This window comes from Chenopodium quinoa, unplaced genomic scaffold (assembly GCF_001683475.1).
Source record: "Chenopodium quinoa cultivar QQ74 unplaced genomic scaffold, ASM168347v1, whole genome shotgun sequence".
Classification (NCBI taxonomy): domain Eukaryota; kingdom Viridiplantae; phylum Streptophyta; class Magnoliopsida; order Caryophyllales; family Amaranthaceae; genus Chenopodium; species Chenopodium quinoa.
In genome coordinates, this window is record NW_018742418.1 from 3646981 (window position 1) to 3748866 (window position 101886).

A 101886-nucleotide genomic window follows, 5' to 3' on the forward strand; every position below is an offset into this window, starting at 1 on the left:
AACAGACTTGTACAAAAGGTGATTTTTGCTTTGGTGAAAAAATAGGTGAAAAGTATTAAAATACCAACAAAACAAATGAAATAATTATAATAAGAAAAGCTAAACAAAAAAAAATAACAATTTCTTCAAAAGAAAAAAAAAATCATAATTTTGTTTATTAAAAAGTTTAGACTAAAATGGTTTAAGAACTCGTAACATGTGATGTAATGATTCGATATGAATGATCTAACTTATATCCAAATTGTGTTCAAAATTGACTCGATTTGAAATTTACGTTTAGGTTGCTCCTAAAATATTACAAGTATCTCATTTTTCTTTTGTTATTACTCTGCCCTCTTCTTCTCTTACTAATAAAAGTTTCATAATTGATGATTTCTAACCTCCTTGCCAAAATTTTATTCAATTAACTAGGGTATAAATTCACATAGATACCCACAATATGGTTGAGAGTTATGTTGGGTTGGGCATTGCTATAAGAGGGATGCATTATTGGGTAAGGTGTTTAATTTGTTTCGAAGTTTTTTGTATCCTCGGGGAAATACCAACGTAATGTCGCAACTCACGTCCAACGAGTACCTGCAAAATAATGAATGTTTCAATCACCAGAATATTGACCTCTGACGATCAAGTTAGTCGCCGAAAAGGCAAATGTAGAGCCTAGAAAGTAAGTGTAGACTAGAAAGAAGTTAAAGCATTTGAGACTATGCCTTAAATTATGCAACAAATGAAACATATCACATCAATTTATGATGGGCGTATTCATATCCCTCTAGCATGGCGTGCTCCTAAGTTTTTTAACTTAAAACGGTGTGCTTTGATTCACTACAAGAAAACAGCTCAATTCCGACGGAATTATTCCGTCGGAAACATTAAAAAATCCGTCGGAAAGGCCATTTCCGACGGAATTTCGTCGGAACAAGTCTGTCGCAACGCCCCTTGTCGGAAAATCAACATTTTCCGAGGAAAATTCCGTTGGAAGACAACTTTCCGACGGAATTATGTCTGTCAGAGCTGATTTTGACTTAAATCGAGAGTCTGTCGCAATATTCCGACGACGTTAATTCCGTCGGAAATTGGAACATATACGCTTCCGACGGAAAATTCCCTCGCAATTTCTTACTATCCGACGGAATAGTACTTCTTCCGACGGAAAATATTGTCGGAACAGAATATCTTCCGACGGATTTATTCGTCGGAACGCATACCCGTTTGACGGAATATTCCGTCGGAAGCGTATATGTTCCGACGAATAAAGCCGTCGGAAGTAAATCTGTTCCGACAACATTTTCCGTCGGAACAATCCTGTTTTATAAGCAAAAATTAAATTATTTAATTCGATTTTGCTCACCTATATCCTGCACCTAATTTGTGTTAATTTTGAATTGACGATTTAAATACGAAAATATTTTCATATATATATTAATAATAATATTAATGTATATATTTTAATTTGTGCAACTATACAACATAATTTAAAACTAAATACATGTCCAATTATGTACACAAATTCTAAGCTACAGTTGGAGTACCTATCAACGGCGGCGCTTTTGGTGAATTCCGGTCAAGCCTTGGTGTTTGTGGTGAAATTCGGCGCTGCTAATGGTGAATTCCGGCAAAGCCTAGGTGGTGGTGGTGGTGGTTAGGGTTTTCCGCAAATTTTTTTTTTAAAAAAAATATACAAAAAAAACCAGACTTACCTACACCGGCGGCGTCCAAGCGGCGGCTGGTGGTGGAGGCGAGGTCCCCTTTTCCCTTTCTCCTTCTCTCTTTCTCTTTCTCCCTTTCTCTCTCTTCTTGTTTGATTCTGTTTTCTGTCGCAAAAAACGCAGAAAACTCAAAGTTTTTTTTTTTAATTTGCTGTAACGTTTTGACGGAATTAATTCCTTCGGAATTAAAATCCGTCGGAAAATTTCTGTTCCGACGGATTTTTCCTACAAATCCAATTTCCGCCGAAAATTTTGAATTTTCCGAGGGAATTGCAGTCCGTCGGAATTTAGCCTATTTCTAGTAGTGGATTGGCTGCACAATACATGAGTGACATGTATGAGGGGTTGCGCCATTTTACGAGATTGTCTCACTTTCATGGGCTTTTAACCTTTCCTCATTTCAACAACTTTCATGTGTCACGTGTCATACTCTGATTTGGTCATTAGGTTGGACACCATGTTTTAGCCAATTATTGCCTTTTGTTTGGTCTATGTGGCAAGGGTATTATTACTACAAATAGAGTTCATGACTGCTATGAAGAGAATATAGATCTATTGGCTACCAGAGATAATGGAGAAGGTGGGTGCGACGAAATTTGGGATCTCTGTAGTGAGGTGATTTAGCTATGCACGAAGGTAGAAAGTGATACAATGATGGTTGTTAATTTTTTTAACAAAGAAGTGGTTGGTTTCTCTCCTATTTTCTTGATACGAAGACATCTGAAATCTCACTATGTCTATTAAGGCGGTTGTTTTTAATTATGTTAGACTTACAGAAAATAAAATAGCCCATCTAGTAGCAAGATGAGATGTTAGAGGTTGTTCTAATCTACTACGTAATATGTATGAAGTATGAACAACTCGTTACTGCAAAGTATGATTGCTTTAGAGGAGCTTGATTTGCAATAATTTTTGCTAAAATTTCCCTAAAAAAAATTAACTTGGGTATATCAAATAGATGGATTACACAAGACAAATGACAAACAAAATTTTTGCCTTACATTTTGCTTAAAAAATAATTTAATATGAAGTAGTTTCATTTAGTAGATTGTGATCTAAAGGTAAGAACTCAGACATCTTGAGTTTACAATGATATACAAAGCTGATTAGAAATAGAACTCTAATAAGAACGTAATCTGTTTGTGTGGGTTTGTTGTATCTTGGTTAATTCCTTTCTAACAAATAATTATGTCTCATCTATTTTAGAAGCTTATATATAAAGTGGGGCGGTAAGTTTATCAATTAATACTGTATCTATGCAATTATGCCTCTCTTCCAAAATGTGTAATCAAAAGTATAAATATACAATTATTAGAAAAATATTTTATTTCACCAAACTAATCCAAGGCAAAAGACTAATTATTATGGCACTACAAAGATCAACAACACAACCTTATTTCTGCCTACCTATTTTTCACAAAAAAAAAGTTGAAGAAAAAGAAAGAGTTTTTAGATGAAGAAAAATGGTGGAAGTAAGAGTATATTTTGCATTATTCTTGTTAGTTACGCATGCATGCATTAATAAGATTCCTCCATTACTAGTCCGTACTTTTTATATGGACCGCACAAAACAGAAGATGACAGTTGGTCACAACTGCCATCAAGTCAACGACATATCTTTGCTTGAATATTTGGAGGCGTGTGTAACACTAGACGGCTTCATTACCTAAATTGGACTTTTCTTTTACAATTTGTTGGTCACAATTTGTTGAGTCGTGGTGTATCAAGCGTACTATCATGTGCTAACAGTTTTCCCGATGTTATGGCACAACAAGTCTCATATGAGGCAACCTTTCTATGTCTGTGTGCCTAATGATGCATGTATTTTTGGTGCAGGTTAATGTCGTAACGTGTTGTTTCCTCTATTTATTAGCTTGTTGTGCATATGGGAAAGACTGGCCTGGATCAAGCCTTGTGGATTCGGGCGCCACACGGACGATCAGCGCTCGTCCCGTGACAACCTGCTTTGATATAACCTTACATAAATTACAATAATGGACTTAATGGTAATGAATTTTTTAGCTACATTTGAGTTATGTGATCTTGTTTGGGTAGGGGTTGCATGAAACAATAGTTGCTGCAGTCGTGATCTCGTGGAGGACACCTGCAATGTATCACTTGAAAAGGAGGATGGAAATTACACAAATATAACACATCGCAGACTTGTACTATGTTTCTATAAGGTACTCCTTATATTCAGACGATGCATTGTATAGATGAATAATAGTGTGTAGTACATTAAAATTATCAACTAATATACTGATATACATTGTAGCTGTTCCTGTTATTAGGAGCGAAAATGGACCGTCTGTATATTATAGCTGGAGGAAGACGGAGAGAGGCATAAGGATGAAGTTTTGTTATGCACCTGTCAGCCAAGCAGATCAACTATGGAGGGAAACCGCAAATAACACCTATTATTATGATATGTGCTACGATGCTGCACCAGAAAGCAAAAGTGCTGCGGAGAATTGTGGAAGTCTAAGGAATTGTCATTGCAGTTTGAATTGAGGTCATGTCTACGGAACTATGGTAAAAAAAAAAAAAAAAAAAAAAAGTACCCTCTAGGGGATCGATTGCAAGAAGAGCTGCGAACTTGTACATAATTCAAGCAGTTAGCTAGGTATGTTTCTGGTGCGGGAAGTTCATAATGAGTGTAGGGTCATTTTTCGGAGAGTATTAGGTCTAGCTGCATCCACTTGAGTCCATGCCTATCTGACATCATTCTTAGCATTCTTGTAGCCCCAACTTAGGAAGCTGGGGAGAGGGCAGAAGGGGGTGAAGGAATGACAAATGCATTCAATATACCACCGCAATAAAAACTATTCCAGAGCAAAAATTACAATCCAATACAGAAATCCATACAGAGCAGCCTGAGCAAATGAACTCAGATAACAGTTTCATCACAATAATATTCAGTAACTTATTTTGCATAGATATTCTTCTTACGAAGTATATGATTATCATTCATGTACTTGTGAATTTAATTATGTAGAGATGTAATTATGTGAAAGCATCCTGTCATTTTAATTTCTGTAATTGATTCGAATCCATAGTAAATGCCAATGGTACAAAGTAGTTATATTTTCTAAACCTAGAATACAGGACCAAAACAAGGTTTTTACAAAACTGATTAGATCACGCTAATCACGGCTAATTACATGGAACTAGACAATCAACTTAAATCAGCTGAAGCTTCCATGAGACCAATTCTAAGGCCTCAGTCTGTACAAAGCTTAGCAATGAACCATAATCTCCCTTTCAGATATCTTTAAGACTATCAACAATTAACACAAACTTCATCTGCAATCGAGAAAGGCAACAAACTCCAGTCAAGACTCAAGAGACATGTGAATAACACAGCAAATAGGCTTTCAAGGGCTTGAAGTCATCAGGTACATTCAGTTTCAAGCATTTAATTTGTCTTCTTTACAAATGTAGCAGCGATGGATTAACAATTTTAGTCAAGCAGATAGATCCAAAATCGAATCAGTCCAACCACTAAACATCAACACCGCATTTTGTGAAACCAAATCTTCCAAAGAATATTAGGCTGACCGCTGACATCTACTATGGTTATTAGGACTAATCATCTAATGTTAGCCCTTAAAAGAAGTAACTTCCGAATAGGTAAACAGCCTAGCAACTAAGGAAAGTGTCAAACAATCATTGACAGCAAGCTTGTCACAAAGCTAAGCAAAATTGAGAATTGGAAAGCCTTTGTTTAAATTATGTTCCTCAAGCAACGCCTAGAAAGCTGAATAACCTATCTTTCCCTGACTCGGATATAATTAATTAATCCTATACAAACCTAAATCACCTTATGGTCTGTATCATCCTTAAGGCTAAAGCTTCTTTTCAAGGCAGAACCTTATCTTACAGTATGCTTTGCCCATAATTATTTGTTTTTCCCGAAAGATATGAATTTAGTATTCTTTTGAAGCATTTTAATTCATTGTCTTGAGCTTCCTAACTTTGAGGATTCAAACTAGTGTAGTATTATTTTTCCTATTAACATTGGTGGGAATTTTGAAGTGATCGCGCTAAAGTCTAAACCATTACCATCCATGAATAAACAATAGTAGCAATAGTGATTTGTCACCAGCTTACTGCGAAAGTTTGAATATCAATTTTCAGCACACTATATCACTGATAACAAATTTGTATTGGATTATTGTATCTAGTACAAGCCAATACATCCATGTCAACTTTTCAATACCAACTACTCCCTCAGTCTGGAAACAAGTAAAAAAAAAACGCCAATATACTCTCTACCGTCTCCACCACTACATTTAGGTGTGCTTTCAGACATTGCAAAATAAAGTGACTAGTCATTCCAACAAAGGGAGTGGATCATAATTGTTGCTACTTTGAATTCATACACATACATTAGCAAGTTAAACAAAAACAATAAACAAATCAAAGGCGGCTTCTAAAACTTAACTTTAAATTTTGGATCATTCGGTATGTCAGTATGTGCATTGATGCGGCGCAAAGAAAGATGAAGGACAGGAACGTAAATATCAAGATGCCATATTTTCAATGACATGAGTTGCAGAAATGATTACCTTTAGCAACCACACTATCAGCAGGGACAACCAAAGGAAGAAAAGTATTCAATGAATCTAATTGGCATGCTTCCTGATCTTTCTCCACAAGGAAACACTTAGGGGGTGTTTGGTATCAAATTAGTAAATGTAAGGGAATGGAAACAAATTAGAAGGGGAAAGGGTAATATATAGTGTTACCCTTACTAGTTGTTTGGTATTACTAAGGAAACGTAAATAATTGTAATCAATCCCTTTCCTCTTGTTTGGCATAGATAACTTGGAAACAAATAGTTTTCCTTCTAATTTTTGATGTCTTGGCTAACTTTTGATATACATTATACAATGTAGAGCAACACTAATTACCATAATATACATATATATATTTTTTGAACCGATTACCATAATATATCATATGCTAGATATATAGGCAAAGTCACATAAGTTGTTGACTACAAAAGCATTGAAATTCTAGTATTCTAAAAAAAATAATAATAATAATAATAATAAAAAAAAAGCATTTAAAAACCATTAAAACATTAACTCCAATAACAACAACTTAGGACAAAACTTTCTACTTCTTCTTAAGAAGATCAATTGCATATTGTTTCTTCATATTAGTTGGAGCTTGATAGAAGATGCTGAGCTTCATACGTCCAATACCTTTTATTTTTACCTCTACCTTGATTGCTTGCCTCACCCTTAGCTTGACTAGCCTCCATCTGAAAAATTAAAAACAAAAAATAAAAAACCAAAAATCAATTGAAGCTACTACTGACCTAATGCTGATTTTTTTAAAATAAAGACATCATTTAACAATCACCATTGAAAATGTTAACATACAAAAACATAACACCATAAAAAAGGTAGTGGTACAGATGCAATAAAGACTGAAAGGATAACAAGCAGACTAGTAGAGGTTATGAGATATCAAGACTTAAGAGTAAAATTATCGAGATTATGAGATTAATGAGTTTTTTTTTCAACAATAGATTTAAAAGGTACATAAATTTAATTAGCACCCAAAGATCCATCAATTGTGTCAAAAGAGGCTGGAGTGCCTAAGATGCATCAGTATTAAAGTGCCTTAGCAAAATTTCCTAGCCTATAACCATGAAGGCAATGCACTAGTACAAATCAATGAAAACTAGAAAATATAATGTCCAAGACAAAATCCTAATAGTAAATCTAGACCAATGAAGCCTTATGTTTCAATACAAGATCAATGTACACCAAACTTTACAATCAAAACAACATAATAGGATTAACTAATCTTGAATTGAGAATGATGGGATTACAACAATACATAAAAACACACTAATAAAACATTCTTTTAAATGGTATCTTTGACCTCTATATGGAGCAAGAAAACCCTCACAATTCGTATACCCCGCATCAGCCAAATAATAATTACCTTCAAAGTTATTGAAAAAAAATAATTACTTCCAACCAAAACTAATAAAACATATACACTCACAAAAAAGGCCTTCACTTACCTCAAGGTACTCTAAAACCGTTTGGTCTAGAAAGAGCATTTCGAAGTACACGCATATCATGGGCCGAGTCTTCCCAACCAGGAAGAACATAAATAAATTGCATATTAGGTGCACAAACACCCAATACATTCATAGCAATCGTTCCTTTTCTTGTTCTATACTTTGGTCGTTCTTTTGAAGGCACATTTACATTAATGTAAGTCCCATCTAATGCCCCTAAACAATTCTACAAAAATAGGAAAAAATATTACTTACAAACAAGCAAAAATAAGAAAATCCTAGCAAAATTTAGGGGCTTTGAAAATATCAATACCTTGAAGGATTTCCACCTTTCATCTTCACAATCATCCAATATTTGTGTGGGATTGTAAAGTAGTACTTCATGCAACTTGAGAAAAGCCCTTAGACAAAGGTGAAATTGCCTGCTCACGGTTTCTCCACTTCTATAGAAGTAATGTCCAATAGACCTATTCTTCTTATGATGAGCCAACGTGTATAAAAACATGGCTACTATCTCTTGAAGCGACATGTTTTTTGTTCCACTCAAACCCCCAATGTCTCTAAGCATCTCACAAATAATATTGAAAGTTTTTCTATTAACGCGAAGCTCACTCTTGCATTTCACATCACTCTCCTATAAAGCCCTCTCAATACTAACATCCGTAACAATTTTTTGTTTCTTTTCCTATCTTTTATTTGAACCCCCCTTATTGTAACAACGCTAATTATATACCACATCCAATACATCATCAACATAATAATAACCATTGCAATTACTATTTGTATTTGTTTTAGCTTTTTCTTCCTTATAGAATGCATAAGTCGAGGCATTGTACAAGAAACACATAAAATAAATGGCAATTGAACCTGATAAATGGCAAAACAATAGTTATATCAATCTCTAGTTAATCAAATAACAAATATTGTCAACCAAATCATGAGGAGTAAACTACTCAAGAAACAAGCAAAATTAAGCAAAAAACCATGGTCTATATACTCAAAATAGTAGCAGTAACTTTCTCACTGTAATGCATACACATATGGAGCAAAATAAGACATGTATAGCACCAGAAAACCATGGTCTATATACTCAAAATAGTAGCAGCAACTTTCTCATCGTAATGCATACATATGGAGCAAAATAAGACATGTTCAGCACCACCAATAATCTATTACATTCATAACATAGATATAATTACCAAATGAAGAAATTATACAAAACTCCAATGTTTGTTAAATAATTTCAAATGAATTGAAGCTTAAAACAATAACATTCGTAGCTGAAACTTGAAGTAATTATAATAATACAATCAAAAATCAAACAAAAACAACTTTCTAAGATTGCAATTGAACACGCAAGTTATAAATTCATACCAAAAAACGCAAAAATTGATACTACATGAACCCTAGAAATTGAACGAAAACAACTTTCTGAAGTTGCAATTGAACACGCAAGTAATAAATTCATACCAAAAACGCAAAAATTGATACTACATGAACCCTAGAAATTGAATGAGAGAAATGAAGATAGCAAACCTGTGATAATTTCTGAAGATTTGCAGAAGAAAATCAAAAATTTAGGAGTAAGATCTGGAGAATTGCATCTTCCTCGTAGAATCGTCGAAATTTTTTGGGAATTTTCAAAGAATTATCAAGCAAGTGAAGAGGAGAGACAAGAATTTTCTTTATTTTTTGTGTTAGAGGAAGGAAAGGGGATTTGTTTCCTCACCTATTACAGGGGAAACAATTGGGTGGATTGGGTTACCCCTAACTAACGGTTTGTGTTACTTTAGTCCGTAACCAAACACAATGTAACGGAAACGCTAATATGATTCCGTTTCCATCCCTATAAAATCCCTATATCAAACACTCCCTTAGTTCTCTCCTGAATACTCATCAACACATTATTCCAACTATTTACTCTCGAACGAACCGGGAGGCCCACGTTCATGTCTGCCAAATCCTCTGCTTTCACCTTCAAACAACAAACATCACCATAAAGATCAAGTAGGCTTTTTCCCCCAACTTTTTGTGATTAGGCATGATCATAAGATGTCTTGACTTGTGCAAATGCGAAATATTGCCACATGATTCGATACATAATTGACAGAGTTTTTTTTTTTTTTTTTTTTTTTTTAATCACAGACACAATTTGATCCCAAATCTTGCGCACCACCCCTAAATTGGGTGCCAAAAGAAAAACATTTTATAAAGATGAAAAGGACAGTTAGGATATCCTTAAAAGAATCTAAGCATATCTTTGCACAGCACAACATGCACCAAACCATTTAGCTTATTTCATTAATCATGAACCAACAAGAATAAATTATTCAGTAATAAACCCAACCCCGCAAAAAACAATTTCTTTTCTGGTGCTGTGATTGCTGAATCAAGGGCCATAATTAAAAGGTACAAACCTTAAAACATCTACTAAGCAAAAGATAGACAATCATAATTATGATTTATGAGTAATTATAAACCCCACCAAACAATCCTGCACTAAAACAAAATTTGAAGCTCATGACAAAATCACGCGTCAATCGGGCTACACATATCATTTTCCTCTACTAACAGGATAATATGTCAATTATGACCTTCAATATAGACACTTTCACCACTAATTTACCTTTTCAATATTTCATACCTTTTGAAACCATTTAAATTAATAATGCTTATTTTAGCCAAATTCCGGGGCTTAAATCCATAGTTTAATCTCTAATAACATCGATGATAATTATGAAAATTGTCCATATCCTCAAATTAACCCTTGATTTGATTTACCAAAATCCAGCTAAAAATAGTTAATTCAGCATAAATGAAATTAAATTGGAGTATTTTACAACATTTCCTAGTTATTATCAACAATATTTCAACAAAAAATAAACCAAAAGAAGACACTATAAATGAAAAATCAAGGATATATTATATCATACCTTTAAAACATCCTCAGGAAAAGCACCATCAAGCAGAAAAATGAGACAAGAACAAAACCCTTTAGTAATCTCCGAATCACTATCAGCCCCAAATCTCATCCTCCCCACCTCATCAACCACCACTTCCAGCCAAACCTGGGCGGCGCAACCAGGAACTCGGTTCTCCGGCGACCGAGTCGACTCACCGAGTCGAGGCAAAACCGCGGCGTAATCTAAAAGCCTCTTAACCCTATCAATCGGTTCCGGAAGAGACCGGAACTCGGTAACCAACCTCGACAACCTCGAAGAAACAACCCCAGATGATGAAATGGGGGAAATTCCTTGAATTTCATCTGGGTATGGATATAAATGGCAAAATGAGGTGAATTTTGAGATGGGTTTTTGACCTAAATTTGAAATTTTTACAGAGAAATTGGAGAAATTTAGGGGTTTTAGGGTGGAAAGAGATGATTTTTGAGTTGGGTTATTGAGTTTATTGGAGATTGTGTTAGAACAAGAGCAATTGAATGAGGGTAAAGTTGGAATTTTGGTGGTGAGGGACATTGCTAAGATGGTGGAGAAGATTCAGGAGAGAGAAAATAAAAAAATGGTGATTTGGTTAGATTGTTCTATACATCTGCAAGAGAGAAGATGAAGTTTGGGAAGAGGATGACTAAAAAAAATGTTGGATTTTCTCTTTTATATGTTTATAATTATATTTTTAAGGCGCCAAAACAATGGCCAAAATTTCTTCTCCTTTTTTTTATTTTTTTTTTATTTTTATTATTATTATTATTATTATTATTTATTTATTTATTTTTCAAAATGTAACTAAGTTCAGTAGTGAAGATTCGATTTAGAAATAATTTGGGACGGAGGGAATAGATTCGATCAAAGGAATTTTGGAATCGTATTCAAATTTTGCGATCAATTTGTATTAATATCTAATGGAGATTTTTATTTAATCTAAAAAAAAATCCTTTCTTATAGGAATGCTTATAAAAAGAGTATTATAGTACATTTAAATCCTTCCAATTAACTTGGGGTGGCTGGGTTCATTGGGAAAGTGGAAATATGACCTATAAAGTTTAGGAATATGCAAGGTGATGTAATTCCTTTTATATGAACACATATTTGAGGAATGGGAGATGCTAACGCAAGGCATTATGTCATCAAAAGTCTTTTATCATACTCCTTTGTAAAGCTAGATCATTTTATTTATGCTTATCTAATTTAATGTAAACTTAATTTTTCTGATAATGAATTTATTATCTGATTTAACTTAATATTAACATAATATTATGAAGAAAAAAATATATCAAACAAGGTCTTAATAAATTTGCATTAATATGTTAATTTCACTTTTTTTTTTACATTACATATATAAGGATATTTAACAATAAAAATTCGCACATAAAACGATGAAGTATGATATGAACTTATATATTCTGATTTTGATCTATTATGAAATAAATAATAAAGTACTAAGGTGAATTAAACGTAGACTTATCTACATTTATAAGGTAAGGGAAAAAAAATTAATCTTTCTCTTAAGAGAATTCTTAATGCATTGGGACAACAAAAAAAAAAAAAAGAGCATAGTAATTAGGAAAAATAGTCAAATAGTACCTTTTATGTGGTCTCTTTTGTGAAAAAAGTCCTTATATATAAAATGTCACAAAATGAACCTGGTCCAATTTTCAAGCAAATCAACGTCAGAATCCGACAATGACAGTCACGTGACTCATTAAAATAAGTCCTCCTCTTAACCCCCCTACCCTCCCACAATTTTCCCACCAAATCCAATTGCACGACCCCAATCAAAACCCTTTCCCCTTTCATTCTCTCTACCCATAGAATTTGCCCAACAAAAATAAACAATTTTTAAACTTCTAATAATAAGCTGTTGTGAGAAGGTCTCACAATAAATTAGTGTAAACCAGGAAAAAGAGGGATGTAAGTTTGTTTGAATAATCCCACCAAGATCTAACCCTCTTTATTGTACTATTCTACTTTCTCAAATTAATTTAATACTGTAACTAAAATAAAATGGGCTGCGAGGGATTATCATCTTTTATTACTTACTCTAACTTTGGGCCATCTAGTATTTCGAACATAAACCAATATGCACGCAAATTCTTAGCTGCATAGTGGTGCAGCTAAGCTAGTTATACCACCATCAAAACATAGCAAATTTCTAACAAAATGCAAGATTTGTTTATCCTCCTCCTTTCTTCCTCAACATTCTTCCCATTAGATTTTTCTTCGATTTTATAATTTTTAGAGTTTGTGATTCATGTTTTAATGGATATACTCCTCTCTTTTTAAATCTATGAGTTTTAGTAACAATCAATTGACTTTATTATTTAAGAGAAAAGAAAAAAATGGAGGAGAGAGAAAGCTGAAGGTCAAAGAAAACAAATGGAGGTTAGATTTTGTCAATTTGTAATTGTAATTTGTATGATTTCGTTGATTATGATGATTTATTGTTTGATTATTTGAAATTTTTTATGAGTTTGTGATGTATATATTTTGAATTGCTTATTTTGTATTGAATATCAATTAAATTGTTTAATTTGTGATGAATATCATCAATTGATTGTAGTCATTTTCTCTTTCCCCCCTCTCTCTCTTTTTATTTCTATTTTTATTTTTTATTTTTTTTGTAGCCTTTTGATTCCCAATCATTTTACAAATCAATAATTGTTTTCTCTGTAATGAACCAAAATTAGATTTAAGATGGATATTCAAATTTTTAGAGTTAAAATAATTACAATAATCGAACTTGTGTATTATTTCTGTAAAAAATAATGAGCACGTAGTACTTTAAAAATGAACATTTAGTATAAAATGAACACTTAGTACACTAAAAATGAACATATAGTACATAACAAATGAACATATTTTAACGATTTATTTTATCTTTAATTTTTGCTAATAATTACATGTTCATTTTATTAGGTATGGTCATTATATAATTCTATGATAAATGTTCATCTTTGATTAATATACTAAATGTTCATATTTCTTTTTTAGCATGTTCACTTTTTATTACAGAATGTTAATTTTTATACGTGTTTATTTTGTATTACTAAATGTTCATTTTTTTATGTGTTCATAATTTTTTACTAAGTGTTCATATTTTTTAAGATGGTGGTCCAACAATCCTATGATTATATGATAATCATGTTCATTATTTATTTTTTGGTGCTCATAATCATGTTCATTATTAATGTATAAAATGATCATTTTTTTAACGTATTCACTTTTTAGTACTAAATGTTTATTTTACTTTACATGTTCATTTTTTATTACTTAATTAATGTTCATTTTATTTACGTGTTCATATTTTTTTTTACTAAATGTTCACTTTATAAGGTGCAGCTAAGACTTATTGCAATATGGCATAATAAGGTCCTCAGACCCTGTTGGTTTAGCAGAATTTAGTTGTATGGGCCAGACCACAACATGCTGAAAAATTACTTCAAAATGCTATTATTTTCACAGGCACTTTCAAAATGCATATCTTAACCTAAGAGATTAAGCATTGTACGGATTAACCATTTCGAATTAATTGGTGATAGGTGGAGTGGTTCACCAACCTTATACTTCGTAACTTTGTAATTATTTATTAATTTATAATGTGGGATAATTAGTCCTAACTCATATATGTGAATTATTTTCCTAACATTATTAGATAGAAAACTGATTAACTAGCCGTTTGCTTGGACTTATCGGCCAACAACGGCAAACCTATGATTCAAACTATATTTTTAATTAGTGTCAACAAACTCAACATCAATATCAACGAATCATTCATGTGGACAAAAATTGTTTTATTGGGGAATATCAAAAAGTCGTTTTATTTTTAAAATATCTGGTAAAAGTCGTATTATTGCTGACAATTTTCCTTAAGAAAATAGAGGGGAAAAACAGAAAGAAAGAGAGAAATCTAGATTAATTAGAGTCTACATTCTTTATCAAAAACGGAAGCTAAATGCACCCGGCTTCTTACGTACTCATTTTATTTTTTTTATCCTCAACTTAAAATTATAAAATGAGGGGGAAAAAAAATTATTAGCGAATACATCTACCTCAGCTCTGCATCGGAGTCCATTTAAGAAACTCTAAATGAAAGTAATCAAAGAACGAAGATTGAAGACTTCATGTCACACGAGCCAAAGTAACCCAACTTGGTGGAGGCCAAGATAATAGCTGAGAATCATCCAAGTACTCTTCCAACGGTCCAAAAATTCCCTTTTCTAAATCAAAAACACCAACTTCATCACATTTCCACTCAAAATCATCCATTTTATCCAAATCTCCCACTTTAATCTCCGAATAACATGAATCCTTATTGTCTAAGTTCTTAAAATGAAAGTATATGCAATTACCTTTGCACCCTTTTAAACCAATAGCGGAAAATGAAGAGTGGTTGCTCAAAAAAATTGCATGTCCCTCTAAATTCTTAACCAAATCCCACTTTTGTTTCTCTTTATCGAGCTTGAAAATCTCAATCCCGTGTACCTTTATCATTTTAGGAATGATATCGGTATACAAGTCTATTATTAATAGATCATTAACTACTTTTATCAAACATTTTTTATCGCCACCAATAATAGCAATATTTAGCAATGTTACTTTAACGGAAGAATCAACAACCTTAATGGCTATGGTCCTACCTGAGTTGGTAACAACATAAAATGTACCATCGAACTCTACTACATCCACGTAGTTTAACGACCAATCATTAACAAATATGCTCCGATCATCATAACCTAAAGTGTAATCATCCAAAAATGTCCATAGTTCGACTTTGGACCGGTACATGATTAACTTACCCGTGTTATGTGTACACAAAATAACATAATCTTTAACATTATTAGAATTATTAAGGAAGGTAAAAGCTACCTTTTGTTGCTCTATGTTATAGTAATCCATGTTTTTTGTACTAGGATTACTAACGTTACGTAAGACATACTCACAAGCCAACTCCTTGATTTTAATGTTGGTTAGATCCAACTTCCTAGGAAGATATGGAGCTAACTGTTTGATGAGGGTCCTAGAGAAAGGGTTGAACAAATGGACCGCCCCCGGGTTGTGCTCCTCGGTCTTGATTAGCCACCCGGGGCCATCATCGTTGTCAAAGGAGGCAGAAAGATGGGAAAATGTGTGCTTGGTGAGTCGGAGGTCACAGTGATGGACGTTAGAGTTAAGGAATTTTACAGGAGGAAAAAATATGGGTAGTGTTGGAGGGGTGGCGGACTGTCACGTGGAACAGACGGAACGAAAATGACGAGTGTCAGATGGGGTGTCAAAGCCGGTGGCTACAAGATTGAGGAGCTCCGGAGGGAGATCAATATGCCATGGTTTATGTTTGTGTGGCTATTTTAATGTGTATAAGGTTTTTTTTTTTGTTTCTTTTTTGACACAGGAGTATAAGGTAAGGTATTAAGTTGAATAGATATGTGCTTTCATTGGTGTAGTATTTAAATGAAATCAAGAAAATGTGGCAGCCCATGCACCATTTTGAGAAAATAGTAATTAAGTACATAATAATCAATTCAATAAGTCTTGTATAAGGCGGACTTACGTTAATTAATTTTATTATAAAACGGTCAATATAAAGGTAACTTTAATAATTTTTATGGTAATTAACATGCATTAATCCCTTTAAAGGTAACTTTTAATTTGTAATGAGTTTGATTCTATTTTAATGTGTAATTTCTATTACATACATGCTATGAAAGCTAATATGATTAATCTAATACTCCCTCCGTCCCATAATATAGTTTCTACTGTGTTTTTTTCACGGTATTTAAGAAATGGGAGGAGAAGTGGAAAAAGTACATTAAAAGTGGAAAAATTCTAGACAAGAGTTAGACAAAAGTACAAGGCAAGTGGATAATTTAAGAGAGAAAAAGTGAAAAGTACAATTGTGGATAAAAGTTAGAGAGAGAAAGTGGAAAAAAGTACAATACAAATGGATAATTTAAGGGTAAATTAGGAAGTTCAATGAATAAAGTTAAAAAAATAAGGGTATAATGGTCTTCATACTATCCAAATATAGAAATAGAAATAACATTTTGGGTCTCCAAAATAGGAAAATAGGTACTATATTGTGGGACGAATGGAGTACATTATATTCACCCCGTCCCATAATACTTGGGACGTTGAGGTTGACACGTAGTTTAAAAAAAACTACAAGTGGGTCATTTAAAATATTTGTTTATTGTATAAAAGATTCTCTTTTGTATTTTTGTATTGTAAGAAAACACCAAAGTGAGGTGGGAGTGGGGTAGGTGAGGAGAGAGAAAATGTGGCAATTTTTTTTTTTTTTTTTTATTAGTGGTCCCATTCCATTTTTAGTAACGTGTCAAGTATTGTGGAACGGACGAAAATGAAAACTGTGTCAAGTATTATGAGACGGAGGGAGTACGTGTTTTTTAAAGGTAAAATTTATGTTAGGAAAATGGTAACTTTTGGAGTAACTTTAAATACTTTTAGGGTAACTTTATCTCGTCTTACAAAAATTTAATGAAAGTCCACCTTAATCAAGAATTTGTGTAATCAACTAATCAAAGCAAAAACATAAACTTCTAAAAAAAATTGGGGGTAAATAAATAAATAAATAATGTACATTTGTTGAAAAGCAGTTGTCCTAAAATAACTTAAAATTACACCAAAATAAATAAATAAATAAATAAATAAAAGTTTACCCAATTTAAATAAAAGTAAGTTATACTTTATCGATATAGTTAACTAATTTAAATGAGTAAAATTGAAATCTCAAGAGCCAAAATTATAATATCACACTTAAAAACTTTTCATTGCCTATATATTTTAAATTTATACCAGGTTAAAACTTAGCCTGAAAAAAGTTAAAAGTTAGCTTAAATTGTTTAAACTTCAATTTTAATCGTCTTTGATAAATACAAGTAATACGGATCAGACTATCAGAGTATAAGAATAGAACAAAATCATGTATATGACCATGTTGAATATGTTTCAATGCATACTTGTAGTTCATAATATATCAAATCTTTAACAAAAATTACTTCATACTAATATAAGTTTAGAAATATTACTATTAATAACCAAAATTACACATTATACTTGTGCGCTATTTTGACAAGAGGTAGGAAAAATAGGTCGTTAGTATCTCCTCCTAGTCAAACAATACTTATAGACACCTTAATTACTACCCTAATACAATACAAGTATAGGGGCAAGCAAGGGATCGAATCACAAGGACTAAGGGCATTAATTTGAGTCAATTAAAGCAATAAACTAAGTCAAACATAATTGGAATAGAAAATCCAACAATTATAAAACGATTAACAAAGAGCTAAAAGCACTAGGGGAATTAGGGGCTCCAAGCATAGCAATTCAATCATTCAAACTACGACGACTAACATAATCAACTCACCAAGGGAAACAAGCATAACCAAGTCACTTACGCTCAAAAAGCTATACAAATTCCCAACTCAATTAGTTCATCAGCAAGAATTAATAGCTCTTAGGACTATTGGACGCACAATAAACATGCTAAATTGACAAAATTACTAATGTAATGGATAGAAAGGTCCTTATATAAAACAGATTAGAAGTTTACAAATTAAATACGTAAAAATTATTAATTATTAATTATCAGTTCAATTTGGGTAATTAAAGTTTACAAATCAAATACGTACAAGAAATTTTAGTTATTAATTATTAATACGTACAAAAACTGTTGAATGGTATGGCAATATTGTCAATTGAAAACTATGAGAGGGATATACTAGAAAATATCAATGTTGATTTAATTGTAAATGATTGTGTGCCACAAAATGATCGAAGAAATCACTTTTTATGAAGGGGATTATTATTGTGTAACACAAGTCTTATATTCCTTACCAATTTTCTTCATAATGCAACTAGAACCCGCATGTGTTTTTCTTCATAGTTTTCACCATTGCTCAATAAAACAAATATGTACAGGAAATTTTAGTTATTAATTATTAATACGTTCAAGAAATGTTGAATGGTTTGGCAATATTGTCAATTATTGAAAACTATGAGAGGGATATACTAGAAAATCAATGTTGATTTAATTATAAATGATTGCGTACCACAAAATGATCGGAGAAATTACTTTTTATGACGCAAGGATTATTAATGTGTAACACAAGTCTTATATTCCGTACCAATTTTCTTTATAATGCAACTAGAACCAGTATATGTTTTTCTTCGTAATTTTCACCATCACTCAATAAATCAAATACGTACAAGAAATTTTAGTTATTAATTATTAATACTAGAAAATGTCAATGTTGATTTAATTATAAATGATTGTGTGCCACAAAATGTTCGAAGAAATCACTTTTTATGAAGCAAGGATTATTATTGTGTAATACAAGTCTTATACTCCGTACCAATTTTCTTTATAATGAAACTAGAATCCGCATGTGTTTTTCTTCATAGTTTTCACCATCACTCAATACAACCATAATCACAGTGATAATGGAATCTTATGAAGCTAAGAAAGTTTTGCATTATCATAATACCATGGACGTCATCATGAGACTTTTGTTACAAATTTCCAAACTCATTGCCATTACCACCCACCAAACTTGTTTCGGGGTTTTTTGTGTCCTACGGGAGAGTTACGTCACCAAGACTAGATTCCCTGCCGGCTGAACTTGCAAAACAACGGAAGCTCCTGTTGGTAGGAGTTCCGCCTCCGACGATCAAGTTAGAACCGGTCGAAGTAATGTAGAAAGTGCGGAAGGTAAGAGTACATCTTCTCGGATCCCGAGATCAGGTGTTTTCTCTGATGTGAGAGAATTAATTGTGTTGTAATAAATTAACGTGCCCCCAAAATGGGGTAAATCTCCCTATTTATAGGGTCATTGGTAAATGTGCCCTTAGGTCATTCTGACCTAGATTGGTAGGCTGCGCCGCTTTGCAGCTTTCTCGGGAATTGGCCCTGAAGGCCGCCTTTTTCCCTTCTGATTAGGAAGGACACGTGTCAGCTGATGATTGAACCTGTTTGGACCTCTCTTGGGTTGCCATGTGTCAGCTTCTTATTGGGCCACGTGGTTTAGGGTTTTTACCCAAATCATTTGCTCCTCACAGGGGTCACGTGGCATGCCACGTGGAACCTGTGACACGTGTCAAGCTTTTATTGTTTAACTGTGAACCTTCCGAGGAAATTACATGGGGCCCCTAGTTTTACCCCTCTATTAAAGGCATTTTACCCTTCTCCTCCTCCCTCATCTTTGACCCATTTATAAAGTTTAGAGAGTGAAAGAGCAAGGAATTCTAGAGAGAGACTCTGATAACCGCCTGAGATTCTTTGAACCAGAAATATCGTCTGCTAGTTCCGTTTGAGTCAGCCGGTCAACGCTTGACATCTTCCCTTTCCAGAAATCTCATCTAGGTAACCGTTTCTCCCCTTCTCAGCTCTTTCATCATTTTTACCATTTGTGTACATTACATTGAATAAATGGAATCACTATCCACACACACGGCACAGCCTAGGACAGTAGTCAGCCGGTCTCCTGGTACGGCTGAGTTTAGGATTGGGGGTGTTGTCTCTGGGTGTTTGGTCCACCCTAGTTCTTCCCCGAATCCGATCGTCTGTGTGTCTATACAGGACACAATGGCTCGGACTAAACAGACGGCACAAGACTTAGATTATAGAGAGGGCACTTTAAAAGTGTCGTCTGACGAGGTCACTCCGTTTCAGGAGATAGATATGCTGAATGACCAAGAAGAAGAGTCTTCCCCGAGTGCACCCAACACTCTAAGTCATGGGATCTTGGAGGAATCAGAACAAGGAGATGAGTCCGAACAGGGAGACGACGAAGAAGCCAGCTCTATGTCTGACTTTAAGAGAGATGGTGGGGAGTTCGCCTCTAGGTCGGACTCTGAAGAGAGTAGCAGTAACTCGCTATCTCCACTTGAGGATAGTGAAGAGGAAGAGCGTAAAAAATGGAGTGATGAGACGGACCCGTTTCAGATCCATGTGTCTGCCAGGGACAGGGCATACATAGAGCAGGGTTTAGAGAACTTTAAAATGAAGCGTCCCCTTAGGGGGAACTATGACATCCGGGTGCCGCCTGCACTGGGCACCATAGCTTGGAAGGATGATCAGCAGAACGCCAATGAGTACTTTGGCTTCTATGAGGTTCTTAGTAGGCCTCCGTTCCCCCCCCCCCCACGATGCAATTAAGGCCATCCTTCGAGGATATGGCCTAGGCGTGTGACAGTTGACCCCAAACTCCTAAGTCAACAATTTGGGCTACATCACCGCCTGTGAGATGCAGAGCCTCTATCCCGGCTGGGAGGCTTTTGCAAAGATTATCTTAGCCGTAACCCAGGCGGCTGGCGGGCGTGGTACACACTAACCACTTACCCCGAATACCTCATGACCTTAGATAAGTCGCCTAAGTGGACTGGTTGGAGGAACAAGTTTTATCTCATCTCCTCCCCCAAACGGTGGGAAAATCATGAATACCGTCATTACAATAAGAAGCCGGATTTGCTGGGTTAGAAGCGTGCCATGCCCCGGATCCCAGATGAGAACTATAAGGCAATAATAGAAGCGGATTTTTTGGGCTAACCACCATGTCCCTGTCAACCGGTGAATTAATAAGTGTACCAAAAAACTGGGTACCAAAGCATGAGTGGCTGAGAGACGAATACTTTTTGTCCGCCTGTGGTCTCAGCACGATGATTGACAAACGTACGTAGAATAGACATTCGACATTTTCATGTCGTCTCCATTGTTTCTACGCCTTTTCTTGTAGTTTTCTTATTTTGCTTAGTGATCTGACATACGGTTTTTCTTTGCAGAAACCGCCAGGAGAATGCTTCCATAAGACAAGACGCTTGACCGTTCTGCAACTCAGATACGGAAGGAAAATGGTGAGAAGAAGAAGGCTGCCAAGGCTTAGGTATGATCCGCTTGCCATAGTCTTTGTTCATTTTTCCATTCTAACATAGCCAGCTATAACCAACTGTGCCTTTGACACTTAAATCTCTTTGTTCAGGATGGAGACAAAGGACCTCCCAGGTCCTTCTCCAAGCTGTTCAAACAAAAGCCTGAAGACGAGGCTAAAAGCCTAGCCAAGTCAAGGAAGGTGTCTTCCACTCAGTCGGTTCCTGATCTCCCGCTTGGAAAGGGTCGTCTGACCGTCAGTGGGAAGAGTATCAAAAATTATGGTCTTGGGTTTGACCTTATAAATAAGCCGGGTGCCTCTGAGGTGCCAAAGGGTGATGAGCCATCCAAAGCTGCAAGTGGTTCTGAAGCGGATGTAGGCAATCTGAGCCTTTAGCCAACATCCCAAGGTATGGATGACCCCTTCGACATTGCTTTTGACCTTCCTTGGCCCATACAGGTCAAGTTACACTCTCAACAGCAGTCAAAAGGCTCTTCAGGTAGCCGGCAGTCTATTGGTGGCTGATGAGTCTATTTTATATGTATTTTTATTCCCCATTTCACGGTCATATTTGTGCTTATTTGAGCTCTACGGAGCTATTTTTATTACTAATATATGTTTTCTAGTGTTTTTGTAGAGTTGGTATTATTTTGTAGGAATTTGAAGAATTATGATGATTCCTGAGGTTATTGAGCCACTACGAAACATTAGTGTCGGATCGTATATTTATTTGCCCAAGATTGAGTTAAAGGATTTTAATTTGGTGAATAAGGGCTCGACTGGTAAGGAAGTCCAATTTAATATCACGGACAAGTAAATAGCAAAGGACAGAAGTTGGGCCTAAAATCAATGGCCCAGATTTGCTGAAATCGAAGAAGCAAGCAGCTCCGGCCCAATTAAGAGATGATAGGCGAAATAGAATAACGGGCCCAATTGGGCATAGTTGATATTTTTGGGGTTTGTTAGCTGTTAAGGCGGTTTCATGTATTTGACTATTGGTGGATTTTGTAGTATTTAAATCCCATTAGTGGGGAGATTTTAGGAGGTTAGCTTATTTCTGTTTTCTTTATTTTTAGTCTGAGTCTGAGTTTGATTTTTTTTTTTTTTTTTTTCGTAGGACTAATTTTTGGAGATGTAGTTTTAAGTTGACTTTTTAGTTCTTATTAGTTTTACCTTACGTTTTGTTTTCTTTTGTTAGGTTTATTGCTTTTCATTAGTTTTATGTTTATTATCATATGTTTGTTTATTTACATTGTTCATTCGTATTCCTTTAGATTTTCGTTATTTCTCCGTATTATTTTAGGTTTACTTTATTCATTTTATTATGTTTATTTTATTCGCTTTGTTTAGTTTAGTTTTAATTATACACGAGTAGTTTAATACTAGGGTTCTTGGAGATTCATAAATAATATGAAGGGATGATTTATTATTGTTGATTGTTAATGTTTTGGGTTAATTTCTTATTGATTGATGTACTGATATGCAATTAGATTAGCGCTGGTTTAATTGTATGAGTTACGCAATATCGATTCGAGATTCGACAGATGAGACTTGATGTTAAGGCTTAGTTTCAATAGGCAGGTTAATTTATAAATGGTTAAGTCAAGATTCGAGAGATGCGATTTAATACCGATAGGTTAATTCTGTGATTGTAATATGTAGTGAAAGCCCTTTATAATCTGATTAATTTATGCATTGATAATTGATTGTTGTCTTTCATTCCGCAATATTATTTATTGGTAAACCTATGCCCTAGGTGTTTATTTTATTGATATTCTCTTAGTTTTAATTGCTTAGTTTAATTAGTTCTCTTAGATAAATTCACATAAAAATCATACTTGTTACTTGATAATTTAGGTTATAATAATCAATTAGGAATAAAAGAACATTGTTTCCCTGTGGATTCGACCTTACTTCCCTATCTATATGTTTTAGTTAGTGGTTTTAGGAATTACTTTTGATTAGGTGATACGACTAGATCCTGTCAGTGGCGCCTATGTTGTTTTCTCACCAAATCTACCTTATGCTGCATATCTATGCCCTAGATGGCCAGATGTGAAGCAGTTCTCCAAGACCATGCTGAGGTCAATATAAAAGGAGGATAAGGAGGCCATTCTTGGGGTGCATACGTTCAATGTTGAATGCATCCTTACCTTGCTGTCTGAGGTAGCTTAACTTAACTATCAGATACTTTTTAATATAATGGTGGTTGTATTTCTAACATGTCGTTTGTGCAATACAGGCGATGCTGAGAGTAGATGGGCTGAAAAAGCTGTACGCCCGCAAACAGGAAGAGGTAAGGAAGGCCAAAATAAGGGCGAATGAGTCCGCCGACATTGCCCAGTATCAATGTACAATAAATGAACTTGAGACTAAGGTTGAGTTTCTGACGCAGGCGGACTCCATCAGAAGTCTGACGGCTGCGCTGGATGAGGCAAACAAGAAATCCTCCGACTTTGAGGCAACACTCAAGAATGCTCAGTCGGACATTAAGGCTTTGGAGGGCGCTAACAAGGAGAACACCACTCTTCGAGCAGACGTCGACCGCCTGAAGAATGAACTGGTGGCTTCCCACTCCAATTACCAAATGGCTCTTAAGGCTGAGCAAAGCCGCCTCATTGAGGAGAATGAATAAGACAGCGAAGACCAGATGAAGATGGCATGAGACCTTGTGCATTCGGGAACCGAATAGGGTGTCTTTGCCTCAAGATACCAATATGCATATCTTGTTCTCACAACAAGGGCGGAGGGGAAGCCGGAGCTTGAGCCGTTTGAGGAATGGATGAATAGGGAGGCCTCAAACGTTGAGGAGTCGGTTCAGGGCGAGGGGGAGGGAGAGAAAGAGAACGAGGTAGAGGAAGCACAGGTGAACTCTACTTTACCTCAGCTTGGGAAAAGCGCGTCGGTGGCCCCGCCTTAGTAAGATTAGCTTTTAATTCTTTCTCTTTGGTCTTAAGCCGTTTGCATTTCCGGCTGGCACGCATATTCATGTTTGTATTTATCAACAATCTTTTAATTCTCCAGGACGTAGATCCGGTTTGAAAATCTCTCCCGTCTTTCAGGTCGGGTTTTATTTATGAAGTAGCCGAGTGAGTCGGTCTTGTTTCAATTTTGCTTCAATTTTTAATTTGAGATTCTTTGGTTTTTGCTATATATATGCTTTGATTTTGCCTAACTGGTTAATTGCATGCGACAACTAACAAACCGGCTGGCCTCATGCCCCTAGGCGGCTGTGTGGTTAGTTTTAAAAAGTGGATTGATTAACTTAGGAACTTTTGATACCTTAAAAATTGTTCACCAATAAAAGCTTGACGTGTCACAGGCTCCACGTGGCATGCCACGTGACCCCTGTGAGGGGTAAATAATTTGGGTAAAACCCCAAGCCACGTGGCCCAATAAGAAGCTGACACGTGGCAACCCGGAGAGGTCCAAACAGGACCAATCACCACCTGACACGTGTCCTTTCTAAACAGAAGGGAAAAAAGGCGGCCTTCAAAGCCCAATTCCAGAGAAAGCCGCAAAGCGGCGCAACCCACCAATCTAGGTCAGAATGACCTAAGGGTTCATTTACCAATGACCCTATAAATAGGGAGATTTACCCCATTTTGGGGGCACGTTCATTTATTACAGCACAATTAATTCTCTCACATCAGAGAAAACACCTCATCTGATCCGAGAAGATCTACTCTTACCTTCCGCACTTTTTACATTACTTCGACCGCTTCTAACTTGATCGTCGGAAGCGGAACTCCTACCAACAGGAGCTTCCATTGTTTTGCAGGTACAGTCGGCAGGGAATCCAGTCTTGGTGACGTAACTCTCCCATAAGACACAAAAAAACCCGAAACAAAACCAACCATATTAGGATATGTAACCAATACTAGATTACTAGGATATAATCTTCATGTGAGAACTAATCTACCAATAATAGCTTTGTAAGAAATGGCATTATGCATTTATGCAGCAATGTTCTCAGTCTTACCTTTCCTCTAAATCATGAGTTTTGGCAACATTGTTGTCCTTTGCCAAAGGATATTGACCTTGTTTGATAAAGAGGGTTTGAAAAGCTTTTAGCTTATTGAGCACTATTAGAGGTTTAACCATTTTAAAAAGCTAATTTGGGTGTTTGGTAAATAGCTTATTAAAAAGCTTTTTAGGGTCAAAAAGTTCTTTTATAAGAGTTTTTTGAAATTAACTTTTTGAACAATTAACCTATTGAGTATTAAATACACTAAAATAACTATTTACCAAACAGTTCTACACAATCATCTATTTACAATCAGCTAGTCAAATCATCTAATATAACCAGCTAGTCAAATCAGTTTATACAACCAGCTAACAACTAATAACCAAACAGGGCCATTGTCGATCAAGCGGCAAGGTTTGATTATAATGCCCACAATTGATAGAAGATCGCCCTTAAACAAACCCCCCCCCCCCTCAAACTTCATACAAAAAACCGAAACACTATCGTATATTATTGCAATTGGTAAGGGGTTAGGGTCCATCAACAAAGCACTTATAGAGTTTAGCTAGTGGTAGAGCTGGGCATGGGTCGGGCTGGCATGTTGGCTGCCCAGCACGGCACGCCAGATGGCCCGGCCCGACACGATCACGGCAGCGGCACGACACGTGGAACGGCCGGTGGGTCGTGGGCCGTATCGTGAACAAGGAAATTGAAATTTGGCACGAGCACGGCACGAACACCGGCCCGTCGGCACGGCCCGCCAGGCACAATACTTTTATAATAAAATTAATATTTTTTTAACAAAATAATAAAGCAAATATTAAAAATAAATAAATAAATGGGCGGCACGGGGCCGGCACGACACGGCACGCTAGGCACGTGGGCCGACTTGTGGAAATGGCCGGCACGGCCACGGCCCGTCGTGTGGCTAGGCACGACCGGAACGGCCCACGGCGGCACGGCACGGTGCCCAGCTTTAGCTAGTGGTAGGAGTTTGAGTTAGTGAGCGAGAATTATCTCCTACCTTGGCTAGTAGCTACCTGGCCGGGTGGGGCTCTTGAAGGTGTGATGCCCTTTATGTCCTCACTTAACCTCAAGAGTTGGGTGTGATTTGTTGATGAACTGGTGAAAATTAGTTTCAGCCGTGACTGAACTTCGGAGGTACTAAGTGCTTAGAACTCGGAAAAGTAGCGCCACAATTGTAACATTGTTGCACATATTCTCCTTTCCTTCTCCTTGCTCCAGGTTGTTAAGTAAATTAGTATTCATGATCTATTGCATGCAATCAATTGATTTGTCCAAACCTGTTCAGATTGTATTAGTTTCATTCTGAGGCCAAGCGAAAGTATTTTCTATTTACCCCATTTATTTCCTTAGTCTGGTGCTATTTTTCCCTCTATACTGCACAATACATTCAGCCTCAAAACCACCAGATATGTAGGCAACATGACAATAAGAAGAGTAAAGGAGAGAAGACAGCAGAGTACCGACTTAATCGTCATAATATTGTGTAGAAGAGTTCATGTCTGCCCTTTGGGCTAGATGCAAAAATAAGATTATGAACACCATGAAAACCTTTATTGCCTTGTAACACCCATAATTTCGAACCATCTCCCGGAGTAAGAAGATCAAGGGGTGCTCTCTATTCCTCCCCACAAACCTTCTTCTCAGGTTTTCAACTTAACCATTGATCTGTCAAAATTGATCTGTAAAAAAAAAAACAAAAAGAAAAAAAATAGGAATTTAGCCATTGATAAACATTCCGATTCCCAGAACAAAGTTCAAGGGAAAAAGCACTAAAAAATTGGAGGTAACCTTAACTTTATAACCAATGCTAATTACTTTGATTAATTCTCTGTTGTTTGCCAGAACAAGTAATGCTGCTCCATGCGCTTCTACGTCCATGGAAATTGACCCTTTTCTTATATGACAGTCTTTCCTGCTCCAAACTTCTCCGCATTTGGATACATCTTTGAATTTTACACCAGGGAGTACCTTTGCTAGATCTGACAGGTGCGTTGTTATTTTTGTCTTCCCTTCGTTCAGATTGAAGAAGGCGAGATACACTTCTCCTGGAAGTACAGATGACAGTATAAAACATAAATACATCTGAAAGCCAATTTGGAGTACATAATTGGATATGTAGTGCTTAAATTTTGCACAATATGCGCTGTTATTAAGTCTAGAAATTGAATCAAACCTTTTCTTCCAGTGGCAACCCAAGAGCGAATTCCTCCAGGGGTAGCATTAGCTTAAGAACAAAAAAAAAAAAAAATGAAAAGAAAGAAAGAATAAGGAGCGCATTTAAGTTAATCTAATTTTTGGGAGAGTACAGTACACAGAAAATTAGAGAGATGCTTCAAAATACTACCTTTAACCGTCTTTACAGTTGCACATAAACCAGAATAACTGTTCGCAAGGGTGCCATTCATATTTAATTCCCACATCTGAAAATTTAGCTGCATTAGCCCTTGATAGAAAAAGTTCCTCTAGTATTGATATACTTCTGAATACATCAGAAGCTGAGTACTCATAGATAGTCATCTAATAAAATTTTGGACATTATGCATCAGCCAAGTCTCAACATCATAAATTACCTTTGATCTGCGCAACACACTGACATAAGTACATAACTACCTATTTACCTGTCCAACATGGGCAAGAATGTTTCCAGGGACTTGCACCCTGAATCTCACCTTCGAGTATGGCTCCTTAAAAGGACCACTGCTCATGGCCCATTTGTTGGTAATAAATGGTGGTGTGAGGAAATTTCCGTGCCAATAAATATGGTATTACTTTACATTCACCCCTACCATGAAAACTTTTGAAGAAAAACATGTGATGGGAAATGGAGTTGCATCAATATGAACATTGGCACATAACTTATCTCACAATATTACATACAAGTATATTGCAATTTCTGCATTATTTCCGACAAAATGGGCTGTTAGATACATCCTTCAGAGTATTTTAGCATATATAGACAGCATTTTAGACCAAAAACTACCTGATTGGCATCCCTTTTGCATTTAGATGAAGAGCCCCTCTTGAACTCTTGTGAAGTAAGTCTTTGTCTAGAAGAAGCCTCAATACACAGTTCTGCTTCGGAAGTTTCTAATAGATGAGTTTTTCCATCATACTGTGTTCCATAGAGCTCTTCATCTCTAGAGAACCATTTCATTAGGATCAGTAAAGCATAAAGCTAACAATAAGAAAATTTGAAGGTTATATTAAAGGAACAAGATTGGTTACGATGTAACTTGTGCTTTTCCCTTGTATACGCAGAAGGGTGCTTCATTGATTTCAGAATTATCTTTCCAGCAAACTTGGTCAAGACCATGGTCAACAGATTCAACTAACCAGCCTTTTGCTTTGGGTTCCTTGCAACTCACAAGAGCCAAAGAATTTGTGTGAGAACTTTGAATGTTTTCCTTATGTGCTGAATGAGATGAGGGGTTACTTTTGGTAGAATCAGAGCTCCTAATGAAAGGAAACTGTACGGAGAAAAAAAAAATTAATAAATAAAAATAAAAAATCCACAAGATATCAGCTCATTAGGTTGAATTTGACAAAGTACTTCTTAAATTCAGTCTGAAGCAAAACATACCTCCTGGTTATTTGAACTAAAAGCATTGATTTCCAGAATGGTAGGATTAGTGATGAGTTTATACGTAGTGTCATCAAGTTTTCTCATATCTCCTCCAAACATAAGCGGAGACTTGGCCATAGCCCACAAAGTTATCTGATAAAATAAGTTTCACAACCAAAATAGTTAAGAAAATCAAGGTACAAAGACAGTACTGTAAAGAATCACAGTTCATTCGTACAGACTTTACCCACCTGAGTTTTCTGCTCATTGAAATTTAGCTTGCAATTCCTGTGTGGGCCTTCGTTAGAACCTATTTGATTCAGTTATTCAAGTTAATAGTGGCTATTAGCTAAACAATAAAATATAATCAAATTAAAATCCTTTTGATGTTTCCATAAAACAAAATTGCATGAGATTCATGAATATGAACTAGTTGAAATAAAATCTTTTTTGGTCCATGATTGCAGCACCAAAAGATCTAGCATTTATAAATCTATTAGCCAATTGCCTAACAAACCAGAACCCCCCGTGCCAAGTTGAAGTGAAGAGAGTTCTTATGTAATGGCCCTTAAAGATTAAAATCTCATGCAGGATAGGTTTTACAATCATGTTGCACCTCTATGGAAGCTACGCTTACTAAAACAGTTCTCATATGAAATTTCCTCTAAATTGAATATTCTGCATGATAAAATCCTACCTCCATCCTAATAAACAGCCAAACAGGCCACTTCTGTCTTTGTGGTCAAGCTATATATTGACCATAATATTTTATCATTGTACATCAATCAAAAATGTCTTATGATACATCTAAAATAATAATTTTCAAGTCATAACTTAATAATTTTATTCAAGTTTATGGTTTAACTAGTAAAGTTTTACCATTTAAGTCAAATGTGGTCTCAAGTATGGAAGGGTGTGTGTGAATGTGATTACATACCTGGATCAGTGAGCCACCCCAGTGGCAGCATATCTGAGTCCGGCCATGATAACCCCAACAGGCCACTGGATCCTATCATTTTCGCAGCTGCAAAATCTCTGAACAATAGAAAATAGAAAAAAGTAATGATATTAGTAAAGGGAAATAGCCAAATTGACAGATGAAAAGACACTAGATCCACCAGAAGATATGCACATAGATGAACATGACGGTAAGAACCTAATTCACCTTGTTACGTCGAAGTGTGCAGCCACATCTCCCCAAGTGTCCCAATCATCCCCGGTTATTCTGTACATATTTACTAATCCACTAATTTCCTTGGCCATAGCAGGTGTGACACTTGTACCAGGGGATAAGGAATATAGAATTGGGCGTGAAAGTTTCCTAAGAACCTACACAGAGTCAAACATATTCTAGTAAAAGGTCTAACAGATATAGAGTAGGTTCTATAAAATAATAGAGTTTTTTAATCTCGATACCTCTGATACATAGCTAATTTCTTTTATATCCAAATCATCCCCGAAAACACAATCATTCTTCACTGTGATCAAGACAGAACAATATGTAAGCAAAATAATGGGTATTAAAATAAGTCAAAAGCCTAATGCAGATTGATACAAATTTGTACTTTATGAAATACACATACCAGACTTGTGACAAAGACTTTAAGAGAGAAAACATTAGATCTCACTTGCAGAAGCATGTCAGATGTTTATCTATTGCTCTCATAGAAATAAAATATTGAAGTTGTACCATTTGAAGGCACAATGACATTAAAAGAAACATAACAACAAGAAATCAAAACGAGATGCAGTAGTAGGCATTAGATATATTTTCTAGTACTAACCAATTGGAATGATCATGTCATGCATTTTTTAAGACAACATGCAAAAAGAAACTAATCAGGACAAAGGTATTAATATGTAGAGCAAGATGAAACTTTGTACAAGAAGTTTAGTAAGCAGCCATTACATTACCAAAATCAACTCCCCATTCAGCATATTGTTCATAAAGCGATCGTAAAAATGCTTTTCCTGCTCCCAAATTTGTATTCACACTCATAAACCCATGTGGCATCCACACACATTTCTTATCTTTCATCCCTATATCACTTGCAGTCCATTTTCTTCCATTCTCAATATAAGCAGCTCCCTGAGGGGAACACCAAGATTAGAAATAGGAAAAACAAAACAATAAGTCCATAGTTTATAGTGCTCATACTGTAATTATGCCTTGAATGGTCCAAGAATAACTAAACCATGTTACACCACGCAAAAAAATAACTTCTTTTGCTCAGTCCTTAAGATAACTTGATATAAAAGATGATATCAACGGAACAACTAACAAATGAGTCTCAGTATTTTATTTATTTTAAAAAAAAAAAAAAAAAAAAAAAAAAAAAAAAAAAAAAAAAACCAATACCTTACTGGTGTCTAAGATAGGTGTATTAGCATCTACTGCCTGTGTACTTATTCCTCTCATAACATGTATTCCGAATTTCAACCCCATTTTATGCACTTTTTTGGCCACTTCGGTGAATCCTTTCCCACCCTTGGATGAAGGCCACCTATCAGGGTCAGGAACCATTCTTCCCCACTCATCAATGACATCGAATCCTGAAGAATCTGGATAAGCTCCAGGTACCTTTTTCCTATACCAGAGGTAATCAACCACAACATACTGCAAGGGAATCAGGAAATTACTGAAATTGTTGGTTCTAGGTAAAAGGTCATTACAGAATGGTAGAAATCTTAAATGACAGGAACAAATGCTGTAAAAATCAAATCTATCACAACACAGACCTCATATCCATGAGCATGAAGCCGTTTAGAAACAAGTTCTGCATTTTTTAGAAATTCTTCTTCAGAGATTGTCCAACAAAAGGAGTCATACGAATTCCATCCCCTTGGTGGTGTCGCAGCATGTTTTGGATGTGCATGGCTTAAGCCTTTAGATGTTACCCTGTTGAGGCAATATTAATGTTAGCTAACCACACTTCTAAGCTCTGATAGTTCTTTTCTTTCTAACAAAACACATGTTAACAACAATACAATATAATCCCTTGAACTAACAGTATCTTACTATCTTCTTTCGATGCAATTTAACATCCTTGACTTGACATTGCTCCAAAAGTCTCAAACCCCATTTTTCAAAATGTCATTTACCTTAAATTAAAGCTTCTTTGACAAAAAAAACAGTACCATCCTAGAGTTAAGCAACATGATAATAACCGTGAAAACCGACTTTAGTATATATTTCACAATTGTCTCTTAAACCACATCTACACCTTCCCAAACCTTTCCCAATTGTATGATCCCATTTCTATTATAAGATGTTGGGACAAAATAAACATCCCACATACTGTAAGTTATTAACCAATTGAGAACAAACACATCCCACATACCATAAGTTATGAACCAATTGGCAACAAACGCATCCAACTTCAATTAAAAAATTATAGCACGAAAAAACTATGCACAAACGATAATCCCACCTCAGAAATTATACACTTTCTGTTAAATTTAGCAGCTCCCAATGTCAAATTTTCTACTTGAGCTAAAATGGTGCTAAATTACAACACCTTTATTTTCAAGTTACCAAAAATAGTCCTATAATTACAACAACTAGATACTTAAGTAGTTTTTAACCAAAAATTGTGCTAAAATACAACAGGTTAACATAAGCGGCCATTTATGAACCTAAATTAAGGGGATGCCCCAACTTTTTATCATCATCAAATTCTCAATTCTTGGACTTACATTAACACCAAAAAAACCAAAATGTGTCTAGAAAGAATGAAAGGCAGTTATGTAGATGAGATTCAACTACGAGTCACGGGACAAGACTATACCAACTAAGCTAACTGACATCCACGCTGAGTATCATATAAAGCAGAAACAATCAATAGCAACTTCAACCAACAAAATAAACCCAGAAAATAAACAAACTAACAAATTTAACTCAGAAAAAAAAAAAAAAAAAAAATAGTTTGATTATTTACCTGGTAAGTAAAAGCAGAGAGAAGAGAGAGAAAATGGGTGAAAGAAAGATCTTCATTGAGACTGATCACTGCTTGAATAAGCTAAGCAGCTGCAACATCTGCCATCTGTTTATGCTGGAAGATGTTTTAACGGTGTTAATACGTGGTACCTTTACAGTCTGTTTGGTGGTGTATCTGTATCTTTTATCCTATCTCACTATGGTATATGGAGTAATTATTTCGTATCCTTATCCAAATCTTTTATCCCTGTTTATATTCGGATCATATACCAAATATTCCGTAATGATGTTAGAAGCTTTTGTGGTTGATTACAAATTAAAAATGAGTAATACTTCGTAGTATATTATTTTCAAGATTAGTTTATCTTGATGAACAGGATTAGCAACTAATCAAACAATAATTATGCTGCAGATTTAGGGAAATTATAGGGAATGTATGTTTTAATTTCATGTGGTTTGGTGTTCGAGTATTTTTATAGCATAATGCAAGTTATCTTGGTATTATCGAAACAAATTAAGGCATGAGTTATGTTTGTTGAATTTGATTTCAATTGTAATTACATAGCTACAGTTTATGGAAATTTGAAAAAAATAAAAAAATAAATAAAAATTAAAAGGTTATTGAAATTTGAAATTGTATCTAGCTCCTTTATAAAAGGGAAAAGAGAGGGTTCTTTATTTCGTCCCTTTAAAATTTTAGGACACAAAAGAGAAAAACTAGGATTACCATTAACATTAAAATACTCTTGAATACAAAGAGATACTCTTCAAAACCAAAACTAGGACACAAAAGAGAAAAACTAGGATACATAATTGTCATTATTATTATTATTATTATTATTATTATTATTATTATTATTATTATTATTAATAATAATATTATTATTATTATTATCTCAAAAACAAACAAAGTTATACAACCTACAATAAATTAGTGAACAACCTACAATAAATTAGTGAGAAGTCGAGAAACAATCTGGGCCCCCACTCCTCTAGTTATAGCAAAGCCTACCCTAATGAAGATATGAGCTGCAGCACGAGCCCCGATGTCTTGCGTCGTCGAGAATCTCTGAACCCGTTTCAGCAACACAACAGTCTCCTTCTCTAATTCCACAAGCGAAGAAAAGGAAAAGGGAATGAAACCATATCCAAGCAGCCGACAACTAGCTTCATATTTCACCCGCTTCCGATGAGCCGCATCAACCACAACCTGTCCAGGAACAAAGTCAGATAAGCCTGTCTGTGTCAAAGGAGAAGATCCTGTTAAGTCCACACATACATCGTGACCACGATCCCATGAATAAAGTAACACATCAGCAGGTCTAAGGGCCCCGTCATTCCCTCCAGACAACCCTATGTCAACCTCCTTTCTTGCTGAAGTCCCAGATCTGTAACAGATATCAACAAGGGTATCCCAGACAACATTATGCCGATATTTAATATCCACAATACCAGCACACGACACCTCGTGATCACAAAAAAATATCCCCAGTAAAAATCCGAGAGCAAGCAGAGCACGGCGTCGAGACAGAGAACAATGGAACACCCAAGCGGTAGCACAACACACATCGGTAAGTCTTTGCGTTCATCGTCTAACCCAAGCCCGAGATAGGAACCGCCCGAAGCCAAGCAGAGGTGTGATCTCCCTGCTGCAATTTCCACAAAGCTGATTGACAGGGAGATAAAGAGAAGGTGGATTCTGCAGAATCGGTAACCTTTGTGAAATATATATATGTCAATTTCTTCATGAGTTTAGGGGCAGCGACCTCACTAGGATTACTTAAAATGTCAGACTCCGCCGTTCTATTGAACAAGCCCAACGCATCCTCAAATGCTCGACCAAGGCCCACAACGCCAGTATGCCGTATGTGCCTACAACCCAGCAGACTATAACCACGAAGCAAGATGACGAACATCACTTGCGGAATAAACACCTAGTCCGCCATACGTAAAAGGCAAGGTGGCAAGCCGCCATTGCCAATCGCCAAACCCAGGCCTCGAAGCAGCAACGATACGCTCCAAGGAAGATCGAAGTGCCTCGTCGAAAGTGCGCTAAGCCACCTCAAAAGTACTAGGGGGACAAGTACGCAAAGCAAAGTAGAGTTTAGAAACTCCGGTACAAGCCCTAAGAAACAACAACTCGCACTGAGGATCATCAAGCTTAGCAACCCTATCCATAAGCGCAATGGTCTTTGTCACCCTCTACATCACAAGGTCACCTCCAAAACCGGAATCAGAACTAGCGGGACCACCAAGCAACTTAACACCACACAAGGGTCGAGCAATATTAGGTGGAAAGACACCCACAAGCTTGCTTCGAGGGTCTTCTGTAGGCAAAAAAACTTCAGTTTTTTCGACGTTAAGATGTAACCCAAAACGAGGCCCGTCCTCCATAATCAACTGCAAAACCTTCCCCACCACCAACGTGTCACCAATAACAGTACCGTCATCCAAATATCAAGCCTGAAGACATACATCAAAAGTGTCTCGGATTTTACACACTAGGGGCTGTAAAACCAAAGCAAAAAGCAGGGGACCAAGGGGATCACCCTGCTGCACCCCCTGAGACGACCATAAGGTGTGGTCCCCGTAATATAATCTAGCTGGATTAGAGTAGCAGAATTCAACCCATCGCGAAAGGCCCGGACAATGACGACGAACTTCACGTAACATGACTGCACGATCAACTAGATTAAAGGCATTTTGAAAATCCACCAATAACATAGAAAGACCCACATCGGAACCACGATCCTCATTTAACTGATTCACAGCATGTAGAATCGCCTCACCTCCCGAAGAAACTCCAACACCAAATTGGAGACCATCAAAGTAGCTTCCTAAAGACTGACCAACCATAACAGCACCGACCTTCGAAACCAGACGCCGCCAAACAGTACCCACAGCTATAGGACGAATACCACCACCAGGCTTGACAAGTGGTGTAAGAGAATCACTAGCAATATACTCTCCTAGCTCCATAGGACACTTACTAGCTAGAAAGAGATTAACCACCCCAGAAATAGAATCAACTAACTCATCTGATACAGCCACAGCAGCACCGCTCAAGCAATCCATAAGGTGTTGAGCACGTAACCCGTCCCTACCACATGATGTGCCACGTGGAAAGCTCTTAATTCGATCCAAAACAACATCAGAAGTAGTAACGAGATGAAGGCCATCAACAGGTATATCAGGCAAGGATGGAGCTGGAGAAATAGGGTGTTTAGACTATAAATCCGCGAGAGTAGCATCATTATAAGGAGCAACGCCTGAAGAAGAAAGAACCCAGACTGCAGCAGGGTAATGGCCGTCACAAATATTCCTACGACATTGCTTGATATTACGCTCCTCCAAATCAAGGTCCTCATCACCAACCACCGACAAAGGGGGAGAATCCTTTGCCAAAGTATCCCTCACAAGCTCCAAATTACCACTTGGTGCACTCCAAGAACAAATAGCACGGGAAATACTTTCTTCTTGATGCCGACGTTTTACCGAAGACCTAGACTCACAGCTGCTCCGCGGGCGAAAGGTTTTAAGGGTGCAAAGAGGTAACACCAACAAAGAGACCCAACTAGAAATGTCATCAGGCCTAGAGATCACCTTATCAAGGGCACCTTTCAGAACCCGAGAAAACCCCAAACGACACTTAGGAGGTATAGATTTCACAGTACGAAACCCCTTGGAGAACAAACAATCAAGGAGAGCCACATCAAAACCACAATGTTGCTCTTGAACCAAACCACCTATGTGCCCAAGCTGAGAAGATGGAGCTTGCGGCTTGGAGAAACCATGAAACACAAAACGAACAATACCATCTCCTTTCATCCGGGGGTGACACAATCTCACTTGGACTCAGTGGCGGACTTGGGCTTAGACCTGGTAGGTCAAGTGACTCACCAGGCCCAAAAAAAAAATTTAAGTTATTTTTTTAAAAAATAAAAAAAATAAAAAAAAAATAAAAATCAGTTAGAGGAGACTTCAAGCCCTAGCCTTCTTCTCTTCGTGACTTCGCCTAATCGCCTCATCTCCATTCTTCAGTTCGCGGCGTTCGCCTCTTCGCTTCGTCCCAGCCAGGCAGCCACCGTTCTCTTCGCCTAATCGCCTGGTAGTCGGATGTTGGTGGTCGTGACTCGTGGACTCCGTCCTCTTCGTGAAATCGCTACTCGAAACGTCGGTGCTAGTAAGTTGATTTCTAATTTTTATTTTTAATTTCTAATCTTCAAATTAATTCAGTCTAATTAGTTAATTTTATTAAACTTTGGTTTAAACTTTGGTTGATTTGTTAATTTGTAGTTGGCTGTGCTGTTGAATTGGCGAATTGCTGTCTTGCTGAGTGCGTGCCTCGGTGCGACGGTGCCTGAGACTTGAGTGCTGCCGACTGCCGTGCTGCGGTGCTGGCCGACTGCCCGTGGCCCTATTGCAGTGCTGCTCCGCCTGCTCCGCTGCTCGCCTCCGCCTAGCAAGGTAGGTAATCAACTAATCATCAATTGATTTTTTTTGTGAAATCTGTTTTGTGTAATTGTGTTTTGTGTAATTGAAATCTCTTGAACTTATTAGTTATTACTTATGTGAAATCTGTTTTGTGTAATTGTGTTTTGTGTAATTGTGTTTTGTGTAATTGAAATCTCTTGAACTTATTAGTTATTACTTATGTGAAATCTGTTTTGTGTAATTGTGTTTTGTGTAATATGTTTATGTGATTATGTCATTATGTGAAATTGCTTGATTTAGACCATTTAGTTGAATATTTATTCAAATAATTTTTCTGGGGAATATTGCTTGATTTAGTTCAATATTTATTCAAATTTCAGAATGAAGAGAAAACATACTCCAAATGAAATGCAAAACATTACTAGCTTCTTTGCTAAAAAGAATCCTACTCCAACTTCTCTTCCACGTCCAACACAAAATGAACAAACTATAACTCCACCTCAAGAAAGTGAGCAACTTTCATCTCCATCTCATTATTCAACTCAAAATTCCCCTCAAAATGAACAAGGCCAATGTTCTCCTAATGCCCCAATCTTTGGAGAAAGATTAAGTGAACATGAATTTGCTAATCTTCCACAAGATCCAGGAAAGAGGAGAAAAATGAGTCAATTTCATAAAGATGATAGAGATTTAGTGAGAAGAATTTACATTCAAAGAAAGCCTTGTCAGCCCAAAGACTTTACATTTCCTCAAACTTCTATTTTTGGCAAAAATCGTCGCTTTTGTGCTAAGTGGTTTGATACTTGGACTTGGCTTGAGTATAGTGTGGAAAAGGATGCTGCCTATTGTTTCCCTTGTTATCTATTCAAGGATGAAAATGCCTTTGGAGGTGATGCTTTTGTTAGTGATGGTTTCAAATCATGGAATCGGTCGGATTTAATAAGAAAACATGTCGGTAAACACTTGAGTGCACATAATAATGCTGTTTTAGCTATGGATTTGTTCAAGAAACAAAATTCAAGCATCACACAAGCCTTAACAAAACAAACCGCTGAGAGTACAAATGCATATAGGACGCGACTTGAAGCTTCAATTGAATCTATCCAATGGCTTTTACTCCAAGGGTTGCCTTTCCGTGGTCATGATGAAAAAGAAAGTTCCTTAAGAAGAGGTAACTTTCTTTCACTTTTATCCCTTATTTCCAAAGGTAATCCTGAATATTCTAAAGTTGTTTTCAAAAATGCTCCTAGTAATTGTCAACTTACTTCTCCTAAAGTCCAAAAAGATATCATAAATGCATGTGCAAAAGAGACCACTAAAGCAATGCTTGAAGATATTGATGGTGGTTTATTTTCTATCCTTGCTGATGAGTCCGCTGATGTTTCTGACAAGGAACAATTGGCTCTTTGTTTGAGATATGTTCATAGAAAGGGAGAAGTGTGTGAGCGTTTACTTGGTATTGTGCATGTTGTAAACACTGCTTCTTTGACTCTCATAACTGCTATTGAATCCTTATTAATGGAGCATTCTTTGTCTTTCTCTCAAGTACGGGGTCAGGGTTATGATGGGGCAAGTAATATGCAAGGTTCTATTAATGGCCTTAGGACTCTTATAGAGAATGAGTGTAAAGAAGCTTATTTTGTCCACTGCTTTGCTCACCAACTTCAATTAACTCAAGTTGCACTTGCTAAAAAGAATTCAGATTGTGCTTGGTTATTTGTTGATGTACTTGCACCTCTCTTGAATTTTGTGGGGGGTTCACCAAAAAGGAAAGAGTTTCTTCGTGAAAATCAAGCTCAAAGAGTGGTGGATGCATTGTCTCTAGGTGAACTTGAAACGGGTTCAGGTTTAAATCAAGAACGTGGATTAGGTAGACCTTGTGATACTCGTTGGGGATCTCACTTCAAGACAATCTTGAATGTACTTGATTTATTCCCTGTAATCCTTGGTTCTCTTGAGGATATTGCAAAAGTATCTGATACAATAGATTCTAATAGAGCTCAAACACTTACAAATCTTCTGATGTCCTTTGATTTTGTGTTCGTGGCACACTTGATGGTTAGTATATTTGCGATAACAAATGCTTTGAATGTGGCCTTACAAAAGCACGATCAAGACATTGTGAATGCAATGGCCATGGTTAATGTAACCAAGACTAATTTGCAAAAAATGAGAGATGAAGGATGGGATTCTCATATGGAAAAGGTAATTTCTTTTATTGGTGACTATGACATTGCAGTTCCAGATATGGAGGCTAAATATGTTGTTCCCGGGAGGAGGTTGTTTAGAGGTAAATGCCCACAAGTGTCTAATCTACATCATTTTCGAGTTGAAGTTTTTTTTTGGTGTCATTGATCTTCAATTGCAAGAACTTGAAAATCGATTTCCCGAAATAACTAAAGAACTACTTGTGTGTATGTCTTGTTTGAGTCCTGTGGATCGTTTTTCTAAGTTTGATAAGGAAAAATTGATTAAGCTTGCAAAATTCTATCCTAATGAATTTCCAAGTTCAGAATTGATAGTCTTTGGTCATACACTTGATAGTTACATTTGTTCTGTTAGAGGAGATGAAAGGTTTTGGAATTTGAAGGGTCTTAGTGATCTTTCAATCAAATTGGTTGAAACGGGATTGTCTGAAACTCATGATAGGGTCTATTTACTTTTGAAGTTGGTGTTGCTTCTTCCTGTCGCAACGGCAAGTGTGGAAAGAGTATTTTCTGGCATGAAGCAAGTGAAAGACAAACTACGAAATAGCATGGGAGATCAAATGTTGAATGATTGTTTAATTACTTATTTGGAGAATGATTTGTTTTTGAATGTTAGCATGGAAGATATCATGAATCGATATCAAAACATGAAAACTCGTCGATAACTATTTTAATAAGTTTGCATTACTATTTAGTTGTCTTTTGTAGTATTATATGAACATTTGGTTGTATTTTGTACTGTTTGAATATTTGGATGTATTTTTTAGTACTATTATTTGGTTGTTTGGTAAAAAATTTTTTTTACATATTTGATTATCGATTGTGACTCACCAGTCGGAAAATCCTGGGTCCGCCACTGCTCGGACTATGACGACACTTAGTACGATGCGTATGCGTTTTGTAGCAAACCCCACATAACCAAATCCCCATACGCGAAAAAGTAACTTCAGCCTCAGTATAAACGGCCAAATTAGAAGTAAGAGAATGTCGTGTGATATCCCACGCACCAATACAGAAATGACGATCACAAAGATGCTTGATAAGAGAACTTTTAGTAAGACCATTGCCACTTCCATCTTGACAACCACTAAGACCCATAAAGGGGCAATGAAACTTCACCCGAACAGCCGACATAGCTACACACGTGCAAACAAGCTGCCACCACACAAAACCAGAATAACTAGCTAAAAACCAGAACAACTAGCCAAAAACCGAACCAAAACTGAACCTTAACGACCACCAAAACGCCCAGCAATTGCCTCAATTATGCCCGAAAACTGACCAAAACCATCTGAAACTAGAAACTCCCGCCGGAATCTTCTGCAAACAGCCTGATACCAGCCCTTAAACCGCCTGCAAACAGCCTTAAAACGCCTGCGAACAACCTGCGAACAGGATTACAAAAACCGCCTCAATTACGCACCAATTACGCCGGAATTTTGCCCAGAAACCTCCCTAAAATTCGCGTAACTGCGATCCCAACATCACGCCGGAGAAAGACGATGAAATTACACCAAATGAATCCCGAAATTGCACCAAAAATACGATGAAACTGCACCCGAAAACTGCCGGAAAACAAACCTTGGAAGCCGGCCGCCGACACTTGACCAGAACGAAGAGAGACCAACGCCGGATAGAGCCGGAAAAACCGCCGGAAAGTACTGTGGAAACCCACCCTGCCGCCCAGCCCTAATCACCCCTAAACGGGAGTTTTTTTTTTTTTTATAATTATTATTATTATTTTTTTTTTTTTTAAGATCAAATGATTAATTGGGTGAAACATAATGCATTCCTTTTTTTTTTTTTTTTTTTTTTTTTTTTTTTTTTTTTTTTTTATGAAAAAACATAATGCATTACTAGGTCAGTGTTATTTCTTGGCATGGAAAACGAGATGTGATTGATAATTTTTCTGTCAATTTTGACCATAATTTAGACTTTTAAAAACCAATACAATTTTTTAATAGTGTATTTAATGCTTATATATAGTCTTTAGGATTACATATACTATTACCCATTTTTAAGGAAAATGTTATACATAACCCTTAGAGCTACATACATTACAAAATCGTAAAAATTTAGAAAATCATAAAAATATAAACACTAATTACATTGATTTACGAGTGCTTTCCCTACATAATGTTGGAAAGAGCTGTAATTTCAGAATTACAGTTATTTTTTTTATAAATTCTCAATTTATTTATTTTTATTTTGATTTTTTTTGGCAAAACTGCTACTTCACCAGAAGAAAACCGCTACTTGAAGTAGCGGTTTCTTAATGTATACCGTACTTGTTGAGTTTTCAGATCTAAGTAATTATACGGAGTACAAATACAAATCAAAGGGTGAATACCATGAATTGCGAAGATCAAGGCAAGGTTGATAATACTCCAAAGTCCAAATCAATTTAACAAAAATCAGATCTTAATTTTTTTATTTTTTAGAAAAAAATCAGATCTTAATTTAGTTACATCTTAATTACATACTTTCTCAAAAAAAAAAAAAAAAAAAAAAATCTGAATTACATAATTTCATAGTTGACACAAAGTTAAATTAACCCAATGGCGAAAAAATTGTGACGAAAAGGTAGCGGAGATGGTGGTGATGGTGGCCGTGGCGGTGGTGGTGATGGCGATGATGACTTGATTTATAATTCCAAACAATTTGAATAAAAAAAATCAGATTCCCAAACTTAATCCCCAAATTGAATAAGAAATCCTCCCACCATAACTTTTACTCTTTGAGGATGATGGGCAATGAATAATGAATTTAGAAGAATGAATGAGAGGAATTTGATTCTAAAGCTTGAGTGTGAACGACAATACCAAGGAAAAGAATAGAGAGCAAGCTAAGAAAGTCAGGTTTTTTTTTTTCATCTTTTATTATATATATATATATATAAATACTGTATATATTAAGAAACCGCTAACGGTTTTCTTCTGGTAAACCACACCAAAAAAAATAAAAATAAAAAATAAATGATGATGTGGTAAATTGGGAATTTATAAAAAAAACTATAATTATGGAATTGCATCTCTTTCCAATATTATGTAGGGAAAACACTTTTGATTTATGCGTATTTTTATCATAAATTCTAAATTTTATACAATTTTCAATGAAAAATTATGGTAAAATAAAAACAAAAAACCCACCAACTAATCCAACAAACTACTGTACAAAATTTCGTAGGACTTTTTATATAAAAAAAAAATCTAACAAACTGCTTACGTCAGCTGCCACTATAAAAACCTACTCCTCCCCAATTCAAACTTCATTTTCCCTCTCTTCTTCCACAGTTCCACAAACACCTCCAATGGCGGAAAAACACTCTCTCATCATCTTCCTCACTTTCTCTCTCCTCATCTCATCATCAATGGCGGACCTCTCTTTCGCCGAACTCGAATCTGCCATTTTTGCTCTCCATCTCCACGGCTTCAACCTCTTCGGAAACTCCATCGCCGTCTCCGACCTCTCCGTTCAAATCCTCTCGCACAAACTCAACTCCACCTCCTCCGCCGCCTTCCATGGCGTCAGCCGCAGTGGATTCACCTTCCTCGCACCTCCGAACTCCGTCCTCTTCACTCTCGACATGTCTACCGACGCCTTCACCTACGTTCACTCTCTGCGCTTCCATGTCGTTCCTCGTCGTCTCTCGTTTTCGGAGCTTCGCAATATTTCTCTCTCCTCTCATCCTCACTTGGAGACTCTCGTGCGAGGTCATCTTCTCCATGTCGCATCTTCTGGTCGCCGTCGCGTCGCCATTGATGGAGTTCGTGTTTCGTTTCCTGACCTCTACTTGAGGTCTAACATCGCCGTTCATGGCCTAGACGGAATTCTCGTCTCCTCTAATGAAGAATTCTTCCATCGCCTTGATTCCGTCATTACTCCGCCGCCGATTTTTTCTCCTACTCCTGCTCCAATTACTGGAAACAATGGCGTCAAATCAGTCTCTGTTCCTACAATTGACGCTTTCTCGCCGCAGATTGCAGGGTTTCCTGCGTTTCCACCGGAGATTGAGCAAGTTCCGGCGCCAAATCATGCTTTCTCGTCATTTCCACTGGAGTTTGGCGGAATATCGGCGCCAATCGGCTTTACCTCGCCGCAGATTGAAGGAATTCCGCCGTATTCGCCGGATTTCGGAGGCATTCCGGCGTTTTCACCGCAGATTGACGGAACTTCGGTGCCAATTAACGTTTTCTCGCCAGAAATTTCACAAGTCAGGCCACCGATTGGTGCTTTGTGGCCGGAATATGGAGCAATTCCAGAATTTCATGATGTTGCATTCACTGGAGGAAGCATCAATTCAATATCAGTTCCGCCAATTGATGCTTATTCACAAGAAAATGTCGAAACTCCGGCGCCTTCACCGTCAGTGGAGTTCCTCTCTCATGGTGAATACTCGATGCCGCCAGGGTTTGCAGAGTGGTTGCATACAGAGTTTCTCTCACCTAACAATTGGTCGCCGAATTGGAGTGCTCCGCCACTGCCGCCGTTCACGGTCGAAGAATCACCGGGGAATCGGGAGGATGTGAACTTGGGAGAGTGAGGTACAATCATCAGTCATCATCCTCTTTCTAATTTTGCTGTTTTCAAGCAATGAATTGTTTGATTGAAATTTTGCTAGGAATTAACTGCGTAGTACTGATTATACAAGTGCTGTAAATTTAGCTTATTACTTCGTACATGTTATCTCAGGTAAATAATTTTAGGGTTAATAGTTACGGTTACTCCGATATTATGATGAGTATGAGAGATTACTGAGTGCTGAGATTCTTGATTTTTCGATTTGTGAATATCAGTTTTGAGTATATTGATTGAAACAAAAGGGTTATAGTTGGTTTTGTATCTAATTTTGTTTCATTTTCATCTGAAGTAATCAATGAAATGACATGATATTACGATTTACGAGTAAGTCTATACTCCCGCTATCTATTACTCCACACTCCGTAATAATTATACAGGCAATGTGAACAACCTTCAACCCTGACAAAGCAAGTTTAAAGTTCATTTTGAGATGGAAGCAGTAAGCAACCAATTTTTACTCTAAATGAGTGAGTTGGTTCCTGGTTGACACTAATAGAACAATCACGTATTCAGCTGCGCCGAGCAAAACGACATGTGGGAAGTGAAAATACACATCAAAAAATATAATAGTAGCAATTGGGCATCTTAGTTTTCTATTTAAATTAATATACAAGTTATAATTGCCTAACAGTTAGTACAAGAACAATTATATGACAACCCCCTATAGAGAACTTCGTGAAACCAGTCTCCCTCTGAACACTGTCTATCAACCTCCAGATTCGTCAAACTTCGGTACATACTTTAACCATAACTGGTCCGAGTAAGGAGCATCGATAAAGCAATTTTCAACCTGATACTCCTTAAAACCATCTTGAAAAAGGAGGCATCTGTTTTGGGACAATGGCCACTCCAAATTTTCTTCTTACAAAACAAAACCTGATTCCAAACTCCATATATGTGCACTCTTCATGCCCTACACATGCAAGGGGTTAGAGGATTTTCCCATAGATCATAATTAGGGAAGGTTTCCTCCGGCAAACCCGTCCTTGTTTGGTGGGTCACCACAACATCCTCAACAAAGGTGGCCCAGCCCATGTATGGATCCCCGAAAGATTTGGACATAAGGCCTTTATCTGGTTTAATGGACTTTAACTTATGGCCCATGTATCGCCTATTGCCAATGATAAGCTTAGCAAAGTTGCCTCCATGGGTCATCACAAATACATCAGACTTCAAGCAAACCAAGAAGTCAAGCGCTGCCAGGCTTGTAACATGCTTTCTGAAGCCATCCAACTCTTCCTTACTTGCCAATTCCTCCTTCGTTACCTGTAATTGAAATCAGAAACAATATCATCTACGATTTAGTCTAACAATAGCCATGGTGATATAACCTTTTTATTGACAATTTAGATGCAAAATCACAACTACTCCACAATATGTTAGATCAACTTTGTTTCAGGAATGATACCCTAATACCCTATATAGAGGCCATATGGTTTTCATAGAATAACTTTGTTACGAGTGTCAAGTGCAAATAAATATTTAAGTGTTTTTGGTTGGAATGCTTCATTTAAATGACAAAAAGATTTCAAATACAGACTTCTGAGGCTTTCTTTGAAAGGAGTAGTAAGTTCTGACAAAGGCACATATGATAATACGACAGATTGGTGAATAATTAAGCTTCCCCTATTCCCTATCCCACCATGCCCAAAAAAGAAGGAAAGAAGACAACAGGGACCCAGTTACTCAGGTGTAGTGGTATCTTCAGGCAGGAACATCACATTTTATATTTTTATTTTTAACAGAAAGGTTTTTTACACCAGTAAAACTTATTTGATCAGCTCCACTTTTGTCATTGCTTTTAATTTATGCACAAAAATGAAAACCTTTTCTAGCTAGGGGTTGGGTGCAAAAAAGAGGTAAGAAGATCTCACCAGATTAGGAAACATGTTCCTGAGTGGTGCCATCCGATTCTGCCCCCCATAAACTTGCCCAGACGCAACATAAATTTGGGTCTCTTTTGGGTATCCCATAGCACGGAGAATAACAGCCACTTCACCAGGTTCAAGTGGACATCGACCTTCTTTTCGTTTCTGCAGAGCTAATTGCCATAAATGGGAACCATTCTGCAACAAACACTTTCATGAGAAACTAAGATGAACACATTAAGCATATGTTTGTTTATATCTATCGACACTTAAAGGCTTAAAGCAGCAATAAAATCTGGAGAAATAACAAATCGTCAAATAAAAAGGAAAAGTTTTATTTGAAAGCACCTTATAGCGTCTTGGCCATTCCTTCTTCCTGTACTCTGCCATTTTGACTTTCTCCTCTCTGGTCCCAACAAAATCACAGAAAGATAGACCCACCATGCCCTTCTCAAATCTAAGATGAAGAGCCCTGTTCCGAAGAAACAACAATATTAGAGTAGAGTAAATAGCGAATGAAATGTTTCATTGGCGACTCTCTCTCCATGAGTTAAGGTTCATACATGTATGGGTTTGAATTAGCTGTGCGATTTCTCATTCTTGATGCCAGTGAATCAGCCATCTGCTCAATCTCAGGAAGAAATTTCAGAGCGTGATAGTTCACCCTACACCTCAGCCTGTTGATTTCTTGAGGAACATTATCGTACCTGAAAGAGGAGGGTGTATACCTCGTATAAGTAATCAAACCTGCATTTCTAATACAAATCAACATCAGCTACAACTTACCCGAGTCTATCAACAAAAGGCTTTAAGGCCATTATTTTCTTCTCCTTGATTCGAGGCAGAACATTATCAATATAAAATTGGGCTGAAGCATACTTTGGGATGTTCTTCACCGTCCGCCTATCATTCAAACCCCAGAGAAGCAGAAAAATTAATTTTTACCATGTAATAAAAATAAATTAAATACTTTAAAATAAAAAAAAATAAAAAAAAAACAAAGACAAGCATCCTAATGTTTATGGTAGCCAAATTATACCATGAGAAACAACAGGAAGTTTCATTTAAACAATTCAGAACTAGAAGGATAAAGAGAAAGCTCCTAATGAAAACAAGGAGTATATTGTGTTCCTACATTAAGTGCTTGTTTGGTTGGATGATATTTTCCTTGAAAATGGAAATTCCTAGGCAATAGCTAAAATCTGTTGTGTTTAATTAGAAATTTCCTAGGATATAAAATTTCCTAGGAAATAAAATTTCCAAGGGAAATGTAAATTCTCACATAGCATGGGAAATAACTCACCAATCCCCCCTAGGTGAGTGAATTCCTACAATACATAGGAAGTTATTTCCAAGGAAATACTAATTCCCATGATGTCAACCAAACACTTTTGTTAAATTTTTATGCAATTAGCAGGAAATAACTTCTCATGATATATGATTTCACGTGGGAATTTATTTCCCATGTTGAACCAAACAAGCACTAAGTCAATGGTATTCTATTTCCTCCTCTCTAAAATAATGTCCTGTTTATGATTTGTTTAATTTCTCTTAATCAATGTTATAGACCATTTAGTATATCAAAAAATTGCAATACTAAAAATCAGTTTAATATACAAATGTAATGAGCCTCATTAATGTGTGAGCTTAACCTTATAATACCATTTTAATTGGACATACAGTAATTTGTATGGCCTAAATCAGTGTCTACATTTAGATCTCAAGGAAGAACATGACACCAATTATTGGGAACTATCCAAACATTCAGCATGCTCCACATTTTCAACAGCTTCTCAACTTATCAGGTGTAAGGCTATGTAAAAGTTGCCCTCAGTAGAAACTCCATATGTATTATTATTGCAACGATACATATACCCAAGAAATCCCACAAAAATTTAGAAGCTACAATATCAACACATATCATAACCTTAAAAACAAATACCTTAGCCTACTTCAATGCTAGATTTTATCAGTCTTTCCCAATACTCTTACAACCAAGGGAAAAAGAAGAGTAATATTCAGAATCACTCTGATCCCCTCAAAGAAAATTCTTGTACACCCCTTTTGAGTTTTTTTTTCCCCTTACATAACCCTTGCTTCAATAATTCAGAATCAGGATATTTTCTTTTACTAACAATTCATATGAATTAATTGATATTCAAAAGGTCCCCAGTCAATATATTTATTCCACGATAAACTCTGTCACAAATTTCAGAAGATATACCAGACCACATTGGTCTTAAGCAGGTACAACAATAAGCAGATAATAAAAAACCATACAGCTAAAATTTCTGATAATAAATTCTGCCGAATATGAAAGCTCAAAATCATTTCTATATTCCAATACTTAAACCCCTCCCCCCCTCTCTCTCCCAGCCACCCACCCACCCACCCCCCACACACACACAAAACAACCTTGCTTCATGCTTGGTTTTCTTAAAACAAGTGACAGGAAAGCAAGTATAAGTAAAGGCGTACATGCTGTTGTTTCAAATTCTGTGATCTCCCCTCATAGTTCTAACTTCTAAATTTGTTAAACTCCAAAGAATAATGCAAAATCAGAGACAAGCCAATTATGTTGAAATTTATTGTCATACGACCAAAATCCGAAAGGCTGGATTCTGGAATAAATCTGTCTAACACGTAATCAGGAACCTGCTCCTGGCCAGGAAAGATTAGAAACTGTTTCTCACCGACAATCACGCTGTGCTTATTAATTAAATGTTGATTACTGAACCCTACACCACATGACAATAGCTCCCTTAAAGCCCTGATTTAAAGCATTTGAGGTAGAGGCTAAAGAATAGCACTTTCAGAGGACATAGAATTGTTCATTTTCAGAGGACATAGAGAAAAATACTTCCTGAAAATCAAGCTACACATTCTAACTTAAATTCTGGACAAGCTACTGATATAAAGGCTCAGTTTTTGGACAAGTAAAAAGGAAAATCAACTTAAAGTAAGTTACACGAGAAGAGGAAAAAAAACAGCAAACCTGATGCTTGTAAATAACTCCGATTTGTCTGTAAACCACTCTGGAATGTCACGAATAATGGGCACATCATCCTTTAAATAGTCAATGAAATGATCAACATCAAAAATGTCTTCAAATTTCCTGCAGAATACAAATTGGAAATTATATATACCTTGTGAAAGCAAATTATCAATTAGAGAATAGAAAAGAAGGGAAAAAAAAAACCCAAAAGGATAGCACCAAGCAACTCTCAAAAAGTCTTTGGACTGTACAGAACAAGCTACACAGAGGCTGAAAATATACAGGGGTGCACTTCACCATCTCTTACTAAGCTTACCAGAAATTCAATTTGACACTAATTTGGAGATATTAAATAACAAAGGTTTTTGAACAGCAGTTACAGCAGAAAGGAGAACAATTAGGATATAATGACACAATCAGCCTTTTTAAAGCAGAAGCTCAATCTACAAAGCCTCAAAAAGCAAAAATATGAATAAGTTGTCTCACGTTTGGTCTTTCCAGATCTGGTCCTGCTTCAACACTGGCAGTATAAGGGTAGCATTTAATATTTTGGCCACGCCCACTGCATTGCATATCTACACAGTAACCAATACATTTCAAATAAGTTTCTATTTAGCAATAGATTACAACAGTTCAGATATTCTGAGAAACTTTACATAATACTATAATAGTAGACAACACATACGTGAAAGTAGATGAAAAATGCAGATATCAAAGTAAAGGAATAATCTATCAGCTATGAAAAACGTATCCCATGCAGGATTGTCATATGGAACTAGATATTCAAGATCTAATAATGGCATACAGTAGTTATAAACAAGAATATCCTATTCTTAGTTTACCCTATTTCTTATTGCATGATTCATTTCTCCGTTGAACAACTCAGATACACAATCCAAGAGAGTTTAGATGGCACTGAACAGAGACTTAATCACACAAAAGACATTCAAAACAATATGTGAGAGATGAATAAGGACCATACGGCAATCCTTTGCTGATTAAGACCACCTTCCGCGTGTATAAATATATATCCATTTGTTTCATTCTCTGCAGGAGGATCTGTGAGCATCAACATAAATATTAGGTTGGAATGGAATTGAACTTGGAGAATTAATCTATTGCAAGATAAATTGAACAGTCAGTTTTAACAAAGCGGATTAATCCCACATCAGATTTGGCATGTAAAATGTTCTCATGTAGGTTTAGTTCTAAAATAGCCACCAGTGCATGGAAGAAAAAAAAAATTGCACCTAAAATATGAAGTCGCATGGGGATTCCTTAGAATAGTCACTAGTATAAAATCAAACCAACAAACATAAACTTCAAAAGCAAATGCAAATACTTGTACATGATTTGACACACTTAACATAGTGAAAGGACTTCAAAATTTCAATATCATATCAAAATTTACAAGCTCAACAAGCAGAAAAATTCTTAACAATTTTCTAGTGAATAACCTGATATGCCACTACTACGACGCTCTGCACAGGGTTTCCAAGACGTAGTGGCTGACAACGGATTCTCCCATAGTGAAGGCGCCTCTTTGACCTGTATCTCGAACAGAAATCACATATAACAATCAGCCAGACGTAGTAGAAAAGAGAAAAGGAAAGCAAAGTGAAGGAAGCTACATCATATCGAGATCCTACATAAAGCTTACCCGAGGACACTGAAGAATAAGGCCCTCCTTCTGGCATAAATAGGGTGTGATTAGGGGATTTTTATCCACCAAGCGCCGTTTGACAAGTGGACCAACCAGGTTCCGCCACGCGTCCTCCACGGACCACTTAAGACACGCCACGTGTCCACCCATGCCAAATGGGACAACCGGCCATCAAGGCCCATTTCAGTCTAGAAGCCCGATCGGCCCTAGGTTTACCTTAAACCTAGAGAGTTGCACGCTTCCCAAGGCTATAAATACTCGATTAATCCTCATTAATCAGGGACCGAAGAATTTACGGAACACACTAATAACCGGCTGATCTCGCTAGCAAAGCAGATTACCTACATTAAATACTCTCACCTAGAGAGACCTTATTACTTTAATTTCTGTATTAATTACTCCTTAATCAGGTACTAACTTGACCGTTGGAGGCGGAGCTCTCAGGAGTCTCCGTTATTTTGCAGGTACAGGCGTCCGGTTCCAGTCTCGGAATTGTAACTCTCCCGCAGGACATCAGAAAACCCCGAAACATTTGGCGCCGTCTGTGGGGAGAGTACTTCAGAGATGGCATCCAAGTCTGTACCGACCCCAGAAGAGAGGCGTCCCCTAGACGACCCTCAAGTTCAGTCGGACCATGATACCGAAAGTGAATTTGAAGTTGAAACTCATACAGCTCCAGACGGGACCCTAAGGGCCCGCCGTACCCGTCATACTGAAATAAGGGAACGGGAGTATCTTCAAACAGGAAGCGAGCCAGCAGGCGCACCGCTTGCTCGGCAACAGCCGACTGATGGGTCTGCTCCGATCACAAGGAACGAACTCATGACCTTCATGAGGGGATTCAAGGGAGAGATCCAAGAGTTGATCAACAAAAAACCGCCTGCTTCAGTCAAAGAGCAGGCGGCCAAAAAACCTTCCACTTCACTGAAGAGGAAGCCAGTTCAAGGGCGAGAGGCGACTCCCCATCCTAAATCTAAGAAGCGGGAGCCGTCTGCTCTTGATTTCACAAAACTCCGTTATCCTACGGGAAATAGGAAACCGGTTCGTCATATTCAGGCGGACGGGTCAAAGCAAACGTTCACAGATGCTCGGCACCTGCTAGAGCAGAAGAGGAGTGACCGATTATCAGAGTCGGCTTCTACTTCAAATTTTCAGGACAGTTTGCGAAATGCCTCGATGAGGCCAACTCAGTCGTACCATGAGAGTCAGTCAGGCGGCACCTCCCGACAGTCTGGCTTTCATAGTGCGCAGGCGGTACCAAATTTGCCATTTGTGCCGCAACAACAATATTTTATGCAGCCACCTCCATTTGGTGGACCTGCAGCAAAAAACGTCCAACCTATGGACTGGCAGCTACGGCTGCTTAGACTTGGTGAACAGCCGTCGGCCTTCTCCAAGGAAATTACTGAAGCCGCTCAGCCGGCCAAAGTAAAAAATGTTTTAGTAGGCGCCTATGATGGCACTACTAACCCGGAAGACCATCTGATGGCATTCACCAACCTGATGTACCTTCAAGGGTTGGATGATCCCACTTGGTGCAAGTGTTTCCCAGCAACTCTCAAGGGAATTGCACAGCAATGGTTCGGCAACCTGCCGACTGGTTGTGTAAACAGTTTCAGGACGCTTGCTTACTTATTTGCCTCCAACTTTGCAATAAACATCCCTGCGAAGAAAACGACCCTTGATTTGGGAACAATTCAGCAGGGTGAAAAGGAGGGGCTTCGTTCCTACATCAGGCGGTTCAACCTGATGAGAATACAGATTCAAGGGTTACCGGATGAGGTAGCTTATACTGACTTTTTTAGAGGTCTCAAAGACGGGTCTACCTTCAAATTTGATTTAGTTCGAAAAAGGGTGGCGACTCTTCAAGAGGCCTTGATTGAAGCAGAAGCCTATATACAGGCGACTGATCTGTGTACAATGAAACAGTCGGACGGGAAGAGGTTCGACAATAGAGAAGGACGACAGAAACAGTCGTCCAACAAAGATGAAAAAAGAAAAGGGGTCTGGGCGGCTGATTCCTCTAAACAGCCGGCCAAGAAGAAAAAGGAATTCAAACCATACTCCCCAAAGTATGTGTTTAACAAGGATAACCAGTTTATCCTAAAAGAAATAAAGGGACGGCTCTCAATTGAGAAACCGCTCCCCATGAAGGGTTCTGCGAGCAACCGGAACCAAGACAAAATCTGTGCTTATCATGATGACATTGGTCATCACACCAACGACTGCATTAGTCTCATGCGGTACCTAGACCGCTTGGCTGATCAAGGTGATCTTGACACTTATGTCAAGAAATCTACGGGGAATACTTCCTTAAAAAAGCAGTCGGCCAAAAAGAATCAACAGGCCGACAGTTCCGATACAGATGATGCAGTCGTCTACACCATTGCAGGCGGCTTCTCAGGAGGCGGCCCCACTATTAGGGGCAACAAAGATAATATAAGGCGGTTAGATGTAAATTCCGTTCACCAAGAACGACCGTCCAAATATACATTTCCTGAGATTGTCATCACTGAAGAGGATCTAGGAGGAATAAGGAGGCCGCATGACGACCCTCTCGTTATTGAATGTAAAGTGGCCAACCAGAGAGTTGGTCGAATCCTCATAGATACTGGGAGCTCTTCAGATCTCATCAGCAGCAAATGTCTGTCAAAACTGAAATATCAGACGGACTGCATACATCCGGCCTCCCACCCTTTAATAGGGTTTGGAGGAGGAGTCGTCCACCCACTGGGACGAGTTGATCTACCCGTCCGCCTGGGCGAAAAAGGGGAAGGACGACACATGGTAGTCCGATTCCTAGTTGTAGAGGAACTCTCTGCCTACAACATGATTCTGGGTCGCCCAACCCTGAATAGTGCCAAGGCTGTTATAATCCCGTCACTTATGCTGCTTAAGTTTGAAAGGGACAATGGAACAGTCGGCTCCCTAAGGGGAGATCAGAGGATGGCCCGAGAGTGCTATCTCTCGGATGTCAAACCCACTGCTAAGGCCACTGGCTCAAGTGGAGAAAAAACAGACCTTGACAATGTCAAGGAAAGTGCGCCTGTTCAAGAAACAAGCGACAGAAAAAGAAAGGCGTCCCAAACAGAGTCCGCCAGAAAGGCAAGAAAATAGCAATCATTGGCAGAGGACCGGCCGGATGAGTTCCGCCCTCAGCCGGCTGGTGAGCATACGGACCTGATATTAGACGACTCCCGCCCTGACCGAACAGTCAAAGTTGGGACGACTGCTCTGAGAAACCTTGGTGATGACTTTCACAACCTGTTGAAAGAATATAAGGACATCTTTGCATTTGAAGTCCATGAAATGCCAGGCATTAGTCCTGATCTGGCAGTACACAAACTCGCTGTGGATCCGAAAAAGAAGCCGGTACGGCAAAAGAAGCGGAACCATGGTGAAGAAAGAGGTCAGGCGGCCGCCGCCGAAGTCAAAAAATTACTTGATGCAGGGTTCATTCGGCAATGTTACTTCCCAGATTGGGTTGCAAATGTGGTACTTGTTAAAAAGCCGAATGGCACCTGGCGAATGTGTGTAGACTACACAGACTTGAACAAGGCGTGCCCCAAAGACAGTTACCCTCTGCCAAAAATTGATAACCTGGTCGACTCAACAGCCGGCCATGCCTTGATGAGTTTTATGGACGCCTATTCTGGTTTTCATCAAATTCCTTTGTGGAAGAAAGATCAGGAGAAGACGGCCTTCGTCACTGATCAGGGATTATACTGTTATACGGTCATGCCGTTTGGTCTTAAGAATGCCCCGGCTACATTCCAACGAATGATAAACACAGTGTTCTTTGATCAGATTGGGAGAAACGTCGAGGCATACATTGATGATATGATTGTTAAGACTAAACTTCAGAAAGATCATCTGACGGACCTCCGAGAAACTTTCGCCACACTCAGGCGGCACCATGTCATGCTCAATCCCAAGAAATGTGTATTTGGAGTTGAGTCTGGGAAATTTCTCGGATTCCTTATCAACCAGAGAGGAATAGAGGCGAACCCTGAGAAGGTACAGGCGGTCATTGACATGCAGTCGCCCCGTACCGTCCGAGAGGTTCAGAAGTTAACAGGTTGTCTGGCGGCCTTGGGAAGATTTCTAAGCCGATCAGGCGACAAATGCCTATACTTTTTCCAGGCAATTAAGAAAAAGGCAAGGTTTGAATGGGGGCCGGATGCTGAGGCCGCCTTCCAGAAATTAAAGGTTCACTTGCATTCCTTGCCAAGGCTGGTCAGCCCTTTGCCCAAAGAAAATCTCTACATGTACCTGGCCGTCTCTGATCATGCGTTAAGCGCGGTGCTCCTTGCTGAAAGGGACGGCTGTCAACTTCCGGTCTACTTTGTCAGTCACGTACTGAAAAATGCCGAGTTGAGGTATCCCCTAGTGGAGAAATTTGGTCTTGCACTCTTCATGGCTGTTAAAAAATTGAAGCCCTACTTTCTGGCACATACAGTCGTCGTGTATACCGACCAACCGATCAAGCGGCCCCTTACCACCATGGAGTCCTCCGGACGAATGATCAAATGGGCCATAGAAATGCAGAGTCTCGAAGTTACTTTCGAGCCTAGAAAAGCAGTGAAGGGGCAAGCCTTTGCTGACTTTATTGTAGAGATGACTCGTCCTCCTGACTCTCAAGTTCCAGACCAAGTCTGGAAGGTATATGTGGACGGAAGCTCTACTTCAAACGGTTGTGGAGCAGGCGTCGTATGTCAATCTCCAGAGGGCGACAGGTTCGAGTATGCTCTACGCTTCAGTTTCCAGGCTTCAAACAATGAGGCAGAATATGAAGCTTTACTAGCCGGGATCCGCATGTGTAAGGCGGCCGGGGCAAGGAAAATAGACGCCTGTTCTGATTCACAACTGATAGTGAGTCAGTACAATGGCGAATACGAAGCAACACATCCGGCCATGATCAAATATTTACAGGCGGTCCGACAAGCAGTCGGCTCCCTTGAGGATTTCCATCTGATCCAAGTACCGAGATCAGAAAACAACCAGGCAGATGCACTCTCGAAATTAGCATCATCCGCCTCCTCCGATACTCCTCGAACTGTGTTTTGGGAAGTAATGGAGAAGAGAAGCATCGAGGAAAATCCTATTGGAATTCTAGACAGAAGCTCAACCTGGATGGATTCAATCAGGGCATATCTGACAAACGGTACACTGCCGGATGATCCTCAACAGGCGGCATCACTGAAAAAACGAGCCTCCTGTTTTGAAATGATACAGGGGGAACTGCACAAGAGGGGGCACCTTCAACCCTTCTTAAAGTGTGTTACTCCTGAAAAGGGACGAGAGATACTAGATGATCTTCACTCTGGTTTCTGTGCTTCCCATATAGGTGGTAGGATGCTTGCTCAAAGGGCAAGGCGGCAGGGCTACTTTTGGCCTACTTTGGAAGCAGATGCAATGGAGATGGTGAAAAAATGTGACAAGTGCCAAAGGTTTGGCAAATTAATTCACCGTCCGGCTACTGACCTCACTACCATTCACAGCCCACTACCGTTTGCTAAGTGGGGCATGGACATTCTGGGTCCATATACGCCTGCTACAGGCGGCAGAAGGTATATACTTGTTGCCGTTGACTACTTCACTAAATGGGTAGAGGCGGAGGCTGTAAAGGGAATCAAGACGAAAGATGTAATTTCATTCATTTGGAAAAACGTCATCACTCGGTTCGGGGTTCCCATGTCTATGGTTTTTGATAATGGTCCCCAATTTGAGACGCCTGTTCTCAAAAGCTGGTTGGGAGACCAAGGAATTGGACATTACTTTGCATCTGTCGGCCGTCCACAAGCAAACGGCCAGGTAGAAGCCTTTAATAAAATCATCTCAGACGGTCTCAAGAAAAAAATTGAACGAGCAGGCGGCCTATGGGCAGATGAACTACCACATGTTCTTTGGGCCATTAGGACGACTGAAAAAGGGGCGACTGGAGAAACTCCATTCCTCCTAACTTATGGTGCAGAAGCTGTTCTTCCAATAGAACACTACGAGCCGACTCTTCGAGTAATGCTATATGACGAAGAGGCAAACTGGGAAGCTATGCGCCTGGCATTAGACTCACTTCCTGAAAAGAGGGGCAATGCTGTTTTGCGCCATGAAATCTACCGCCTGAGAATGACTAGATCATACAACAAAAAAGTGCACAGGCGTCCACTCAAAGTAGGGGACTTTGTACTTAGAAAAATGGAAGCAGTTGGTAGGGCTAACGAGTCTGGCAAACTAACTCCCAACTGGGAAGGACTCTACCGAATCTATGCGGAAGTCAGGGACGGTACCTACCGTCTGGAAACACCAGACGGACAACCGTTGCCTCGAACTTGGAATGTAGATAACCTTAAGAAATATTTCTTTTGAATGATGTAAAGTAAAGAGCTACTTAATAAGTTGGCACTTACTATTCAATTTTGTATTACGAGGGGCATGCCGTCTGTACCTTTACAGTCGGCTACTCTCCATTGAGTTTCACTCTTTATCTTTACAGGGGCACGCCGTCTGTTCCATTACAGTCGGCTACTCTCCCTCGAGTATTTTACTCACAATACTTAGCTAAAAAGTTTAGGGCCTGGCCGATCCTGTAACTAACAGGCGGCTACCCTTCTTTTACTTAGCACATACGTTCACCAAGAACATACCAAGGCCACTGGCCGAATGATCAGACCAGGCGCCTAGTCAACTGATCTAACTTTTAAAAACTAATCCGACCTGTCCCAACATTATAGCAGGCGTCCGGCGGCATCCATTCGGATGAAATTCGTCGCAGAGAGCAGCTCCCTTTTGGGTGGAACATTGTTCTATAAACTAATTACACGGCACCTATACGACTGTCCCAAAGGGCAACCACGTAGCCGTTTTTGAGACAAGGATAACTCTATCACTAACCAAACCAGTGGTAGCAGTTGACATCTGAGTCAGATGACCGCCTGTATTACTTGGGATAAATGCAGGGGGTACCTATTGAGTTAATAGCCAACAAACGTTGGCGAATCAAGGGGTCTAGCCGGCCTACGCCGCCTGGTACCTCTACTTCTCAAACAAAAGTGACGGCGACTGAGTAACTCCAAAGTTAACTCATAGTCACTCCTTCAAATTTGGTATGGAACCTAAAAAGTTTGAGTCGTCCGCCTGTTTTATACAAACAAGGGCACTCGAACCCCTATTCCTACTGGATAACCTATTGAGTAAATAGCCAACAAACATTGGTAAATCAAGGGGTCTAGCCGGCCTACGCCGCCTGATACCTTTACTACTCAATCAAGATTGTGACGAAGACTAAGTAACTCCTATGTTAACTTAATAGTCACTCAAACTTAGTACTGAGCCTAAAAGGTACGAGTCGTCCACTTGTTTTTAATAAACAAAGGCTCTCAACCAATACTCTTGCTAGGTTAACAAATAACAAATTAGAGGCCAACATTGGCAATAAAGGGAAACAACCGGTACCCGCCGCTTGTTTTCCTACTTAAATTCCTTGGCTACTTGGTAATTCTATTTACTTGGTCAAATTGAATAAAGAGTTCGAATACCGATTGATTAAATGGCCGACTGATCATCTATCCTGGAAACAGACAACCAGTCGTCCAGGGGCATAGGCGGCATACTTACTATTTGTACCTGTCTTAACGTTCGGCCATGCACAACAGTCTGTCTAGTGAGCAAATTTCAAATACTTAGACAAATTTGAACAAAAACAAAAAATTTGATTAAAATGAGCCGGCCATAAAGACCAGCAGAATATTCAAAACCCCGGCCCCCTGGCCGGGTAATTACAAAGCAAACGGCACGCAGGCCGTGAAAAGAAAAAATATACTTAAAGCTTAAGAAGGGGGCAGTTCAGTATCAGCAGCAGCCGCCTGGTCAGCACTCTTCTTGCTGGACTCGGCCTTCGCTGCATCATCTTTTGATGCCTTTCCCCCAAGTGGCACAAGCGCCACAACCGGCTCTTCCTCCTCCAACGCAACGTCCATCGCCTCTTCTTCAGCAGCCGCCAGGATCTGTTGATTATATATTTCCGAACACTGGCGGTACGTTCTTTCCCATGAGGCAAAGTCGGCACTGGGGAACAGTCGTTCCCAGGTCATGCGTTGGATTTGGGCGGAGTCTTCCACCATCTCCCGGACGAGCTCTTGTTTTTCTTGCTCGGCCTTGTCCGAGAGCTCTTGGGTAAGACTCTTCTCCTGGTTCACCAGGCGTTCTTTTACGTTAGCCAAAGATTTCTCCATGGCTTCGTAAGAGTGCATTTTCTGACGAAGGGGCTTCAGCTCGGCTTTAAGTTTGGTGACGGTCCCCTCCAGCTCGTCAACCTTCTTTTGGGCCGCCTCTAGCTGAGCCCGAACAGCGGCGGTCGCCTGCGCCTGATAATAAAGAAGATCAATGGTCAGTACTTCATTTTGGGCAATTTGAAACATTGCTTTATCACAGCTGGAGGCGGCCATAGCCTTTGCGGCCTTTACCTCTTTGTTTTTCCGATCAATCGGCTTGCGAAGGCTGTTGACTCGGAGCAGGGCCTAAGTACAAAGAAAAACAGGCGTCAGTTTCCAATCATAAGGGTTAACAGGCGTCCTGGAACTTCAAAAGGGTATACCTCAGCTAGGATCCCCGAAATTCCATCGAGGTCAAGGGTGCCGGCACCCTTGACCGCCTCCCTGTCAGAGGGAGGAACTACTTTAACCATTGACTTGGCTACCTCAACCAAGTCAAGTCCCTGGGGGCCGGCTGCATTAAGCAGAAGGAAAAACAAGTTAGACCTAATCAAGAAGGAAGCAAGAGTGAGTTTTTACAAGCAAGGGTCCATACATCTAGGCGGCCCCGCTTGGGTTTTTGAAGAGGTGGCCGGCTGCTTCTCAGCCGCCACTGTTTTCCTGGAAGACCCAGGAGAGCTTGCAACAGTCGTCCTCCGGGCCTTGGGGTCCGGCTGTTGCGAGGAAGAAGCCCTTGGAGTGCCAGACTGAAAACAAAAAGAGTTAGTATATGCATAATACAACCAAAAGGAGAAGAGTTTTCAAAGCTTACCAAGGGTGCCTCCTTGCTGGGGGAGTCGGCATACGACTGCTTCATTAGCGAGACCCGCAGCATGGCCGCCGCAGTCTTAGATGCTGTTATTTTACTCATGGCGTCGGCTGAAAGAAATAAACAGCAAAGTTAGTAAAAATCCCAAGTAAACAAGGCGTGAAAAAACAGAGTATTCGTCAGGCCGGCTACCTCTAGAGCACCGACTGCCGAGGCCACAGGCGGCCAAGAAGTACTCATCATAGAGCCACTTGAAGCTCGGGACGCAGTGTAGGGGTACTTGCTCTCGTACCCCTGAAGTAGAGTTCACCCTAGTCTCTACTTTGAAGAGTCCTTTGTCTAGGATCTCTCTTTTAGCCTTTGGGGGAACAGGCGGCATGCTGCGGCCGCCTGCAAGAAGAGGCGGATCCCTGTTCCACTTGTTAAATCGTTTGTTCAGCTCCGTGTCTGAACTCTCGATAATAAGGAAGGTGTTCCGCCAATCCTTCCATTTGTTTGCCTTACCTCTCGTCATGAGGTAACCCCTGTGGCTTGTTAGTTGATACCAGCCGGTACCTCCCGACTTAGGGGTCCGGCTGAGATAGTTCATGTGGGCGAAAGCCTCAAAACTTGGCTCCACCCCGTTCAGTTCGCACCCGGCCACATAGCCGAGTACGTTTACCCAAGAGTTGGGGGCTAACTGCCATAACCCCAGATCATACCCATCTAAAATCCGCTGAACAGCCGGATGTAATGGGAAGCGCAGACCAGCTTTGATGGCCGCCACATAGCAGCCAAAACAGCCGTCACCATAGCTGGTACCAGCCGGCCAGACGACAGTATCTTCTGGATCCGGCACAAACAGTAAATACTCCGGGCCCATCTTGTGGTTAGCAATAAAGCTCGCCACGTTGACTCGCATGGTTGCGATCCGGCCCCGGGGCACCCTGCAGTAGTAGGGGGTGTTTTCCTCTCTGTAAGAGGCGGACGGCTCTGCCCAATTATCCCCCTTCTCCACTGCATGGGAACTTCTCGCCTCTTGTAGGCGGTTATGTTTTTCCTCTGAGTCAGAAGAACTATGGTCAGAAGAACTATGGTCAGAAGAGCTGGAATCGGACTCGTCCCCTGACGAGTCCGAAGAGGACGACTCCTCCCCTCTCCTAGAGGGGCCCGCCTCCTCTCCCTTAGAAGGAGCAGAAGGTAAATTGGACATGTCCACGGTTAGATGAGAAGGGAACACCTTGGTCCCTCTCTCAGAACTGTCAGCTTGACAGTCGCCTCGTTCCACATCTGGCGCCTGGTCAGATGTTTCGCTAAGGAGTACCCTTTGGGAGGAGCCGTCTGAGTTTGATATTCTAGCAGTCTTTTTTGTTCTGGCCATCACGTTCTGCATAGACACAGATTCAGTCGGACTTTGTATAAAGGGCAAAGATGGGTCCAGAAAAGGGCAGGCGGCACTCCTAGTCCTAGATTCAGCCGTCCCCGGTGACCGGCTGATCACTAACTTAGGGCGTGTCGTGTGCTTCCATGGTGCCATTTCAAAAAAATAAAAAGAAAATTAAGAGTAAGAGAACTGAGTTACCTGAATGGATGACAGTTGATGAAGTCCTGAAAGTTCGGGTCAGTCGGCTTGTCAGAACAGGCGGTAGGCAGAAAAAGTCCGAAAATGTCAGAGCAAGTTCAGGGGTCCGAATGTTCTCGCAAAAATTCTCAAATGTGAAAATGACCGAAGTCAGCACTTCCTTTTATAGGCAAAATGAGAAGGCGAAGGGTCGCTTCCGAATTCCAATTTGGGCGGGAGAGTCTCCCGGCCGTCTGCAAGGTGACACCTGTAACGGGCCGTCGCCTGTCACCGTGCGACACCTGTCACAGGCGACACGTGACCAGTCGCGTGCCACCTGTGAGGGGCAAATGATTAGGGGATTTTTATCCACCAAGCGCCGTTTGACAAGTGGACCAACCAGGTTCCGCCACGCGTCCTCCACGGACCACTTAAGACACGCCACGTGTCCACCCATGCCAAATGGGACAACCGGCCATCAAGGCCCATTTCAGTCTAGAAGCCCGATCGGCCCTAGGTTTACCTTAAACCTAGAGAGTTGCACGCTTCCCAAGGCTATAAATACTCGATTAATCCTCATTAATCAGGGACCGAAGAATTTACGGAACACACTAATAACCGGCTGATCTCGCTAGCAAAGCAGATTACCTACATTAAATACTCTCACCTAGAGAGACCTTATTACTTTAATTTCTGTATTAATTACTCCTTAATCAGGTACTAACTTGACCGTTGGAGGCGGAGCTCTCAGGAGTCTCCGTTATTTTGCAGGTACAGGCGTCCGGTTCCAGTCTCGGAATTGTAACTCTCCCGCAGGACATCAGAAAACCCCGAAACAGGGTGCATTCTGATAATAAACATTGAAACATAAAAGTAAGTCTTCCAAATGAAAATCTTATAACCAAGCATTAAAGAATAACCACCCTTAATCACCACTATATTTTATAGTACATGTTAATAGAATTCCAACGAATCGAAATTCAAACAGGAAAAGTCTCCAAATTCAATGTTACAGGGTTTGTAAGAATAATTCTCCTACAATCCCATCAACCAAAATCAAATGTTCAACAAAATTAACCGCCCAAATCAAGCTACACCATCAACAATGTTACAAATCTTGCCATTGCGATAATCAAGATTACTAATTTATCCAATTGCTAAAATTGGGGGAAAAGTAATTGCAATCAGAATCTCAAACAACCCAGAAAAATTAAATCCAAATCTGAAATACCCACACACCATACCAAATTGGGAAAGGAAAACAATATATTACGCATCAATTTCTTATGAACCCAGAAAATTAAATCGAAAAAAAGTGACATTAAATCTCAAAAATTGATCAAAATTAAACATACCAAACGACGAATGAGGGAAGAAACGGAGACAAATCCAGCAACAACGAGAAAGATGATCAAGAAAAGGGAGAGCTTTGATGGAGAACTCCTAGAATCTTCGGAGAAGAAGTGGGACCAGAAGACGGGAGGTCGGTGGTCACGTGAGTTACGCAAGTGAACGCCGTCAGCAGTATCATCGGAATCGGAGAGAAGGGGGGAAACGTCGTCGTCTCGCTGCTGTTGCTGTTGTTGTTGAGGGTTTTTACGAGGGGATGAAGAAGATCTGCTTCCGAGAGAACTGGAATGGCGGAGCTCTCGTAGCTCAGCGGCCATGGCGAAGAGTGTCAGTGTTTGGAGTGTGAAGCCACCGTCAATTTCTCTCTTACATCAAGGCATCGACCTCTTCTGGACTGACTACAAGTAAAGGTGCTGTGTAGTTGTTGAGTAGTTACAAGGGTGTTATGGTCATTGCACTATTTTTTTAAAAAAATTATTGGTTTTATCTACAAGAGTTAAACTCGTTGGAATCCTTAACCCTCGGGGATCGTTTGGTTCACTGAGTTGGAATGGATTGGTATGAATTTTCATAATTGGATGATATGGATTTTATATCTCATACCAATCTAAACTTGTTTAGTTTTAACTATAGAATAGATTCTCATACTTAAGTGGTAGTATGGATTATGAATCCTTACAGGAGAGGTGGGTATGACTGTATGAGATTCCAATGGAATGAGGTGGAGTTAGAATCCCCAAGTATGAGATTTCATACTTAAATAGCCCAATCAAACAAATAAAATCATGAAATGGATTCATTCCAAAAAATTCAACCAAACACCCCTTTACTAAAATATGAGAATTTCTATTGTAGCTTAGTAATAGTGTATTCCCCGTTATGCCCTCAATGCATGAAATTACTTGTTTGCCCTTGGCCCAATTAATTTGATGAGTGAACTTTAGGGTGGCTTAGCTGGCTTTCTGATTGTCTGTGAAGCAAACATGTGTCCTTTCTTCTTTGAGAATCAGCACATATGAATTTGTTCATCATCTACTTTGTGGTCTTCATCAAAGGTAGCTTGTTCTCAACAACTTCAACCTTAACCGCCATTGTTACTCAAGCTTTTGCGCTATTCTTCGTCATTCACTTCACTGCTTTCTTGCAACTCCATTTCTACTACTACTTCAATTTCATAATACTTCGCTTGATTCAACCTTTCTTTGGTAGAACTTCAGTTGTTCGTTCTTAATCGAATTTACGGCTTTCTTCTGCTTCGGGTATACTTTCTGCAGAACTTTGAACTTTAATTATTTTGGGTGTTGTGGAGTTAACGGAGGTTGCTTTTTTGGTCTGATTTTACAGTTACAATGGCGACTTTTCTCGGTAGTGGCTTCTGGGTATTTTTGTTAATTGTTGATGGTGGCTGCTTTAGCTGGCGGAGCTTATGGGGTAAATTTATTTATTTGTTGTTTTTTGTGTTTTAATTAGTCCATTTTGATTGAAATGCATAGCACTGCCTTGATTAGATTTGATTATTTTTCTTTACGAAATTTTCTAATGCTATTTAATTTATTTATAGTTGGTGGAGTTATTATAACGATTATTGTTAGTTTTCTTGATCTGCTTTTGTGGGGAGTGGGGAGGGTGGTGGGTATTGCTGGTTTTAAAGTGAGTGGGGTGATTTTTGTCCTTAGTAGATATGGTACTTGTAGCTGATTTAAGTTGAGGTTGTGTTGTACTGTGTGTGTACTTTTGTTGAGTTTTTAATTTTGCTATTTGTTGCCGGTTTTGTCCATTGGGTTTTAGCTTTGTACCTTTGGTTTTTGCCCAATTTTTTTGGCCTTATTGCCTTTGTATTCCGGATTTTTGGTGGATTGAAAATTGTAATTTGGTTCTAGACCTTTGCTTTTTGTTTTTTCTGGTGGAGGTTTTAACCTTTGGTGAGGTGTGTTACCTTTGCTATATATATATGGAGGATTAGGGATTTTTGGTTTGGTGGCTGCCTTTTATTCTCAACAATTTGGTCCAGGTAATCAGCTTCTAGAGCTGCATTCATCTTTGTCATGTTAATTAATGGTTTTAAATATTGGACTTTACCTAATAATATTGGACTTAAAGAATACTTTTATCAGTTACGAAATTGGCCTATATTATTTATTCACTTGGGTTAAGAGTACTATGTTGATGTTTTGCTTCAATTATTTGTTGTGCTTTGATCTGTGTTTAGTGTGATTTCAACTCAAAATTTGCCTGGACTAATTATCCAGCTTGCTTAGATTTGAGCACCATCTAAGATGTTTACCTGATTTGCTGATTTGGGTTTGATATGTGGTTTTAAAGGTTATTTACACATAGCAAGATGTGATTTCAGTTTTCTTACAATAGATTGCTCTCTTGTAGGGTTTTCAAAATTGGATCTGGTTTTCTAAATGTTGTTGGTTGCATTGTGCGAGTTACCTTGGTTACTATATGTCATTGTGCTGAAGATCCCGGAAACATGTGCTTGTGTGTGAAAAAAAAAATAAAAAAAAAATTGAAGATGTGCTGTTGTGTGTAAAAATTGTGAATGTTGTTATTTAGAATGTTGGTTTTGAATTTTGCTGTCCACAGGACACCATTCTTGGGAAAAAAAGAGGGGGGGGGGGTTCATTGAGCATTCTAGATTGGTTTAGAGCTTTGGGATCATCATTTTTAAGTGTTGCTCATTGCGTTTTGGGATTTAATGTTTTCAGTGATATGTCTCTGTGTTCAAGAGAGGATAAGAATGTGTTGTATGCAACCAAACTATAAAAGTTGTTGTTGACAGAGTTAGTTTTTGTTGTTTTAATAGAGTGTTCTTTGTTGTGCTTTTATTATATTATTTGATGTGTTTTTTTACAAGCTGTTGGGCCTGTCAGATTTTGTTAGTAGTGTCTTTATTGCTTTGATGTTTTCCCTACAAGCTGTTGGGCCTGTCGGGTTTTGTTAGTAGTATTTTGGTTGCTGTGCTCATTGTGCGTTTTGTTTTTGCTCAGGTTGGTTTGCTTGTGCTTTTGGCCCTCGCTGTGCTCTTGCTGTTTCGCTGAGGTTGCTTCAGGTGCTTATTCTTGCTTCCTGTACGGAGTTTTGGAAAGGCTTATTATTTTTTTGCTATGTGCTGATCCTCTATAGATTTTGTGGTTGTTTGTTCTCTTTGCTGTCTACTGTTGCTTGTATGAGACATTGATTCTTTATGTGGTTATGATTTTGTTTTATCTGGTTAGTGTGTTGGCGTCAGATTATTTATGTCTTATCTTTTTTGGTTTATTGATGAATTCTTTATGGTTGAGGTATGGTTTGATTGCATAGCTTAGTCCATGTTAGGACAGAATTGTATTTGGGTGATATATTTGGATGTATGGAGATTAAGCTGTGCTGGTTTTCTTTATGGGATTTTGTTTCTCTTTGTTTGTGTTGGTTGTTGTTTACCTTTAGTTTTGGTGAGCCATGGTTGTACGATTTTCCGATGTGACTCTTTTAAGTTACAGGTTATGGCTTGTGAATCGAAATTGATTTCAATTCCTTTCCAACCGTGGCTTGGTTATTCACTCTTCCAACTTTTAGAAATTAATAACCGTGGATAGTCCTGGGGTTCCTATTTTTTAATATAAAAATTGTTAGACCTTTGTATGCTCTGAATATGCACTATTTTATAAATTGATTTTGTTTCATTGAAGCTGTGTGCAGCTGGTTAAGCATGACCAATGAATAAATTTCTCATTTCTTCATAACAATGACTTTGTTGCCTGTATAAATGTGATTCAAAGCTGTCTTTACCTTATGTATTTTTAAAATCAAGACAGAGGTAGTCAAATTCACACTGTGTAACTGATTTTGTTATCTGAATTTGTTAAGCTCAAATGCCTCGCAATTCTAGAACACGAATAGGCAGGAGGAGTGGTGCGTTTGGAGAACAACCTGTACGCCATTTTAGTCAGGTATAGTAAATTCTGTATCGCTTAAATGCTCTATACTACAGTGACCTGATACCTTAATTGGACTGCAGTGATTTAGGAAATTTTCGGACCAGAACGCGTAAAACGAAACGCATAGATCAGAGTAATTTTATTTAGCTTTCCCTTGTATTTATTGTGCATGTACCTTTACGCAGATACCTTTACCTTAAGCCTCTTTATTATTATGCATTGTAGCCATAAAGCTCCCTGCTGCCACTATTGATTTACCTTTGCCAGCAGAATCTCTGAAACTACCAGCTCCTCACTACTGCCACCATTGTTTCGCAAAGAAATTAGCATCATAAACAAAACATTTTTGTTGTGGAGATGGAGATATCGAAATTGCTGTGAATGAATACCCACCAGAACTTGCACAGTTGTTTACATCGCAAGAAGAAGATGCAGTGCATTTCAGAAAATATGCTCGCTTATACAATAACTCATTCACATTTAGTTCGTTGGGTGGGAATTTTGATGCTAGCAAATACAAAGGAGTATATGTGTTCAAGTTACATGGGAAGCTGTATCATTTTGTCGCAGTTCTTCTTCCAGGAGATGATCAGCCAAAGTATTTGCAACTATACTTTTATGATGGAAAACATGAAGCTGAAAACAAGGTTGGGAGCTTTCCAGAAATTCGAGAAGATATCATCGCTATTTTGATGCGCATATCGGAGCATAACCCTTATGCTCATTTCTTTCGCTCTTTGAGGGAAGTTGAAGTAACAGAAGAAACTCAGATTAGCCTGAATCAAAATGCGGTGCCTGATCAACGTGTATACAATGCTCCAACAACTGATGAAGTGGCTGATTTTTGGCCTGAAAGCGCATCATCAAGCCATAGCGCTAGCCCTCATGTTATGGTTTCAGGCAAATCTAATGTCTCTCATCGTATCTATCACCATTATGGGTGCTATGATCCCCTACAGTATCCTGGGTTAAAAAAAAAAAAATCTTGGGGCGATCGTCAACAATTGGCCACACAAGTAGATCCTGTGCTGTCTTGTTCTGTTCATAATGCTGAAGATCTCTTGGATGCAGAGGCGTCGCGTAAGTGTTGAATGAGTATGGTTTATTTATGAAGTTTCGCATTAAGATGCTCTATACACTGAGTTCCTGTCTAATGAGATTTTCATGTGTATCTATTTCAGGAGCATCTGGAAAGCGTACAAAAGCCGATAGATACATTTCTTCTAGAGACTATTATGCTTTTTTATTGCAGATGCGGGCTGGGAACATGTTGCTGCGAGCTGGTAGACTCTTGCAGTAATATATCGTAGACATGTATGTAAAGATGGAAAACACTAGATTAGACTATTTTCGTAATAACCAGGCAACTATAAGATCAGACCTTTACCAAGGTATATTAGATTCTTTGCAGGGGGGTGAGGCATTAGCATATAATGTCGGTCAAAGGGTTATTTGCCACCAACTTTTATAGGTGGACCCCGAGATATGAAAAGGCGTTATTTGAATGCCATGGCCTTGGTTCAGAGATATGGAAAGCCAGATGTGTTTGTCACAATTACATGTAATGCAAATTGGCCGGAGATTAAAGCTGAGCTAGCCCTTGGTGAGTTAGCGCAAGACCGGCCAGATCTTGTGGCAAGGGTGTTCCGAGCAAAACTATTAGCTCTGAAAAGAGAAATTATGGAGACTGAAGTCTTTGGTGAGGTTGCCGCAATGATCTACGTTATTGAATTTCAGAAACGAGGTCTTCCTCATGGTCATTTCTTGATTATTTTAAAGGGTGCATCAAAGCTGAAGTGTCCAGAGAATTATGACAAGTTCGTATGTGCAGAGATTCCATCTACAAGTGATCCAGTCTTACGGAAAATTGTCCTTAAGCATATGATGCATGGTCCTTGTGGATATTTGAATCCTCAATGTTCTTGTATGCGTAAAAAGCATAAAAAGGCAACCTGTAAGTATGCTTTCCCTAAAAAAATTTCAAGTCAGACAACAACTAATGATGATGGATTTCCAACATATCGTAGAAGAGACAATGGCGAAAAGGTCACAGTAAGAGGGGCTCAGCTTGATAATCGTTGGGTGATTCCTATAATCCATATCTCTCTGTTCTGTTTGATTGTCATCTAAATGTCGAGGTATGCTCTACAATAAAAGCTGTTAAATATCTGTACAAATATGTGTACAAGGGGCACGACAAAATTTCTTATAATGTTGTTCCTACAAATGGTGAAGTTATTGATGAGATCCAGCAATTTCAGTCAGGGAGATGGGTTTCACCTTGTGAAGCTGCATGGAGAATTTTCACATTCGATTTGTTTGAGATGTACCCTCCAGTTCTCTTGCTGCAGGTGCACTTGCCAAATCAGCAAACTGTGCACCTACATCCAGCTGAACGTCTAAATGCTGTTGTTGCAAATTCCAGACGTTCATGTACACAGCTCACTGAATTCTTTGCTATGAATGCTGCCATTCCTGGAGGATTAGGGTATCTATATGCTGAGTTTTGTGAACACTATAGATGGGATGCATCGAATAAACAGTGGATTAAGAGAGCCAGTAACAAATTTCAAGTGGGTCGTTTAGCTTTTGTCTTTCCAGCAGAAGGAGAGCGATTTTACTTGCGATCATTGCTGCTGCATGTTCGGAGTCCAGCATCATTTGAACATCTCAGAACTGTCAATGGATCTGTCTGCTCTACTTTCAGGAAGCTGCTCTAAAACTAGGATTACTGGAGGCCAAAGATCTTGCAAATTTGTGTTTGCATGAAGCTTGTGAAGTGCAGATGCCAGCTGCTTTAAGGCGCCTCTTCGCAACCCTACTAATTTTTTGTCAGCCAAGTGACCCTGTGTCTTTATGGACCAAGTATTATCCATTTCTATCTGATGATTTCAGCCATCAATTTCCAGGTGATTTGTCTAAAGTTCGACAGCTAACTGTTAGATCTATTGAAAAAGATCTTGAAGCAATGGGCAGATATCTAAAAGACTTTGGAATTGACGAGATAGAAGAGGAATCTGACTCAGAGCTACGACGAACCAAAGACATTATTGATGCTCTGGATGCACCCATTCCTCAAGAATGTATAGATTGCAAACAACACTTGAATCCAGCTCAGAAAGCTGCTTTTACTTGCATCATGCAATATGTCACAGATAACCAACCAGGTGCCTTTTTCATTGATGGTCCTGGAGGTACAGGGAAAACCTTCCTGTACATTTCGCTGTATGCTGAAATTAGGCTCATGAACAAGATTGTATTGCCCACAGCTACATCTGGAATAGCTGCTGCAAATATTCCTTTTGGTCACACAGCACATTCTAGGTTTAAGATTCCAATCGATTCTGATGCTTCTTTGGCATGTGCTGTTCCTAAACAAGGCAGCCTTGCAGCACTTCTAAAAGAAACAGCTTTGATAATCTGAGATGAAGCTTCAATGGCACATAAAGAGAACCTTAAATCTTTAGATATATTGCTGCAAGATTTATGTGAAAATAAGGCTTTGTTTGGCGGCAAACTTGTAGTGTTTGGGGGAGATTTTCAACAAGTTTTACCAATTGTCCCGCACAAGACGCAACGGGCGGCTGTTCAAGCTAGCGTTGTTACTTCTTACTTGTGGCCTAAGCTTAAGATATTTAAACTCACTGAAAATATACGAGCTCTAGATGATCCTCAGTATTCTGCATTTTTGCTGTCTTTGGGAAATGGAGAACTACAGCAGTCAGAAAATGAGTATGTTCAATTGCCAGTGGAAATTGTTAAACCTCTTGTGACGGATACAAATCCTATCAATGAAATAACAAAGGCCACATATCCAGAATTGAGTTTAGGAATGTTTGGAAGTGATATCTTTACCAAACGAGCTATTCTTACACCAATGAATGATGATGTTGATCTTATAAATTCAGCAATGATTGAAGATTTCCCTGGTGTTCCTGTTGTTTACAAAAGCTTTGATAACATTCTTGATGACATGTGCACTGTGTACCCAACAGAATTTCTAAAGCTGTGCCCTGGGGGAATGAGCCCCCATGAACTGGTATTAAAGGAAAATTGTCCTGTGATTTTGCTGCGCAATATACTTCCTTCTTCTGGTTTATGTAATATTGTAATGGTACGCGACTCATATGTAAGAGATTTCGACCAAATGTTATTGAATGTGTTATAGCTGTTGGTCGGTATGCTGGAAAACATGTGTTCATACATAGAATTCGCCTAAGATCTTCTGCTTCATCAAAGTATCCTTTCCAGTTTGAAAGAAACCAGTTCCCAATAAAACTCAGTTTTGCAATGACCATAAACAAGTCACAAGGGCAGACCCTTAATCAGGTGTCTGTGTTTCTTCCTCGGCCATGCTTTTCTCATGGGCAGTTGTACGTTGCTCTCTCTAGAACGAAGAAAGCTAGCAAAATAGCTGTCTACACTTCGCAGCCACCAGCGCAGTATGCAGAAAATTATACTAAGAACATTGTTCGTATGATGTCTTACGACTAGCTCGTATAATTCAAGGATCCAGTAATCTGTAGCTGCCGAAGTCTGCCAATGGTACGTGTTTTTGGATTTAAGTAATTTACCTTATTAGCAAGCTCAGATTTATCATGAGTTTATCTTAGTCATTAAAATCTATATTTAAATCTAAATGTATGAGTTGTTATCTTATGCTTTTGGCAAAAACTACTTTGGAAAAGCAAATCTAAATCAGTGGCTATGAAACTTTAAAATTATATGAATTGTACCATTGATTTTAGCCACTCCCTTAAACTATGGTATGGTATAAAAATAAAAAATAAAAAAAAAAACCTTATGACTGTCAATATTTATTGTTATAATGAATATGAATTGTACTATAGCATTTTACCACTCCCTTAAACTATGGTATGGTGCATTCTCATAATCAGGCATGAACTTTTGAAGGTCACTCTCTAATGGTGCATTCCACTTTCGTACATAGAACTCGCTGCAACACTAGCACCGGTGATTCAATTGCAATGTATCTTCTCAGCAACGGTTAAAGACTGCGCCTACTTTATGTAAGCTTTTGTTAAATCAGTTGTGCAATTTCTTTTAGAGAGGTCTTACATCACTTACATTAGTTTGTGTTGTTTAAGAACCTTTAACTATAAAACTAAACCATAATATTTTGAGGGGTTTTAAAGGATCTAGATAGTAGTATATGTTCCTAGAAAACACCCAAGTACAACATTAACTGTGCTTAGCAGTTTATCTAAGCTTCTATGTATAATGCTCAATTATTAATATATGCCTATTTCCGTTGCTGTTAGCTCTTATCTCTGATTGTATATATGTTTTTATTTTTGCTTTGAAGATTAGCATATCAAATTTGTTAAACCTAAACTTGTTATTCTTTTGATCTAGCTTGTTGTTGTCTACCTGTTGTATTCTTGCAATTGCAGCGTAAAGAAGCTGGGATTAGGTGTTTTTTAGAGAGCAGAGTTCATATTTTTAAGGTGTGATTTTGATTTCATTTATTAATTGATTGATTGTTTGATTTTCATTTGTACAGTTACTCTACTCTCTAACATGTTCTTAAACCTAAATTCGCTTTAATGATTTTTCTAAAGTCCAGCTTTTTTTTTTTGGGATGGTTCTGTATTTCATTACCTGTTGTCAGTTTTTTATTTGTTCCAAAATGTTAATTTTCTCAACACAATTTTATGATATTCTTGCAATTTGCCTATTTGGCTGTGCTGACTCATCAGTTTGTTATCAGTTTCTTCTATTAACAAAGTGGATACCTTTTCTTGTCTTATACAAGTGAACTTGATAATGCAAAGATAATGGAAAATTGGCATGGACTGAAAGCTAGCAGAATACTGGCTTGCTTACTATTATATCAATATTCTCTGAGATCATGCCAATTCTGCAACAAATAGCCAAAGAGGTAGCATATCTTTTTTATCATTTTGTTATTTATTCTTTCTCATTTGAAGTATAGTTGATCACTTGCTCATTTGCTCCACATTTATCAAAGCTTATTTGGCCTATATCCACAGACCTGGGTAGCAGATCGTGGTCCTGCATCCAATTTATTATAAATAAAGCTAAACTGCCACCGTATACAATCTGATAGTCTTTGTATCAACATTTACATGTACCAATTCCTTTTCTATTTCTCTCTCTTAATACCCCTGGATACTTAAATGGAAGCAAATTCGATAGGGCCGTGTGGGTATCACTTTTAATGAAGCAGCTATATTTGCTGGACATGATATAGAAACCTGCACTGATCTGATTCAGATCACAATAATCAAGTCATACTCTTCTATCATTTATCCCTCAGAAGATGTGTTGATATGTATCATTTACTTGTTTCCTTATATCAGGTGGCACTTGGCTTCATGGCGAATAGAAGATATCAAACCATGCATCAGGAGCTGATGAATAGCACTCCTTCAAGCTCTAACAAGACTTCTGTCTTTGCTGATTTGTTTGGCTCATTTTGCTACACTTTTCAACACGAGAAGTTCAGTAGGCCATATGGGGATATGACTAGGGTAGATGCTCGTTTGGATATCAATCCAACTTCAGATTTTGGTAAAAACATCTGCCATAGCTCAGTTGCTCACTAGGATAACTTGGCAACTCTTCTAGGTAAAATTCTTAAAGCAGACTTTAAAGTTGCATGAGAGAATATGCACTGTTCTTTCCAGTTACCTCTGGTGGTAAGACTTGATTTTTTACTTTTGTGTTCTGAACTACTGATGATTTTAAAATATAAACGGGTTAATGTATCAGGCTCTTTGCTATATTCGGATATTCCTGACAAATGGAAATGAACTTAAGACATCATATAGGATGATAAGAGATGATCTATTAAGTATTTGGTTAGAATTTATTAGATGTCAATGTGGTTAGAACATTCTAGATTATAAGAATTGCCTGTTTAGGAGTCTTAATTTATTACCATAGTAATTTACAGCTCCATTTTTTTCCGCAGTTCATGCTATGTGAATAAAACAGAAATTGCAGAAAATACAAAGTCTAATCTTTCAACCAGAACAAAGCAGGACTCCTAACCACACACATGTAAATATCCTATAACATAATAATCTCTTGAAGACTTATAACAGCCATTGTTGATGCCGTTTTCACCCACATTACTTGCTAAAATAAGAAAATATGCCAAAAACAGATCTAATTATGCTTAATCATGGCTATAGGTTCATGAACACTAAAAAACATAGGACTGCGTTTTTCGTTACTTCAGAATTCACTGACAATGTAATAGATGCTAGCCTTTAAATGATTAGCTTGCTCTACATTAAATCATTGATCACTAACTTGCACAATATATATTCATTTCTACAGGAACAAGCCCTGGATATATATGGTGCTAAATTTCACAATCTTTGTGGCTCTAGCTCTAAGGAAATTAAGATGGCTGGAACAGGTTTGCCAGTTTAGCTATCAGCTTCCCTTATAATAATCTCAATATAATCAATTCATATATTATCTGGCCAATTTATTTGTGGAAGGGTTTTGTTCAAGTTTTTGTTTTGATTTTATAGTAACCACATGTGACTGACTAATTAGACTCCACAACAGAAACTAATCTAAAAAAGGACATATGCAGTGATAAGAAATCGCAAACTGAACAAGCAATAAGTTTGTGAAAGTTTTCTCTATGACCACAAAAGAAACTAATCTTGACTTCCTTTGCTTTCCACCTCAGCTTGCCATCTACAAAATACATATAAGTTATTAAAATAATGAAGATAATTTAATTGACTCTAATTAGCCGCTTCAAAACATAGGGTGTACACTCAGCTTATCACTTTTTATTAACTTGATTACAACATTTAGATTTGAGTAATCTAACATTGCCATTATATAATGGGTTTAATCTTCTACCTAGAATTTTTTTTAAAAACAGATTTATAATTTCAGATGCTTACTTAGAAATTACCCTTGACTAGATCAATCATTGCATAGTGTATTATGCCAATTAGGTATCTAAATTTATATTATTAGATTGTATGCATGGATTAGATCATACATCACTTTAGATTAACTTGGTTGCAAAGATTGGATAAGATAGGGCTAAAACTCCTTTGTTCCATTATCTGAATGGCACTTATGAACTTTGCCATTTCTTTAAAAATCTGCTTCTTCCCAGTAGGGTACAACCTGTATACTTGTCAATGGGGTATGTTAAGTAATCGAAGTTCTCGGTTTAAAGTTTGACTCTCGATGCAGGATTTGCTTTTCGTACTTTTTGGGTGGTTTGACAGATTTTAAGTGAGGTTTTGACAAGTTTTTTAAATTTGTATGATATGTTGTTTCTGAACTCAACTGTTCAGTTTTGGTTATGATTTGAAATTTTAAATTCATCAAATCTGTTGCTCAACTTTTGCCTAAACTCTGATCTCTTAAAGATAAAACAAAACACCCCGATTAATATGAAGATAGTCCTGTCGGCTGTCCCAGTTTCTTTTTGTTTTGGAGAAAAGTTTTAAATTTTGTTGGATAACAATGTTGCCTGTCTTTTTTCAGAGAGGGAGAGAGGCAACTTTGATTTCCAAATATTTGGAAATAAGCTAATACAACTACAGGTTACTTGATTGCAATAAATGTAAAGAACGGGTTATGCTAGAAAATTTCACTTAAAAAGATAATGGTGCTGTTAGGGAATTGGTAGTTGATTTTGTGCAGGTTGAAAACAGAAGTGAGGAAAAACAAAAGATTGTTTAATCTGTGCCAAGGTCTGAAATGAATATATATTAAGATCAAAAAATTTAGAGCTCATGTGTTTTTGAGAACACATACAAAGGCCCATATCAAACAAATAACAAACAGCAACATATCTCATAGATGCCAGCTAATTTGTCATTAATAAATGCAAGAATACTAATATAAAATAATAGTATTGATAACCCTAAAAATTTCTAAATATTTTAAAATGCGTATGTATGCATTATTAATGTATCAAAGCTTTAATTCAACAATCAACAACTTGTGATGTATCTAAAGAACAAGCTCACAAGTTGTTGATTGTTGAATTGATAACCTTGGCAGGAAGGATGTAGTAATGATAACCTCACTAGCAGTCATGATCACCCCTTGTTTGATGAGGAGAATGAGCTGTGTTCCATGCAAAGCAGCATATAGGGGTAAGGTTTGTGCCAAGGTCAGTAATTAGCTAATTTCCTTGTACATGATTATTGTTAGATGTAATACAACTATTATTTTAAATTTTACTCGAACTGGGACGTGAATCTGAAGGTGCAAACATGCCAGGATCCTTGAAACAGGCAATGGAAGAAGAACTTAAGGATCTTGTAGAAGCCTCTGAAGAAAGCAAATATTCACAAAACAAAGAGTTTGCTATGTTCTATGCTGAAGAAGAAGGACCTTCTGAGGCAGCTGATTCACCAGGTCCTACTAAGAAAAGACCAAGAACTTCTCTCTTTTCTGAGCCAAATTATACAGCAAGCGAAGCACTCTCTTTATCAGCATCTCCAAATCAATTTGATTCTGTCATTGAAGCTCCAGCAACTGCTACCAAACCTGGTGTAGCCACTCCAGCAAAAAAAGAGACATGCAAAGGAAGCTCGACTTCTGTCACTGAAGCTCCTGCCATTGTTACAAAGTCTGTTATAGGCACTCCTACACAGAAAGAACCATGCAAGGAAAGCCCAACTTCAGTCACTGAAGCTCCGACCACTGCTACAAATCCTTTTTTAGGCACTCCTGCAAAGAAAGAAGCTTCCAAGGGAAGCTTAACTTCTGCTTCTCCTAATCAGCCTTGAGCTACTGAAGCTCACCTTTTGGCCTTGCTAATCAGGCTTAACCTTTTGAAGCTCAGTCCCTAATGGTGCATTTCACTTATCGTACATAGAACTACCTGCAACACTAGCACCAGTTGATTCAATTGCAGTGTATCCCCCTAGCAACGGTTAATTTCTGCAGCTGCTGTGTGTAAAATATGGTTAATCCAGCAGTGTAGTTTCTTTTGGAAAGGTCTTTAGATACGCATGTTAGTCTGTGTAGTCTTGAAACACCTACATATCAGACTTAAGCTAAATATTTTGAGGGGTTTTAAAGGAACATAAACAGTAGTATATGTTCCTAGAAAACACCCAAGTAGTTTATTGCCTATGCTTAGCAGTTTATGTAAGCATTCTGTATGAAACTTTATTATTAATGTATGCCTATTGCCGTTGCTATTACACTTGCGTCCTAATTAGCTAATGAATACCAGCATGGAAACAATAATGAACCCAGATCTATAGTGATATTCTTCAAAGTTGATGTCAAAACAATACAATGCACTTCACAGAATGCTACAACTAACCTAACACACAACATTAGTTATGTTAAATTCGTAGCTTTCACATATCAGCTCTCTACCTTATCATTAATTGCGATTACACTCTTCCCGTTTCATTTAACAACATTGGGGGGGCATGCGGGCGCTCCAACAACTAGTGTGAATTAACATGAGAATATGAGATCAAGAGAAAATTTAGTTACTCAGTAAGTTCAAAGTTTCAAACAATATAAGTTGAATAGAATGATGTCTAATGTCAGTACTCAATAGAGGTGATTAACGGATTGTTCAGGAGATTCAATTAAGAAGTTTCAAGTTTGGGTTCGGGTCAAATGGGTAAGTAATTGTTTGATTAGGTTGGGATATGAATCAGTCTAAGTCGTGGTTGAATATGGTCAATTTCGGGGTACTTTTTGTTTTATCTAGTTTGGGGAATATGTAATCTAATTTTAGTCGAAATTATAATGTAAGGAGGTGATTGCTCACCTAACGTGAAACTATTCTTATCATGCATATGTAACTAGAAGCTAATACTAGTTAAAACTGATGCAAAATTAGAGGATGTCCATATTTTGTGACGGCATGGGGATAAACAAGGTTGGATGGGTTATTCAAAGTTAATATTAACGTGAAAATTACAATTAGTTTATTTTCTTAAGGAGGATTTAAATCGATTATTATTATAGCCTATAGGTAAGGTAATGTGATTTTATGAAATTCTACGCGAAAATATGTGAATGGCATTATAGACATAACCATCTCATCTCTGACGACTTTACAGTATTTAGTTTTAGGGGAAAAAAGACTTAAAAGAGTCTAAAAGACCATTCCCATTGGGCTGGGCTCTTATTCACCCATCTCTTCAAATTTTCTCATTTACATTCTAACTTCACTATCACCGGCGACGAAAACCCCTAAACAAAACCCCAGAAAATATGAGTCACCTGGCGAGCCTGCTGAAGCGCCCGAGTTCAGCAATCAACTCAGCGAGCTCATCTCTCCAACAATGGCGGGGGATCCGAGTTAGGGTTCGAAACGGTAACCTGGAGCAAGCGCTTTCCTTCATGCAGAGAAAAATGACTTCAAGTGGGATCGAACGAATGATTAAGAATGAACAAACTCACCACATCAAGAATTCTGAGAAGCGCGTTTTAGCCCGCAAAGCTCTTCATCGTCGACTCCAATCCCAGGACCTTGCTCGTAAGCTCAAATCCATCCTCATCAAGAAAGTCAGGTCAGAACAATTCCAATTTTTTTTTAAAGGATTTCAATTTATTGGGTATGAATTCATGTTGTGGAAATGTTATTTAATTTTAATTGTGTATATATGAGAGTCGCGTTGGGAAATGACTGAAATGTTATATGTTGTGGTGTTGTTTTGGTGTATAAGGAGACATCCAGGGGAATGATGTAGATGGGATTTGATTCGAGGTATCGGAAATGGCTGAAATGCTACTAGTATGTGTTGTGGGGAAATGTTGTAGGTTGAGTTTACACTAGTTATGATTTAGGGTGAATTTTATAAGTTTAGAATTGAATTTTTGTTGGAGTTGGTTGGTATGAGGGTATTATGTGATTGTTTAGGATGTTGATGCACTTGTGAAGTGGATATTGGGAGAATTAAGGTGACTGCCTGTCTGATCGAACACTATTTTGCTAGCAGTTAGGTAGCAGTTACCTAACTGCTAGCAAAGTTTGCTTCTGAATTATCAGAACTTATTTGTTAATGGTGAATTGCTTAGTTGATTGGGTATTTGGATTGGTACTTAAAGTAATGAAGTTTATGTTATTAGGTTTGAAAATCTGAGCGTTTTAATGGTACGATTAATTCTTGGGTAAGTGATGGAAGAACTGAGGTGATATGCTGGCTAAATATTGACTAAAGTGGTGCAAGGGTATTGTATTAATTGGGATTATATTCTGTGAAGAAGGTCCTTTATGAGTAATCAAGTGATCAATATATATTTGTTATGCTATTGCTTACCAAGTGTTGACATGCTGTCAATCTGCTTGTTTATGTCTCATTAGACTCTGTTTTTTTTCAACATATCTCTATCTCGGTTGAAATATATGTTGGCTTTCTCAATCAATGAACTAGAACTGGAAGACTCACTATGGTCAATTGGTCATTCTACCTCATAAAAGAACCACTTTTCTAGATAACTAGGTGGTCATTATGGATGAATCAAGGATATTCGTATGAGAAAATACCAATATAGCTGCAGCCTGAAATTTTGAAAAGCAATTTCTGACCACAGAAGCTAGTGTGTGTGCTTATTGTACTGGTCAAGTGGTCATTAACACGTCACATTCTATATATAGCCATTTTAGGTAGACTGGTAGATCCCTTCTCACTTTTTCTTGCAGAAATGCTGCGAATATAACCTTAGAGACGTTAGCGTCACCATTTAGAGATGCAAATTTGTCCTAATAGTTCTCGATATCATGTGCAAGCTCTGCAAAGCAAGATGTTTCCTGGGAAATTCTGCTGCCATCCAATGATATATTATTGATGTCTGTCTGAAAACTAGCACGGAGCTCCAACTGGAATTGTGACTTTCTGAAAATTGCATGTTGTACTGAATTGTATCCTGCGATGTCAAATAGATAGCCTATGACAGTATGACCTACACCGCAACCACATCATCTTTCAGGCAGATGATGCCCTTAAAGCTTGATGTGTGTTTAGCACATGGGCTGTTATGGTGCCCCCTTGAGTGTTTGGTAGCATCAGAGGATAATTTTCTGAATGTATGACTTGATATATGGAGGCAATGGCAATATGTGGCTTTCACCGGTCACAATTAATCTTTTTAAGGTGGGGCTGTGCTTAATTTGTGTAATTGCTTAATAAGTGAACGAAAGTGGCAACCTGGGCGCTTTAATTTATGATGTCAAGAAATTTGGATCACAGCTGTGCATTAAGATCTAGCTTTAAGTTCTTTTGGAAGGGAACAAGGTGCATGTGCGTAGCATGAGTATGGCTAGATCATTTTCTCTGCTTAATCTTAGTGATTGATACTCAGTACATGGAAAGTCTTATTAAAAAAATTTGCTGGAATTTTTTGATAGGGGTCTATGAGATAATGCGATTGTTCTGGAAGGAGAAGCTGGCAGCTGCATTTAGGCCTTCGTTGCTGTTGGGTTTCAAACTCGTGTAATTGACTTCCTTCAAACACTGGACAAGTTGTCAAACTAGCTGTAATCCTTGCAAATCATCATTCAGTTTTTCTTGACTTTCACTGTTTAATCATCAACACAATCTATTCTGTTACAAGTTTTTGTCTCGCTATTGATCCTAGCCAATTATAGCTCGATAGTTTAAATGCTCATGTATTGTCTCCATGTATCAAACAAAAGTTGGAGGTAATAAATATCCTGCGTGTATTTGTAAGGTTCTCATATGGTTCTCATTTCGCATTGTCTATAGCTTCTAGGGCATGAGTAAATACAGTAATCTCAATCTGATTAATTGGGTATACAAGTAGTTTTTTTTTCCCAATAATTGGGAATTGGAACTAAAACCGACCCCCTCCCATTTCCTTTATCCAAAACGGTTTTTGTTATAACTGGATTTATCGACTCCTAATTGACTCCGGATTTCCAGGGAATATAATATTCGAGATATGAGATTGCATAATTTTCATTGTTGGGTTAGGGCACAATTAATATGAATACTAAGGTAAAGTACAAGGCTCATGCGTGCCTGTGTCGACATGAGCCATGTACTAAAAATGGTTATTTGTCTCTCATTTAACTTTATGTTTTGGGCATAAAGTTTGAAGAGGAGAACTTATTAAATATTATGAAGTATCAAATTAGGATTCGTTTGGTATCGTTGTGGTTTCTGTTTTTTGGTTTTTTGTTTTTCAAAATCATATGATACATGTTATATAATGAATAAAAAAATTAATCAAAGTTATTAAAATCATAATAATGTTGAAAACTGACAACAGAAAAAAGGAGTAACACTTTTTTCTTGTTTTTGGTTTTTTATTTTCAAAAAAAGGAAAACTGAAAACAAAAAACGATGCCAAACAAGTTTAACTTTTAGACGTTTTAGGTTTTTTTTTTTTTTTTTGGGTAAATTGTAAAAAAATCTATTATCTTTGGTAACCTTGTATTATTGATTTTAAGTTAAACATAACATTAATGATGATTTTTAAATGAATCTTTAACTATGGTTGGATATTTTATTTTATTTTTAACTATTAAACAAAAAGGTAAATAATAAATATGATTTTTTTTTAAAAAAACCCTCCCCACCCGAGCTCATCCCCTCCCTGTGCCGGCATCTAGCCTTCTCCCCCATCGGTCGACCCCACGCCCACTCTCTTTCCCCCAACACGACACCCCCTCCCCTTTTCCCACGACACCCACCCCCTTTCCCCCCACCAAAACAGCCCCTCTCTTGCCCCCCCCACCCCTAATTCGACCCCACCTCCCCTTCCCCATCCCATTACGCCGCCCCCAAACCCAAAACCCCTTTAGGATTTCAGGTGGGGGTTTCAAAGTGAGGGGTTTAGGGTTTGGGGGGCGGTGTTTTAGGGTGGGGGATGGGAGGAGGGGTCGAATTGGGGTGGGGGACAAGATTTTTGGCGGGGAGAGGGCAAGAGGGGGGCTAATCGGTGGTGGGTGGCTCGCTGGCTGGCTGGTGGTGAGGGGATTGGGTTATTTTTAAAAAAAAGGTATTTCTTAAATAATTTTATTATTAAAAGAAATGAAAAACTAACTATGGTTAATGATTTTAATTAAAATAGTTATTATCAATGGTAATCAATTAATGTCACCAAAGATAATTGAGTTTTTTACAATTCAGCAATGAGAAAAATAAAAAGTTGAATGTTACTAAGAGATTTCCCTTTTTTTACAATTATAAAATTTAAGTTTTACGTTAAAAATAAATATCTAGCTCAAATATATGAACCATCAACATAAAAATAAATCATCATCTAAAGACCACTCTCACGCATGATCAAATAAAAAAAAATGTAATTCTCTCTCTACTTATTTTCTCACTCCTCTTTTCAACTTGTTTTCATGGACATTTTTTTTTACAACTTCTTACACTCATGGGCTAAAAAAAACCCCACACCACTCTCTCTCCTATTTTTTTCTCTCTCCTAACATTACCATCATCACATTATTTTTTAATATATACAACACTTTTTTTTTTTTTTTTTTTTTTTGCTGATTTAGTTCCATGGCTCACGCTACTGTAGCAAGTAATTTTTTCCATTGCTATGGGCATTTGAGAATTTCCTCATGGGCATTTTTTTTAATGCTCATGGGTGGGAAGCCAAAATTCCTTTTTTTCCATAAAATTCTCCTCATGGGCAAAAAAATACTCATGAGTAAGAGTGCTCTAACATTTTACATTGCTTTTAGACAAAGTAAACTTACTATTCACCCCAAAGAAAACCATGTTAATTGTTATGAGATGCACTTATAATTGTTAAAAAATGATTTTTTAAAGTATGCAGTTCAAACATTGTACACTTTTTAAAACCCTAAAATCATTTATTCCAAAACTCATGTATGTAATTCATTTGTTTCTAATATAATGTACTTGCAACACAACCTCTAACAAATGAAAATATAGGAGAACATAGGAAATGGAGGATGGTTAGTCCCTCCATCCCCACCCCCCAATTCCTATGATAGGGTGAGAGACACCCCCGTATCTTACCGTATTTTTAAAGTAAATAAAATAGCAACTCTATATTTTCGTAATTTTGGGCAAACAATGAGTATCTTGGATTCAAGGCGAAAAGAACGGGTAATATTGGATTTTTTTCATACTTGTATGAACAATGTCATGTTATGCAGTATGTTTTATTAACATGTAACAATGTAATGGTACCATTGGTTTTCACTACTTCCTTAAAAACCCTAGCCTCCTCTCTCTCTCTTCTCTCTCCTAAACTCTAGCCTCAATTATTAATTTTGAAGCATTGAAGGGGCTATTATTAGATTTTATCGGTGAAAAGCCCCGACCTTTGTTTCTTTTAAGGTTTTTTTTTTTATTTTTTTTTATTTTTTTTTTACGTTTCTTAGGTTATAATAATGTCTCCCTCGAAATAAAGGGTTTATCTCCTTCGAAACACAAGATTTTCGATCTCATTTGAAAGACAACGTTTTTCGATCTCCTTCGAAAGACAAGATTTTATTTGCGCTTAATATGGTCCAGTTGCGTGGGGCTACAATTGATTATTGCCCGATTCAGATTACAAAATCAGTACAAGAATTTTTCGTCTCACAAAATTGTGAAACGGCGACGGATCCTCTTAAAAAGTTGTATAATATGAGATAACGAATCGAGAATGTGTCGAATTGTTATATCTATGTATTTGGTTTCTTAGCCCTTCCCCGGTTAATTCTCGTTTGATTTTGTTAATATGTTTTTATTATCTTTAATTGTCAATTGTAGATGTCGTATGACTTTCATTAATGAAATATATTGTCCTTTGGGACTTCTTTCAAAAAAAAAATATAATGGATACCAACATGTTACATGTGTTTAATCGAATCAACTGATAAGTTAACTATTTTAGCTTAACCAATGTGTCAAATTCAAGAATTTAAAATGTAAAACATTTGTTGAAATAATTTTCTCGTCAAATGGAGCCTATCCGCTCATACCAATGTCAATCAAGTGGTTATTTGGTAACAATGAGGAACTAATGCAAGCTAATTTGTTATCTGTATCAAATGCTGAGTCAAAATGAAGGGTAAAAAGCTAATGGTATCGTTTCCTAACTCTATTAACTCCTCACTTTTTACCTTTTTCATCCTCTCTCACTCCTCAAAGCTTGCTTCCTTCATTCATGAATGACAGCCATAAAAAACCACCAACTTCACCCGAACAAACATGAACCTCAACGAAGACCTCCCCAACTCCACCCCTATCTACTCCCGCATTCGTCTCGTCACCCCTGCTGACGTCCTCACGTTCTTTACCTCCACCTCTGATCTCTCTTTCTCTCTCCACCAAATCTCCACCCACCTTCCACCAACAAAATCGCCATTATCAAAGTAAATGAAAATCCTATGAACAAAGGGTGAAATTAAGGGCATAGTATATCCTAAAAGGGGTGGAGTGACCATGTCCTCCATAAAATCTAAGCTAAACAGACCTAGAAGATTCATCTATAGTGTTATGGTAATTGGAGAAATAAACCCTTTATAAAATATGTGATTTGGGAGTAATTACGGATATGAGTTTGCTATTGATAAGGAATTGCGAATGGCTAACCCTTACCTCCTCTATACCCCCACCTAATGATTGTGTAGAGTATTACATATGCATAATAGATGTCATGGTTGCAGGCTTTATTCTGCTTGAATCCTAGGTTTGGGGGTTAACCAATGTTTATAATAATAGCTAGGGATGTCAAGAGGCGAGGCGAGGTGGGGCGGATGTTGGCTTTCCATCCCCATCCCCGTCCCCGCGGCGGGTCCAAAACTCATCTCATTCCTCTGATGGATACAATTCCAAAAACATCCTTGCCCAACCCCCCACTTGGATATCCACCCCCACCTAATTCCTACCCAAGACCCGCTTAAAAGTGTGTGTGTATATATATATATATATATATATAGAGAGAGAGAGAGAGAGAGAGAGAGAGAGAGATGTGGCCTGTGGGGATGGGGCGGATACGAAGCGAGGTGGGTGGGGCGTAGTGGGGATGGGGCGGGTACGAAGCGAGGTGGGTGGGACGTAGTGGGGATGGGGCGGGTACAAGCTAAAATCCATCCTTGCCCCATCACCCATGGCAGGTATGGTTTTATCTCCATCCTCGCCCCACCACCCGCCAAACCAAAACCCATCTCCTACTTGACCCGCCCCACTGACATTCTTAATAATAGATAAAGTATTGTCAAACGTCATTACCCACATTGGACATGCTCAATTGACAAGTTGAACAAGTCATCATTGCGCTGTTACCCAAATATCCCAAACTAATTGAAGAAAAAGTCAAAAATACCCTTTAAATTGACAAATTTCTTTGATAAAATAGATTAATTTGTATTTTCTCTGAATTCTATTTTTTTTAAGATAAGGAGAATGATTTTGATCAAACCTCAACCCTCAAGTTTTTATTGATCTAGTATTTGCTAGCCATACACTTTAAAAATGAGGAGGGAAAATGAAGGTTCCCCTCTTTCAAAGTATTTTAGTAAGGATTGAACCTCCCAGGTTAGAAAGTACTAGTATAATTTTTCCCATTAGATTAAACTTTGAATTCTATTAATGACAAAACTTTTAAAAAAATGAATTGTGACCATTGTTATACCGTATTATATAGATCGGACGGTTGAAAATATGCGTGTCATTAATCTTCCTCTTATGTTCAGTTTGTCAACCTTTGACAGGGTGTTTGTTTAGAGGGATAGGATAAAAAAAAAGGAAGGATTTAACAAGTCTTTTGTTTGTTTAGAGGGGTGAGGATTAGGAGGGGGATAAAAAAGGGTATTATCCCTCTAAATTAATAACTAGGGGGTATAAGGGATGGGGATTAAGTTTAATGGGTAAAAGATATTTCTACTCTTAATGAAAGAGAAAAAATAAGAGAGTAAAGAAAGAATAGTAAGGATAATTTTGTATTTTTATTGGTTATTCCAATTTAATCCAACTCATTCCCAAACAATAAAATACACTATTTTTACCTTTATCCCATCTATTAGTTTCACCTTATTGTCCCTCCTGCCAAGCACGCCCCGTGAGTTTTTCCCTTATACGCTGCACCCATATTTCTCTCTCCTCCGTTGAAGCGTGCTCTGAATTCTCCATTAAAGCGGCGACTGAGCTTTCTCTCCTCCATTGAAGCGGCGCCTGAGGTAAATTATTTTTGATCATCGAGTATCAATTTCACAATCTAGGGTTTAGCTTCACACTATCGTTAATTTGATTTTCAGTTTACTCAACTTAGGGTTCTTCTAAGATGGACTATCGAACTATTGGTTGTATAATTATTGAAGTTATGAAAGATTATAACGAGCAATTTCGTTGCTAGAATTTTTCTACGTGCATGTAACGTTGATATTCTTCTGCAAGAAGAGTTTGATGCTATTATTCGAGCCTAATTTAATACTTAAGTCAATATTAATTGTTAATGTGTTGCAGGATTTTCTTTATAACCCTTTAATGTTAAGACGGAACTATGAAATGGACCTTTTCTCCTCGGGCCTAGGCGGCTGCCCTTCTTGCCCCGGGTCGGGGCGGATTTGGCTGCTATGGGTTCTGAGTACGTATTAATGGAGTAAAGAAGTGAACTATATTTGGCTGTTTCAATTCTGCTGAGTGGTTGGTGGACATTGTCAAAACAACTTAACCGTGATTCACTGATGGTTTCAAGCTAGCTATCCTTTTAACAAACATGGTAGTTCTATCTTTTAAGGGTCCATTATACTTCTATAGTATTTAGATGTTTTGTTTACTAATATGCTTACTTGTCTTCACCGGATGACTCAATTTTTTTTTCGTCCTTGCAGTAGAGATAACTCCTTATAAATTGAGAGTCTTTTGCAATAAGGGGATGATTCTATTAATCTACAATTGCAGTGCAATTCCAAAAGATTGCAGTGTAATTCGAAAGTATGATGTGTGTTATCGTACTGTCTTTGCGTGGACTGCACGTGTATTCAGTACATGGTTGTCTTTGTAGATTTTGGAAATACAAGGAAATACAGGGACTTCTTTACCCATACTGCGAGTCTTTCCCAACGGAAATTTTATGGTCAAAATTTCCAAATTTTTTGATATTTGCTAAGCCGTTTGAGTTTATGTGAGTTGGGGTATCTCTTCTAGATGCCTGGGCCAAAATGTTTAACTGTCCTGAATTTTTGTCCGTCTTTCCACCTTCCAAATTATTGAAATAAAGGGAACTAATGGAAAGCAAGAATAATAAATGATAGATAAAATGCATTTATTCACATGTCTAATTATTTTTTCATGCATGAATGATGCTTCTTTTCTAGGTGATCATTGGAAATCCTATCTAATTGTTGTCTGTGAGAGTTTGCACAATGTCTGCTGGACCTGGACTCGAGCCTCTTGTAGATCGTAAGTGATCTAAATTTGTGTGTATGCTTTACATTGTAGTTTCAGTTGACAAGCTTGCATTTGAGGAAGTGTGCTTTTGAAAGAAGGCAGGGCTATAATTTATTGAAGCCATTTCTTCTGCAACATTGTTTTCTGAAAGCTACTTAAGTTACTATGGCCTTTGTATGTTAACAACCTTTCTTTCCCTCTGCCCTGCAGAAATGATCTCAGTCATTACCAATGATGGACGCAACATAGTGGTGAGCTTGCACATACTCCAAATAGTAGCTGTGTTTCTGTTAAGTTGGCCTTTAATACTAAGCATCTTTATCTTATTATTGTGATACATTATGATTCAGGGAATCCTAAAAGGTTTTGACCAGGCAACAAATATTATTCTTGATGAATCGCATGAGAGGGTTTTTTCTACCAAGGTTTGATTTAAATCTCTTCGGTGTCTCTCTCTCTTTCCCCTTCTTTAATTAATTTATTTATTTTTAAAGTCATCATGAAGTTTTTCTATGTCTCAAGTCAAAACAGACCTACTTGATAATTTTATCTTTTGACAATTGGAATGGTGCAAAATAATGTAAACTCTGTAATTATTATTTTGATCAACTCATAGTTTCAGGGGAAAGGTTTTCTAGGTGGAATTTGTGTTCCTTAACTGATTTGAGGTGAAGCCTTGAAGGTTGAAAGCATAGTATATCAGTTATATTCTTAGTGATACTAAGCCTACTTAATCACTGGATCTCATGAAGCAGTAATGAGGAACAATGTAGAAAGATAGGATTTCATTATTGAGTTTAATGAGATATGAAGCATTCAGTATCTATTTTTACCATGTTTATGTATACTTTTAAGTATAAAATTTCTTTGTACAGTGTTCTCTTTGGAAATGTAAATCGTAAAAATAAGATATTTTGTCGTGTTGATTATGTCCAGTGCTTAAAATATTGCATGTGGAGTGCAGAAAAGTTATTGGAGGATCATCTTATGTATCTCTGTAGCCTTATACGGAGTTATTGCTTGAGTTACACAACTCCGTTGTTTCAAGCTTCGTAAACTTTTATCTACTCTGTTCACTGTGTCTGCTACTATCTAATATACAGTAGGTGCTTGTTTAGAATTTTGAGTCTAATAGATCATTTTTCTCTATTAACTAAAATCAGTCTTGTGGTTTGGAATCTTTGGATCCATACATGGGGTGCGAGTTGAACCCCTCCCCCCTCTGCCCCTCTTTCAGGAATGAAGCTGATGTTCTGTCATTAACATCTCCTATAATTGCTGTTTACATTAATCCGTCATCCATGCACTGTTTGAAAGTGTATTCTCAAATAACCATGTGTCATTTGCTGGGTTGCAGGAAGGAGTCCAACAAATTGTATTGGGTTTGTACATCATCAGGGGTGACAACATGTATGATATCTTTTCTTAAAGTTGGTTAATCATTAGCACTTGGCTTCTCTGTTTTGCCCCCATGAATTGGTATGCTAGAGAGTTAGATGTTACTATTTGCATTCACAGAAGCATTATTGGTGAGCTGGATGAAGACTTAGATGCTCATATTGAGCTATCACAAGTGAGGGGCCATCCTCTGAAGCCTGTCATTCACTGATCAGCAGATTGCATGTTTCTGTAGGCTGCATGGAAAATATCGATTAATTCACAGAACTTGTGATGGAGAATTTAAAAACCTGTTTCAGGAGTGGTAAAAAATTGGTATAGCATATGAGCTCAGTGCAGAAAGAGGAGCATTCTGGAAGACTGAACTTTGATATGAATCAGGGTTTAATTTCTTTTTTCGTCATTAATTTTTCGTTCAGAACAAGTCCAAAGTTCTCTGAGTAGAAGTTTGATGATATATCATCTTTGTACCCAAGTAGATTTTTTCCCATGTAAGACGGTAGGAGTTGTTTGGATTTGATTACTGAACGCTAGCTGATTCAGAATGAAGTTGAGCTTGTTCTTGTTTTCCAGCCTGAACAATGAGACCTCTTATGCTTTAGATCGTCTCTCTGTGCTATTTTCCAGGTTCAGTGAATTAAACACTTCCGATTTTTAACATCAGGCATTGAGAAGCTCCTGTAGATATTGGCACCATTGAAGCACATCCTTTTATAAATTATTAGTTTTTTCTTCAAGTATTTTTTAAAATTATCTTAATTTTTACAAATTACTGAGTAATTTTGTTCAATTTGTAAAAAAAAAAAAGTCAAGCTGTATATTTTAACATATAGACAATAAAGACATACTTGGTATTTCTATTGTCCGTTTAATTATATTGGTAAAAAAAATTATACACTAGTAAAAAAGAATGTTGAGGCTCCGTTGGAGCTTTTCCTCAAAAAAAAATAAAATAAAATAAAATAAAATAAATAAAATAAAGAATGGGTTCACATCAATTTGGTAAATAATTTTTTTTTTTTTTTTTTTTTTTTGGCTATTTAGTACAGAGCAATAAAAACAAAAGCTAGCAACATCTTTGCAACAAATTTGCTTCAAACTTGGACTGATTTTTCATAATCAACTTTGCGATTTTCCTTCTTTCCTCCATTGTAACTTTCACTTATAATGAAATTCCAAATACAAGCATAACCATACAGGAGATGCCACACTTTTAAAGTAAGAGAAGAGAAGGTATACATTTCTTGGTAAAAAGAAATTACCACTAATGAAAAATGTACATAGTATTTACTTGCATTTGTTTCTGTCAATTATGTTTCCAATGAGTACAAGTGAATGTAAAGCAAAAAAATTGCAATGTTTATGGAAGATTTGTCCAATACGTATAATAGAGATACTTAGGCAAATAGCCATAAAAAAGTCACTGCCCTAGCTTAAACACATCCCCTTAAAAATATAGAGTGCGCATTACTTTGTATGATGTTACGATTGAAAAGTAAAAAATATTAGAAGGAAAATTATAGAACTACGGTTGTTGCAAGCTCTGGAAAAATACTACGTGGAAGGAGCAAAAGAGGTAGAGCTTAAGTAACAAGTGATCATTTACAAACTCAAAGGTTTTGGTGCACTTTCCTCGAATTGGATTTTGACATATGGAGTATGTTCTTATATACTCCCTCTATGTATTTTTAAGTGTGACACTTTGAATAAACACGTATGTCGAGACATAACTTTGACCATTGTTTTTTCTCAATTATATATTAGTTAAAATTATAAGAAAATTAATAGTATGAAAGCATACATTATTAAAAATTCGAAAATATACTTCCTCCGTTCTTTTAATACACCATAGGGGTTGGACATTTTTTTTGATAGTAAGGAAAAGGAAGAGAAAGAAAGGTAAAAATACAAAATTATTCATGTAATGTAAACAAGTGAGGATTCAAGTGTTAAAAATAAGAATACATTAGTTATCTACAGTGTGAACAGAGATATTTTGTTAAAAAAGTGGTGCAATATTTAAAATACGGAGGAAGTATAATACTCCGTAGTCCGTACAACAACATTTGTATTTTATAAATAAGTTAAAGAGTCAAGTCAAAATCATTACGTGAATAATGAAAAAAGTCAAATGTAATACTACACATATTCCATTACTCCGTAGTAAGTAAAAATAAAGTGTTTTGATTGACTTTATAAAAGACTAGAAGGAAACCCGTGCAATGCACGGTTTTTCATCTAAGATTTTTAATTATTTGATTTATTGTATTTAATAATTCAGACAAAATTACAAAAGTTTAATATTTTTTTTTACTATAATTTATAATGAATTTATTAAATATAAATAAATTGTAAATATGATATTTTTTTCCGTTATATAAAATCTTTAATGGCAAATGATAAATTTTTAATAATTTAAATCCTAAATCATTATTCATTGTTTTATCATATCTTTTATTTCGATAGAATCGCCAACCTCGTCCACAACCAACCTACTACATTAATGGATAAATTGAACCGTGAAATGTTAGTTGTTTCGGGGTTTTCTGATGTCCTGCGGGAGATTTACAATTCCGAGACTGGAACCGGACGCCTGTACCTGCAAAATAACGGAGACTCCTGTGAGCTCCGCCTCCAACGGTCAAGTTAGTACCTGATTAAGGAGTAATTAATGCGGAAATTAAAGTAATAAGGTCTCTCTAGGTGAGAGTGTTTAATGTAGGTAATCTGCTTTGTTAGCGAGATCAGCCGGTTATTAATGTGTTCCGTAATGTTTTTCGCGTGTCCCCTTAATGAGGATTAAGGGAGGTATTTATAACCTTGGGAAACGTGTCCATCCTAGGTTTAGGTAAACCTAGGGCTGATTGGGCTTCCCTCGGAAGTTGGGCCTGGGTGGCCGGGTTCTCCATTAGGCATGGAGTATGCCACATGTCGTGACATAACAGGTCCAAGGTGGACGAATAAGCGCGTGCCACGTGGCAAGCCCTGACAGTTCCAACTAGGAGACACTTGGCAGGACCTGATTGGTCCACGTGGCGCACTCCGATTGGTAGGAGCAAAATCCCCTAATCATTTGCCCCTCACAGGTGGCACGTGATTGGTCACGCGTTACCTGTGACAGGTGTCGCACTGTAACGGGCGACGGCCAGCTACAAGTGTCAGTCGGCGAAAGGACGAGAGATTATCCCGCCCAAATTTTGAATTCTGAAAGTAACCCTTCGCCTTCTCACTTCGCCTATATAAGGGAGAGTTGCCTTGAGTCATTTTCACACTTTGAGAACTATTTGAGAACATTCGGACCCCTGAACTTGCTCTGACATTTTGGACTTTTTCTGCCTACCGCCTGTTCTGACAAGCCGACTGCACAGGATTTTCAGAACTTCATCAACCGTCACTCGTTCAGGTAACTCAGTTCTCTTACTCTTAATTTTCTTTTTATTTTCTGAAATGGCACCACGGAAGCACACGACACGACCTAGGTTAGTGATCAGCCGGTCACCGGGGACGGCTGAATCTAGGACTAGGAGTGCCGCCTGCCCTTTTCCGGACCCATCTTTGCCCTTTATACAAAGTCCGACTGTATCTTTGTCTATGCAGAGCAGGATGGCCAGAACGAAAAAGACAGCTAGGATCTCAAATTCAGACGGCTCCTCCCACAGGGTGCCGATTAGTGAAACATCTGATCAGGCGCCAGATGTTGAAGTGAGACAAGGCGGCCTGGATGCCGGCAATTTTGTGGGGGGAGTCATAGTGACCCCTTCCAATTTAACAGTTAACAAATCTGCTCCTTTTCAAAGAGAGGAGGCGGGCCCCTCCGGGAGAGGGGAGGAGTCGTCCTCTTCAGACTCGTCCGAGGACGATTCCTCGTCAAGCTCTTCTGGCCATGCTTCTTTGGGTACAGAAGAGAAAAATAGCCGCCTGCAAGAGGCGAGACTTTCTCACGCAGTTGAGAAGGGGGACAATTGGGCGGAACCATCCGCCTCTTACCGAGAGCTAAATACCCCCTACTACTGCACGGTACCTCGGGGCCGAATCACAGCCATGCAAGAGAAAGTGGAGAGCTTTATTGCAAACCACACCATGGGCCCCGATTTTCTAGTGTTTGTGCCGGATCCAGAAGACACAGTCGTCTGGCCGGCTGGTTCCAGTTACGAAAGCTCCTGCTTTGGCTGCTACGAGACGGCCATCAAGGCAGGGCTTCGCTTCCCATTACATCCGGCTGTTCAGCGGATTTTGGATGGGTATGAGTTGGGGTTATGGCAGTTAGCCCCAAACTCTTGGGTCAACGTACTCGGCTATGTGGCCGGGTGCGAACTGCACGGGGTGGAGCCGAGCTTCGAGGCTTTCGCCCATATGAACTATCTCAGCCGGACCCCTAAGACAGGCGGTACCGGCTGGTATCAATTGACAAGCCACAAGGGCTACCTCATGACGAGAGGTAAAGCAAACAAGTGGAAGGACTGGCGGAGCACCTTCCTCATCATTGAGAATTCTGACATTGAGCAGAACAAGCGCTTCAATAGGTGGAACAGGAATCCGCCCCTTCTTGCAGGCGGCCGTAGCATGCCGCCTGTTCCCCCCAAGGCTAAGAAAGAGATCCTTGATAAAGGACTCTTTAAAGTAGAGTCGAGGGTCGACTCTACTTCAGGGGTACGAGAGCAAGTACCCCTGCACTGCGTCCCGAGCTTCAAGTGGCTCTATGACGAGTACTTTTTGGCCGCCTGCGGCCTCAGCAGTCGGTGCTCAAGAGGTAGTCGGCCTGTCGAATACTCTGTTGTTTCATACATTTGTTGTTTATCTTTTATTAACTTTGCTGTTTGTTTTTGCAGCTGACGCCATGAGCAAAATCACCGCCTCCAAGACTGCGGCGGCCATGTTGCGGGCCTCTATCATGCAACAAGCTTCAACCGACTCCCCCAAGAAGGGGGCACCCTTGGTGAGCTCCGAATCTTTCACCCTCTTTTTGGAGTTGTGTTTATGCATATACTGACTTTTTTTTTTTCTTTTTTAGACGGGTGCTCCAAGAGCTTCATCTTCCCAACAGCCGGACCCCAAGGCCCGGAAGACGACTGTTGGGAGCTCTCCTGGTTCTGCCAGGAAACAGGTGGCGGCTGAGAAACAGCCGGCCACTTCTTCTAAAGCTCCAACTGGGCCGCCTAGAGGTATGAAGTTGTCCTTGTAAATTTTAGACTTGCTCCTTTTTTACTAAGTCTAATCCGTTTGTTTATGCTTGATGCAGCCGGCCCCCAGGAGCCTGACTTGGTAGAGATGGCCAAGTCTATGATCAGGGCAGTTCCTCCGGCTGAAAGGGAGGCGGTCAGGGGTGTCGGCACCCTTGACCTTGACGGGATTGCAGGGGTCCTTGCTGAGGTATACTTAGCATATTTTTGAGTATTTGAATTTCTGGACGCCTGTTTTCTTTTTTGTTTGGAAACTGACGCCTGTTTTTTTTTTACTTAGGCCCTGCTCCGAGTTAACGGCCTTCGCAAGCCGCTTGATCGGAAAAACAAAGAGGTAAAGGCTGCAAAAGCTATGGCCGCCTCTGACTGTGATAAGGCAATGTTTCAAATTGCCAAAAATGAAGTACTGACCATTGATATTCTTTATTATCAGGCGCAGGCTACCGCCGCTGTTCGGGCTCAGTTAGAGGCGGCCCAGAAGAAGAATGACGAGCTGGAGGCGACCATCACAAATCTCCAGGCCGAGCTGAAACCTCTTCGCCTGAAAATGTACTCTTACGAAGCCATGGAGAAATCCTTGGCGAGCGTAAAGGAACGCCTGGTGACCCAGGAGAAGAGTCTTACCCAAGAGCTCTCGGAAAAGGCCGAGCAAGAGAAGAAAGAGCTGGTCCGGGAGATAATGGAAGACTCCGCTCAAATCCAGCGCATGACCTGGGGCCGCCTCTTCCCCAGTGCCGACTTTGCCTCTTGGGAAAGAACGTATCGCCAGTGCTCGGATGCATATAATCAACAGATCCTGGCGGCTGCTGAAGAAGAGGCGTTGGGGGAGGAGTCGGAGGAGGAGGAGCCGGTAGTGGCGCTTGTGCCGCTTGGGGGTAAGGCATCAAAAAAGGATGCAGATGAAGCCGAGTCCAGCAAGAAGAGTGTTGACCAGGCGGCAGCTGCTAATACTGAACTTCCCCCTTCTTAAGCTTTATGTATTCTTTCCACGGCCTGCGTGCCGTTTGCTTTGTATTTACCCGGCCAGGGGGCCGGGGCTTTGAATATTTTGCTGGTCTTTAATGACCGGCTTATTTTTAATGAATTTTTGTTTTGCTTCAAATTTGTCTAAGTATTCCATATCTAATATCCAATTGTTTACTAGACCGACTGTTTTACATGGCCGAACGTTGCAGACAGGTACGGATAGTTAGTACGCCGCCTATGCCCCTAGACGACTGGTTGTCTGTTTCCAGGATAGGCGATCAGTCGGCCATTTATCCAATCGGTATTCGAACTATTTTGTCTGGATCCTTTTTAGGCAGGCGGGCCTGTCTTTTTGTAATTTTAACCAAGTAGGAAAGTGGTCTGACCAAGTAAATAAAGTATTACCTAGTCGTCAAGGAATTGAGTAGTAGAGAAAACAAGCGGCGGGCACCGGTTGTTTCCCTTTATTGCCAATGTTGTTGGCTTTTAACTCATAATTTTTTAACCGAGCAAGAGTAGTGATTGAGGGCCTCTGCTTGTTAAAACAGGCAGACGACTCATACCTTTTAGGCTCCATACTAAGTTTGAGTGACTATTAAGTTAACATAGGAGTTACTTAGTCTTCGTCACAGTCTAGATTGAGTAGTAGAGGTACCAGGCGGCGGAGGACGGCTGATCCCCTTGATTTGCCAATGTTTGTTGGCTATTAACTCAATAGGTTACCTAGTAGGAATAGGGGTTTGAGTGCCCCTGTTTGTTAAAAACAGGCGGACGACTCAAATCTTTCAGGTTCCATACCAAATTTGAGGGAGTGACTTATGAGATAACGTTGGAGTTACTCAGTCGCCGTCACTTTTGTTTGAGAAGTAGAGGTACCAGGCGGCGAAGGCCGGCTAGACCCCTTGATTCGCCAATGTTTGTTGGCTATTAACTCAATAGGTACCCCCTGTATTTATCCCAAGTAATACAGGCGGTCATCTGACTCAGATGTCAACTGCTACCACTGGTTTGGTTAGTGATAGAGTTATCCTTGTCTCAAAACGGCTACGTGGTTGCCCTTGGGGACAGTCGTATAGGTGCCGTGTAATTAGTTTATAGAACAATGTTCCACCCAAAAGGGAGCTGCTCTCTGCGACGAATTTCATCCGGATGGATGCCGTCGGACGCCTGCTATGATGTTGGGACAGGTCGTATTAGTTTTGTAGATTTGATCAGTTGGCTTGGCGCCTGGTCTGATCATTCGGCCTGTGGCCTTGGTAAGTTCTTGGTGAACGTAGGTGCTAAGTAAAAGGAGGGTAGCCGCCTGTTAGGCACAGGGTCGGCCAGGCCCTAATCTTTTTAGCCAAGTATTGTGAGTAAAATACTCAATGGAGAGTAGCCGACTGTAAAGGTACAGACGGCATGCCCCTCTGAAGATAGAGTGAAAAACTCAATGGAGAGTAGCCGACTGTTTGTTAGTAAGTGTACCCCTCTTAGTACAAATTGAATAGCAAGTGCACTTTTATTAAGTAGCTCTTGACTATTTACATCATTCAAAATAAATATTTCTTAAGATTATCTATATTCCAAGTTCGAGGCAACGGTTGTCCGTCTGGTGTCTCCAGACGGTAGGTACTGTTCCTGACTTCCTCATAGATTCGGTAGGGTCCTTCCCAGTTGGGAGATAGTTTGCCAGACTCATTAGCCCTACCAACTGCTTCCATTTTTCTAAGTACAAAGTCCCCTACTTTGAGTGGACGCCTGTGTACTTTTTTATTGTATGATCTAGTCATTCTCAGGCGATAGATCTCATGGCGCAAGACAGCATTGCCCCTCTTTTCAGGAAGTGAGTCTAATGCCAGGCGCATGGCTTCCCAGTTTGCCTCTTCGTCATATAGCATCACTCGAAGAGTCGACTCGTAGTGTTCTATTGGAAGAACAGCTTCCGCACCGTAAGTTAGGAGGAATGGAGTTTCTCCAGTCGCCCCTTTTTCAGTCGTCCTAATGGCCCAGAGAACATGTGGTAGTTCATCCGCCCATAGGGCGCCTGCTCGTTCAATCTTTTTCTTGAGACCGTCTGAGATGATTTTATTAAAGGCTTCTACCTGGCCGTTTGCTTGTGGACGGCCGACAGATGCAAAGTAGTTTGCAATTCCTTGATCACCCAACCAGCTTTTGAGAACAGGCGTCTCAAATTGGGGACCATTATCAAAAACCATAGACATGGGAACCCCGAACCGAGTGATGACGTTTTTCCAAATGAATGAAATTACATCTTTCGTCTTGATTCCCTTTACAGCCTCCGCCTCTACCCATTTAGTGAAGTAGTCGACGGCAACAAGTATGTACCTCCTTCCGCCTGTAGCAGGCGTATATGGACCCAGAATATCCATGCCCCACTTAGCAAACGGTAGTGGGCTATGAATGGTAGTGAGGTCAGTAGCCGGACGGTGAATTAGTTTGCCAAACCTTTGGCACTTGTCACATTTTTTCACCATCACCATCGCATCTGCTTCTAAAGTAGGCCAAAAGTAGCCCTGCCGCCTTGCCCGTTGAGCAAGCGTCCTACCGCCTATATGGGAAGCACAGTAACCAGAGTGAAGATCGTCTAGTATCTCTCGTCCCTTTTCTGGAGTAACACACTTTAAGAAGGGTTGAAGGTACCCCCTCTTGTGAAGTTCTCCCTTTATCATTTCAAAACAGGTGGCTCGTTTTTTCAGTGCTGCCGCCTGTTGAGGATCATCCGGCAGTGTACCGTTTGTCAGATATGCCCTGATTGAATCCATCCAGGTTGAGCTTCTGTCTAGGATTCCAATAGGGTTTTCCTCGATGCTTCTCTTCTCCATTACTTCCCAAAAAACAGTTCGAGGAGTATCAGAGGAGGCGGATGATGCTAATTTTGACAGTGCATCCGCCTGGTTGTTTTCTGATCTCGGCACTTGGATCAGATGGAAATCCTCAAGGGAGCCGACTGCTTGTCGGACCGCCTGTAAATACTTGATTATGGCCGGATGGGTTGCTTCGTATTCACCATTGTACTGACTCACTATCAATTGTGAATCGGAACAGGCGTCTATTTTTCTTGCCCCTGCCGCCTTGCACATGCGGATCCCGGCTAGTAAAGCTTCATATTCTACCTCATTGTTTGAAGCCTGAAAACTGAAGCGTAGAGCATACTCGAACCTGTCGCCCTCTGGCGACTGACATATGACGCCTGCTCCACAACCATTTGAAGTAGAGCTTCCGTCCACATATACCTTCCATACTTGGTCTGGAACTTGAGAGTCAGGAGGACGAGTCATCTCTACAATAAAGTCAACAAAGGCTTGCCCCTTCACTGCTTTTCTAGGCTCGAAAGTAACTTCGAGGCTCTGTATTTCTATGGCCCATTTGATCATTCGGCCTGACGACTCCATGATGGTCAGCGGCCGCTTGATAGGTTGGTCTGTATACACGACGACTGCATGTGCCAAAAAGTAGGGCTTCAATTTTTTAACAGCCATGAAGAGTGCAAGACCAAATTTCTCCACTAGGGGATACCTCAACTCGGCATTTTTCAGTACGTGACTGACAAAGTAGACCGGGAGCTGACATCCGTCCCTTTCAGCAAGGAGAACAGCGCTTAACGCATGATCAGAGACGGCCAGGTACATGTAGAGAACCTCGTTGGGCAAAGGGCTGACCAGCCTCGGCAAGGAATGCAAGTGAACTTTTAATTTCTGGAAGGCAGCCTCAGCATCCGACCCCCATTCAAACCTTGCCTTTTTCTTAATTGCCTGGAAAAAGTATAGGCATTTGTCGCCTGATCGGCTTAGAAATCTTCCCAAGGCTGCCAGACAACCTGTTAACTTCTGAACCTCTCGGATGGTACGAGGCGACTGCATGTCAATGACCGCCTGCACCTTCTCAGGGTTCGCTTCTATTCCTCTCTGATTGATAAGAAATCCGAGAAATTTCCCAGACTCAACTCCAAATACACATTTCTTGGGATTGAGCATGACATGGTGCCGCCTGAGTGTGGCGAAAGTTTCTCGGAGGTCCGACAGATGATCTTTCTGAAGTTTAGTCTTGACAATCATATCATCAATATATGCCTCGACGTTTCTCCCAATCTGATCAAAGAACACAGTGTTTATCATTCGTTGGAAGGTAGCCGGGGCATTCTTAAGACCAAACGGCATGACCGTGTAACAGTATAACCCCTGATCAGTGACGAAGGTCGTCTTCTCCTGATCTTTCTTCCATAAGGGAATTTGATGGAAACCAGAATAGGCGTCCATGAAACTCATCAAGGCATGGCCGGCTGTTGAGTCGACCAGGTTATCAATTTTAGGCAGAGGATAACTGTCTTTGGGGCACGCCTTGTTTAAGTCTGTGTAGTCTACACACATTCGCCAAGTGCCATTCGGCTTTTTAACAAGCACCACATTTGCAACCCAGTCTGGGAAGTAACATTGCCGAATGAACCCTGCATCAAGTAATTTTTTAACTTCGGCGGCTGCCGCCCGACTTCTTTCTTCGCCATGGTTCCGCTTCTTTTGCCGTACCGGCTTCTTTTTCGGATCCACAGCGAGTTTATGTACCGCCAGATCAGGACTAATGCCTGGCATTTCATGGACTTCAAATGCAAAGATGTCCTTGTATTCTTTCAATAGGTTGTGAAAGTCGTCACCAAGGTTTCTCAGAGCAGTCGTCCCAACTTTGACTGTTCGGTCAGGACGTGAGTCGTCTAAGATCAGGTCCGCATGCTCACCAGCCGGCTGAGGGCGGAACTCATCCGGCCGCTCCTCTGCCAATGATTGGTATTTTCTTGCTTTTCTTGCGGACTCTGTCTGGGACGCCTTTCTCTTTTTGCCGCCTGCTTCTTGAACAGGCGCACTCTCCTTGACATTGTCAAGGTCTGTTTTTTCACCACTTGACCCAGTGGCCATAACAGTGGGCTTGACATCCGAGAGATAGCACTCTCGGGCCATCCTCTGATCTCCCCTTAGGGAGCCGACTGTTCCATTATCCCTCTCAAACTTGAGCAACATAAGAGACGGGATTATAACAGCCTTGGAATTATTCAGGGTTGGTCGACCCAGAATCATGTTGTAGGCCGAGAGTTCCTCTACTACTAGGAACCGGACTACCATGTGTCGTCCTTCCCCTTTTTCGCCCAGGCGAATGGGTAAATCTACTCGTCCCAGTGGGTGGACGACTCCTCCTCCAAACCCTACTAAAGGGTGGGAGGCCGGATGTATGCAGTCAGTCTGATATTTCAGTTTCGACAGACATTTGCTGCTGATGAGATCTGAGGAGCTCCCGGTATCTATGAGGATTCGGCCAACTCTCTGGTTGGCCACTTTACATTCAATAACGAGAGGGTCGTCATGCGGCCCCCTTACCCCTCCTAGATCCTCTTCAGTGATGACAATCTCAGGAAATGTATATTTGGACGGCCGTTCTTGGTGAACGGAATTTACATCTAACCGCCTTATATTATCTTTGTTGCCCCTAATAGTGGGGCCGCCTCCTGAGAAGCCGCCTGCAATGGTGTAGACGACTGCATCATCTGTATCGGAGCTGTCGGCCTGTTGATTCTTTTTGGCCGACAACTTTTTTGAGGAAGTGTTCCCCGTATATTTCTTGACATAAGTGTCAAGATCACCTTGCTCAGCCAGGCGGTCTAGGTACCGCATAAGACTGATGCAATCATTGGTGTGATGACCAACGTCATCATGATAAGCACATATTTTCTCTTGGTTCCGGTTGTTTGCAGAACCCTTCATGGGGACCGGCTTCTCTATTGAGATCCGTCCCTTGATTTCTTTTAGGATAAACTGGTTATCCTTGTTAAACGCATACTTTGGGGAGTATGGTTTGAATTCTTTTTTCTTTTTCTGGGCCGGCTGTTTAGAGGAATCAGCCGCCCAGACCTCTTTTCTTTTCTCATCTTTGTTAGACGACTGTTTCTGTCGTCCTTCTCTTTTGTCGAACCTTTTCCCGTCTGACTGTTTTATCTTACAAAGATCAGTCGCCTGTATATAGGCTTCTGCTTCAATCAAGGCCTCTTGAAGAGTCGCCACCCTTTTTCGAACCAAATCAAATTTGAAGGTAGACCCGTCTTTGAGACCTCTAAAAAAGTCAGTATAAGCTACCTCATCCGGTAACCCTTGAATCTGTATTCTCATCAGGTTAAACCGCCTGATGTAAGAACGAAGTCCCTCCTTCTCGCCCTGCTGAATTGTTCCCAAATCAAGGGTCGTTTTCTTCGCAGGGATGTTCATGGCGAAGTTGGAGGCAAATAAGTAAGCAAGCGTCCTGAAGCTATTTACACAACCAGTCGGCAGGTTGCCGAACCATTGCTGTGCAATTCCTTTGAGAGTCGCTGGGAAACACTTGCACCAAGTGGGATCATCCAACCCTTGAAGGTACATCAGGTTGGTGAATGCCATCAAATGGTCTTCTGGGTTAGTAGTGCCGTCATAGGCGCCTACTAGTACATTTTTCACTTTGGCCGGCTGAGCGGCTTCAGTAATTTCCTTGGAGAAGGCCGACGGCTGTTCACCAAGTCTAAGCAACCGTAGCTGCCAGTCCATAGGTTGGACGTTTTTTGCTGCAGGTCCACCAAATGGAGGTGGCTGCAAAAAATACTGTTGTTGCGGCACAAATGGTAAGTTTGGTACCGCCTGAGCACTATGAAAGCCGGACTGACGGGAGGTGCCGCCTGACTGACTCTCATGGTACGACTGAGTATGCCTCATCGAGGCATTTCGCAAACTGTCTTGAAAGTTTGAAGTAGAGGCCGACTCTGACAATCGGTCACTCCTCTTCTGCTCTAGCAGTAGCCGAGCATCTGTGAATGTTTGCTTCGACCCGTCCGCCTGAATATGACGAACAGGTTTCCTATTTCCTGTAGGATAACGGAATTTTGTGAAATCAAGGGCAGGTGGCTCCCGCTTCCTAGATTTAGGATGAGGAGTCGCCTCTCGCCCTTGCACTGGCTTCCTTTTCAGTGAAGTGGAGGGTTTCTTAGCCGACTGCTCCTTGACTGGAGCAGTCGACTTCTTGTTGATCAACTCTTGAATCTCTCCCTTGAAGTCCCTCATGAAGGTCATGAGTTCGTTCCTTGTGATGGGAGCAGACCCATCAGTCGGCTGTTGCCGAACAGGCGGTGCGCCTGCTGGCTCGCTTCCTGTTTGAAGATGCTCTCGTTCCCTCCTTTCGGTATGACGGGTACGTCGGGCCCTTAGGGTCCCGTCTGAAGCTGTATGAGCTTCAACTTCAAATTCACTTTCGGTATCATGGTCCGACTGAACTTGAGGGTCGTCTAGGGGACGCCTCTCTTCAGGAGTCGGTACAGACTTGGATG

The 101886-nt window shown here is 38.9% G+C and overlaps 5 protein-coding genes, 3 long non-coding RNA genes and 1 pseudogene across 34 annotated transcripts; 5 read left to right on the plus strand and 4 right to left on the minus strand.

Annotated features, from left to right (window-relative positions):
- Window positions 1-4727: 4727 nt before the first annotated feature.
- LOC110709623 (sufE-like protein 2, chloroplastic) lies at window positions 4728-13517 on the minus strand. Of its 6 annotated transcripts, XM_021887841.1 has the most exons (4): window positions 10683-13511; window positions 9623-9724; window positions 6275-6371; window positions 4728-5009 (listed from the first exon to the last, which is right to left on the minus strand). In XM_021887841.1, exons 1-4 carry the CDS (start codon window positions 11223-11225, stop codon window positions 4987-4989), a joined length of 765 nt encoding a protein of 254 aa, XP_021743533.1. In that variant the 5' UTR covers window positions 11226-13511; the 3' UTR covers window positions 4728-4986. The 6 variants fall into 6 exon arrangements, 3 of the variants coding, with proteins under 3 accessions (XP_021743533.1, XP_021743524.1, XP_021743544.1); XM_021887832.1 differs by lacking the exon at window positions 4728-5009 and having other exon boundaries at window positions 5016-6371; window positions 10683-13517; XR_002508997.1 differs by lacking the exons at window positions 4728-5009; window positions 6275-6371 and adding an exon at window positions 6383-6975 and having other exon boundaries at window positions 9286-9724; window positions 10683-13510.
- Window positions 13518-13752: 235 nt separating this feature from the next.
- LOC110713674 lies at window positions 13753-20129 on the minus strand (annotated as a pseudogene).
- Window positions 20130-23497: 3368 nt separating this feature from the next.
- LOC110707148 lies at window positions 23498-24732 on the plus strand. The gene is made up of 3 exons (XR_002508434.1): window positions 23498-23755; window positions 23832-23885; window positions 23985-24732. It is a non-coding gene; the product is annotated as an uncharacterized LOC110707148 (long non-coding RNA).
- A 2280-nt stretch (window positions 24733-27012) lies between these two features.
- LOC110709651 lies at window positions 27013-33363 on the minus strand. Of its 3 annotated transcripts, none has more exons than XM_021887867.1 (15): window positions 33084-33363; window positions 31885-32044; window positions 31505-31762; window positions 31060-31234; window positions 30562-30623; window positions 30311-30474; window positions 30083-30180; window positions 29397-29455; window positions 29164-29298; window positions 28809-29050; window positions 28564-28720; window positions 27928-28003; window positions 27757-27807; window positions 27372-27628; window positions 27013-27262 (listed from the first exon to the last, which is right to left on the minus strand). In XM_021887867.1, the coding sequence occupies exons 1-15, from the start codon at window positions 33137-33139 to the stop codon at window positions 27224-27226; spliced, it is 1989 nt and encodes a 662-aa protein (XP_021743559.1). In that variant the 5' UTR covers window positions 33140-33363; the 3' UTR covers window positions 27013-27223. The 3 variants fall into 3 exon arrangements, with proteins under 3 accessions (XP_021743559.1, XP_021743565.1, XP_021743573.1); XM_021887873.1 differs by having other exon boundaries at window positions 27378-27628; window positions 33084-33362; XM_021887881.1 differs by having other exon boundaries at window positions 27399-27628; window positions 33084-33360.
- A 4534-nt stretch (window positions 33364-37897) lies between these two features.
- On the plus strand, window positions 37898-39871 carry LOC110713682 (zinc finger MYM-type protein 1-like). Its single transcript, XM_021892141.1, has one exon. The coding sequence runs from the start codon at window positions 37898-37900 to the stop codon at window positions 39869-39871; it is 1974 nt and encodes a 657-aa protein (XP_021747833.1).
- A 4818-nt stretch (window positions 39872-44689) lies between these two features.
- Window positions 44690-63177, minus strand: LOC110709671 (uncharacterized protein At1g04910-like). 2 transcript variants are annotated; one of them, XM_021887892.1, is made up of 12 exons: window positions 62744-63177; window positions 62232-62235; window positions 50828-50874; window positions 50625-50715; window positions 50150-50226; window positions 49654-49742; window positions 49168-49287; window positions 46959-47075; window positions 46736-46879; window positions 46521-46644; window positions 46179-46370; window positions 44690-45570 (listed from the first exon to the last, which is right to left on the minus strand). In XM_021887892.1, the coding sequence occupies exons 1-12, from the start codon at window positions 63053-63055 to the stop codon at window positions 45211-45213; spliced, it is 1677 nt and encodes a 558-aa protein (XP_021743584.1). In that variant the 5' UTR covers window positions 63056-63177; the 3' UTR covers window positions 44690-45210. The 2 variants fall into 2 exon arrangements, with proteins under 2 accessions (XP_021743584.1, XP_021743591.1); XM_021887899.1 differs by lacking the exons at window positions 50828-50874; window positions 62232-62235 and having other exon boundaries at window positions 62744-63176.
- Window positions 63178-63297: 120 nt separating this feature from the next.
- On the plus strand, window positions 63298-76854 carry LOC110709685. Of its 16 annotated transcripts, XR_002509010.1 has the most exons (11): window positions 63298-63997; window positions 64083-64169; window positions 65735-65796; window positions 66594-66676; window positions 66745-66797; window positions 66890-67744; window positions 67846-71209; window positions 71563-71694; window positions 72079-72132; window positions 72441-72566; window positions 73009-76854. It is a non-coding gene; the product is annotated as an uncharacterized LOC110709685 (long non-coding RNA). The 16 variants fall into 16 exon arrangements; XR_002509022.1 differs by having other exon boundaries at window positions 71563-72566; window positions 73009-75812; window positions 75908-76854; XR_002509012.1 differs by having other exon boundaries at window positions 71563-72566; window positions 73009-75812; window positions 75923-76854.
- Window positions 76855-77767: 913 nt separating this feature from the next.
- LOC110709734 lies at window positions 77768-80357 on the plus strand. Its single transcript, XR_002509030.1, has 2 exons — window positions 77768-78189; window positions 80028-80357. It is a non-coding gene; the product is annotated as an uncharacterized LOC110709734 (long non-coding RNA).
- Window positions 80358-85650: 5293 nt separating this feature from the next.
- Window positions 85651-89067, plus strand: LOC110709741 (sm-like protein LSM8). Of its 4 annotated transcripts, none has more exons than XM_021887979.1 (7): window positions 85651-85796; window positions 86083-86338; window positions 86451-87021; window positions 87220-87260; window positions 87360-87434; window positions 88367-88419; window positions 88528-89067. In XM_021887979.1, exons 3-7 carry the CDS (start codon window positions 86985-86987, stop codon window positions 88616-88618), a joined length of 297 nt encoding a protein of 98 aa, XP_021743671.1. In that variant the 5' UTR covers window positions 85651-85796; window positions 86083-86338; window positions 86451-86984; the 3' UTR covers window positions 88619-89067. The 4 variants fall into 4 exon arrangements, with proteins under 4 accessions (XP_021743671.1, XP_021743680.1, XP_021743663.1 ...); XM_021887988.1 differs by having other exon boundaries at window positions 86937-87021; XM_021887971.1 differs by having other exon boundaries at window positions 86083-87021.
- The last annotated feature ends 12819 nt before the right edge of the window (window positions 89068-101886 follow it).

Coding starts and splice junctions, on each gene's coding strand:
- LOC110709651 (XM_021887867.1), bottom strand. CDS start 33,139: ATGAAGATCTTTCTTTCACCCATTTTCTCTCTCTTCTCTCTGCTTTTA. Junction 32,045..33,083: donor TCTCTGCTTTTACTTACCAG/GTAAATAATCAA, acceptor TTGCCTCAACAG/GGTAACATCTAAAGGCTTAA. Junction 29,051..29,163: donor TTAGTTCAAATAACCAGGAG/GTATGTTTTGCT, acceptor TTCTCCGTACAG/TTTCCTTTCATTAGGAGCTC.
- LOC110709741 (XM_021887971.1), top strand. CDS start 86,985: ATGTCTGCTGGACCTGGACTCGAGCCTCTTGTAGATC. Junction 87,022..87,219: donor ACTCGAGCCTCTTGTAGATC/GTAAGTGATCTA, acceptor TCTGCCCTGCAG/AAATGATCTCAGTCATTACC. Junction 87,435..88,366: donor AGAGGGTTTTTTCTACCAAG/GTTTGATTTAAA, acceptor GCTGGGTTGCAG/GAAGGAGTCCAACAAATTGT.
- LOC110713682 (XM_021892141.1), top strand. CDS start 37,898: ATGAAGAGAAAACATACTCCAAATGAAATGCAAAACATTACTAGCTTC.
- LOC110709671 (XM_021887892.1), bottom strand. CDS start 63,055: ATGGCCGCTGAGCTACGAGAGCTCCGCCATTCCAGTTCTCTCGGAAGC. Junction 46,880..46,958: donor CCTTTTGTTGATAGACTCGG/GTAAGTTGTAGC, acceptor CTCCTCTTTCAG/GTACGATAATGTTCCTCAAG. Junction 45,571..46,178: donor GGAACATGTTTCCTAATCTG/GTGAGATCTTCT, acceptor TTTCAATTACAG/GTAACGAAGGAGGAATTGGC.
- LOC110709623 (XM_021887832.1), bottom strand. CDS start 11,225: ATGTCCCTCACCACCAAAATTCCAACTTTACCCTCATTCAATTGCTCT. Junction 9,725..10,682: donor TTCCTGAGGATGTTTTAAAG/GTATGATATAAT, acceptor TGTTGTTTGAAG/GTGAAAGCAGAGGATTTGGC. Junction 6,372..9,622: donor GTATTCAGGAGAGAACTAAG/GGAGTGTTTGAT, acceptor ACACCCCCTAAG/TGTTTCCTTGTGGAGAAAGA.